This window comes from Sander vitreus, chromosome 4, assembly GCF_031162955.1.
Source record: "Sander vitreus isolate 19-12246 chromosome 4, sanVit1, whole genome shotgun sequence".
Taxonomy (NCBI): Eukaryota; Metazoa; Chordata; class Actinopteri; order Perciformes; family Percidae; genus Sander; species Sander vitreus.
The window spans coordinates 3,007,827-3,152,005 of record NC_135858.1 but is presented as its reverse complement, the minus strand read 5'-3'; the positions used below and the strand labels follow the sequence as shown (position 1 = coordinate 3,152,005).

At 40.8% G+C, this 144,179-nt stretch overlaps 1 protein-coding gene across 2 annotated transcripts; it reads left to right on the top strand.

Moving 5' to 3' along the window:
* Positions 1-61,228: 61,228 nt before the first annotated feature.
* On the top strand, positions 61,229-130,962 carry chl1b (cell adhesion molecule L1-like b). 2 transcript variants are annotated; one of them, XM_078247716.1, is made up of 26 exons: positions 61,229-61,403; positions 96,545-96,738; positions 99,984-100,092; positions 100,823-101,013; positions 101,651-101,773; positions 103,288-103,458; positions 103,700-103,726; positions 103,879-103,990; positions 104,137-104,318; positions 105,775-105,906; positions 107,286-107,426; positions 108,351-108,462; positions 108,765-108,931; positions 109,012-109,177; positions 109,289-109,413; positions 109,772-109,873; positions 110,190-110,387; positions 110,607-110,677; positions 111,464-111,686; positions 112,863-112,978; positions 113,873-114,077; positions 114,210-114,332; positions 118,660-118,839; positions 125,227-125,358; positions 126,319-126,391; positions 128,714-130,962. In XM_078247716.1, the coding sequence occupies exons 2-26, from the start codon at positions 96,639-96,641 to the stop codon at positions 128,916-128,918; spliced, it is 3,486 nt and encodes a 1,161-aa protein (XP_078103842.1). In that variant the 5' UTR covers positions 61,229-61,403; positions 96,545-96,638; the 3' UTR covers positions 128,919-130,962. The 2 variants fall into 2 exon arrangements, with proteins under 2 accessions (XP_078103842.1, XP_078103843.1); XM_078247717.1 differs by lacking the exon at positions 61,229-61,403 and adding an exon at positions 87,656-87,780.
* Positions 130,963-144,179: the final 13,217 nt, after the last annotated feature.

Sequence of the window (144,179 nt, the reverse complement as noted above, 5' to 3'; positions counted from 1 at the left end):
TTAGGTTTATTGCAGTTTGAGTATAGTTTTATTGGCTGCCACATTTTACAGAGCAGCCCTTGTTCAACATTCCTATAGCTGGAGTTAATATTAGTGCATAGAAATTTCAAACTCTCCCTTTATAAAAGATAAGTTGGATCACACTGGCCGGTGGCCAGGAATGTTAACTGCAGTCACTTCCCTCCGGAGCTAATATATAAGCACTCTAAACTCCTATCTGTCACCACTTTCCATTTTAAAACGCTTTAAATAAATGGTGCAGTGGCACCAACTACTTCCAGAAAACATATTGCTTCCATGAGTTATACATTACAAATCTAAGATCTTAACATTTTTCTTTGTAATTATTGCCAATGCAGTTGTTGAAAAATGAAAGGTTTCTCCTCCCAACAAATGTCTAATGCCCAGTGGGAAAGCTATTTTATAATCTTAATTTTGCATTTTTAAAGGAGTTTGCACACTGTGCAACAAATACCAACAAACTCCAACATTCTAAAGTTGGCAGCTGTTGGCAATTGTCAATTGGTAGTCTTTAGAATGTTCATAAAACCAACTGCCAGTCCACACTGCCCAGACAGTAACAGACAAGACTGACTTTTGTCACCTAGTCCTACCTTTTCTTATTTGAGTTTTGGTTTAATATAACATGGATGAAGTGGAGACCTTGTTGAATGTGGCCAAAGTAGTTATGGTCTACCTGGCCTGTAAAGCTGCTAGCCGTGTACAGGAGAGACGGCAATCAAGACGAGCTAGGAGGAGACTGTGATGTAAATCTTGGATATTGCGACATGGAAAACAGGATGTCTATCCTAACTTGTGTCAAGAACTTCGCTCAGAAGATATTCCAGCTTTTGTGAATTTTGCCCGTTTTGCTCTCAAGCTTTTGAAGAATTACTCACTATGGTTACTCCACTAATTGCCAGAAAAAACACCCATTTTAGAGACAGCATTTCGAGCTGTTAGAATGCTGTCGTTTGTTGGAAATTGGGCTACATTGGTCCGACTTTCTACAACTCCACCAGACCAGACTGGACATGTCAAACTCTAACAACTCCATCCAACAAACGCCAACAAACACAGACGACTGGCCCACACTGACCCAACTGTTGGCGTTTGTTGTAGCAGTGTGCAAGCTCCTTAAGTCTCAGGATTGAGACAGTATATGACAACCAGTGCTACTGCCTAGAGCAAGCTGAGACACAGGGTTATAAACACATCATAGTGTCTTAGATTTATCCTTGCAATACAAGAACATTTACTGACATGTCTGGTGAGACGAGAGTACAGGTGTATTGAGTTGTACATCCTGTTTTCTGAGAACTTTTGGCATTTCCCTGCAAAGAACTGTATTTCTGCATTGGCCACCAGCAAAACCCTTCGCACCTTGTCCAAAGACTCAAACTCCATCCTATCTAAAATATGTCAACATGCGAGCAGAGCACCATTAGTCCAAAAGAGAGGAGGTGGATAAAACTTATCACCTATGCACCATTAACCTTTAATGAACTGGTGCTACATTTTCAAGACAAAGCTGTTCTGAAACTCCCCTTCCCAGGAGGTCAATTTCCTCTCACTAGGCTGTACTTGTCAATAAGAATTTTGTCTGGCGCTGCATCAGTAATAAAATGAAACTGCTGCTTTTGGATATGTAAAGAAAATCTACCTGAGATTACACTATTTTTTGGTGTTTGGTGTTTTAAGCCCCCAATGTTGTCTTCCAGGCAGTGCTTTCTGGACGGCACTAGGATTAGGCAATGGTTAGGGTTAAGTTTAGGGTTAGGTGCCTTGAAGTCGACGGTCGCAGCTCTGCCTTGAAGTCGATGTTGGGGGCTTAAACACCATCGAGCCTATTTGTTATTCATAGCTATTCATAACCATGCATTATATTCTCAGAAAAGGGAAGCCAATATAAGCCTCAGAGGATCATACAGTGATTTACGGTGTGCTCCGTGCTGGGCCGCGCTCATCAATAGAGGCAAAATGTCATGTTGGAATAACTGTTGTTGATGTTGATGAGGTATTATTTTGCACATAAAACACCCCCACATGCTGACTATTTCAATGCTAATTATGTTTTGGCTCATTTTTGATGTCTCTGTCGCAGTGGGTCGGCTCCACTCATGGTGCCATTGTTAAAGCAGAACCTGAGCCCTTTCTATCCAGCTGGTCTCCACACAGCACGCGCTGACCCATAGCATACTTCAGGTTTACCCCAGGAACGGTGAAAAGCTGTATTCATGCTTGTTGTGCTTTGAAGGTAACTTCAAGACCTGACATTAATGTGCATATGCTTGAAAACTAAATAACATATCTTCCACAGTAGAAAGGATGTGATCTGAACATGCTGTGATTAAAATGTCCCTGCTGCTTTGGGACATTTAATATCTTTTAAAGCATTAAACGTGATACCTGGCTGTGTCATTAGCGAGGAGGTAGCACACTGACATCTTGCCCTTAGAAATTAGCAGCAAGCTGGGGAGAACCAAGTCAGCATGCACAAACCGTATTTACCTAAAGTAGCTACGCGAGTACTTTCGATAGAAAAAACCCGACCCGAATGAGTGCAGGTAACACGGAGAAGCTGCAGCTACGTACTACAAGCATCCCCTGAGTTAAAACGGCAGTGGTCGGGGCAAGTTTTAGAGTGCCTTTGTGCCTCTTAACAGACACGAAATGCAATTAATATGTCTGTGCCACATGAACAGGGCCCTTACGTGTCAACAAGATACGTTTTCAACTCAGACATTGTTTGAATTCACCTACCCTGGTCCCTGTCTCGATCCTGCCGGTAGGTAGCTTGCCCTGCTAGCTGATAGCCGTTAGCCGCTAGCTGCCGTCAGGTGAGTGTATTCACACAGGCTTCTGTGATAATCATCCCAATAACAATCCACGGAGCGGCGGTGGTGTGGCTATGTCCTCCAGAGGACAGGTCATGTCACGTCTTGTAGTGTATTCCCCCCTAACATAAACAGTAGTGTGGTAGTAGCTGTTAGCTGCTAGCTGCCGTCCGGTGAGTGTATTCAGCCAGGCTTTTGTGACCATCATAGTGGTGTGGCTATGTCCTCCAGTTACTGAAGGCTAGCTTTAGCTTGCGCTTGGAGCAGCAAGTTCATCTGCCTGCCACTCACCGGACGGCAGCTAGCAGCTAACGGCTAACGGCTATCTGGCTGTACACACTCACCAATTTTTACGTTAATCTTGATCGCTATAGCTACGCGAGTACTTTCGATAGAAAAAACCCCGACCCGAATCAGTGCAGGTAACACGGAGAAGCTGCAGCTACGTACTTAACCGAACCCTGAAGTGTTTCGTCAGTCCGGTTAGCTTGGGGTGGTGTTAAAGCTCATTCAAACTTTTGTGCAGACCAAACAAACAAACTCTGGTCCACTTGGGAATGAGGTCTTGTGGCAGGTTAGCTCAGTTGGTATAGCGGGCGCACATATGCAGAGGTTTTATTCCTCGATGCAGAATGTCCAGGGTTCGAATCTGACCTGTGACGGTTTTCTTGCATGTCTTTCCCCCTCTCTCTCACCCCTTTCATATCTCAGCTTTCCTATCAAATAACAGCAGAAATGCCCCAAAAAAAACAAGGTCTTGATTTTGCTTCCAAGTGAACTACATTTTGGTTTACTGCAGTCCGAACCAAATATAGGAAGTGAACCAAAACAGTGCAGTTAGGGACCGTTCGTTATTTACTTAAGGGGCCACCAGAGGAGTTTTGGGACCTTCAGGCTAAAAAGACTTGACCCTCCCCTCGCCAGTAATAATTTTTCCATGACCCTCCAAAATGATTTGAAAAACATTGTTGTGGAAACACAATAAGCATGGAAACTAAATGCACACTTCCTGGATTACTGCATTACTTCCAAATACTAAGTTACTCCTCTAGTAAACTAGTATTCACATGAAATAAAACAATAAAACATTGAGACCATTCAGCAAAGGACACTGGGAAATAACAAATTCAACACTGGTTGCTATGGACTCATCACTAGGCTTCCTCAGTCATTGTATATTTTAGCACATAGGTAAAGCTGCCAAAACTGAACATTATATTCTGGATTATAGTCTGGATTGACGACTGGATTTACCGGAAAATTGCGGGCGAGGTTTGTAGGTTTCAGGAAACATCAAGAAGCTTTGAGCTAGCAAGCTATTCACTGAAAATGTCTTGGTTTGGTTCTTTCAGGAAATAATGTAAAGATCTACAAAGAATATGTTTACAGCACTTACTCTCTAACTGGGATGTTTTGGGACCGTTTGGCGGGGAATTTGCTATTAACAAAATACACACTGCGATACACTGATAAAAGCAAATTACGTTAAACCTTGTATCCAGCTAATTTAAATATCTTACATTACTGTATTCTGTGAACCGTTAACTTCATTTAATATATTATGTGGCGTTTTTTATTTCGCGGGGTGCAAATGTTCCACCAAAACAAGTTCCTTCCCGAGACCAATTTGCAGATACACCGTCGCTGCCTCCGGAGCTTAGCGCCGCCCAAGACAATTGTGATTGGTTTAAAGAAATGCGAACAACCCAACGCATTTTTTTCTCCTATCCAGAAGTGTATATGTGGAGGGGCCAGACCTTACTCTGCAGCGCTGTGAAGTAAGATCTGGCAAGCGAGACTACCCTCTCTTTCACTCACTGTCCTGTCAGCTGCTCATATTGTTTGCCCTTCTTCTAAAATATTACAAACACTAAAGCAAAACCAAAAAACCCAAGACGTTATAAATTTGGTGTTGCTGCATTATTTTCACTCACTATTCTGTCCAATAGACCGGCAACTGTTCCGACCTTGTGACATCTGTTTACAATGTTTCAGTAAGGAACACTCTCGTCATAGATTTATCCATTCATTGCAACAAATGGAAATGAAGTTATGCTTGGCGCTGATGGCTCCGCTCTTGATAATGCTCCCTGGACCAGCCAAGCAGCATGCTGAGCTGAAACAGGGAGCGCTCTGCAGAATCCCCTCCCCCCCCGCCGGGTATAAAAGAGTGAGCCAAAAGAAAGACATTGAAAACCATTTCAAACTTTGAGTCATGTTAGGACTCTGATCTAGGAAGGTGGAGGCTGGGGTGGTGGAGGTAAAGCGAGTTGGAGGGAGGAGGGAGTTGTGTTTAAAAGGACCGACTTGATGTGAGAATGGCTGTGATTGGTGTGTGTCTGATAGGAATGATAATTCAATCATCGGGCGTATCGTCCTGCATGAGCTAACGCTGAGCTTAATTTGGTGCGCTTGACAAAGGGCAGTTATGAATGCTAAACGAACCAAATGAAAAATGCAACAATGTTGCAACTTCACCACCCAATAACACAAACTCTACCGACCTATAGGTGTGAAAGCACCCTACGACACAAAAACCACTTCACGTGTTGATCTTCTCATAAGCTCTCAGCCATTCCCGTTTGTTTTCTACCTATCACATTGCGCACGCATCTCACCGATGGCGACGCTTGGAAACAATTGTCTGTTTTGGAATATTACAAAAATAGTCGTATGTACATAAAAGTTAGGGATGCTACCCTTTTTTTTTTTTTTACTGAAGTACATTTATAAAGAAAGCCACAACTGATTTCTTTTTTTTTACCATCTAGTATCAATTAGATAAAATGTATGATGGTGTTGTATCCAATCAGTTCTGACAATCAGAAATTACAAAAATGTAAACAACAATGTGATAATGTAGATGTATTTTGCTGTTGGGAAGCCATTTGTTTCCATATATAACTGTGTGTAGTGGCATACTGCAGCATTAGGTCAGACACAGTGTTTTTTTTGTCTCAGTAGCCACAGCGCACTGGTTGCTGAGGCTGATTCCAGTCTCTGTGAATGAGTAGATAGGGAGGTGAGTCTCATATCTCCATCCTGACAGGCTCAACACACCCCCACCTCCCGGGACTTCACACCAATCATCCCTGATAGTACACGACTCGCTTCTCCCCTCACGCACTCAGACACACGCACACACACACACACACACACATACACAAACACACACACTCAAACACACACTACCACGAGACCCGGCACTCGCCTTTTTATTTAAATTTGATAAATATTTAATTTGTGAACGTGTTGTGAAAGATCACATGAGCACACACAAAGGACCATCAGCTGAATATGCAACACTGATAAATATTTCAGTACTCCATTTCCCCAACCCCCAGTTGACTCACCAGGAACCTGGAGCTGATCCTGGCAAGAATTAAACATGTTTTCCTTGCAATATTTATTCTTTAAAAGTAGCCAGTACTTTGTTGATTCGCTGGTTCCAAGAGGTTACGGTAACTGGGCTTGATACGGTGTCCATTTGAAGATGCTCACTTACTCTAACTTCCCAGCTCTCTCATATAGGTTAGTAGCTCACGACTAATAACACCAGTAATCCCTCCCACTAACTAATAATATCCCCTCACTGCCTTTCGGCACCTATAAATAGTATCACACACACTGTAAACTGTACCTCTCTCTCTCTTTCTCACTCACATACAACACCTACTGTACATCACGCTAGCACTGCTCCCTGGAATAACTCTAATTTATGTTTCCTAAGAGCGATGTAAAAGTCTAAGGTTACTTTTATAACAATCTTGAGCCTCTAATGCAAATTCCAAAGGCTCTATTTGTTTAATGTTACCGTTTTACATTTATTTCTCCACAGGGAAGGTAATGAAACAAACTTAGACCTTGTAAACAACATAAACCATTATTTCACCTCTCCATCTCAAGTTACATTTCATTTTTAGAGACCAGAAAAAAAGCAGTAAATAAAAAAAACACCAGTAAAACATTTTCAAGGGCAATCCTCACCAACAGCACCACCCTACACTTATCAGATTTAAATAAAAAATAAATAAAAAAGGGCAGCAGTATTAATTTTGGTGTGTTGAAAAGTCCCATACCAGCCTGGTGTGGTGCTCTTCCTTGTATGAGAGAAATTCATCAATAAAGCAATTGTTTAAGCTCCCAGTAGGTTCCAGCACGGGCTGTAAAATTTATGAGCAGCAGTACAAACAGACAGTGGATGGATCGAAAAGGGTCCCGGAGGCGGCCGGAAGACAGTCCTTAGCCATAACAACACAATCAATCACATCCAGCGCACGTCAAATCCAACCTCAGGCTCCCCAGCAGTGCATTCAAAACATATTCCCATGTTCGCATGATTGCAGCTCTGTCATCATGTGTGGGAGCCCCTGGTTTTATTATATGTGTGAGGGTAAAAACAGCCCTGCATTCCTTTTATATGCTAATATATTGGAGTTATTCGAGAACCAGCTGTTATATAATTAGATTTTGTGTGACAGCCAGTCAATGCTGTGTGTTTTACATTTTCTATTTATTTGAATGTTCAATAAAGTTTTTTGTTTGTTTTTTTCATTTAATATGAACTATACAAGGTGTGGTGTGTCATCATCAACTTATCTCAGTCCCTGAAACATGGATTCAAACCTTGACTATTTTTCTATAACATTAAGATGAATAATCAAAGTTCAGCTTTGGAGGGGAAAAAAAGGCATCCAAACCGGTAGTTTTGGATGCAAGTATATTTTTTATTTTATTTTTTATAATAATTGCTTGAATCTCTCAGCAGTAATCTATATTACGTCACCTGCATGTATGTGTGCCTCAAAATGTGTCCTTATGCACAACCATAGACTGTAAAAAGTGCAAAACAAATAAGGAGAGGGCACTATCATCACAGCATTACTCTAGTCTCAGTTGTAGGCAAAATCTCTACAGGTACTGTACTTTAACGAGAGTTGTTAAAAAAGGTAATCAATGTGGTTCTCTTGTGAGTTTTAATGTCCAATGATGGTCTACATTTTCAATTCATGGATTGTGAAGGTTTTGGAACACAAAATGTAATACTTGTTGAACATTTTGGCATTTTATGTTATTTTAAATACTACCATATCGTATCTGCCACAATACAAAATATATCACTATTAGCTTCAGCTTTTAAAGGCACATTCATATACTGTAAGTAACTCCTTAATATATTTGCTACTCACCCCAAGAGAATCTCATAATGCAGCAATAACCTCTGACTGTATTCAAAAAAGTCTCAAACTGTATTTAATGTCCCCTTGTGTCCACAACCCCTCAGTGCACTTGGGGAACTTTTGGAGTCTCACTGTTCACAGTATTCATGCTTGGAGAGACACATGGAGGGCAGATTTGCCTCTGGCATGCTCACAGCATCAGCCAAGAATCTGCTCATTACTCTTCCCATACAACAAGTAGTGTGGCCCGGATTAGATTGGCAGGCCTGGACAACAATCTTAACTCACAGAGCCAGGGCCAGATAGCCTTCTGATCTATGCGCATGAATTTACAGTGAAAGCCGAAAGAGAGAGAAAACAGGCTCTGCAATTTCAAATGGATGGCAGGAAAATAAGCATTGGGTAGCACACACTGGTGTACTGCATCTGCTGCAGAGCTGTCCTCCTTTTCACAGCAAAAGTGAGGAGATGGAGGGAAGAGACACTAGAAAGAATAGAATGATACATCTACTGTATAAGCACTTGAAGATTAGTAACAGCAAAATTAGATTTGTCTGTGCGGACAGCATCATGAGCGTAACTGAAAGCGTTAATTTGAAAGAGAGACATTTGAGTTAGTAACAAGAATTATTAGGCAACGTTTGTAATAATCAAGAAGTGAGCTGGTGCTCATCTGAATCCTCTAAACGCAAATTCAAACTGAGAGCACAGCATCAGTGGCGTTTTTTTCTACCACCAAATGGAGACAAAGAACAGTATTTGGTGCCTATTATCTTAAAAATCTAAATGCGTTAACACTAAATGACTAAAATTACATTCAACTTGTTGGAAAATGATCTAGTTTTTCAGTCATAATAGCGGAGTAATTGTAAGACTCAAGTTAACAGCTAACTATATAGCACAGTAGCCACGTGTTATCTTCTATTGGGATTTTAGTTTTTCTGAACTAGATGTAGGGTTTCTGTTCCATTTTTATGAATAATTCTAACAGAGAACATCATTAGAACCATAATAAAAAAAACATTTATGAATGAGGCTCATTGTCACTTCTGTGCTGAATGCTATCCTCAGAAATAGGGGATGGTAAGGGGGTCAGTCGGATCAAAAGAATTTGTCTGAACTTTACCCACAATAATTGAAATTGGAGGCTAAGCGATAAGGCATATAGGCATAAAATATGTAAATCACATGTTGTCCTAAATAGTCATATGGTTACAGAAGAGCCATATATTCATACGCTGACTTTTTTCTTATGCTGACTTTTATTTAACTTTAACTTATCCCATCTCTGTATGACCAAAGCGAGAGCTGTGTCCGGGTTCTCGGCAGTAAGTCTGACTCGTTTCAGGTGAGGTTTGGCTTCCGCCATGCCTGCGCTTTGTCACCAATCCTGTTTGTGATATGCATGGACAGGATATCGAAGCGTAGTCAGGGTGGGGAGGGGTTGCAGTTTGGTGGGCTGGGAATCTCATCGCTGCTTTTTGCAGATGATGTGGTCCTGATGGCATCATCGGCCTGTGACCTTCAGCACTCACTGGATCGGTTCGCAGCTGAGTGTGAAGCGGCTGAGATGAGGATCAGCACCTCTAAATCTGAGGCCATGGTTCTCAGAAGCAATCCGATGGAGTGCCTACTCCAGGTAGGGAATGAGTCCTTACCCAAAGTGAAGGAGTTCAAGTACCTTGGGGTCTTTCCTCAGGAGGGTGGCTGGTGTCTCTCTTAGAGATCGGGTGAGAAGCTCAGTCATCTGTGAAGAACTCGGAGTAGAGCCGCTGCTCCTTTGCGTCAAAAGAAGCCAGTTGAGGTGGTTTGGGCATCTGGTAAGGATGCCCCCTGGGCGCCTCACTAGGGAGGTGTTCCAGGCACGTCCAGCTGGGAGGAGGCCTCGGGGAAGACCCAGGACTAGGTGGAGGGATTATATCTCTAACCTGGCCTGGGAACGCCTCGGGATCCCCCAGTCGGAGCTGGTTAATGTGGCTCGGGAAAGGGAAGTTTGGGGTCCCTTGCTGGAGCTGCTCCCCCGCGACCCGACCCCGGATAAATGGCCGAAGAAGGATGGATGGATGGATGGACTTTAACTTAAAATTAAAAATCTCAAAGATCTCCATTTCGGAGCTTGCTGGTCAGAAACAGTTGGCAAGCGACTTGCAATCTCAATTGCTCAGGAGCCAAAACAGCTGGAGAAAGTAGAAGGAGCAGACTCCTGAATGCAGCCCGTGCATGTTTGAGATTGCACGCTCAAATCAAATTCCGCTCTGACGAAACCGTCCCTGTGTACTCTCAAAGACTTGCACTTGCAGGCTGAGTAGAGTAGTAGTAGCTCAGAATTTGTTTTGTTCTCTCTCAAATCTTTTGCCCTCAATATACTTCCATATTATTCATGTCTCTTTTTGAAAGATTAGCGTGGTACGATTCCTCTGCATCTTTCATAATGCACACAAATCTTCAGATATTAATGTTATTATCAGGCACAGCCCATGCAATATACATACTCCAGACCTGACAATTCCTAAAATAAGAAACACCTGTGAAACTTTTTCCTGGGGTCAAATATCTTTCACTGACATTGTGCATGATGCCCACTTGCATTGCTGTTATCAAGGAAGATTTGTTTTAGCATTTGAATATGTCTAAATAGGCATATTTGACTAAAAAAGCCTGTCTGGAATGATTCACAAGCATCACACAAAACTCATTTATGCAGTGGGATTTTTGAAATATCACACCCACACGAAACTGCAAATAAACATTACTGAGCCTCCACACATCTGATTAAACGTGGGTATCTCACAATGCAGTGTGGTGTGGTCTTATGTTTCTGTGATATAAATCACAGGTGGCTACGGTGCTGTTGCCATTTACAAGTGATACAACTCATAGCCCACTCAAAGTGGTAAAGTATGTAAGTTTGTGCATTAAGCAACAGGTCATGGAAACACTAGAATTTCTTACTGAATTGATACATTTTACATTGAAGTTATGCTGTGAAAATGTAATATATGAGTTCATATGTTTCAGACAAAAAAAGCAGGTGGAATGAGGAATGCACTAAAAACAATAACTACACAAATTCCAGCCTTTCAGGACATCGAGTCCACAGTTTTCCTAACAGGAAAATTAATGCTGCGAGCTTTGGTGCCTGGGTGCATTTTGTGCAGGCGAAAGACACAGCAAAACAGAACTTTTACTGCAGCAACTGTAACTTGGTCATGTGCAACACTCAGGAAACTCCCTCTGTCTCGTGTATCTCTCTCTCAGTCAGTCTCTGTTTCCACTGCAGTAAAACACTGTAATTGTGGTGTGGAGTTTTGTCTGGCAGTGTGAAATGTGACTGACCTGAGGTCTGTACTACGAATCAAGATCAACATGCCCTGGATTTATTTCAGTTACCCGGCTTCACCTAACCTTACAACCGTGGTCCCTCATAAGCTGTGTCACGACGGTGGTTAACAACTAGTTCAATCAACCCAGGGTTTCCCAATCCAGCGACACGCACCTTCACATAAAAGAGGCGGTGTTTGCACAGTATGACCAATCGCAAACATCTACCAGAGCCGCATATTTTGCATAAGAAGAGCTAACTATAATTCTACATAAATATGAAGAACACAGACACGGTTTTACAGGCAAAATGCAGAAAGGTATGCTAGCAAAAAAAGCCGACGCTGTTATGCGTAAATCACAATGCTTATCAATATCACTTCCCCATCAGTCAGGCACAAGATCTGACCATAATTACACATTTGCTTTCCGTAAACTGTTGTTGCTTTAGCCTACTATATTATCAGTTGCAACCCTGGCAGTGGTAAACGATCGTGAGAGAAAATAAAAAGTATAAAAACATAATTCAAACCGATGTGTGGCATAGGCAAAACACAGCTCAAGAAGCCAACAAATACCCTATACGTAATTCCCGCCGCTAAAAATATATATCTTTCATAGGCATACCCATCAGGGAATGTTAAAGGAGAATTCCGGCCAATTTTTACGTTAATCTTGATCTCTATAGCTACGCGAGTACTTTCGATAGAAAAAACCCCGACCCGAATCAGTGCAGGTAACACGGAGAAGCTGCTGCTACATACTACAAGCGTCCCCTGAGTTAAAACGGCAGTGGTCGGGGCAAGTTTTAGAGTGCCTTTGTGCCTCTTAACAGACACAAAATGCAATTAATACGTCTGTGCCACATGAATAGTGCCCTTACGTGTCAACAAGATACGTTTTCAACTCAGGCATTGTTTAAATTCACCTACCCTGGTCCCTGTCTCGAGCCTGCCGGTAGCTAGCTTGCCCTGCTAGCTGATAGCCGTTAGCCGCTAGCTGCAGTCAGGTGAGTGTATTCAGACAGGCTTCTGTGATAATCATCCCAATAACAATCCACGGAGCGGCGGTGGTGTGGCTATGTCCTCCAGAGGACAGGTCATGTCACGTCTTGTAGTGTATTCCCCCCTAAAATAAACAGTAGTGCGGTAGTAGCCGTTAGCTGCTAGCTGCCGTCCGGTGAGTGTATTCAGCCAGGCTTTTGTGATAATCATCCCAATAATAATCCATGGAGGGGCGGTGGTGTGGCTATGTCCTCCAGTTTCTGAAGGCTAGCTTTAGCTTGCGCTTGGAGCAGCAAGTTCATCTGCCTGCCACTCACCGTACGGCAGCTAGCAGCTAACGGCTAACGGCTAACGGCTATCTGGCTGTACCAGAACCGTCCGAGCAAAAGAGGTAGTCTCAGTCTGGATCAAACTGAACAATGGTCCGGTTTGTTTATAGTATGAAAGCATTTTGGATGGTTTCGGACCAAATACAGGAAGCTCTGGGAGGCTAGCATCGTGTTACAGATGACCGGGGAAGCTCCTTTAAGGAAGAGCTCAGTGCTTAGTGGGCACATGAGAAAATGTGTGACGGTGAATGTGCTCAGAGCAGACAACTGTCGGCTGTCAGAGCTGAGAATACATCAGCAGTTTACTTGTTAAGTGGTAGCAAACGTACATTGTAGGTTTCCATTTGTCTCTGAATAAATGCTCCAGAAAGAAAGTTCCTGTGTCTTGCTTCTCAACATTGCCCTCTTAATTTGCAGTGCGTTGGGCCCTCAGGGCCACCGTACAATAACGGTCCAACAGAAAATTCTGGATAATAAGGAAATGTTTTTACTTAACATACCTGGCAAGTCGCAAAATGTTGATACCGAACGTATCTGTAAATTGCTTACTGTTTTTCAATTGCAGTACAAAATCTGCTAGCAAGGAATACAAAATGATCAAACATGTTAATAGTAATGTTGCACTTGCAGGATTTGGTTAAGGTTACTGGTTTTGGTACAGCGACACAATGTGTTTCCTTCATTAACAACTAAACTAAATCATGATCTTGCCCAGACCTTAAGACAAGTTTTATTTTTCTGCCTAAACCTAATGGCACACAGGATGCAGGCTGCAAACCACAGACTCTGGTGTCAAAGGGCAAACTTTACAATACTAGGGGCTTTCTGACCGAAGGGATTTTTGCAGTTCTTAGAACTAAATGTTCCTAGAACACGTTTTTCGTCGTGTTCCGACAGGAAAAATTTGGGGATTTTTAAGTTCCTCTGGTAGCGTACTTTTTTAGCTCCTACTCCAGAGCAGGGTCTTTTCCCTTTTCCCTTTTCCTAAGTGTACTTAATTGGTCAAACTTATAAGTCACGCCCACTGCCAACTCGGAAACTTGCAGACAGAGCAACAACAGGACATTTTTAACAATTTTCACCATCTTATTCATCATTAAATTCACTTCTGACAACGTTTTAGGCGAGAAATTAACTGTTTAGATTTCGAATATAGGCAGTCTTGCGAAAATTGATGCCGAATTGACAATTTGCTTCCAAGTTTTCGGAGTTGAGAAGCTCAATGAAGTGAGGCGACAGCCAGCAAGCGCCTGCCCCGGCCTCTAGCTCGTCGCTCGGCCAATCTTGCTCAGACACCTCGCTGTAAGCTGGAGGTCTCTCAGACCGCTCTCGTAAATAAGAGGCTTTTATGTCGCCGTTGACGGTTCGTAAATATCACAACACATGTCCATCATAAGATTAACGGGAACCTATGGTTAACTGTCTTTTTGGAGTTAAACTCCACAAGCGTGTCCTGCGGCTCGCCGGCCGTCACACACACACACACACACACAGTCACACACACACACACACACACACACACACACGTCCACAGCGCAGCAGGCAGAGCCCCGTCTGTGTTGAGCAAAACATTACGTGAATTACTACGAGAATGGACGTGCATTTAATATAGGAAAAGTATTAGCATCATTGTTGTTGTTGTTGTTTGTGGCGCTAAGGTCTAGTGACGATGCTATAAAGACCGTTGCCGTGCTTGCGTCACTCCCTTACCCCTCCTACCAGTCCCTATGGCCACTTGGCCAGTGGGAATGCAAACGGAAAAAAAAAGATTTTGGGGGAGAGTAGTTCTTAGAACTGCTTAGAAGTGTACTTTTCCTCTAAAAAGTACAAGTACTATCCGGTCGGAAAGCACCTACTGTCAGCACTATGTATTATATATAGCTAACACTGGTCCCAAACAGGCACTTATTCAACTCTCCACTGTCTCTCCCCATTCTTGCTGTTCCTGGTTCTTTCGATGCCTAGAAGCCTTCAAATTAAAAGACAGTGGTCCACCATATGAATATGTATTTTAACCTCATCAGTGTCAAACTAGCATTAGTTTTTTCCTTTTGAGGTAGACAAATTACATATAGTAGTTATGTTACTTGATGATTTTTTGGAAGCCATTTTATCTCCTATCTTTTGTCAAACTCATTAGCATTCTTTCGAGTTTGCTCATGTGCAGAGCACCTGTCTGGTAACCTTGCAGGCAAGGGGCCCAAGACTTCCAGGCTGGAAACGGGACTCATCTAAACAATGGTTCTTTTCTTACTTGACTGACGCCTTGGAGACAAGCACACAGCGCTGCACGTCTCATTATTGCTATTTGACAAACACCTGCAGGCGGTGGCCTTGGCTGATATCTACAGAAAGCAGTGGCTTAGAAATCCATCGGCTACAGTTTGATATGAAGGATGTATTTTGTCTTCAGCAGAGAAATCTAAAAAAGAAACTAAATAATAAGCATTACAATCTTCAAGATGGACACAAATTAAAAAAAAGTACTCTGTTGCATTAAGAAGACAATGGACATGTATCTTTGTAAATTCCAATGAAACAGAATAGTGATTTGAAAAGAAGTGCTCCAAAGCAATTTGAATGGCAATGGTGTTTACATTTTACCGCTAACACTTCTCACCATTTTAAATATATTTGTTCTGCAAGTAGTCAGCAAAGTTTCCTCTTTAAAATGTAATTTTAAATAAGAAAAAAAAAAAAAGCAATCTGCGGGAAAGCTTTGTGTCCCTCTGTTTTTAAAAGCATTAAGGGCTGCAACCAAAAGCTCTTGTGAACAACTGCCTATGGGGAATAACTACACTTTAAACAGAAAGCTGCCAGTATTTTTACTCGGTTTATGAACAGCCTTTTCACCATACAATAACATGATTTACACCTGAATGCAAACTCTCACTGTTACTTTTTCTCCAATGTCACACAATAGAGCCATTCAGAGAGTACTAAACAGAATGTATTGGAGTGGCTGTTTCTTAGAGAAGAAAACAAATGCTTCATACATTTCTATCAATTCTTTACTCTGAGTAATGATTAAGCTGAAATAAATGAGAGGTGGGAATTGGAGCTCTCTATTGCAATTAGTCATTTCAATTCTAAATATAATACTTTAGTTATAGTCCTTAGTTGAAATGCCTTGGCTTTTGATTTCATAGTGTCACAGTCTCTAAAAGTTAATCTAAAAGTTCTTCTCTTCTCTCTTCTTTAATCTCCTGCTTTCTCTTTCTTTCTTTCCTTTCCCAGATTTTCATGAATTAAAGTAACACATAACCCATGGCAGGTAATGTAGTAATGATGAATGCCAGGGGGAGTCTTAGTGTAGGACTGCAATTGAGCATGTTGCAAAAACAGGATTTCAAATAGTAGAACAACTGATGTTTGGGTGAAAAAGAAAAAAATTGGCTTTTCATCCATTCCAAGCTATAGCAACAACAAAAGCTGACAGACACAGTTCCTTCCTTCCACGGAAACATCAGGATCAAAGGAAAGTGCAGCCTTTGGAAAAACGCATCTTGTCTTTATGAAAGTTCACTATGAATTAAGTATCTGTGGTTCCAAACTTAACCTAAGCAACTCTGAAAAGTGTTCCTTCTCAGTAAAAAGCTCACAATGAGACCCCTCTCTCTTGCTATTGTAGCGCCATCAGAGCAGCTCTGGGGATTACATGGTTTTGCAGTCTCAAATGGTTGCTCTGAGAAACAATTATCTGATTGCAATTTGAGGCTAAAGGATAAAAGTGTGTTCAATCTCCACAGAGGCCTGTTGTAAAGCAATGGAGCCAATTTCCTGCCGCAAACGCAATGCAAAATGCAAACCAGTCATATTGTTGCAGAATATAACTGATAAACACTGTGAGAATGAACATTAATTTGTCATAAACAGCTAATGGCTACTGGATGCTGGCATCTAAAAATACTTTTTCTGAACTGACATCAATACAAAAAGGCTCAGAATTTTGTCTCAAAGTGCACAGCCAACAATGTTTCCTCTACGAGAAGAGAAAGTATTTTCACCTCTTAATGTTTGTATTTTTTGTGACTTTGAAATTATGCCATTAAAGGACACACAAGTGATACTAAAATGAAGATTAGATGCTAAATTCTATTGTATAAGGAACTCATGGTTCCACTAAGAGTCCTCCTGAATGGATGGCTAAGAATGTCCCCTTGAAAAGCTATTCACAAAGCTGCTGAGAACAACTTTTAGTAAGGAACAAAGAGAACTCCTAAGCTAAGGAGTTCTAAGCTACGGATGGATGGGTGTTTGGCTAGCTAGAAAGAATAAGAATAAAAAATAAGAATCAAAGTATTTTAGATATTCTATAAATTCAGTACATGAAGGAAAGTAAAATATTGCCTGGTTTAGTAGATTGTATCTGGCATCAATCATATCAGCATGTGATATTCTTTCCAAAACATATCATCAGACTTTGATGTGATAAGTCTACATATTGCACTGGTGCTACTGGATAATCCTGTTGCACTCAATGAGCTCTCAAACTAATTGGGATCTGAAGAGAGCATTCTTGGTTTGATGAATAAGTCTGACAGAGATCTGAGATCATCAGCGCTGCAAATTGTATTTTTCTGTTGTCTAAGTAGAACAGAGTTGTGTTAATAGATTGGCTTGATATGTTGGGAGTCGACTGAATCTTTTTTAAAAGGCATTGCAAACATCAGCATACGTGATTGTGAGTGGAGTCCCTCAGGGCGTTTCCACACCTATAGTTAGTTTGCTCTGGTTCTAATCAGTTCATGAGTTTGAAACTAGGGCAAACGCTCCAGGGGTCAAGTCACCCGAACTGAACAAGGCTGGTGTAGGAACGCCCTCAAACGTAAGTGCTTCGGTAACACTTTACTTGAAGGTATCTACATAAGCGTGACATGACACTGTCATGAACACATGACACTGTCATGACACGGTCATGACACATGTACCCTAACCCTAACACTAACTTGTCATGACCGAAAAAAACCGAATGACACTTACTAAAAGAAGCGTTATGTCATAAACGTTTATGACTTGATTATAATGTTTATGACACGTTTATGACAGTGTCATGTCACTCTTATGTAGATACCTTCAAGTAAAGTGTAACCAGAGCTTCGTTTAAAGCTAAAGTGCTTTGTGGCTTAGGAGTCCTAAAGTTAGGACTGATAATTATTTTTTAGCAGTTTCTCTAAACTCGCCAAAACATTTGTAAGATCTTTTACGTGGCTCTGGAGGAGCTTTGGAGGAGCTTTTTAAAGCCTGAGAAAATAAACCTCAGGGACCATGGTATCCTGGTATCCTGGTATCCTGGTATCCTGGCTTCGGCTTGGAGACTACAAATTTTGAAGAAAAAAAATGACCTGTGGTACAAACTGGGGGTGTGGAGATTTAAAGATGTTGGCATTTACAGGGGCGGTTTAATACATGACAGTATTGGGATGCATTATGGGAAATGTAGTCCAGCTGTTTTGGAGCTTGACCGATGAAAGGGACTAAAAGCAACAACACCTCAACCTCTTTTGCATTGATTTAAACAAAAAAAAAAAATGAACATCTCCCAAAGCCAAACTTCAGACAATTTGGGTTATTTCATGTGAGAAATGTTCTGAATTTGTGTATTGTGCTGTTATAACTGGTTTGAGGTGGGCGGGACTCAGTTGGCAAAAGTGAATTTTCCTGCACCAATCAGGATTTATCAATATTTTAATACAAATCTGATGACAGTTTGTCAATCAAACCTGAACAAAACACACCCACACAGCCACGAGGGAGCAGTTTACTGAGTTGTTTTTTTTGTTTGTTTTTTTAAATCAAAACAAATAATACCTAGGATGTTTTCTTTTCCAAACTTTAACGGATTTTTGTTTATTTATTCATGAATATTTAATGTTATAGAGAAATACGAAAGTTTTGAAAGCAAGGTTTCAGGGGCTTTAAGGTTTGAACAGTGGTGTATTTGAAGGTTTCTCTGTCTAAACTGACAGGTCCATGGGATAGCAATTTCACCTGTGGTAGTTGCACTTGCTCCCTGCCACAGCTTTGTATTTTTTGGTTGCAACAACTGACAAGATAGCAGAAAGTTTGAATGCAACTCCAGACTTCCAAAAGTCCCCACTGCCTTGGGCCCCTTAATGCTTGCATGGTATAGTGGGTTCAACATAAACATTTTCAGTATGTTACAGTGCGGTAAAAATGCATCTAATAAATCTGTTATCAGAAACATATTTGGACTCTCATTATAAACAAGACATGTATCAGCTCTGGTTGACGATGGATGTGCTTTTATTTTGTTTGTTTTTTCCTTTAAATGTGTTTTTGTAGGTTGCTGTATTATAATGTAATACATGCTCAATGTTTTGCTTGCAAATGTGGCTACAGATTCTGTCTGTCCAAAAAAACAGATAAAGTCTCACTCATAATGGTAAGACATGCCAGGTCATAAGATTGTCAAATCACTCTCAAGTCTCAAGGTAGTGTAATGCTGACCTCAGCGACTAGCAAGACATATGCAAAAAAAAAAAAACACAAATAAATAGCAAACGTACATAGCTTGCAGCAAATGCTAACATCTAGCACAAGGGGCAGTGCAGGGATTATGTGTGTAACTCATTTTGGAGCCATTAATTGTTTTGGTTATAAACAACTGATTACTATAAAATCAATTGCAACAGTCCAGGGCCTCCAAAAGTGTATGGCTTGAGAAAAAGAAGTTTGATACCCGGCACGAGAGAGTACAAATAGCAATTACCAGACTCACTGATTTGTGACAGACTTTAACAAGATTTAGGGTAAAAAAAGCCAGATGCAGCACTATTGTGATTTTCGAGTCTTTGCAGAGGCCAAACAACAATAAAAAGACAGACAGCTTCACCTGTCAATACACAGTTAAAGTTATAAAAATAAAAAAAAGGAATTTTGCATAATACTAAATTAACTTCTTTATTTTTCCCTGCTGCTGTCAGTCTAAGTCATGTTGATATGAGGAAGAAACCAAACACTATTACCTTGTCCTATAATTAATTAATGACTATCCTGTAATTAATTAACATCTAAATTTAATTTCCATTGGACCCCTCTCCTATTTTATAGTCACATTAATCATGGCAGTCAGCGTACCAATCACTCTCCTGGCAGTGTTAATTGTTGAACAGTAATGAAGCTTCAGTGGTCTTATGAGAATAGCAGTGAGTTGTGATTGATTAACAGTTAAAGGATCATTGATTTACCGGTCTCTGGGTGCTGAATAAGCACCGTCGACTCTGTCAGATGGCACCAGGATGTCCCGGGTCCAACACTGATCCCCTCAGCACAGAGGTACTGTCTTCTTGACCTTAGACTCCTTCTAAAAGTTAGAGTGGGATTTGTTAGACGCATATTACTGACCATGATGTCTTCTCTCAATAAATCCAGTGGCTGTTTTCGCATAAATAACAGCCTGATTGTTCACTTTACATTGGGGTTCATGCTGATAAATCTCTATTTTCTTGTATGGCGTTAAAGTTCTCAAAACCTGTATAAAAATAAGAAGAAAATATGTAAAGAGAAGTAAGAAAAAAAAGTGTTAAGCACAGTTGATTGCTCACATTTACAATAAAGAGGTCAAAGCTTGCTTAATAAATCAGAGAGTCAACACAGATCAACCTTATCGCTAGACAGAACATTTATACTGAAACGATTGAAAATATAGATTTTCTTCAATAACATGATTTTAATGTCCAATGCCTACATTTAAAAATTGTTTCTGTAACATCTGTGCATTACGTCTACAGGATGGTTAACACTGATATAAAAGAAAAAAGTATATGAACAATGGATTGATGACTACATGTATGTGAAAGGGGTCCTCCGCAGTGATAAACCCACATATAACTATCACCTGACGCTGCGGTTCCCCTCAGCATTTCAGCATCTTCTAATTGATTGTTTTTGGTTATGGCCTGTTACTTCAATGTTGCGCTTCACTCTCACCAGTGTCATTTCCAGCCAGTAAAAATTCAATGTACCTGCTCAGCACCAAACAGCAGACAAAGTCAGCGACTAGCTGGTGAAGACAGTGGAGCGTTTAGCAGCTAAAAAGCCAAGTATTTTCCTCAAAGGTTGGTGGAACGCAAACCAGAGCTTAAAGGAGAGTGAATGGTGGATTTACAGTCATCACGTAAAAAGAAACATAACCCCAAATAATTGCTAATGTTGCTTCATTACTCCTTTTTGTGTAAATTTGCTATATCAAATTAAAAGGTGACAAACTCGGTTACAGTATGGTTAAGATAAGGCAATTAAAATAATTAAGTGACGACGGTTTGAGAAGATTGGGTAATGGAAGAAATCAATAGGACATGATCTTACTTTACACTCACTGCAAAATGGACACACTACTTCCAATTGGCATTGGTTGGCATGGAGGAAGGTGGCGGAGTCGGAGCTGGCGTCAGACTTACACGGTTTGTTGGGCTCTGTGCTGAATGTGCTTTCTCCACTTGTCAACGCGTTGAAGGTGTTTGAGAGTACCAACGTGCCGCCACAACCAAATGGCTCCAAAAGAAACTTATTGTTTAATGTCAGAAAACGAGATTGTCTCCCATAGAGCTCAGTCAACAAGAAACTGTATGCTCACCTGCCACTTCTACCCTTGTGCGTTCTGCCGGTTACGCACACTCTGATCACCTGCTCAGACAACACAGCCACGGCAAGAAACATGCAGTCGCTCTTTCCAGCTAACTGCAGCCTTCACAAGTTTGGCTTCGGATACCATGCCATATTCTCCAGCACACAACTCGGAATTGGATTTTAATTTTAATGTAGCCATGTTTCACGTTAGTTTTTTTATGACTGTTTAAAAGCCCTTCTAGGGACGGGCATAGGTAATTAGCAAGAGCTATAAATGATGTGATGCTGTGCATTGGACATTTGTTGCACAAATGTGTATGTATTAGCATCTGCCCCTATTAAAATAAACATGAAAAATGTAAAAAAATAATAATAATAATTGTAATAATAATAATAATGTAAAAAACTGTTTGTATATCATGTCCTATGGAATCGTCAAATATTCCTCTGTAGACTGAGCTACAGAAATTCCTAAAAGAGCAATAAATTGTGATAAAGGAAACTAATCTAATAATGCTATTGATAGTAATCAGCTTTTTTGACTTGAGAAAAAGGCATTTAAGGCTTGTTTGCAGTGCCACAGTGTAGAGCCTCCATCATTGAGCAAATGTTCATCATTGAGGATGTTTGATTGAGATTTTGAAATTCCATTGGGAGGAAAAAATTGATCTGAAGCAGGAAGTGCAATTTTAAAACCAGAAGTCTCAGCACCTGACAAAGTAATCATTTAGTCACTGGGATTGATTAGCAGTCCTGCAGAGTCAACTTTAAAACTAATACTGCGTATCCTGGTCAGTTTGTGCAGTGGAGCAGCAGAAACGTAATTGTTTTAAATGAAAGCTTTGACGGTCACCTCCAACATGAGTTTATTCAATTTTGGAGCATTAATAGGGCACCAAAACAGCTGCTTTTTGGGAGGATGCTGTGTTGTGACCTACTGTATTTCATGGCACTACATCTTCAGAATTATGGTAAGTAGGCCACAGTGTGTGAGGAAAGATAGTCACACACTACCAGCGTTTCGACAAGACAGTCTTCTTCAGGGTGGCCACAGTGTGCCAAGACATGGATGAAGAAAAGCTAATTAACAAAATCATAAAATGTCCAGAGGTACCAGACTGTTACCTCCCAGCATAAAGGGCCTGGGCTCAACTCCCAGCCCAGTGGCCCTTTCTGTGTGTGTTACTTAAGTTTCCTTTGGATTCTCGGGATTTTTCCCAGGGCATGCTGGGAGAGACTCCAACCTCATATAACCCTGAAGAGGAATATGAAAATGGCTTGTAATAGCTGTCTGCATTTTACTGCTTATTGGTGCTATTCATAGTGAACAGCAAGTCTAACATACAGTACAGTGCTCCACTAGCTTGTCTCTAAAGTTGAATCGACTTGCTGAAGAGGCTATTGACAATACAATATGATACAGTAACACAACTCGTCACTCGTGTCATACACGCCAATAACTGCATCTGATGCATTTGTATAAGTGGTCACATGAACTTACATTTCAAAATTTTGAATACATATTTGGGCATGATTCTGCAAGGCAAAGTCTGTTTTAGAGTTCTACGGAAATGTGTTTGCAAGTTTGTGTTTGTTGACTTTAAGTCTTATGGGTAACCATTTATCTGACATAGAAGAAGCCCTCTTATATTCAGCCCTATGGCATACTGTCAGGTGAACACACCACAGTATCCATCAATATCATATTTCATTTTGAGACACAAAGCATTTTGTTGTACACTGCCATGCATTGCTTCTGTGGAGCCCTCTGTATAATACATCAACCTTCCCTGGCAGCAGAAACCGAGAGCAAAACCAACAAAATAAATACTTTACCTGTTATGTGACAGTATGCAATGAATCACGTTCTCCTATGTGCCCAAAGGATAAGAAGTCAGCAGAGAATTATTAGAGTGGCCACAAGGTGGGGGAAGTGGGAGGTGCCTACTGCTGGGTAATGATATTTCTCATCTGGCATTTCAGCCAGTGGTCACATTAGCTTGGGCATTAGCCAAATCTCCAAGCACAACAACTTGGGCTTGCCTGGAACAGTAACCTCTCTGCGTGTGCAAACCTAATTGATGAAGATGATAGACTTTTCTCACAGCAGACAATTGCTCAGTTCCATCAAGTGTCCCAGGAATCCATAGTGAGCCAGCATATGCGACACCAAGACCTGGAATTGACCATTTGGTAAGCCCCGCCAGTCTTAGATACTGTTGCTAGGCCTGTCAAGCTTCTTGTTCTCCCACAGCACATAATATGCAGTTTAGAATGCTAACTGGGAGCAGATCTACCACGTGAAATTATTTGTAATTTTTAAACCAATTAGTCCTTAGTGTCAACAGAGTCAGAAAAAAGCAGGCTTCTCATTGCTAGCTGGCAACTGTCAAATTTCCCGTCTGAAATTTCAGCGGTTGCAAGCTAAATTGTATTAGTATTTAAGGAATAATGTAAGATCAGACTGTTGTTACATTTTAACGTAACCTTAATTGGCTGCTTAGCTTACTTAGTTTGTAGCACTTTTAACATTACAAGCCAGAAAGCTTTCAGGATAAAGACTAAATTAAGCAATGTGTTTGGCACACATAACGCTATCTTGAATAACACATTTGGCTGCCGCAGTTGCTAGAGGGTAGAGTTCCCCCATTGTAAGAGCAGGATAGAGATGCTAATGTTACCCTACACCCAGATAGCATTGAGAACAGTGGGACAATACTACACAGTTAGTTAACAACATGCTCCTTGGCTTTAGAAGTAACACTTGTCTACTACTTCTACTAGGTAGAAAGCTCATTAACCTAACATGCTAATTATTGCAGCTAACGGTAGAGCAGCCAGTGTAAATCATTCCTTTTTGTCTTGTATATTCATTTTTTGAAAGGCTAACAACAGTCACCACCATTGAAACTCTTTAAATACTGAGAATCACTCACTAAAGCCTGATGCACACTGCTTCATCATGCAGAGAAATGTAAAACTTGACAGACCTGCTGAGTTTATCAGAGGGTTAATTGACTCACCTAAACAGAGTGCAGCTGTTAATAATGTTATTAGTTCCACCTGTGGTTTTCCTGCCATGCAAAAATGTGCTGTCAAAAAAAAGTCTAAAAGTTGTTAGTGAATGACAAATTATCAAATATGCCTACTGCTAATTTAAACACCCTCATACCTAAACAACAGAATAGGTCAATTTCCAATGACTCCTAAAACAACGAGGGTGATATGGCCGCACGGTGGCATGTGACCGTAACACGTGACCACGGTGGCATTATTTATCAGATTACAGTTCTATTAAAGGTAACAGTCACTCTTTAAAACACATAGTTAACTTTGTGAAAAGGAACTAGTTAAGTAAAGACAACAAAAATACATAGTCAGGGTTTTCTGTATTTGGTTGGAATGTATGACTTTGCAGCATGTTTTTGTATTGGGTTGGGAATTCTATGTTTGCAGCACGCTCCATAATGCTGTACATGTGTTGTCGACTTTGTGAAAATGATAGTGTTATACATGTCTATATGCACTGACATGTCTTTTCTTTAGTTGCAGTGCAGTCACAATTTAAATCAAATGTTAAATAAAACATTTATCAAAATGAGCTTTTGATTTTGACTATCGACAGTGTTGGGGAGTAACGGAATGCATGTACCGGCGTTACGTATTCAGAATACAAATTATGAGAAACGGTATTCCATTACAGTTACAATTTAAATAGTTGGTACTTAGAATACATGACGATACTTCTCTGTTTCACGAGTTTATTCACTCTCTAAATAAATGAAGGCAACTCCATGCATTTCCTAGAAGCCCCAAAATGAAAACGAAAAAATGAGCTATTTGCGTGACCAGTCACAATGGAGTCGGAAGAGGAGCAGCAGGAGCTAGAGGTAGAGATGGAGCCAGAATCGGCACAACAGAGCCAGGGCAGGAATACGTTTCTATCTTGGAAATTCAAACAGCATTTCACATTAAAGAAAGAACAGGGAGAACGAAATATAACTGTGCAGTGCAACCACTGCTTGCCACCAACCAACCTCCTTTCAGCGTCCAAAGACTCCACCTCCAACCTGAAGAAGCATCTTAAAGTAAGTTTTTTTTTTTTAATTAGCCAGGGGTAGTTGTCTGCTGTAGTTTTACTGGTCACCTTGCTATTTTATAGTTGTATCAGGTAGCTACTTGCTTAGTTGACGTGCGACTTTACATTCTCCTACGTGCTGATTTACTAGCCCCAGAGCCGTTGAAAGACTGACTAACCCTGTTTGACGGCATGCTAGCTAACGTTAGCTAAACTTATCTTGTGGTAGCTTAGACTGCGGTTAGATTTTTGTAGTATGCAGTTCGGGACTACAAATACAAAACTCTATCTGCTTGTTCAGGTACTTGTTAGTAACGCTACTGTGGAAGCTTTTATATGTTTAAATGCTTCCACATGGTTTTAGATGCATGTATGCATGCTCCTGTTGTTATAGCATACTCATACCACTTGGCTAGTCATGTTCCTACACTTATAAAATGCAATTCAATGTGGAAGTAATCCAAGTATTCATAATATGTTACTCAGATTGAGTAATATAACGGAATACGTTACAAATTACATTTTTGGGCATGTATTCTGTTTTCTGTAACATATACGTTTGAAAGTATCCTTCCCAACACTGACTGATTGACTATCGCTATCAAAAGCAGGATCATCGTAATTCCCCCAGTATGTCTCTCTCTCCACCCCCGCCTACTTGTACACATCCAAAGAAAAAAAAAACAGACACGGTGTAGCTTACCAGATGGTAGAATGCAGCTAAAGACACAGGTTAATGTTAGCTCACCTGTAGCCTGCAGTTGCTCTTTTCCAGTCACTTCCGGAGTCAGAGATAATGGAGAAACAACAGAACTGGAAAATCCTCCTGCCTCCCTGAAGTCACCAGTGTGGCAACATGTGTGAGTTATGTAAACAAACAATGAAGGTAAGTAAGCTCTGACCATAGACTCATGACCACTCAGACTTCATGGTGCGTTTATGTGCGTCTGGTAAACGAATGGTGCTTTCAATTGCACTATATATATATATATATATATATATATAGTCTTTAATTGCAACATGACATGACTTCGCAAACATACACACCACTTTCCTAAAGCCAAGTGGCGTGTTATCTGTACGCATTTTGAGCTATCCGCGTGTATGTCTACGCCCTATTGACAATGAAGACATATGTCATGGAAGCTTGCTGTCGTGTGACAATTTGGGAGGTGTCTGAGCCCGCCCACCATTTTGGGATCCTACTCTATCGGTTGCCAGGGGAAACAGTGTAAGAGCGACACAGAGACGGAGCAGGAAAGACGGCTCGAGGAATTAGCACCACGGCGAACGGGTTGGGTTTAGGAAAACAATAACGAGGTTGGGTTTAGTAAAAGAAAAAAGCAAAGGTTGACTTTAGGAAACGTAACACGTAGGACACGATCCCCACTCTCCTGGGTGAAAGTCCTGTGTTTTACCCATCCCCCATCCTGGCCAGCCTCCCTATACGGATTTTAGCCCTTTCATACTATTATTCACACGCAATCGCAAGGTAATGTAAGTCAATGGAGGCCAAACGACGTTGATAAACACGCTAAAAAGTGAGTATGCGTCTTGATAACACACCAATAATGGCATACGAATTGGCGTGTCATACATACACCACATTTTCTCACACAAAAACTCAACAATCACACCTTCTCAAGTCTCACTTCTCAAACTTGTGAATTTGCACATTTTTCCACAAGCGCAGCAGTGAATGTGGGACAAAACATATTCACATCCAGATGCCCAGGTTCTTCGCTGCATATTCATATTCCATTGTGGTAGGGGTTGGTTTGTCACAAAAACACCTTTAATCATCAAGGGTTAGTATATATAAATAGTATCCTATTAAAATAGCAAATCAACAGTGTGTTAGTCCACCTTTCAATACTTCAAAATGTCCCAATGTCTGTGGTGCTCAATGGATATCATCTTTAGAAAAGGCTCAGTTCTGAACCAGCTGGGCACAGTAGTTTTTTTAGCAGAGTACATAGTGCATTTGTTGGGAACTATTTTCTGTTGTGGATGAATGCACATTTGATCTCCAGTGAGTATTTACAGCAGCAGCACAGGGTATGTGGGAACTGACTCAACATTCAGTGGCCTTGTTCATCGTGATGAAGGGACGTGCCACTCGGAATGTAATGCAAAGCTATACACTCTGTATTTGTATACTGTTTATGTAAAGAAATTTCAGAATTTAGGTTTAAGTCACAACTAGGCATGGCCTAGTAGGTATTTCCGGTGGTTTCAGCTGCCATTCTGACCCCTCCTATATATGTATGTTTTCAAAAAAATATACATAATCAAATAGTATATTGTGATTTGTATTTGAAACCCACTTTAAGAAAACAGATACTACCAGTCGCTTGACTTAGGTTATCTAACACAAAGAATGGAAACAGGTGGAAAGACTGGCTTTCTTCAAAGGTAAGACAATCTGCCTACAGCATCTCTAAAGTTCACTAATTTACACGTTATACCTTGTATTTAATATGTACAACAACCAAAGTGTGAACACGTGAAGTTGTTGTTTCACTAAGAGTTATGTGCCATTTCTTGGCCGGGAGCAGTAACTTCCTGCACCAAGTAACAGTCATGATCTATGCACACATGCTCACACAAAGGACCCACAATACCTGCAGTCTGTACTCACACCTACACCGACACTCACCCAGCCACCCACCAGATGCTTCAGTGGGAGAAAAAAATGCTTTGCAAGAACTTGGAGGTTTTTAAAGACATTTTCTTTCAGGTTCTCTTTCTTCTTCTCTTCAAGTTTTTTTTTTTTTTTTTCATTAAGACTTTAATTCTGCATTAGTGAATCCGTTGCGTTGTTTTTATTAACTGCTTAAGCGATGAAGACTTCACTTCCTTGGTTTTAAATAAATGTGAGATATCATACATTATGCAGAATTAACTGGATCTCTACAGCTGTTCGACATCACCCCCTGACACTGAGACAGCCACCTAATTAATATGAAATCTGCCTTCCATTATGAATGAGGGCCAGGTGTGCTTCATTAAATCTGGGCCCTCTATCGCCAAAACACACACACAGATACACAGCATGTCAGGTATGGTGTGAAGTGCGTGCTGCCCTTGACAAGCTGGTGAAAGGTACTGAGAGAGGACTCAGTGGAATTCATAACATCAGGGCTGTCACTGCACTCACTATTAAAATGTGAAGCGTAGGATTCATTTATGGACATTAATTATTGCTGTTCGCTAACTGCACACTTTAAGAGGCCAATTTGATCCTAAGGTGACCGTAGTGAGGTATTTGAGGAAACACTGTCAAATAAATCATGCTGTATCCACTGACAAGTTACACTAAAGTAATTACAGTGCATTAGATGCCAAGACAGTAAAAGGACTACCACGCTCACTGGCGTTATGTATCTGCAGTCCACTCCTGCGGCTTCATTTTTGTGGCATGTAAGTGTCTGTCACACGGAGTGCACCAGGACATATTGTGCATTGTTTGTCTTTCCATCTGGAAGAACAAGTTTTGATTTCACTGGTGGGACCTGCAGTGACAGAAGCTAGATGATTCGTGGATGATTCAAAGCCCAGCTGGTTGATTCCTGTAGATCTGAACTGTGGGAACGCGGCTCCAGCTCACATAGTCCTCCATCTGCTGTCCTGGAGGAACCACTTCAGAGAGCTGGCTGAGGCCCAGCGCCCTGCCCGACCTGTCCCTCCTGCCCCCGGGGCCTCATCTGAAGATGTCAGGCTGACCCCTCCGTGGCACGGCGCCAGCTGCACTGCTGGGATGGCAGCTGAAAATAGCCCACCAATTCATCAGGGTATCTTGCCAGCAGCGTTTGTGCTGCATAGGCACTTCTCTTAATTTTGGGATCTGTTTCAGAGTGACCCAGAGAGACCGCTGACAACTTCACTAATACCATTATTTGATGGCATAGCTGTAGACCTCCATTAGGACACTTAAAATCCCCCGCATCGGTAGATACTGGTGGTTTTAACTAATAGATATAGAACTATAGAGCCATTAGCATCCAAGGCCTGGGTGATGTGTGTCACCCGAATGGTCAAAACCAGGACCTTAGGAATGTGCGTCCAGAACCGAAACAGCCAGACTTTTCAGACATCTCAGTCTTTATTAGCTTGACCCCAGTCTGTGGGCTGCAGCTGTTGCTCCTCCTGCTCCACTTAGCCAGAGAGGCAGACTGCCAGGCCTCTACTGCATCATCAGGAACTCATCAGGAGTTTTCGGTACCCTGATTAAAGCCCTGCCCAGACTTCACATTCCCCTCACTTTCAGAGGGAAAGGTAATCAAGCCGCTCACATGGAAACTACCAGACAGAAAACACAGGAACTATCAAAGAAAAAACATCAGTTATAAAAAGCAGTGCTGTTTCCTGATGGTGCAGCTGACCATAACACAAACTGTAACTCATTATTACATCTCATTATGTTTTTATCTTTGTATCCTTGGTGGCTGTACTCAGAAACCTGTAACTATTAAGTACTTATACCTGCACAAAGGTATAAAAATCCTAATTTATTCCATGTTAGACCATTTTAAGACACAGTTCAAACACTGACACAATAAAAGTACCTAACTCATGCAGGGCCATATACAGTTTTTTACGATCGCTATGATAATTCTTTCAATACTTTTAACAACTTTCCTAAACTCTTAACGCACCAACACACCTACAACACACGATTGGCAAAACAGTTAATTTCATGCTCAAAATCACACATTGAAAACTAAACTCCAACACTAATTTTCAAAATACAATAATACACTAATACAATACACTATGTCTACCAAAACAATGCAAACATGTCTCAAAATCAAATAATTCTTCCAGAACACTACCACATGTTCTCTTCCAACAGGAACATTTAGTCAATCATAGAACAATGTCATAAAAAACACTAACATCACATGGAATTACAGAAACTGCATTATTTGATATGTGTCAGGTCTGCCCTTGTACAACAGACAATGGTATATTGTATTGATCATAGATTGTGTTTTGCACTGCAGTTTCTCTTGAAGCCTCTCTACATTTTAGTTTTGTTGTGTTTTTTTTAAGATTATTTTTTGGGCTTTTCCGCCTTTTTTTGACAGGACAGCTAGTTGAGAAAGGGGAGAGAGAGAGAGAGGGGGGAAGACATGCAGGAGATAGTCACAGTATATGTGCGCCTGCTCTACCCACTGACCCAACCCGGCCACCATTTTGTTTCTTTTGCTGCAGAGATTCAATACATAAAATGAATGACCCATCTCAGAGTAGCTTCATAGAATGTACAGTTTATGAAAAAAGGAGACAGAGACAGAATTGTCCTGGTACTCCTCTTCCTCTCCCTCGTGAAGGCATTTTTTTTTTATTTTCTGTGTTCATCTACAGTATATTGTTTAAATAAGTCCTCTTTTACTGTACTACCATATGGTCATGCGATTGAAAGAACCTCAACACCTGAGTGTGTTTCCTAGAAGGGAATCAGCTGTGATTGATCTATTTGCATAACTTCAATCAGCTGTTTCTGTATAAAATCCAGGGGATATATTTGTGTTTCAATTTACAATATGAGCAGCTGTTCACTTTGACTTTAGCCTATACGTTAGTTTTAGAACATGATGTTATCTGTTCTGACATACAGTGTAAAAGCATTTGCAAATTGGTCAGTAAAAATCCATTGTTTTGGTCTTGATGGAGCTTGTGTGTAAAAGAAGTTCAAGCATTTTAACATGCATTAAAAGCACTGTAAGTCTGTACATGATCTGTATACATTGTCTGATTCCAGACCATTTTTTAAGATGGGAAGTATGCTGTTAGGCCCCCCTCTGCCAATGAGCGGACAGGTTCCTGCCCCAACAGTTCTTTCATCTTGATGAGCTGTCTGAAACATCAGCCATCCTACTGAGGTAACCTGCGTCTAGGAAGAAGACAAAGGAAAAGGAGATATAGAACAGCTCTTATAGAACAGCGTTTCTTGCTGTTTTCCGAGATTAGTGTTATGTCCTCATGTTGAACACTTAAAAGCCACAGCCCCTCTCAATGTTTTACTACAGCCACAGCAGATGATACAGAGAAATGTCCCCAACATCACTGAAAAGATTGCCTTGTCCTTATTGCATTTACTGTACTTTCACATGAAAGAAAATGAGCTTTATTGTCATAATTTTGAAATGGTTTCTTGAATTAGATACGAAGAAGACTGAAGCACTGATTGAGACCAAAGGTCCCTCGTTTATTCTTACTTTAAGATAAACATGTGAGTGTGAAGAGATTGCATTAGATTAATCATTTATGACAAATATCCAAAGTTTCTGGCTTCACTGGCTCCCTTCTTTGCATACAAATAATGACATTTTAATACCAAGTAGTTGTTAAATCTTTCTTTCAAAGATGTAGTTATTGTCTGTGTTTTATATTTTCAAAACAAAGTTATTGCATCTTGGTACATGGTTGAACCAGGATGGAGCTATACGCTAGAGGCTCCTTGCGAACACAACTGCAACTCCAGCCTGGTGCGTCTGTTTGAAAAGTACACCACATATGTCTGAAGAGAATGTATCAGATCTAGAGCTAGGGCACAAACGCCTTACTTAAAGTGCTCATATTATGCTCATTTTCCAACACGTTCTCACACTCATCTCGTAAAATAAGGACGCTTGGTCAGGTGCCTTTGTCGTTCTTATTGACGCTATAAGTCTCCTTTAGCGCTATAAGTAAACACGCTTGGTCGGGACTATTGGCGGCTCTTTTGACACAGTTATGTTAAGGAAAAGGTCGTGGGTGGGCTTACGGTTCCGTGACACGCGGGAAGAACGGGACGGTTGGGTTTAGGAAAGGGTCGTGGGTGGCCGTACGGTTCTGTGACACGCGGGAGGAAAGAAAAAGCGACTATAGCAAGCGTGACAAGCAGGACGTGAACCCTGCTTTCCTAGGTGAAAGTCCTGTGTTTGACCCATCCACCCCCCCAACCAATCTCCTCATGCAGAAATTCGCCCTTACATTATACCCGCTAAATCCTATCTAACTGCTGCTCTCCCCGGTGTGTTACACAAACACGCTGAAAGATGCCTTTTTTTTTCAGACGCTGACAGCCACTGTCCAAACGTCCTTATTTTACAAGTTCGGAATGAGAACGGGTTGCATTTTCAGGTTCATAATTGTATTTAGAGGTTGTACCAGAATAGGTTTATGTGGTTTAATTTCCAGAAAACACCATATTTTTGTTGTACTGCACATTGCTGCAGCTCCTCTTTTCACCCTGTGTGTTGAGCTCTCTGTTTTAGCTACAGAGTGAGACATCTCACTTCTGTACCGTCTTTGTTGGGAGTCGCACATGTGCAGTAGCTAGGTAAGCACTGCTAGCTAGTCAGTTGCAGAGCATGAGGGCGTGCCATGCTAGCAGCTAGGCGAGCATTATAACGTGTGTTACAAAGTGACCACGTTTGTCTCTGAAGTAAAGGCTGGACTACAATAGAGCTGTTTGGAGCAGTTTGTGAACAGTGTTTTCTGTTGGAGATGGTAAGTCCCTTTGGGGTGGACTTTTTCACTTTTTAAACCTATTACGTGCACAAAAAAGATATATAACACAAGAAAGGAAAGGGAAAAAGCCAAAAAGCATAATTATGAGCACTTTAAGCTGGCACTGAGTGCGTTAATGATGCATGGATTGTGTAAACTGGCCTACAGTTATCGTATTTGAGCAGATTTTTAAGCAATTGGACAGATTTTCAGCACTGAAAGGCGGGATTTTGCTAATCCCTGATGACCTGATAAAGGTCGGACAGACCTGAATAGTTGTAATCAAATAAATATTTCAGAAGTAAATCAGACAGTGTACAAGAGTTCTTCTCATCGTTTTCAAGATTTTTCTTCCGGTGCAGAGGGTTTTTTTTTAAAGCAAAAAACAAACATTTAAACTACATCTATTGTAAGTCATTTGTTGTTGTTCAGGTAACAAAGTGGATCAATAATGGAAGAGTATTATTATACTGTTTTGGTACTGGCAGACAAAGAAAAAAATGATCAAATAAAAGAAACTTGGAAAGCAGCAACAGAAAAACAATAACGGGAAAGTTTGAAAGCTATAACAAACGTTGAAGTTGAAGAAAGGAGTTGGAAGTGATTTAGAAGTAGTCAGCCCAGTCTCTGCGGTACATATTCATGCATTTCTGAAGGATACAATGTACAGTATGTAATGCCAATAATCAGTGCTAAGGAAGCAATGTGCCATTTATGTAGCATGGTGAAAATGAAGGATGTGGATGATCACCCAAATGCAAAAGTAACAACATTTTTAAATAGTATGTGGGTGACAGGTGTAATTTCCAACCCTGGATATAAAAATCTCTACGGCCGAAATTATTTATAATAATTTATTTAAATGTATTACATCAAGCACAACACACCTTGTGTTGAAACAGGTCAATGCATTTGCATGGATCCTTTGTTTCCCAACCCAATCAGTGGCAAATAAAGCATCCACACAATAACACAGACCAAAGCGTTGAATGGTCGTCCACCAGATGGTCAGGTGTGTAGATGATACATTCCAGGCGGCGGCAGAAAGGTCACCTAGCCTTTATTAAGATGTCATCTAGACTTTATCAGGATGGAGAGCGCTAAAGGCAGGCACACTGAAAAGATTGAGTTGGATGGTGGAAGGGGCCATCAGTAGGCCAGCTGGGTGAAAAATTGCACAATGGACGCGTCCTGTGAAACGGATGGTGATGATCATGGCTGCAGAAAGGACACCTTCCATTAGGTGTTTGTAATAAAAAATGATACCATAATGATGTGATAATGAAAGCTTGATTATATCCACTATTTAATACAAAAGACCTGCGGACTTACTGAACAATTGCATCAGATGTGAAGTTGCTCTGCTGAAAAGAATAACAGCTGTTATTACTCTCTGTAAACCTAAGATAGTTCAAAAAGAAACAGGTGCCAGGTAATTTGTCATCTGTTACATGAAGCCAAGACAAAAAAAAAGGAGATAGAGAGAACAGTCTGCTCTAAAACTCCAAAACCAAAAAACATGTGTTCCATCTGAAATGTACACGCTTCAATACCTTAAGTCTCCATGAAAGCTGAATTATACTGTAGAGCTGAATGAATTCAAATCAGAGCACAGCTTCAAGCCTATCGCTTGGCTATGGCTTCCTTGTTAGCGAGGAATGACTCAATCCCTTGAGGTGACCACAAATCTGCCTAAAATGACACACTGTAATGAAAAGTTAGAAACCAAGCATACACAGAATTTGCCTTTTTTTTTTATTAACTTGGGGTGTTGTTGTTCACGTGGGTAGTTTAAGGAAGGATAAAGCACAGCGATCACACTCCATTTTAATCCTTGACTAATTCAGCCCTATTTATTGTATAATTTACATGAAATACTCAAGTGATTACTCGAAATCATGAACTAAAAGGTGAGCAGCTGTGGCTGCTCCAGTGCTAGAACAGTGAGGATGCATGATAGATAAATACCGTTTGTTGTAACTTTTACTAGATTACAGTTACCCATTAGAGCCTGTTAACCCTCATAAACCACATTTGTCTGCAAATGCAAAATTGCTACATTTTATGAATGCCATTTAGTGATGGTGTGTACGCTGTGCATTGTGCAAACTATAAATGGAAATACTGTATGAGGTAGTATTTAAGCTCAGTTAGGGAAGCACTCAGCCTCCGTGAGGTTTGTGTTCAGCTCTTAAAGAGATGCGATCTGACCTTTTGGCTCAGGATTGATCTGCGGTAAAAGGATTTTTATAGTGATCTCAAATTTGACTGAGTCAGGCCTCGGAACAGTCTGTATCATATTTTCAAATGACATTGCTGTACTTCTCCACGTTAATACATATTCCGTTGCCGTTTTATTTAATTATTTCAACGACGTATTGACTGGCTGATATTTAAAGCTTGTGAGTGGCTTGGCACATACCATGAAGGGACTCAATCACAGAATTCAGAGGGATATCAGGTTTGTCTTCAATCATTTTCCATCTCCATGCACCAATAATGTCGTCAATCTGTCTGTCTCAAGATGACCCACTTGTCTTCGTGTTCATTTGATGCTCAGGTCACAAGAGATGGAGTTAAATTTGAATGGCCAATCCCTTAAATGTATTATTTTTTTGCAACCTATAAACTTAGATCAAATATTCCTGTTATAATATAAATCCAGAAATACTATGTACCACCTTGGTATGCATGTGGAATGCTTCTTTGTATTACACTCAAGCAGATCTTGGGAGTACTTTATAACCATGCCAGGGGAATCTAGCGCTACAATAAATCAAATGTGTTGGCCAGTAATTATTGCCTCTGCTTTCTCTCAGGGATAGAGGGATTTAACTCGTGAGCTTCCTCTCATCGGGCTTTAGAGTACCAACCCTTGTGTGTCTTGAAAGACAAGTGAGCAGAGAGCTGAATGTCAGTTTAATTGGCATGTTTGCGGCTCCCGTTGCACACTCCTCACCCGCTGCAAATTAGTTCCAGGGTGCAACTCAAGGACAAAGGGCTTGACGCATTGATACAGTATGTGCACACAACCATGATCAGTTGCTGTGTGATGTGAGAGACAACGGCTGTCTACAGATATTTCTAATGATCCTGAGGTGCATGTTTTTCTATTTCAATGTGGCCTCTGCTGTACAGTATGAGCACTTGTGTACATTATGGAGCTTCTTCTGGCCCCTGGATTAGTAATAATAGATAGTAATGATACTGTTTGCTTTTATAGTAAATCATGAGACCTAGGATAAGGGCATCAGGCTGATATTGCTCCAGAGCAACATCCCCAGGTCAGTGTAGCATGTGCAGTACAGTCTCATACCTCAGTCTCTTTGTTCACTGTAGTGCAGGGCGATGATGTAGGTGCACTTTCACACACCAGACTTTTGACAGCCATAGCTGGAAAACCTTGTTCAAACATCGAAGTGCAGCAACAAGTCTCCAGGAGCCTCCCATCTTTGTATATTCTCTTTGTGTTCCCTCGATTGGCGAAGCACAGTGAGGTGGAAGAGGCTGCAGGACAAGGAGAGACTTGAAACCAACACATTCGCTGGAAAACTCCTGTCCAACTGTGTTGCACTGAATCTGATATTAGCCATCAGAAGTGTCAGCACAGACAGACATACACCAACAGTCAAGTTGGACTTTCCACGTTCATTTTTTAGGTGATTCCAAATTCTCTTATCTGTGATTATGTGATCATCAGCTTCACAACATGTCCTTTCACTGTCACCATGAAGAGAATTGGAGTATTGTCCTTTTATTAAGCGCAGGATGGAATCTTATTACTCTATATGCATTGGAAGGTCCTTTACTGACTACACTCTGTAAAACCTGCTGCTTATTACTGGCCCCATATTAACCCCTCCCACGCAGTTTTATTATGTTGGAATACTACCTAAAACTAGATAGTAATAAAGCAGGACCTGTGTAGCTCTTATAATATACATATTAGTGGAGCATATTCTAAATGTTTATTATTAAACTAGAGCAAAGCAGGGGTGTGACATTTTGATATACCCATAATACACATCAGCAATCTAGCCTAGATGTAGCCTATACTAGTTTCCTCTACCATGAAAAACGTAGACTGTAACTTCCACTATAATGGATAATCCAATAAATTAAGTGTTTCACAGGTAGCTCACTGGCTGCCTTTGGAACTGTTGCATCATAGGGCCGTTTTGGCAATGGAACTAGCTACGAACACAAGATGTGACATAAAATAACTATATAGGTTGGTGGTGGCGTAGTGGATATGACACATGCCTTTGGTGTGGGAGACTGGGGTCCAATTCCTGTTGCGATACAACAACCAATGTGTCCCTGAGCAAGACACTTAACCTCTGTTGCTCCAGAGGTGTGTAACCTCTGACATATATATAGCAATTATAAGTCGCTTTGGATAAAAGCTTCAGCTAAATGACATGTAATGTCATATATACAATGTATGATCTATATAACAGTTGCCTATTTACACATCCTGTAGACACGGAGCAACATTCATTTGGCGTTGTGTTTCTGGCCTCCTGACAAATGTAAGTTTAATATTCACTCTGCTTTTTGCTCTCTTTTGGTCTTTAATGACTTGTGTGAAAAAATAACAAGCCCTTTAGCTGCTAAAGGCTCAACTATGTCCACTAGCTAGTGTACAGATTACCAGAGCTTTTTTCTCTGAAAAGAGGTTCCTGCTTCAAATGGAAACAAGGTTAATGGGCCGGAACTAAAACAACGAGATACAAAAGTCTCAAATACTCAGCAGAGCTGAAGGGGACTGCAAAGTTCTTTGTTGGCTTGTTACTAACAGTGACACCGTTCATATTTCAGTCATTTCATCCATTGTTCAAATAAAAAAGCTTATCATTATGGTTAATATTTGTTGTATTTTTGAATATTAAATACTTACTTGTTGATATTATGATACCAATACAAATGAATTGCTTTTATACACTTTTTCATCACTGGCATGATGCATGATGTAGAGAGCAGTATGCTGTAACTGCAACGCTGCCTCTGCATGTCGCCCTGCTCTGATAATTGCTCCTTGCATTGCAATCATTTTGGCCCAAGATTCCATCGGCGAGTGACACAGGTTGTTTTTCAAGCTGCTTCTTGGGACACAGCAGGGCTGTAAATAGTGTAATGTTTCTCTCTTCAGGGAGCGATGAAGCATTGTTGTATTCACTCTTGCAATCTGGAAGCATCACAACACTATTTTTCACTTGAAAAAAAAAAAGTTCACGCCTTGCTCTTTTCGTTTACAGTACGTTCATCCTGCAACAGGTTATTCTCTGGTGATGCGTCTTCTCTCAGGTGAAGCTCCATTAATTTGTTTTGCTGCAGTTAAACAGAGGATATGAGGTAGGCACGGCTGATTCCAACCCATTTATTTGAAGTCTGCGATAAACAAGTACCCAAGTGCTGCTTGTACCACCCCGTCTGCTCCTCTGGATATACCTCACTCCCATCGCAGCCGTTTAGGGAGGGTAAAAATGTTATTGCTCTGTCAGTTTCATCTCGCATTACCTGAGCTGCAGGATGTCCAGTATTGCAGAGTCTCAACCCAGTTCTGGGACACTGGAGTCAGGCCAGTGTTCTACAGTACAGCTGCTAACTTCTTCTTTGTTAAGACACAACACTGCATGAACACCAGCAGGATCTGCACTTGGCTAGAAGTTACTGTTACGTTACATACTGTAGACACATTTTGACATATATTAAATACAATTCTGCAACCCTTAGTAGTCTTGACAGGGAAATAGGAAAACAAAAATCCCCTGAGATGGACAAAATTGCTAACGTAGCTCCTTTGCAAAAGTAGTTCCAAGGAACATTTTAAAAACTAACATCAGAAATTTAAGACACCACTATATAGCAAGTTCTCAGTTGGCTTTGCTCCTGCCTGCAGGCTGTGGAGTATAATTAATGTCAAAACAGTGTAGTGGTATAAACAGATTTTGGCTCTGCTCTCGGCCTGACATGGTTACAACGCACCAGCAGGCTTCACAGCCCTTCCAGTGTTTCGGTGGAGACACATTCCGGCAGATTGTACTGCAACAAGCCGCCTCTGACTAGCCCTCTAATGAGGTTGGGGACTGTCAACAGCCTTCCCCGGTGCTTCTCCAGCCAGCCGGGGTGCTTGCTCCCTACCCACTGCCCTGCTCCCTCTGGGCCTGCCATACACTTTACACTGGCTGCACCGATTAATCAAATAAGGACTTCTGCTGCTCACTTTTGATTTTTTCTTTTTTTTTCAAAGACTGCAGCCCTTAAGAAGTGGTCTTGACAGTTGCAATACTTGGGAACTCTGCTGGCCTTGTTAGTAAGGCTAAAGTGGTGGTGAATGTGCTCCAATTCTTTAACTGAAACCGAGCAGCAGCAGTGTTTGTGCATGTGCAGATTATGTACACAACGCAACTGAGCTATCTTTTATTACAGTTCACATTATGCAGCCTCCTAGTTGCGTGTATGCTTAACACTCAGAGCCTGACTACTGTATGAGCTCTTTAAATAAATACTAATACATTTGTTTCAGGATGAAGACAGGGCCAAAGAGTTCTGACTGCATGCCAAATGTATGGATTTCAATTAAAAACATATCTTTTTTAATAAGTTCTGTTGAATGATCCTTTGAGACTAATAAAAAGGTTTCATTACTCACATTCCGTCCTTTCTTTGTAAGGATATCCACCATGTAAAAGCAAAATGTCTTGCGTCTCAGCCCTATAGTGAAGTATAAGGTTATGGCACAACAACTATTTTAGCTGCCAGTCACTACTGACTATACAACTCTCACATGGCCTAGGCGAACAGGCAAGCTAAGTCAATCTTATTAAGCCAGAATACAGTACATGACTAGTTTTCCGTTCACAATTATAAACTGATTTTCTGCAACTAGGATTCACCCCAGTTCATGAAAAGTTTTATATTTGTTTTTTGTTTTTTACACCTTGTGTCTTTCCAGGGAAGAGTCCACTGGGACCACAAGATAATATGTTTTATGTTTCCTGCTGCAGGAACAGTGGTGTATTTGTCATAAGCACCATCTAAAACTGCACCAACAGAGAATCCTAGGACAAAAACATCACCGTCCTGAAAATTGATCTCTAAGTGCAATGCAAAACACAGCAGAGTAACAGCAGCTCACTAAATTATAATGATACAAGATGTCAGATACATGGGGGTCATACAGTGGTCTCCTTTGACTTGCCTTTGAGTTTATATATTATACATAGCATACACACCAAGGCATTCACATATTACTTATTGGCCACATGTCAGTATGGAAGATTTAAAATGCCTAAATGAAAATTGGAAGAAACATATGGTAAAAGGATAATTATGTTGCATCTAGTTTTCAATAACGTAATAAATTGTTTTCCATTGTTGCATTAAATTCCATGTCACATTCAGTGTTGACAAGGAGAGAGCAGCATTGACTTGCTGATAGTTAATACAAGGCACTGTCATCAGTTTTCATGTAGTCTGACTCCCTGGATGTAGAATGTTGGGATAAACCCTGCCATTGGCCTATTGCCTATTTCAGCTGGCATTCTTCTCTCCTTACACTATCTCTGTTTTATGTTTTGCAAGTGCACTGTCACTGCATCTGGGGCTTAGCGCCGCCCAAGATGTTTGTGATTGGTTTAAAGAAATCCAAACAACCCAGGATGCTTTTTCCCCTATCCCAGAATGATAGCTTGTGCAGCCAGACCATCCAGTGCTGACACAGCACTGTGGAGATAAGTCTAGCAATATGAGACAAGTTTTCATCAGGTGCAAGGTAGCAGTTTTTTTTTCTTTGAGAGACACATTGTCTGTGACCTATCAAAAAATGAAAAGTAAGAAACTGTCCAATCACAGCTTGGTAGCGGAACCATGGGCGGAGCTTATCATCGCTGACGCCAGCTAATGGCAGGCATGACAGACAGCCTTTCACATTAAAACAGTTTATTCCGTCAATGGTTCAGCCCTCCAGCTGTGATATCCCTATGTCATTTCATTTGTTTTCTTTGTTTGATTTGTTTTTTTGGTCATTGTACATCTTACGTTGAGTATTTTCATTTTATGCTACATTTCAGAAGTACATGAGGTGAAACACTAGCGCTAGCTAGCTAACTTTTGTTGGCAAGGTGCTATTGAACAAGACATTTTTAGGCGACCAAAATTGTTATGGTTGTGTTTGTTTCTGTTTCCTGTTTTATTTTGGTAGTCTGGTTTTCGGTCTTGTCTTGTTTTACTTCCTGTCTTTTGGTTTTCCCGCCCTTGTAATTGTCTGATGTGTTTCACCTTTTTCCCAGCCCTTATGTCACCTGTTTCTTGTTACCTTGTTACCCTGTGTATTTAGCCTTTGTGTTCCCCTTGTCTTGTGTCAGATGATTGTATTGTTTTCTGTATGGTATTCTGTGTGAGGTTGTGTTAGTCTCCCCCTTGTCTTGGACTCTGGTTTTTGTATTCTTTGTCTTTTGGATTCCAGGACTTTTGCTTATATTTTTGCCCAGCTGTCTTCACTGCTTGGATTTTGGTTATTAAGGGACCGTTCGGTATTTATGGAATGGACCACCAGAGGAAAATAGGGGAGGGTCATGTCTTTTTATTCTTTGTTGAGGGAAGGGTCACCCAACATTTTTTTTATCTAGGAGGTGGGGTCACACAACTTTTGTATTCATGAAACGGCAAAATTTCTTGTTTGAAAAGTGGCTTGTTTGGTGCATATTTTTCCATGTAGCTCTTAGTCTTGGCCCCCGCTACCAGATGGGTCTGACCCATGAGCATGCTGGGGGGAAGAGGGAGCACTGCCCCCCTGGTGGCTGAAACAGGTAATTCCATTGTTTAAAAAATGAGTGGAATAATAATGTTTGGCATGACCAGACATTTTATAAATATTTTAAATAACACAAAACAACTAAATGGTGGTAGGTAATACATCTGATTTCATATACTGCTTTAGTAAAAAAAAATTACCTGGCTGACGATGGGAGCAGCAGGACTCAAAAAATGAAAATTACTGTTGCACTATGTCTGGACATCTTGCCGGGCCAACGTTGCCATAAAGGTTTCCTAAATTCCATGCATATAAATGTGATGTCAGCTTACTAATTGATTGCGGGTTTTGTGTAGAGTTGGACTTTTATACGTTTATTCCACTTTGTTTAAACGGCGAAGTGGAGAGGCCTCGTTCACCTGGTTGGAGCTGGCTGGTGAATGTTACGGCCTTGCTGGATACACCGTATCATTTACCTTTGTGGATCTACTGATCACTGTGAATTACCTTTTTCGTGTCATTGGATTACAGCAAAATACGGATGTTTTTTCTTAATTCGGATGACTTTTTATAAATAACGAACAGTCCCGAAACCTTTTGAACTCCACATTGCCTGATGTGTCTGCATTTGGGTCCGCCACATTCTCTGAAGTTCGTAAACAAAAATGTTCTAATCAAAAGTGAAAACAGACAGTGAGAGGGTCAAAGTGTAAGACGAAAAAACAGACAACACCCACAACAAGTTCACGTCTATTATAATGTATACACACTGCCATGGATAGGCATTGCTAAGCCTCTACCATATTTGACAGTTCGGTGTGAAGCCCCGCCCTTAAAGCGTCCACTTCTTTATCATCTATTTGTAAATAAATGGGACCATAATTTACTAAATAAACTTCATGCTGTACTGAAGAAGACTTTAAACTAGCGATTGAGTCCATGAACTAATTAGGAAAATGTTTACTGAGGTAATAAATCAAGTGAGAAGTAGGGTAATTTTTGATGATGATGAAGATGACTTCTTTTTGCAACTTGTGGAGTCACCCCGTGCAGGAAATGAAATAGAATGGAGGTTTAAGGCACTTTCGCATTGGCTTCACTTTTTTAGACCCGGGAGCTCAGTCCATTATTGTTTACAGTCTATGGTAAAACATCAGGGAATGGGTTAAAATGAGTCACGTAAAGCTACTTCAATAAGGACGTAACGTGACGTCATCGCGTCATCAACGAAGGTCCGTAAAACTCATTCATTCATTTCAAAAAGTGACTGCTCTAATGATCTTGCTCAGTCGTTTGCTCTCCACTACAGCCATGAGAAGTTTCCGCCTAACAACAAAAGTAGTTTGAGTTGTTATAAGCTGCATGCACAATCAACCTATATGGCCGTTTTCTGGGTGAGGACGGTCTGCCATTTCACATATTGGTTTAAATCAATTGAATAATTACACATAAACAAATAATTACATGCAAATAACTAAACTTGTATTAGTCGACCGCTACTGTCGGTTTGGTTAGAATGGATATTTATACAAAATACTAGCAAGATAAAGATAAAGCATTACTGCGTCAAAACGTCTCAAGCATGTAGTTGATGGGTCACAAACACAGTGTGAGAGTGAGGACAGCACTGTCGATCTGTACACCACTTTGGCAACACAGTCTCTAGGGATGATAGTTGGGGCCGGTGTGTTTCGTAATTGTTAATGAGGCACAACTACATACTGTATAGAGAAAAAGAGCAACGAATCAGCCAAAGCTGCTGAAAAAAGGCATGCATTCCAAACAATAGTTTATATACAGTCAGAATTGGCACATAACCTGTCAGGCTCTACCAAAATAAAGTGAAACCTCTGTGGTCATACATTTATGTTTTAACCGCTTATGTTATTAATTCATGATGGCCGTTAGCGCTGTAATTGTTATAGTTTGGTGGGGGTTTTTTTTGTAAGAAGCGCTGCCTGTGTCTTGGTTGATAACCTGCATGCTCCAGTCAGTGTCAGTAAAATTGGACAATATGTGCAGAGGCGTGAATTGTTTGGTCTCTACCCGCAAAGCGAGTTGAGGGGCTGGTGGCAGATGGTGTGGGGTGTGAGATTAGACTGGCATTGACACATGGCAGGAGGCTATGTTGGTGTGAAGTTGTAGTGGGTGAGAGTGGAGTTCAGAGATGTTCTCCATGGGAATTAGCACTAGCGTTGAGGAGGAGTAGATTTACGTGCGTGACTGCATCATGAGCTCAGCTTCAGACAGTGTTTCTCCAGCACCTTAGGGGAACAATGTTAAATGCAGCATTTTTTTTCTCTTTTAAAAGAAGAGAAAACAGTCAGCACAGAGAAACTGTATGCTTGTTATGCTCCATTACTCCCTCTGGACTGAACTGTATGCCAGAGGTTTATATATAACAGGATGAATTACTAAGTAATCACTGACCAGCCCTACTTTGCATACGGCTGCGCTAGGAAAAACAGACTTCTTTATGTTATTGCTACCATAAAGCAGGATGATACTGCTGCTGGAGTTCATTAATAGCAAACACTGCCCATAACTCTTTAAGAAGTATGATGCGTTTTATTCATACAGGAGCACATTGCAACAACTATATTTTTACTGGGGCAATTAAGGACGAGATCCTTGCTCAAGGGCATGAATAGGAGTGGCTCTTTGGATTCATATCCCTGGTGTTAAATCACTTGGCTATTGACTCTGTGTAATACCTCCTGCTGACACAGTAGAAAAAGGGACTTTAATTATATATTCAAGAGAAAATGGTGGGGGGGAAATAATAGGATACCCCAGTGGCAAGGAAAGCTCAAAGTCAGGAGGTGCTTTAAAAGAATAATGAATTAAAAAACATCACCTTTTTTGATGGTGAGAGTACCCTCTAACACTGGCAGGTGTTAATAAATGATGATGCTTGATCATTTTCAGGCATGTCACCAGATTGACACCCGTGTGATAAAATTTAGTGAGATGAACTATAACATGTCAACACTGTGAGTGCATATGACATTAAATCCTATGGGTTTTGAGGGGTCTGGATTTGCAAGTGGACTGGTTTCAACTGAGCAGGAACAAATACAGCCAGAGGAGGGCGACTGAGACAACAAAAATGCAAGGAAAAATAGGTTTCGGTTTAGAATTGTAATTCGTGATTTAACCAACAGAGGGAAGCAGAGCACAACTTTTACCAGCAGGCTTATGTTTGAAAGAAGGACCTGCATTTTGAATCCTGTGAGTCACTGCCCACTGAGAAGATATCTGAGGTCATCTTTTCTCAACAAATCACCTTTTAAATTCACATTATCTTCCAAGGATTCAGATGATGTTTGACAAAGTAGACTGCTAAACATGAATCCCTAAGCACATCACTGATCTTGCCAGTTGCCACTGATGCAAGGTCACACTGTGACACAAATTGTTAGCACAGTGCAAATATAAATCTACTTATCAAAGCTTTCTACTTGTTAGAGCAGCCAATCAGCTATTCAACACAACACGGCACATGTCAAAGTCAAAAAGCACCAAAAAGATTCAACAAGAGAAAGGAAAAGTATTTTCATGAGCTCAGGAAAACAGCCCTGTTTTCAGCTTTGTGATAGCTCTGTGTGATTTTAAATAGTTTATTTAGCTTAAGAAGTAGGAGAACGGTCTCAACACATACTGCAAATGAACAGGTTTTCACTGGACAGGAGGTGTTTGAAAAATTGTAATCGGTAAAGTAACTAAATCTGTCAGACAAATGTAGTGGAGTGAAAAATGTAACATTTGCCCCTGAGATGTAGTGGAATAGAAGTATAAAGTTGCATGAAATGGAAGGCTCAAACACAAGTACCTCAAATTTGTACTTAAGTACAGTACTTAAGTAAATGTACTTAGTTACATTCCACCACTGCAGACTGAATGATCAGGCAGCATGTACACATGCTGAAAATCTAAATCGTACTTTCGACAGATGGAAACATGTAGGTTACCTAAACCCATTAGTAAATTAAATAAACATGGTCCAAATTAATAATTTAAAATTAACACGCTTTTATTTGAAAAATACTCCAACGAGGCATTGCAATAGAAGTGTTTTAACTGCTAAGTTTTCTAATAAATATTCATTATGTGTACTGAACTGGGAAATATGTAGACACAAACACGTTTTGGGGGGAGGTGGTGGTATTCTATACGTAGAAGGGGGGAACAGGGTGTTGTGGAGGGGGGACTTCATCAGATCTTCATCTGAACACAAAGAGGCGAGACAGAAACTCAATTACTGGGAAATGAAAGTCTCCTGTCTATGACAGTGACAGTGTGGTGGTGGTGGTGGGGGGCTACGTCTCAGAGATGATACCATCAAAGTCCTCCTTTATTTTGCTTGAAGAGGAAGAGATGTCGCATCCCCTGTGCCGCCCGAGGGCATGCTGATGTCATCTGCCTGTCAGACACAATGACGGGAAGCCTCGCTGCTGCCGGGAGTCACACGTAAATGAATGAATGAATGGACTGGTGGATTCATCAGGTCCTACAATGAAACTGGTCAAGGCAGTGATAATGGACAGAGAGTGCATTAGCATATTCCCGCATACTTGTGACCTGATATGTGCTATGATATATCCTGTGCGGATGATAAGCTCTGCACCCCCTTCGGTGAATCCATATTGTGGGTGTGTAGTGTGAGATGCTGTTTGGAATTCACATTGCAATATCAGAAGCTGCTCCGTGGTGCATCTGGGAGTTGGTTTGGTGGTGCTGCTCCCTGCTCGTGCTCCACCCTTGATCCTCAGAGACACAATAGAGCTGCAAGACAGGAAAGCAAGCAACTTCTTCGAAGTGTTTTTGGAGGCTCATGCAAATCATGGCAGGCTAATTGTGTGTGTGTGTGTGTGTGTGTGTGTGTGTGTGTGTGTGTGTGTGTGTGTGTGTGTGTGTCTGTTGAGGACTTTGTTGCAGAGACAGATTTATCAGCGGGGCCTTTGTGACCGTCCCCAGCCTCCAGCACCTTTGGCTCGAGCACAGGGAGGGGAGACAAACATGTGGTCTATCCAGATTATACCTCATTTGAGATCTACAATAGCTACATTAGAGCATTTCTTGGAGCCCTGACTCGTTAACTATCACACTGGTGACAGGTCACAGATGCACGAATTGTTAACTGACCGCTGCTCGTTGAAGCAAACCGCAGGATAAGACATCCATGAATGCTTATAAGAGTAATTCTGCCTGATAAAAATAAATCCCGAACTTAACCACTCGTCGCTGCCAGATGACATTTAATGAGATGCAGCCAGATTGCTAATTGACTTCCTGAATTCCACGTAGCCTATATCTCCATGGCAACCAAACCAGCCTTCTCTTTTCATACACACAGGACAAGGAGAAAGTTGTTTTTTTAAGCCTCCATTCACTCTGTTCTCATTTCTTCTCTGAATAATACATTGATGATAACATTTCAACTCTGTACTCATTCCAAATTATTAACTGCTAATGTTATTAGATGAATAATGAGGTTTAATCAATGCAACACATGATTACACAGATTCTATCTTTTAGGAGCATGAGGATTAATGACTCAGATGTACAAGGCAGGATTGTGAGAGAAAGAGACTGTGAGGTAAGACCATTAAAAGAGAGATTGCAGGGGAGGCTGAGAGAGGAGGAGCAGGTTTTTTCTCGGAGCGTCTGGCCCCCCGCTGACACCAACATGGCCCTCTCTGTTCTCTGTCAAAGTGACATCAACCAGTCCTGAATCACTGTTGCCGGCCTCCTGACGGCGCCTCTGTGAATCCCTCTCCCTCACTGACACACTGACCCCCCCCATAGATCAGATCATTGGTCTACATCAGACGGGTAACAAGATCCAGGATGTGTCGTTCTGCTCGGGCGACACAGGAAACAGGCTTCGTAGAAACATGCTGTAAATTGCACAAGAACACGCTGCCGACGTTAGTTCCTCTAAACAAACTCTTGATTTGTTTTTGGGTTGCCACACTTGACTTCTTCTGCTCATGTTTACATCATAAACTTGTATTTTAAATATACATATTATATTTAATGCAGTCTTTCCACCCTGGTGCCATGATCACATGTAGGGTCAAACGATATAAGCAGCTGGGTTTGTAGGTTTTAAAGACTCATACAATTATTTTTTTATTTTTTATTTAGTGGTGTACTTCAACAATTTAATATTGCACTTCTATATAGTTGGAGGACAAGCTACAAACTAAAATAAGAATGATCCGAATTGAAGCATGAAAGGCAAGGCAAGGCAGCTTTATTTGTATAGCACATTACAGCAACAGGGCAATTCAAAGTGCTTTACATGAAAACAGATTTAAAAATTAAAAACATGAAAGGTCAAGATATCCTGACGTTTAGTTCCTGGTATGAGTCAACCTCAAAATTGTTGGATCCTACATTTCCCATACAGCAACTTGATAGCATTTTATTAGACATCCATGTTTTTTTTCAAACCCAGCCTCCAGTTTGTAACACAGGCTTTCTGTCAGACTTTACAAAACTGTAAAGAAGAAGATTTAGCGGTGTGATCTGTTGAACTGTAGGTTATTTCACTAATGCCATGTCTTCTCCAAATGTTAGCTAACGTTACCAGTTCTTAAAGCAACACTATGTAACTTCTCCCACTTTGGTCCCCCTACAGGTTGTCTCATTGGAACTACAGCTCGCGCGGCTGTAGTTCCAATGAGACAACCTGTAGGGGGACCGAAGAGGGAAAAGTTACATAGTGTTGCTTTAAAAGATAAAAAAGAAAAAGGACTAAATGTCTCCTGAAAAAGAAACAAGAAGTATCACCAAAACAGCTTTGACAAATATATAAAAAGGTAAGCTAACGTTAACGTAAATTTATCAAGGGCTCTGTATGTGGACGTACTGTTAACGTTACTTTTAGTTGACTATCTTTCGTGTTTATATGCTAACGATAGCATTGAGTAGTAGTAGTAAATGTAGGTTGTCAGTTATCTTACATACTGTTCCCCTGCATGCTGGCTGGAGGTACATTACGGTATTATATTTAGCTGTTAGCTGGTTGTTACTAGCTAACGCCAGAGGGTGCACTGTATTTCAGTGACTACTGGTAAACAGAACACTATTGTGATAATGTTAACTGTTCGAAGACAGAAAAATGCTCAACAAAAAAATAGATAGAATTTCACTGATGGAATAAATCAATCTTAAATTCAGATGACAGCGCTTTAACTGCCAGGGTTTTGGTAATTTTGGGACCTAAAAACAAAAGACGAAGAAATACTTATTGCTTAAATTATTTTTTTTCAGCTACTGGCTAAAAATGTCACTTGTCACATTTAATGATGTCATGACAACACAGTGATCATAATGTCATGCAATTTGCAATATCTTATGCAAATGTCGTCACCCACCATACAGACAGCTCTTTGCGATTACAGATTGTTTTCATTATTTTAGCAGATAATAAGAGAGTGTGAATTTTCTCCCTGATTAATGCTCCAGATATCAAAGGAAAAGTGTGAAGACACTGAAGCTAATGTGAGGGATTATTTCTATTGATTTCTATTGTTTCTTTTTAATTAGCCCCAGGGCTTAAGTCTTGATTAGATGGGGTTTATGGATCTAAAGTTATTGATTTGTTAGTAGACTCCTTTACAGCCGCTTTTCTGGTTATTACCTATTCCCCCTGCTCCCCTGTGGGCAGCGTTTGCCCCTCTTCTAAACACATAGTCGCCCCCTCGGATGGCTCCCGAAGACATTTAATTGAAACAGACAAAATAACACCCCTGTTATCCCGTGGGCCCATTTCTATTACCTTCTTATGCACCTCCCGTGAGAGCAGTGTGCAGCCGCAAACCAAGTGTAACACTGGTGCATGATTCACACCTTTAAAGCTCATCTCAGAATGCTCATATAGCCGCAGGGCCGGTCAGAGCAGAAGACATGTTTTCCTATTGTAATACAGCTGCTGTATGACAGCTCCCTTATCAGACACCTGATTATGTTGTTTATCCTTTAGCATCCATTCACACAATAATGAATTAATATACAAACATTGTTGTGTGTACATTTGAGCTCCCGCTTGTGTTCCCGGAGATCTGATATGACCATCTCTGTCGACCTATCTGCCCGAGTACAAGCGGAAAGGCAATTATTTGCATGATCACACAGTTATTGTGTTGCATCCAACCGCCGACAAATTTAATTATCTAATGGTAAATTCTTTCACAAGAGAAGCGCACCAACTTGGGCCCATCTTTTCTTGCCATAGTGCTTCATTTCACCGCCCAGCACGGTCATTTGCATTTTTAAGTCTTGTGTATGAAGAGAAGCTGCTCCACATGTTAAATTCAGGCTGGAAACTCAGCTCTTAGCTTGGTGGTTAAAATGTTCTTAAAGTGCTCATATTATGCTTTTTGGCTTTTCCCCTTTCCTTTATTGTGTTTTATATCTTTAAACACTGTTCCCAAACTGCTCCAAACAGCTCTATTGTAGTCCAGCCTTTACTTCCGTGACGAACGTGCGTCACTTTGTAACAATTGTAATAATGCTCGCCTAGCTGCTAGCATGGCACGCCCTCATACTCTGCTTCTGACTGGCTAGTAGTCCTTACCTAGGTACTGTGCATGTGCAACTCCCAACAAAGATGTTACAGAAGTGAGATGTCTCACTCTGTAGCTAAAACGGAGAGCTCAACACACAGGGTGAAAAGAGGAGCTGCAGCAATGTGCAGTACAACAAAAATATGATGTTTTTTGAAAATGAAACTATGCAAACCTATTCTGATATAACCTCTAAATACAATTATGTACCTGAAAATAAGCATAATATGAGCACTTTAATATGTCCTGCACAGTTGTGAAGTGCACAGCTTCACCTGTGCTGATTTGCCTCTGATTTTCAACAATGAAGGATAATAAATATTATAATAGATTTGGAGTATGGATCCTGCACTACAGTCGAATCAATTGGTTTCGTCTCAGTGGTCACAAAACACTAAGCGGCAACAGACAGCCAAGCTCTTGCATGTTTGTAGAAATCATACATGCTCACATTTAATGATAACACTTCATCTTTATCAAGTGGAACTGCAGTTATATTACTGTAGGTAGAGAGGGAAAGCTTATTCCCCATTTCCTCCTTTGTTAAATGATTGACGGCCGTTTGGCACCAGTCTCCCATCTCAACTCAAATTTCATAGCTGCGATATTTGGATTGCTATGGTAACAGCTTTCATACTGTGAGCCCAGACACCGCGGTATCTCCCAGCCTTTATTGGGTGAGAGGATGCTCCTTGTTGCTCTCATAAAGAGTAAATGATTCCATGAAGGCATATGATGAAGCTCTTTGAGCAGAGCAATGCGTTGTCTCTGGGGGGAGCGCCTACGCACAGAGCAATCTGCCACAGGAAAACGCCCTCTCCCAACCTGCTGCTGATATTAATTACGAATCGAAAGCTACGCCTGTGCCTCCAGCGCTTCCTGTGTGATGCTGGGAGACGCTACGAGGCTGGCTCGGCAAGAACCACGGGGAAGCTACAGATGTTGCTCACACATTCTTACATAGTAGAAAGCAGGAGAGGCTCTGGCTTTATTCTGATCTCTTTGCTGAAGGTGGATTGGTAAGAGCCGAGCCACTCAAAGTCTGAATAGAAAGCCTACATGCAATAAATCACAGCTGCCCTCGATGATCATGCAGCATGTGCTCAGCCAAAGATTTGTCTGCTTCGACTCCCATGATGTATTCCTGCAATATAGCTTACAGCATATTGTAAATAAAAAATGGTACTCAGAACCTTTATTGGTTGTACGAGTGCTTCCTGTAGGAGGATCTTTATGTGTGCAATAGCACTATTTCATTCAACAGTCTAATGCCTACAAGGTTAAAAAATGATTCATTAATAAATTATATTTGCAAGAGCATTATGCCAAACCGAAGCTATCTGTATTCTGAGACATCTGCTATGCAGGGACTCAGTGGTATTATTGGATTTTAGGGTTCAGTGTCTCCTTATTACCACGATAATGTTTGGGACTATAAAACAGCATTTAAATAGAGTTCACCAATTGGGAAATACACTTATGCACTTTTTTTCTTAGAGTAAGATTAGAGGTCTAGTAGACTATCGTGTCTGTGCATAAGCAATAGAGCTGTAGCAAGGACGTATTTAGCCTAGCTTAGCATAAAGACTGATAGCTTGGGCTGTGTATTGGCAAGAATCTAGCGATACGATACGTATCACGATACATGGGTCACGATTCATTATATTGCAACATATTTTGATACTGTGCGTAAGGCGATATATTGGGATTTTTTTGAAAGTATAATTTTAGAAAAACATTTATAAACAGACATGATGTGCATAAAAGTCAAAGAAGTTTACTTTAGGTAAACAATTCAGTACACAGAAAATCAAACCGCCAGTTTGGGATTGTGGTTCACAGTTTCTTTTATATGCTAAAGTAGACCAAAGTTCAGCCATTCATTTCTTTTTTTCTTACACCTCTACTGATAGCAGGAAAAAACTGCTAGCTACCCAAAGTTAAAAATGTTTTGCCTACAAACACCTCTAAAGATGACTTATTAACAGGGCGCATCTTGTTTGTTTAATCCCTACACAAAAAGGACAAAAGAAACAACAATTTGCAGTCTTAGGTTGAGTTAAGTTCTGAAGCTATTTCTTGACAAACAATCAGTTTATCAATCAGCCCAGTGCTACTGTACACTCTCTCTGGCTACACCTGCACACTCGCTGTGACGGCAGAAGGGTTTAGGAAGCTCCGCAAAATCACTTCTCATAGCTGTTGCTGCTAAGAATTAGTTTTAGCATTTAACTCCCCTTTAAAACACAAGCTGACATTATAAAACAAACAGGATACAATATGTGAATTAGGCAGCTTTAGCACTTTAGAGGACATGCACAATACCATGACATTAAAACTGAAGCATCTAAATGGAATTCAGCCATCATTCATTTGATTACTTACACCACATCACAGTGGCTTAGTGGTTAGCACTGCTGCCTCACAGGAAGCAGGTCCCCGGTCTGGGCAGAGTCCAATCCCTGGTCCGGGCAGGGCCTTTCTGTGTGGAGTTTGCATGTTCTCCCCGTGTCTGGTGGGTTTCCTCCGGGTGCTACAGTTTCCTCCTAACATAAAGACATGCATTCTAGGTACATGTAACTAGGACTACAGTTGAAAATACACTGACTTATTTACAGAAATGTTGATTAATGTGCATTGTCCAAATAAATAAAGAAATCTTAAATGTGTGCTTTTCCTACTCTGACATGTTAAAATGACTTTAATGGTGTTAAGAATACTGCACGTCATGACGGGTTTTGCTTCTCAAATTAAAATAATTAAAATTAAAGCTGCTCTAATCGATGACTTCAAAAGAGCCTGTGTGGCCTGTATTACATATATTACAAATAATAATAATGAAGCCACCAACTGTGCTACAAGAGGCTGGGGGAGGAGCAGCTGAGCGAGATAGTGATTCACATCAGTAGACCACCACAGATGCAAAAGATTTAATAACCTTCCTGCCATTGGGATGAAAAACACATGTTAACTGTTTGTTTGTGTAAGTGTGAAATGACACTGCAAATGCAGTTTAACTTTTTGGATTATCACCATCTTATTCTTGTTAAGTTAATAACAGCATCACTGATAAAAGCATATAAACAAAATGTTCCAAATGGGAATAAATGTTCATGTAAAATCCTTTTGAAATGGCCTTTGAATTCCGCTTTAGATAAATAAAACACTGTGCAGCATTGTTATAGGCTTTTGGCAACACAATCCATCTTAATTTCTGGTGAAAGCCTATGGGCTGACTGGTATAGAGCGGCGAACAGCACACAGCCTGCATATTTACTTCCAGCTCATTTATTCTCATTATGCAGCCCTGCAGACCTCAATGAGGGGATTTCTGCCCCACAGGGATATTCCATGATACAGACGAAGTGAGAAGGAGAGAGATGGGGGGAACACATCAGGAAAAACAAGACGGAAGCTGGGCGATGGGGGGTGCATTCATTCATGCTCTGCCCATGAACTTTGACATCTTTGACAACGTAGGGACTGTTTTCAGAGCCTACGTTGACGGCACCAGCTCATTCTTTGCCCCTCGCTCAGTCTCCATTGGAAGTTTCACATTTTGCTGTCAAGTAATGAGGCCCTGCCCTGTCTAGCTGGAGGTGCCATGATTTCATATCTTGTTTTTTTTTCCCCCTCCAGTAATTATGGTTTATTTGGCCAACAACATGTCACCTGGGAAATAATGAAGTCTGAACATTTTTTCTGAGGGAAGGAGAATATCGGAGCGAAAAATCTGTATTACAGGTTATTTTAGAACAAGGGTTACAAAAGTGTGGGTTATCATAAGGTTCATAGGTTGCTGAAAAATAGGCAGTATTTAATTAAATTAGTTGAATTATTTTTCTTCAACAACATTGGAATTTGCTCACTAAACCAAAGTTTGTTTTGATGTGGTTTACAAATACAGCACCTGGAAACTTGGTTTAAAATCTTTAAAGAAGCCTTTATTTAATTGAAAACAGCAATAAAGAGAAGTCATTACAGAATGTATGTACATATATTCTATTAATTGAATGGCTACTGCTGAAAATTCACTCAACCGGTTTGATTTTATTAATATCTTAAATATTACAACATTAGCGTTGTAACCTTCTTGAGGTTTATTTATTTCGAGGTAAACTCTCAAACACATCCACGTCCTCAATCAAGATTGTGTAGGTGTGGTTTGATTAGATTTGATTGACATGGGCCAGACCACTTGAGTAAACTAACAACTGTCATCAGATTCTCATTTCAAACAGCTAAATCCAAATTGATGCAACGAAGTATGTGAAGTATATCACCTTTTTCCTCCTTGGTATCTCAGCTGGTTGAGCGTGCGCCCCATATACTAAGCCTCAGTCTTTACCGCAGTGGCTCGGGTTCGAGTTCAACCTGTGGCACTTTTCTGCATGTTGTCCCCCCTCTGTCTTCCTCTGTCTTCCCCCTTTCCTGTATTCAGCTATCCTATCAAATAAAGCCAAAACAGGCCAAATAATTATAGAAATCTCTCATGTAAAACCAATAATAACTAAGATAAGATAGGATGAGCCTTTATTGTCTCCTATAGGTGAAATTCATCTTGGGCGTTCGAGAGAAACAAAATGGCGACACATCGCGCATAAACACACAATAAACATACAGTTAACCTACATGGAAACATAATCATACATTATCTCATCTAATGCGTCAATGAACATCTAATAAACCTCACACCATACCCCCCCTAACAGAAGAGAACCCACAACACATCCTCCCCCTCGTATTGCACTTAAATTTGATAATGATTGTACATTTCCCGTTAATTCATGCTGGGGTCAATAACTTCTAATACCACATCACATATAACATAGCATATATATATATATATATATATTGCAGTTTGGCCTGTACCTTCTGCCCGAAGGCATCAGCTCATACTCATTATACAGGACGTTGGTGATTTTGAGACCCTGTTTCCTCACCGCCTCCTCCAAGAGCTCCTGAAGAGGAGTTGGTGGCATTTGGCCAATTATTTTTCCAGCCCTTTTTATCAAGTTTTGGAGCTGTGGTTTTACTTTAATGGACAGGTTACCTACGAACCAAGCCATAATGCAATAACAAACAATAGATTCAATGGCTGCCTTGTAAAACAGTAGCATGATATCTTTGTCCACTCCATGAACTCTAAGTCATCTAAAAAAATATAGACGCTGACTTATCTTTGAGCAAACATACTCCACTTGATGGGACCACTGAAGCTGATAGTCTAATTGTATGGCTAAATACTTATATGTTGTTACCTGCTCAACAAGTACACCTTCAATTTGGAGTGTGCATTGATCTCCTATAGACCTGGGGTCAAAAATCATTAACTAAATTGCGTGTTTATGTTTGACCCTATTATAAACACCCCAAAATGGGTTTTAACAGCCTTTAAAAATTGTGTAGGATAGCACCATCTGTAAAATAGGAACATAGTGAATCAACTTATTTTCACCTCTTAACCTGGGCCTCTGCAGGGTCAGCTGAGAACTTGGCCTTAAACTACTGTATCACATTTACCACTTATAGATGAGGCAGTTCCTGCTGAAAAAGAGGAAGCAGATGTTCCCACAAATCTAATTTGATTTGATAAGAGCACTCACTGTAACACGGGGCACCTCAGAAAGATATCTTGTTACATTTATTGCCAAGTCAAACCATTGTGTAATCCATTCAATGTGATTATGATACCCTAAATCAGGTTATTTGAAGTCAAGTCAATCTGTTCATTTCCCTTCTTTGTGTGTGTGTGTGAGGTCTGTGTCTTCCCTCTGTGGTGCCAGTTGGATGAAGATGAATCCACTGTGGACTGAACAGGAAGACAACCTGGCTCAGAACTCTGTATTCTGTGATTTAGTTACCTTTAGCCCTGTTCTGGCCTATCCCTGTTCAGGTACCCTCTATATTTGAACCAGTTAGCCATGGGAGAGTCCCTGTTGCTCTTGTTTTGGCAAGGAAACATATTTTTACCTAACTCCAAACTTTTTAAAATGTTGATGCGTGGAGTCACGTTGTAGAGGACACTGCTGTCATTTAAAACAGCATTTAGAGTATGCTTTTATCCTGGGAAATATAACTCACCGAAAACATAATCGAACAGTTAACAGTTGTTAGAGAGGACACTGGGAGGGACTCATCAACCTCAGTGTTTCTAAAATCCAGGCTACGGCCCTACGTGGATTATAACAAAACAGTAGTACAGCAAAACAGTAGTGTACTAAAATTAGACAGGTGTCCACACTGAAACTCATCACAGACCGCAGCCCAAGTGACAGCGGTCTCCTGCCACTGACTCAGTCATTGATATGAGTGGACGAGATGGATGTGAGCAGAGAGGTATAGAAGCTAGGCATTATATCTATAGACAAGATGCGTTGTGTACAACAATAAAAAAAAAAAAAGTCATTACATAAAATTGTTTAATTTTTTTACCCTAAATCCAGTCACTGGACAACGCAGTTATAAACTAATTAACTAAGAGATATACATTTTAAATGACCCACTGAGTCCGATATGACAGGAAGTAAGCCTCTGAGCATGATCGGCGATGGTGAGAGGCCCTTCCCACATCGTTGTTTTCAGTTTGGAAATCCCCTTCATTGTTGTCTGTGGGTCTGAGGTTATTAGATAAATTGATTTCTATCTGACCTTTACAGCCCCCGCCTCTGATGCAAAGAGTTCTTAATGATCTGGTGCTGTCAGAGGTGCTGAAATCACACATCCGTACAGAGACTATAAGTCTACAACACACGGGTCGGCATTATGATGAAAGGCGTGAACAGTGTTACAGCAGCTCAACACAACAATGTGAACACCTGTTAATGTAATGCAATCCATACAACAGCGATGCAGGGAATATGTTTGTCAAGCTTGACATTTTGAATTTTGCAGAGACCTCAAAGTGATGTTGATTAAATCTTTCAGTCATTTTTGAAGCTGTTATCGTTAGTACTACGATAATGGATCTACTTTACATTGTAAGATGTTTCTATTGTTCATAGATTTGAACATGTTCATGGCATGTTTTCATAATGACATCTATTTAAACATCAACATAACCGTTATTAAAAGTATTCCTTCTCCCTCATTGAAAGATTCAAAATCTACGAATCGTGCAAAGTCTTTATTTTAAAAGTTGAACTACTGGACACAAGATAACTCCTTCCTACTTCAGTGACGAGTCCATTCTCAGTGTAAAAGGCTACTAAGCAGCTACCAGTGGCCAGAACACATTGAACGGGGCTGCATTCAGTTTTCACACTTTAAACCAGAGATCTTCAACAGGGGGTCCGGGGCCTCTAGGGGGTCCTTAGGGCGTTTTCACACCTGTAGTTCGTTTGCTTTGGTCCGAATCAGTTGGTGAGTTTGTAAACTTGGAGCGATTTGCCTTCGGTTCGGTTTGGTTTGGTTTGGTTTCACACCTGGAAAAATCCAAACGTACCAATTTCATTAAAATGATCAGACATTGTTTCACGAGAGACGTTACTACGTATGCTCTGGTCAGCGAGACTTCGCTCTGCTCTGCTCTTAGCAGCAGCTGGTTTGACCACGGAAATGCGATTGACGGACGCCGAGCTTGACCGCAGTCTATTTCTGTGAGAGAAACACTGCAAGCTGCTACAGTTTGCTGCTCTGCTGCATCGCAGATTGCTAAAAACACCTGACTACAGGAAGACATTAGCTGAGACTGACGGAGTATGTATAGTTGGTTTAATCTAAGTTTGAGTGAAAGCGTACCAAGACCACCTCTTCAAGCAGGTCTCGGTACGCTTGTTTGGTCCGCTTTTGGTGCGCACCCGAGTGCGAATGCCGCGTTCTCACCTGCCCTGATGAACCGCACCAGCGGGACAAACGAACTCTAGTGCGATTCCACCGAACTAAACGAGGCAGGTGTGAAAACGCCCTTAGAGTTGCTGCAGGGGGGCCACCAACTTTTTGTCAAGTTTTTAAGTTTTTTTTAAAATGAATATTAATCTAACATATTATTCGCAAATATAAATCAGCCTTTGTGTGAAGAAAATTATGATGAGAGGCTTACTGGCTGAAGTTAATCCTAAAAATTCAAATGTATTTTTTTTTACATTAAAAATGTAATTGCCACCCACATGTAATTGTAGGCCCAGTTTAATATGCAACTTTTATACTAAATTTTATACAATATATGTAGTAGGGTGTTCCTGCTCTGTTGGGTCCTTGGCCTAAAAAACATTGAAGACCCCTGCTTTAAACATTATTGGAAATGTTTGTAAAAATGCCAATATCACTATATGCAGGGTGCAATTTGCCGGGGGATTGGATGCATGGGTTTTCCGCCTTTCTGCTCTCTGCCTCTGCTGAATTATTTTTATCCCGGGTGGGGACAAAATGTATCAAAATAATGAATGCTACTTCACCAATTGACCATATATTATATACCTAAAATAGAAGTATTTTAAACAAAGTAAAACGCTGTACTGTGAACAGTCTATAGTGCGATAGTTGGTAGATGTGTTAAGCCGCCAATAGGTGACTGCGAGCCGGCTACAGGCACCACCAAATGACCGTCCTTTCAGGGGCCATGGTTGTGGAGTTCAGGTGAGGAAAAGTGAGCTCCATGCGGCAACGACATCTAAACGAAATCTAGACGCACCCTAGCGGCAGCAAATGTAATTTACAGCCAGGGTCAGTCTAGCAACTCTCCGTTAGAGCTTAGATCGGGAAAAAAAATCAAGCCCGACCCTACCCGAGCCCGTGTACGCTGTGTCCGAGCCCGGCCCGGCCCGACACATTAACTGTAATTATGAGCCCGAGCCTGATTTAAACCCGACAATGAACTACAGAAATCTGTTTAGAATTATCTTAATGAATACTGGTAATGCAACAATGACAAAGCATGTGAACTGCGCTGTTTGTTTATTCAGAATGGATCGCAAATGGATCTGAATGAAGAAACATAAAAAAGAAAACTCGACCCTATAAGCTCCCTCAGCCGAATAGTGTGGGTAACAGATCAAGGCAGCAACATAATCAAAGCCGTGGAACCATACAGGAGACTTTCTTGTCTCGATCACCTAATTGGCCAACAACAGTGCTGTAGAGGGGGGGAGACACGATGTAGCATAGTTTACCTCACAAGTCAGAGCAGGACATGCACCCAGAGCTATGATAGAAGCTGGAGAGGCATAGCTTGCTCCTCACCGAATCGGGTCCGGTTCGGGCTCGAGCTCGGGCAGAGAATCTAAACCCTACTCTCCGCTGGCTTGCGAGCTGGAAAAAACAAATTCTGGTCAGGCCAATCACATGTATACATGTGTATAGAGTCGGTGGGCGGGCTTAACATAAGGACGGCAGAGTTGCAACCTGAAAACAAAGAAGATGGCTGCTGCTGCTGGCGAACAGCGGTTTTTCGAATCGGCTTTAGCCACGACTCTGGAAGACTTGGAGTTAAGCACTGAAGTCATTCTTAAAGCGTAACTCTCGCCAAAATGCAACCTAGGGTCTTTTTATGAATGTATCCGAGTCAAACTTTCGTTTAAAAACATATTTAGGACGGAAGCGCCACTTTTAAGATTTACCGTATTCTTGTTTTTCAGTCAAATGGCCTTTTGAATGGGAGTGCTAGGGGCACTTTTATGCTAGCCTCAAAATACAGTAGCTATTTTTAAAACACTAAGAAGGCTCGACACAACATGAAACTTTGCTTGAAGTATCACCAGGGGCTCTACACATGAACGAAAGCATTGACAACATTGTTTATGTACACAGAGTTTACTAAAAAGAAAGGTTCTGAACAACTCACCGTAGCTCTTGTTGTTTCCGGCCGCTACCACCTCGGCAGTCAAAACGAGTCGATATCAAAACAAGTAGCCACAGATTTAGTATATCCCTTGGTCACCGGTGTAGTTCATGTGTAGAGCCCCTGGTAATACTTCGAGCAAAGTTTCATGTTGTGTCGAGCCTTCGTAGTGATTTTGAGGCTAGCATAAAAGTGCCCCTAGCACTCCCATTCAAAAGGCCATTTGAACGAAAAAAACAAAATACGGTACATCTTATAAGTGGCGCTTCCATCCTAAATATGCTTTTAAAACGAAAGTTTGACTCGGGTACATTCACAAAAAGACCCTAGGTTGCATTTTGGCGAGATTTACGCTTAAGATGTGTTCGGAGTTTTGTCGACCGGATACGGCAAAAGTTGAATCTATCAACTAGCGTTGCTCTGGTTGGCTATGAGTGCAGAGGGAATTTGAAAGACAACCGTTTATCCCGCCCCTCGGATTGAGCCCTGCCAATGGTGAGTTCCCAGACCCAACATCTGGATGTGGGTCTGGCTTATCAGGCTAGCAACGACAGTTAAGTTTAGGAAAAATATCGAGGCAAGGATTAGCAAGGAACTGAACTCCGCTCCCCGGCTTGAAAGCACTACGTTTTATGTTGACACCACGTTGTGCTATTACACTTTGAGATTATTTTCCATTGAATTGGATTTAATTCTTGCATGTTTTGTTTTGTTGTGCATGATAAAAAAAAAAACCTTATGAGACAGGATAGCGCTTTGGTCGACTTTTACTGATAAAATACATACATTTTAATAAAATCAAAATAGGCTATTAAATATAATTAATTGAAATCCAAAATGTAACTTAAACCAAAACTAATAAATAAATAACTATATGCCTACTCCAAAAAATATTACACAATATTAGGTGCTACACAATGGAAGGTAATCATCACATCAGCAAGTAGCATATCTCAAGTTCACTACTGAGAATAGCTAAAAAAACTTGTAGGCCTACATCACGCCAATAATCTACTATTTCGTCTCATCCACATTTGAGCAGTACTCCCCTGTCCTCCGCCTCCTCCCACTAAAACCTGCTCATTCTGAAGCTTGGGAATAATGTCACTGTTTAGGGGGCAGGGGAGAGCTTTAACCCGGTCACAACGTGGGGAAGTTGCTCACGGTTTTTCTGCGTTGCCATGGGGTTTTGTAAAACCTATTGACTGCGATAGGGTCCCTTCTTTTCTTTGAGTCTGTCTTTGTGGAGGAGGAGGAAAAAACCGCTATTACTTTTTCTTACAGAGGCGGGGGGACTGATAGTAGCATCCAAGGGAGGAGGGAGGTGCTCCGGTACAGACCAACTGCGAGGCAAAGCGGCGTTACGTTAACAGTTAAACCTCCCTCTCTTCCAGCGGTGGAGAAAATTCAACTTTCTGAACGGCTGCCACGACATGAGTTGCACCCGAAGGTGAGTTTTCATTTATATATATTTATATAGAGTTTCTGTTTTCATGTCGCCTGAGAAAAAAAAGAGAGAGTATATTTTTCACATTTTCTCCCTGTTAGTTGTGGCACTTGTTACAAATTTGAGCTGGCTTTGAACACGGAGCTCTCACTTATACTATGATTTGAGAAGGCACCTGTACGGACATATTGTTAGGCTACTCATGGCAGGTGGTTGAAAAATGAGATGAAAAGAGGGAATTTACGTAAAGGTAAGTGTAAGTCACGACTGCTGTTATAAATAGGCTATCTTCAGTTTTTCATGAGTGGAATAATAACTACGTAGACTTAGCTACAGTTTAGTCATAACCAGTGATGTGGGAGATGAACCTAGCTTAACCAGGTCTAAACACACTTTGCAGAGGCAGAATTCTCCCACTTTTTCACAGAAAATTCTTCAGCTTTCGGACCATTTTAAATTAATTAAACTAGGCTACTTGATGCAAGGGTAGGCTGCTAGAGTTGATAAGTATGAATTAATGTCACTCTGAGAAGATAGTTAATTTTTTTTCCTTATTTATATGACTGCCTGTGATGTCTGATAATAATCACTGACTGGAGATCACACTCTGTCATCCGTATTTTACCACTACACTGCCCATTTCCTAGGGATGATCTCAGCCTGCTTATCACTGGCTCGCATACTAAATACTGAACCGCAGAACTGAATCATACCTTGTCATCTAATGTGGTGAATAGCATTATCCATTCTCCATTGGCAATAAATACATAGCCTACATTTCATCTTGCATGTGATGTGAGAGGCACAGGGATAGTTCTGTTTGGTAGGAAAATGCACAAAAATACATTTGTGTAGAAGCCCTGCTTATGGTTGAACTACAGTAATAAATTGGACCCAGATTGTAATGTACAGTAGAGAAACTACATGCCATTTCAGCAGACACATTGTTTTGTGAATGCTGATTCAACAGCACAGTATTGTTATTCTTTTCTTTATTATTATTATTATTATTATTATTATATATTTTATACATTAGTGGTGTTATTCAACTTTTTAATGAAATTCATATTAATTAGAACCATTCATACTTTTCCAACTATTCTCACTACTTCACCTTCTTCTTACGGATTTAAGCTATTAATCCAGTTTAGCTTTAGCAATTTAGCTGTTCAGCATTTGCACGCATTTTCTGCAGGAAATGCATTTTCTAGTTGAATTGTCAAAAGCAAAGTGGTGTAGGTTATTTTGCTCGAGACAATAAGAAAGATTTTTTTTTTGACAAAGCACTAACATTGCTTTTTAGAGAAGAAAAAAAAAAAACAGTTGTTTTCACAAACTACATCCTCTTTCTTTAATCCCTAACACTGGAGGAAATTGTTCTTCATTACATGCATTTCTGTTGCACAAGTGGAAAGCATGCATCACAAGATTAGAATGAGTGATGAGGCGTCAATGAGTGCGATTAAAACCACATTATAGTGACATTTAAATCAGAAGATTGGTAATTGATAGGGATGTGGATGGAACAGTTGTGCATCAGGCTTGTGTGCGTGATGTGTTGCATTTAAAAACCAGTTATATATATCTCACATGGTTAACATAGTGATTCCCTCACTATGAATATTTACAAGGTATGCAAATATCTCACACAGTGTTTGGAAGTGCTGTAAATTCAAATGCTGGTTTCCTCAGTGTTGTTGTTTATTGTCTCGTTATAGATTATGCCTTTGAGGGAATCCCAGGAAACAGAGAAATGTTTTATAGTTTACCCATAATTTAATATTTGTATTTCTTTTGATGCTTTTCTTTTGTCGTTCACAACGCAATCATCTTGACCTATATTGTCTTCAAAAATGAAGATTGTGGTAAACACCCTCCCACTGTCACTCCTAATAGAACTAGAACTAGTAGTGCTGCTACTCCTAATAATGATCCAGCTGTTGCCTAATGCTAAACACAAAGACCTTCTGAAGGTCAGACTGCCATTAGCAAATGTAATCATCTCAAACTGCTCTTTAGGAAGAGGAGATTCTATTTGTGTTGTCCCCTATCCATCCCATCAGGCAATGTCATAGGTCTCCAGTATTCATAGCCAAAATTAGCTCAGATCAGGTAAGTTGGGTGAATTTTATTTCTAGGCCAAAGACGAGAGCCTCTAATGGCACTTGTCATCACACGTGGTCCCCAGCCTCTCTGTATTCAGGGCAGTGGTGCTTTGTGTCCAGAAGTAGGTCGAATGCTTCTCACCAAACAATTTGAGCGAGAGCCAGTAATTGGACAAGCAAAGTGTCGACCATCTCCCAGTTGGTCCATGTCAGCCAGCCCTCTCACCACTTAATATGCAGCTCTGACCTGACGCATTTCATGGACCTTTTTCATCCTTTTAATCATTTAGATTACAAAATGCAGGAAACAGAGCAGCCTTTGTAGCTGCAGATGAACTCAGTATTCACATATTAATGGCTGCCATTCTCCGTTACTAACACATATCAGCTCCTATGTTGAGAAACACAGAGTTACAGCAACTGTAACTTTTTAGTGAAGTCAATTTTATTCATGTAGCCCAATATCACAAATTTGCCTCAAGGGGCTTTACAAACTGAACGGCATATGACACCCTCTATCCTAAGACTTGATTCGGTTAAGGAAAAAGTTTCCCAAAAACCGAGAAAAATAGAGAGAAAAAATGGAAGAAATCTCCGGAAGAGCAACAGAGGAAGACAGACATGCGATAGATGTGCATAGAGAACAGACAAACATAGTGAAAGTACAATATGGACAATCAGGATGACGACATAGATAGATATATAGATATAGTTTGATATACATTATAGATACTGTAGATTGTACACATGTGAAGAATGTGGATCTGGAAGTATGTCGAGGAACATAGTTGTTGTCAAATAGACCTGAGACACATGATCTATTTTTCACCATGGAGTCCTGGAATCTCCTGGCAGAGAGAGAGAGATAGAGAGAGAGAGAGAGAGAGAGTGAGAGAGAGAGAGAGCGAGAGAGAGGGAGAGAGGGAGAAAGAGAGAGAGAGGGAGAGTTTATTCTGGTCGGCAGGATAAACATGGTAACAGGCCTGAAGTAATCAAAAAATAATCAGCTAACTGAAAGTTAATGCGAAAAGATGAGTTTTAAGTTTGGATTTAACTGTGTCAACGGAGTCAAATTGTCTGATGTCTTTTGGGAGAATGTTGGGAGGAAATGGCCCTGCAGTGTGCTGACTTCTTTTTAACTCTGGGGACAGACAGGAGCCATGTATTCTGAGAGCGGAGAGCACAGGATGGAATATAATGTTTAAGGTGATCAGACAGGTACGACAAAGTTTTCTACATCATCAAAAGCACCTTGAAGTCTGTTCTGACATGGATAGAGAGCCAATGCAGAGAAGCTGCAGCATTCTGGACTTAGTACTAGCACACATATTACAAACACCTGAGCTCACACCTTACTGTGTTGTGTTTATCTCCTGCAAAAGCATCACTTGTCTCGCATTGCCAGACCTTCCTCCACAGCACCGCGGAGGAGGGTCTGGCCAGTCCACACAGCATTCTGGGATTAGAGAGAACCATGCTCTGGTTTATTGGCATTTCTTTAAACCAATTACAATCACATGAAAATAGCCTCGGGAAGGAACTTGTTTTGGTGGAACGTGTACGTTGAAAAGTTGATTGATAAATAGTCTAGCTAGCTGTCTGGATTTACCCTGCAGTGATCTGAGGAGCAGTTAACCATAGTCCTCACCAATAGGACCGTAGTTTAAAATTCCAACACAATGAAAGCGTAAGGTAACGGGACTTCCGGACGGAAAGAAGACCATACTGCGACATTTTTGGCGGCGACAGAGCAATCACGGAAGTGGAAGGTCGTGGATATAGACTAAAACATCACAAAATGGCAATATGTTCAGAGGCAGGAAGTGCATTGAAGATGTGAAAGTTGTTTTATCTGTATAGGTGCGTGTTTGCCATGCGACAGTCACATATGCACTTACAGTATCTGTGCAGTCTCTTGTCTTGTGTACACGAGAGAGGTAGAGGTTGAGAGTAAAAAGGAGAAAGGGTGAGACACTGAGAGCCCTTTCTATGTGCCGGTGCTGTGTACACCTGGCCTTTAACAGTGCAGAGAGCGAAAGATGTATCAAGAGTCAGTGTGGCTGACGCTCCCAGCCTCATTGATACGTGGGGGCATTGTTGAGCAAGGAAAGACTGGAACATTTATTTTCTTATACCTTCTATCTGCAAATTTGTGCATTTAAACCACTCTAAAACGTTTGTCTGCGTCTTATCTGTGCACGGTCTGTAGTAGATGCATCTCTTATCGGCATAAGCAATGTCATTTTGGGCTCTAATTTTATCTGTCAGATGGAATCTGGAGTATCAGATGGCTTTTAGAGATTAGAAAAAGCAGTCTAACAACAGTGAACAGGAATGAAATGCTGTATTAGATGAATTGTCCATTTAACCTTCCTTGTTCTCACCCTACCTTGAAGGTCTTGCTGGTGGCAATGAAAGAACAATGTTTTTTTTTTAGGAAGAGTTCATCTTACAGCTGTGTGAACACTTATGCTGATAAAGTGTAAACCTAAACTGTAATAATTATAAACATTGCACTGATACAAGGCGGTGTTGATTAGATGTTAAAAAAGTGGCTGGCAGACGGGGCGAGAAGGTGTGGAGCCTAGCAAGTACCCAGGCCATAATTGAGGTTCAGCTCAGGCTCCAGCACTACACGCAATTACAGACTCATGCTCCCTGTGCTGCAGGCAGAGTTGAGAGTGCTGCAGCGCTGCTGTACCTGAGCCCTCCTCTTTCATGTTTGTCACCGTCCGATGACAGCCAGAAAGGCACATTCTAGCCAGTATGTTCTGAAAACGTGTTTGGTTACATGAAATATTCATTTCGTTGGCTGCTCTCTGGCAGTTTGCATATTTATTCACCAGATTTTTTTTTACGATACCTGTGACTGAGTTCAGAGGAGAGATAGAGGAGTGTTGGAAATGATTCCCTCCGTGCAGCCTCTGGTGGGGGATGGAGGAGGAGAGGAGTTGCAAAGATAAGAGGTGCTGATCATCAGAATCAAGGTTTATTTCTTATTTAACAGGCCACTGCATCATCAGGGCCACTGGGTGAACATGATCAATGGCTTCTCACGCTGCATAGACAATTAATCAGTAACATTTTTTTTTTTTTTTCTTCACGTCTTCCATAGTGCCTTGTGTGTTTACATGTCGTGCTTCGGTATTGTTATGTCCATGTGACAACATTTACACACATTCTCCACTTGTGTAATCATCCTTTCCTCCAGGCTGTTTGTGAATGTGTTTTCCGTTGGAATTTTTTTCATCCTATTGTATTCAGCGCAAAGACAGTGATATGTAATGCTGTTCTGCCTCCATATGGGTTTAATATTGTAATTTGTATGTTTAATTAATCAAATTAGATTATGCTCACATGCAAACCATAACCATCGAAGAGAACCAATAGTGTTTTTATGAGAAGAATTGTAACCCCACTGTGCATTGCTGTCAGCTTCAAACTCATTTTCCAATTGTATTGTTCCCATTCTTGCATGCCTGCTCAGATTTATAAAACTGCTGTTGAATCACAGGGTACATATCATCTAAATTCAATGTTTATGTTAATACCTTGGTGAAAAAGGGCAACGCAATCGTAAGATTCTCCAAGGAACAACAAACATGACATCTATGCCTCAAAGAGTCAGAAGTTATTGCCCTTAAGTCACTGTCGGGATACAGGGATGATTTCCATTTCAATTGCGGGCTCAATTTGGGATAACTCATGCATACAGAGGTAAGGTGAACAAAGAACGAAGGAATAAAAGTGACAAATGTAGAGAATGGAACAGAGGAGCGCGGTATCATTGGCTTTGTGTCCCATGAAGGGTATTGTGTATGGCTGCTTGGATAAGGTTGCAAGGGGACCCCTGGGACATGGAAGTGAAGGGCACCGAAGACGAAGGAGGACACATGTGACAGGCAGGGGACACAGAGGACGTACCGGGACAGAAAACACGCCTCATACTATGATGCCATGATGCTGGAACGTCCATCACGGTTTCCCACATCCCAAATTGCTTGTTTTGTCCGAATAGCAGTCCAAAACCTCATTCAGTTTACAATCTTATAAAACTTTGATTAAAATTGATTCTCAAAATTCTTGAATTGATTCATTTCCACGCAAGATATTTTGTTAATCCATAAAACACAATTTTCACACAGAACTATATGGAATTACATCTGTATATAGTCATGTACTGTCCCTTTTTAAAAATGGCCTTTCTTTGTTATGATGGTGCCACGGTCATGGAATCGCAATACTTTTAGGTTATTTTTCTTCTGTATGTATTTAAAAAAAATGGCTCTTTTGGTAAATAGAAAAAAGGACTCTGTAGGAAAACAAGCTACAGCTACGCTAGCTTTAAGCTAAACAATGACAATGCTAACAATTTTGTGTTTTGCGGGTATAATGTTTACCATGTTCAACACTAGCACCAACGAATGCCGTAAGTTATGCAGGTATCTGGTCATAAACCAAAGTATTGGACAAGTGCAACTGTTGACCCGATGGTGCCGTTATGAAAAGGAACCCCAAAAGTTAATACAATTCATCCTGAATGCCTGCACCAAATTTAAATTTTTTCGAGACATTTCACCACAAATAAGATTCTCATAGCGGTGCTAGAGAAAAAGTCAGGGGATCAGGAACGTCGGTAGGCGTTATCATCTGGGGACTATTAATGTTATTATTTACACCTGTGCTTCCCCTGTAAGCACAGGTGTAAAAGTCTCTGCTGTGAAAAAGATCAATTCCAGTCAGGCAGCTCATTCTGCTCTCTGTTTACTAAAACATTGTCATAGTACAAACTTTAGAAAATCACTGACAAGTATAGTTTCAAAATTTTACACAAAACCCTACATTCTGTTCTGCGTATTCAGAAAAAAATCACGTCAAACAATGTGATGTGGTACCGAACAAATGTGTACTCGATAATTTGTGTGAGATAATGTATCCCTTAAGTGCTGTAGCAGTCTGTCTGGAAGTAGGTGAGTAATATGCGTCAGTGTGACAGGGTCTGCAGTGAGGGCAGCAGTGCTCTATGTCCAGAGGCTCCCCCTGGGACCTCATTACACCGTGTTGGGCTCTGTTGGGTACTGTAAGTGGACCTATGGGAGCCCCAAGCCAGTGCATGTGTGTTGATTTGGTGTGAACATGCGAGCCTGGTTTCTGCTCTGCATAGTAAGAGGCTGTTTACTGGCCCAGTGAGGCCCGGAGTCAAGCACAGCACTATCCTCCAAATGGAAGATTAGAGAGCAGATCAAGCATGGTTAGAATCATGAAACTAAGAGGATGTGTTGCTTAGTGGTTAATTTGCTAAGTGGGCTAACACATGAGCAAGTATTATAATCCTTTTTAGTTTTCTGTTGCATTGATTCATTTCTACCAAATTGTCATTTAGGTCCGATCATAGCGAGAATATGCAGAGAACAAATGACCTTTTCATCCTAATGGGGTTACAAGATTTTATAGACCTTTATTCACAATATAAAACTTAAAAAGAGATAGCCTGGTCCTAAAGCCTTGTTATGTTATTGGCCATTAGGTACACCATTTTAGTATTTTGCTCCAAGGACATAGTAGCCCTTTTAATGTGTCTGTCTTTTATGTGGACTTAATTCATTTCATCATAACTAAAATATTCAGCAGTTTTTAATGTTGTGATAGTTTGTAAAAGTCTTTGCAGCCGTCCTTTAGGGTCTTTTTCAAAGAGCCAGAACTCAGCATGTCTATTTCTTAATGTACTCACCCCAAGATACAGCACATGTTGAGTGAAAGAATCTTGCCAAGCTGGTACGAATCCAAATTAATTCATCAGCTTGGGGGCGCTCCACTCTCCATTTTTATAAGTGTGACCCGCAGACCACCAGCTATGAACTACAGACCTTCTTGACCTCATTACTTTTACAGCTCCAGACCTTTTTGGTAAAACGGAGAATTCTTGCAGAGCACGTTTTTGTGGTCTCATATCAGATTGCAAACGATCTCACCTTGTGACATTTTCTGCGGTGTACAGTGTAGTTGTAATGAATATCGGGGGATGGGTTTTCCTGTGAAATGAGACCAGTTGCAGGGTTTTATTCTGGTTAAGTTAATTATTATTGTTGAGGCTTCAAGAAAAAAGCGATGGTGCTAAATTACTAAGCATTTTTGTCACAAACTGACTTACTTAAACACACAATGGCTGTGGTAGGGGTAAATACTATTTCATTGCAGGCTTTCCTTAAGACGATTACGAGAGTAAGGCTTATTCTAAGTGTAGTGCTCATTATGAAATGCCATCCGCTATAATTGGAATTATTTTCCTTTTACAAAATAGCTTGTAAACACTGTAACACGGCTTTGCACTCCTTTTTAGAGGCTAGTGTACAGTAGTACATAGATTACAATATGTATTTACTTTGTTAGCTTTTCTAAATATTGCATATTTGGCTTTGTTTGTTGTAGTATAGTAGATAATAGATTACAATAGTAAAATAGTTTCACTGTTAGACTGACCCAAAGTTCTTTCTACAAGTCTTTAAAGGTTCTTCTTGAAATAGCATCCCGTCCTTAGTCCTTTACAGAAATACTGCTGCAGGGTCTGCTGTGTAATTGTAAGAAAACATTTAGTTGTGTTGTACAAATTATGTGTTTCTCCAGAACAGAAAGACAAATACAGTCTGTCACAGAGGCAATGCATGATTAACAGCCAAATGCTAATTTACTATGCTGGAAAATTGCAGTTATGTTTGGGCAAAGAAACATATGTTTGTTTCAGATTAATCATGTAGATATTGAAAGGACTTTATAGATAACAAATAGTGCCCTGCAGCACAGTAATACGTTATTTTGGCTTGTATGTGTACGTTCATCAACGTAGAATCCTATTATCTAGGTTTGCAATTGCATTGTCTTACAACATTGTTTTAGGCAGGCTATGCACACTATTTTATGCTTAAAGAACAAATAGGAAGAGGACAGACTGATCCTGAGCAGAGAGAATAAAATGGCAAAACAGCAGATATCTGTAGACTATTTTAAGAATATGGATTAAATCTGGTTTGGGTTTACTACATGCTGCAGTAGTTCAGGCCCTGGTTCAGGTTAAAACAAAATCCACATTGGTCTAAGCCAAAAAATATAGCTCTATCCAAATCTTCTAAGTGTGTGTACAGTATGAACAAACCCCACACTATTTCAGTGTGAGAGCTTTGCCAATTTGAAATGGCTTAAAGCCTTGGAGCAATGGCTTTGAGAAACAAAAACAGATCAATAGAGTTGATCCTAGAGAAATCCTACTTTGATATCCTGAGTTTCAGCCTGGAAATGCTCCCATCAGTCTTCATGTGACAAGTAACACAGGCGTTTTTGTCTGGATGGATTCTCACTTCTCTGTGGCTTTCCGCTGACCCTTCCAGTTTCCTGTGGCGTGTCACAAGCTAGAGGCTGTGTGCCATCTTCCCGGTAGGGACGTCAGGGTGGTCCTCCGTTGTATGATTCAACTTCAGCACCGCAACTCCTTGAGATACGCTAGTTTCGGCAGCTTGTTGTCTTAAACATTGACATTTGCATTTAAATTGACTTCATGCCGCCGTGATTTATTTTCTTGAGAGAGTGACAGAGTTTTGTCTGTGGCTTTGCCTCTAATTCTCTCGCAACTGCCACAAGTGTGATAACAGAAGCAGAGTTATTATTCATTGAAATTGTAGTCTAACTTTGTTTCATAGTGTGCTCTAGTATAGCCACACACCAGCCACAGACCACTTGTGCCTCACAAAGGCTCTCAAAACTGCAGATTACATTTTTAGTCAGTCTTGCGTGATGGATTTTCTTATGAATTAATTGTAGTTAAGACAAAATATTTTGTCGCATAGGAGAGAAAATACAGAATGGTGTTACTATGAACATTTTACGCACATTTCTAGAACTAAAGGAAATACCCCAACAGTGTTGTTGCTAACAGTATGGGGCTCTTTTGACACTCTGTTGTAGATTGAATTGTAATGCAGACTGACATTCTCACACATTTTTATATGTAGTCCTTTGCTAAAATTGTTCTCAATATCCCCTGTAGCTCCAGTGGCACTAAAGGGGAATAAGACCTGTTTAGCGTATGTTTTCACTTGAAAAATATAGCTATTACTCAAACTCCCTTTCGAGTCATGTTGATGTCACTCCAGTGATTTATCCACCTTACAAAAATAGTCAAACAAGAGCCTGCCAGCTCTGCAGGGGTCATGATAATTTAGGGGGCTATGGTGCTCATGGGATGACAGTTTGACACAGGATGTTTGCAGGGATCACCTCAGAAAGCATATATAATTGACACCATTAGCCTTGAGGTCTGTCAGTATTCTGACAGCTGATGAATTCATGTGCGTCTTCCCTCCGCTACAGATAACAAATTCATACCTACTGTTTTTAAACCATTTTACACCTCAGTAATCCCTTTCTAACAACCACTCGCCCCAGCTGAGCCACAGTTTTCACCCTGTGTCATGGATTTGTGATTACCCTTTTCAGAGTGTGTAGTGGGCGAAGCACTGGCCAACATGCCCTCATGAAAGTCTGTCCACAAGTCTGATTCCCGCAGGGTGTGTATTCTTGTCTTCTTGTTGAACTGGTGCTGTATAGGCCCCTTGGCTCTACTGTGTCGTGTAACTCACCTGCTATTGAAACATTTAGATCATATCCCTGAGCACTGAGCAGTCCCTGGTTCCCCATTTGCAGCCAAACTAACGTAACAGATGGCTTCGCGTCTTCCTGGGGCTTAGTGGAGGAGGTGTGGAGAGTTTGAAGGTTAGTGGCAGGTCTTCTTCCGTTGTTCCGTGTCGAATGTCAGTACTAACACACAGGGGCCTGTTAATACTTGAGCCCCTCTTTTTCACTACCACCTGCAGTGTGATGGGATTTTAGCTGGGGTCGAAAGTGTGCCAGAAGCACTGCTATTAACCCTGCGCATTGTGCCTTTCTATGAAGGGCAGCCCTCTGGCAGACACTTCCTCTGTTCATAAAAGAACAGACTGCATTCCTTCCAGTGAGCATGGACATACTTTGCTGGCTCTCAAAGAACCTTCATGCACATTTTGCAACAGTGGACACTCTTTTCTTCCCAATTACACAACACTCATTTTTCAACCCTGTTTAGACCAAAGCTGCTCCTCTGTTTGGGTTGCTTTCAGCTATCTCAGTAACGAAGTAAACCAGATCCTTCCTTCCTATTCACTGCACGACCAGAGTGTAAAGAACTATTCAAATAGAGTAAAAGACAATGAGACTTCTCCAGTGTGTGTGGGAGTGTGTCTTAACTTCACAAAGAGAGACTGACGCTCAGTGTGTACGTTGACAAAGACATGTTAGCATCACAGTGAAGAGAGGAGTATTTTTTTACAGCAATCACAGCAGTGGTATTTTGACCTACTGCATTGGGGAGATGTAAAGTACTTCAGGGATGCTGTTTGCACTTTTTCTTTACACACTGTGTCAACTATAACAACAATTGAGAAAAATCTGTACTATTTAGACACCTCATTCACATTGATGTTGTCACTCAATTTTTATTTTTTTTATTTCACAGTTATTTCCTGCATGTCTTCCCCCCTCTCTCCCCTTTCTCACCTGTCCTGTCCATTAAAGGTGGAAAAAGCCCAAAATATAATCTTAAAAAAAACCCACTCCCAACTCGTCAAATACGGCAGCTATGGCCCTCAGCGTCTAATACTGACACACAACCCACCCTTTACTCCGGATTTCCACTGAATGCAGAACGTCTGCGGACCGGCTCCGCTGCGGAACAGCTGCGTGCTCCACCGTTCGTCAATACCAACTAGGTCCGGATTTGTTGACAGCTGTAGTCACGAGGGCCCGCTAGATCTCGCAAATTCACATAGAATAGAACCACAAAACCAACAACAGTTTGTTTCTATCCAGAGGAGTAGAGGGGAAACAACTCTGTGCTGTGTTTTCAAGGTGTAGTTCAGGGAAATATGTTTCTTTTGTTTCTGTGCTCGACTTCCTGTCCCGCACTATCTGCCGTGTGCTGAATTGCTGCGGAGCTCTCCGGCGTCCGGCAAAAATAGAAGCTCTGCGTATCTGCTCCGGAGGGCTGCGGACCGCTGGAGCTGGGACGCAGTCGGAACGCAGCCGTTCTGCAGTCAGTGGAAATACACACGTTGACTTTAATGGAAACCTAATGACTCCGCCGCCGTTCCGCAGACGTTCCGCAGACGTTCCGCATCCAGTGGAAATTGGGGGTTAGCGTTTGCTTAAGACACACCAGGCTTCGACTGCCGCGCTATGAGATTACGTAGTATAAAGAACGCCAAAGTCCGCTGGGATAAACAGCACCAAAGTTGGTGTATGGAGGAGGTCAGGGTGGAGGGATGGGTCAAACAGACTCCGGACTTTCACCCAGGAGACCACCGTTTGTATCCTGTGTGAAACAAGTCAACCTACTTATTTTACCTCAAACCACAATCTTTTCCTAAATCTAACCAAGCTGTTTTATTGCCTCGACTTAACCTTATCCTGCATGTTGCAGTTTACGCCAAGCTGTTTTAATGGTCATTGATACACATTGACACTGGCTGGTGTTAGAGCTGTAATCTAAATTCTCTTCATGGTTTTCTAACGCAGATGGTAGAACAGCTGTGACTTAAACAATTTGTAAGAAAAATATAAAATAATCTATTAGCTCTGGATCCTTCTACATCATTTTGTGACTGCATGCTTAGAGATGGGGAAAAAACACTGAACATATGGTGTGAGGGATGGCTATCCATCTACTGTATAGAGACTGTCTGCGAGGTGATTCATATTTTATAGCTGGAGGAGCATACTTTTGCTAGGAGTGTGTGTATTGCCAGTGGGGTCACGTCTGTCTGTCTCTTTTCTGTAAATTGTGAAATGGGGGCCAATACTGATGAAGCCAACCATAAGTAAAGCCCTAGGTGGGGGATTCCATTATAATGCTCAGCCTAAAAAGACCCCACACTGGCTCCAATAGGAACCAGAGGGGGATTTGTTTTGCTCAATACGTGGTAAAAAAATTGTATCAAAATGGTCCCTCCCCCTACACACACACACACACACACACACACACACACACACACACACACACACACACACACACACACACACACACACATACACACAGTGGCTGATTTATAAGTCTGCACATTTCCAGTTTCCTGCTGCTGTGTTATAAAGCACAAGGTGGGGCCATTAAACTGATGGCATAGCTTTTCTTCTCTGTCACTGTCAGTAAACAGTACCCAGTTAGAAGGCTGGGCTTGGCCACTGCACTCAGCTGCTTTGATTTTCTGAATACGTAGATGCTTTTTTCTTTGCACTGCTTCCATTTTTTAAACAAAGGATTTAAGTATCATGACATACAGTGTAAACCATAAACATGAAAGAGAGAGAGAGAGAGAGAGAGAGAGAGAGAGAGAGAGAGAGAGAGAGGGGGAAAAAACGGGTTTGATCAAAGCCGTATTTGCTTCAGTGCATCAAAAGGATATTGTTCTGAGTCATTTGGTTCCTGTCTTGACCCAGTAAATGCAGCAAGCCTACTATCTACAGAAAAGCACTTTGGAGAATCCTTCCCTGTCTGACCAGAGCCGGAGAGCTCTGGTGCCCAGAATGCAGAGCACAGCAAGTCCACAGCCATCATCATTAGAGCTATGCTGCTGTGGACACTAATGGCTGTCCCTGTTCTGCTGCCTCTGCACATTCAGAGGGCTCATCTGAGACTTCAGGGTGTGAACACGTGAATTAATTCAAGAGAGAGTGAATTCACAGTTCCTGTCCCTGCTTTAAAGCAGGGTGCAGGACGTAGAAACCTTTGTAGCAAATAACCACGAGTGCATTAGTGGTGACGTCCTCTTTCAACCACCCTCAAATCTGAAAGCAGGCTAATTGGGGAGTTTGTCCTCGTTTATCTTCATTTAAAGGCTGGAAAAGATGGCAATGTTTACTCGTTTCAATAATGAGAAGGGGGGAGCGGGGAGGAGAAACAAACAGTGGTGGCAGTGTTAAACTGGGGGATTGGGCTGTTAAAATGGATGTGCTATGGATGTGCTATTCCTGGACTCCTAATTGCTTTTTAAGATTTCAAATAGCCATATGAGCACCTTTTAAACATATAATATTCCAGCATCAAAAGGTTGGGTAGTAAATATATGCATGCATGTTTCATGAAGATTCATTGCCTCTATTTCTCAAGAAAGGGTTAAATGCAATATTTGAAAATCAATACAGGGTCATGACAAGGCACATTCATCAAGTGTGTTTATTTCTTCAGTCATGGTGAAAAGCTTTACATGGCCATTTTTTTTTCCAATTACATGCAAATGCGGACATAGTCTAACCCCCTTGCTGTTGTTTTTGTGGTGGCAGTATAGATTTTCAGCCATCCAAATGAACTCTTTACTGAAGAGCCTGCAGTCATTGTGCTTTGCCCTTTCCTGGTTTTAGGCACGATCATCCCATCCTTCAAATTTACACTTTAGAAATCAATAAGCTTTCACAGTAATTTAACTCTGTGTGCCCCTTGAGAGCTTTTGGTCAATTTACTGTACATCATAGGTACAATTAAATCAGTGTGGTTCCCTATTGTCCTTGCCACTAAACAGGCCGGTTAATGTGTGTAATGGCAGGAACTGTATGTTTTGTTATGGCCTCATATGTTTATTTTATTCAGTGTAAGCAACGTATAGGGCTAACCAAACAGGATGCACAAATGTAGTACTTGGCTTTCTTCTTAGTTTGGCTGGATTTATCAGGATTTCGCCCTGACATAGTGCATGATTTATATTTGACTTCTGAATCCAATGTGATACTGGCAAGTAGGGCGTCATTGATGACGATTACAATCAATACTCATATTGCAGGAGAGCAATCCCCCATATGGAGCAGAGGCTGGGATCCCCATTGCTGCTTTTTGGTTGGAGCATGACCAAAACTAGATAAAAACTGAATATAAAAAATATTCTAAGGACAATATATCGGCTTGTATTTCTTTAGATTTGATTATGAAAGAGTAGTGATGAAGAGCTGGGTATTTTACAGCTAAAGAATAAACAGATTCTTCATGTTCTCATCTGTAATATGCTGCTCTGCCAACTCATTTATTGTGATATCTTGTCAAGCCAATATCCGGCAATAATATCAGCCCGCTGCTTTATCTGGCTCTAAGTTTAGTTTCTAATCTTATTACCCTGATTCCTGACCAATAAGTGTAATCTCATTAGTATTATGGAAATACCATTTCCATAAGACTAATGAGATTACACTTATGGCAAAACCAAACACACATAACTGTGTATGCTGACAGAAGGCTACGATCACTTGTCCAAGGTAGTTTTATTGAAGTTTAATCTCGTTAAATGTCCTCTCACATGCTTTTCCTTTGATAGCGTTGCTTTTTACAAATGCAGCCTTAAAACGGTTGCCAAGATACAGATTAAATGTGTTTCTGGACATGCTTGGAATTGTTATAAGGGTATTGAAATAATGTAGAAGGTTGTTGTACAGGAACGTAGGTAGTTCCTCCTCTTAAATACACTTAAAAATTGTTCCTTAGCCACCTGCTATGAAGTGACCAGACTTTACTTTAAATATCAGTATTAAATGTGTTTATTGTAAAATAGAAAAATATCCCAACATCTATCCTAACCTACCAAAACATCTCGAAAACCAATTTGTGGGTTGGGCCTTGGGTTTACGATTGCTTGTTGGATATACTGTTTTTAGTTCACTTGCAATTTGAGCAATTCTTTTTTTCAATAACCTCATTCTGGATTAGCAGCTGAGTGCTCAGGCACTGCAGACAGTGACAGAGAATCAAAGCCCCGAATGTTGCTAACATGCACTGTACCAACCATTGTTCATCATTAGGCAGGACTGAGGAATATGCATTATGGATGATGTAGTCATTCTAAATGTAACACACAAACTGTTAAAGGCTTTGAGATGAAAGATAGGATGTCAGACAGTGAAGAGCCTGCCTCGGACTCACCAAAGATCCTGCTGCGGCCACAGCTTGAGATGGAATCAGAGATCAATCAAAGCCTTCGTTAATGGAGCCAACAACAGAGAGAAATTCTGCTTGGTCTATCACCAACTTCCTAAAAAGGAACAAGGTGGAATCCATCAAGCACTTTTGCCTTCATGCCATGTTACATCTATGGTATAGGTACGTGAAAAAAGACAGAGTGCCAATTGAAGTGTAAATCGTAACTATTTAGGGTCTGTTAAAGGCACGTGTTTCTTTTGGGTATGTGGTCGATTCTGTCCTCTGTCACAGCTAGAATAGGTCATAAATGAAGCACTGTCTGCTCCATATTGACTTGTTCTATTTGATCTAAACCCCCTTCAGTCACACAGCAACATTGCAGTGGGGCAAACAACATTTAACATGCAATATTGGTATCTGTATTCCATGTTTCAAACTTTGACAGGCACTGGTAGCAAAAGAACATCTTTGAAACGTTTCTTGAAACTCTGTAAAGATGTTTAAAACACAATAAAATGTTAAATATTTTTATTTATGTATGTCCAAATAATTATAAACGAATAAACTTAAAATGTTTCCTCAGAAACTCTACTGTCGAATGTTCTCCTCATGCTGTCCCAACTTCAAAACAGAGCAATTCCTAAACCTCCCTTTAATAGAGTCTTTCAGGGAGGCACAGGAAGAGGAACAAATGCCTCTATTCAGTAGCGTCCAAAATGCTAATGCCTTCGGCTCTTAACACGTTTATAAGGGTTCCCATGTCACGACATGGCATAGTCCGCCCTAATGGGGGCTGGGGGCTGCATGAAAAAGCCAGACACATAACAGAACAAGAGAAATATGACAACAAAACTTCTGGTTTCCCGGGGAACTGGGCAGTTGAAGCTCCAATTTTCCTTCTGGAAGTTGCACGCAAACATGTTATGTCACACATGACGCATTTGAGGTTTCTTTTCTTCACAAGGACTTTGGTCACTGAAATCTCAGTTTGGAGCCGAAAATGGACCCTGACATTAAAAATATCTGTAAAAGTTCCAGGCACTGTGTGGTTTTGTTTTTGTAACAGATCACGCATCAGTGTAGTCATAGACTTTGTGGACTTGTTAAAGGGAAAAGAAGTGACCGAAAGGTCCGGCGCTGTCATTGGAACTGTTGGCCATTCCAGTGGATAATATTGAATTCCAGTAAGCATGTGCTCCCATATGTAAGTGATTGCAACACAAGGTTCTTTTATTGGAGAAACTTTCTGCAAGCAAATAAATTAGGGGCAAGCAGGGTTTAGTGATTGCTTGGGAAAGTAATTATACCTTATCTGTATGGGTGCTGAAAGGCAGTCTGTAGAGCCAGGCTCCAGTCTCCAGGTCCCTTTTGGATTGATACTATGTCAACTGCTCAATTCTGGTCAACCTGTAAAACACAGTCAATGTTGTATTGACCAGTTTGAATAATTAGACAACAGATTACGTCAAACTTTTCTCTATACTCTTAATTCTATTTTCAATATGTCATTTCATGATCCAAAGCATACAGCTGTTTCAAACAGATAAAAGGTTGGATTGACGTACTGATTTGAAATTTGGGGGAAGAAAGCACTGGTATTGAATGAGTACTCAGTATCAGCAGATCATACCATGAGTTGAGGTATTGGAATTGGTATTGGAAGAGGAAAAGTTAGATCAATGGATCTCTATTTTTTTGTAGTTATTTATATTTCATACCCTTATTATTCAAAATGAATCCATGTCAGTCTTGTATAATGTCAGTTCTAAACTACTGTAAGCCAAAATTTTCCCACCATGTCTAAAGGCTTATGGTTCAAAGCAATCTTGTACAACAGTTTGGTCAAGTATTTAAGTATTCTGCCATGAACAAATGGACTGCTATTGTGCCATGTCAGCAATCACTTACTTACTGCTTAGTCAATGGTACATCCTTTTTGAAGACCCACCTTTGTTGTTATTGTTCCACAGTTTTTTCTTGTATAATAGTGAGTGTACACTGCATTTTCACCATGACATCATTGACATTGCTTTTAATCTGTTGATATGTGCGTCAAAAGACACAATTAGATTGAGGTTGCTAGCACTTCTGGTCACTTTTGTGTTGTGGATGTCTTTGGATGGCCTGTCGCGGGGCTCACAATGCATTGTGTTCAATCATCAGTTAACCTGATTATTCAGCTACCACATGGGGGGGGGGGGTCAGCTGTGTGCCCCGCTCACCATCGGTCAACCTGTTCCTGGGATGTGGTTCAAACCACAAAACCTATATTGCACCACTGTTTGAAGTAGCATTCATGATTACAATACACGTTTTCTTTTCCAAGGCTATAGATACAGATAGCATGCGGACACTAATGATTTCATCTCCATTTCCTTCCCTCACCCTGTCCTGTTGTAGGTTCGATTTTATGATTAAGCAAATTAGATTGTATCCCACTCAGTGCAGATGCTAGACCGCAGCTTAGAAGCTACAGTACTTGAACATAATTAGAACCTGAGGACGCTTGCCTCCTTTTGCTCAAACCACTTGATACCTCTTGAGACCTGAATTAACTCCCTCTTTGCTTTTTTGAAATGCAGAGCTTTTTACTGCTATTACCTCTCAACCTCCCACAGCTTAACCCTTTTTGCAGCATGCAACATTGGAAATTAAATGCATATTTTTGCTTGGCTTTACCAGGGCTCCGTAGCTTACATTTTTTTGTATGTTCTGAATTCTTAAAACGGGCTTCAACAAAATGAATGCTTGATAAATAGATACATGAGAACTACAGCCAAAGTTGCCACTTATGACACACAATTTGGACACAAATTGTACTGATTGGTCTACTGTTGACTCTGTTGGTGAGCTATGACACACAGCCTAGATATGTCTGGAAAAGCTGGTGTTGCTCATGAGATGCTCATGCTATTTTTTTTTATATTGAGGGAAAAACATTCTAAACGTTTCTAATCATATTTAGACATTGATCTGAGCTCTCGAATATTGAGCAATGATAGTTCATATTTTCCATCATTTTTTTATCTGTGTGTATTTGGAATATAAACATAGGCAGGTGGTTCTCCTCTATGTGACTTTCAGTGGAACAAACAGCAGACCTCCACCCACACACAGAAAACACAAAGCTATATTCTGTAGCTTTTGATGTTAGCCCCTTTCACTGAGTTTTTCTAATGCCCTATGTGTCCTTTCAAGTTGTGAAAAGATAACTTTCTGGGTGTGCCTCGTTTTTCAGTTTGAAGCAGGGATTTGTTTCATTTGTTCAAGCATCCTTTCAAGTGGCACTGTCTCTTCAAAACATTGAGCTCTTTAAGCTCTTGATATGGCGAGACACTCTGCATCTGTCATAATGGTTGGACTTTGGGTGGATTTTTCTGCATACATTGCTACATTGTCCTGTGGTTACATTTCCGGTTGTATGATTTGTTCCACATTGATATCACTGCACCTTACCACTGGTGCTCATAGCAAACAGGTAAGGTAATGGCGGAAACCAGACATTTTTCATTCAATATTACACACAACGAGAAACCTGTACCTGTTTTTTCCAAAGTCACTAGTCGCTGCTTTATGCTCATCCGTAGATGTCTCAGGTACTCAGTAATTTATTAAACTGTCCTTGTCATTGATGAGACACTGAATAATTTATAGGGATTTTACGTTTTATAAGCCACTACTACCCTGAGCCCCATGTTGCCCATGATGTGATTTTCCTGGAACATATGAAAGATACAAATAGAACTAGACTCTGATAAGCACAATCAAGTAAAGCCAGAAGGGATTGTATGGTAGTACAGTTCCTGGTGTACTTTATAGAATTGTGCCTGTGGGCTACTACACCTGACGTGGGCTAATTGGCTATCAAGAGAGGCTCTGAGAAAAATAGGACTACATGTTTCTCATCGTCAAAATGAAAGACAACTATGAAATGTGTGGTACTGTGTTGCATGGCAGGTTCTTCTAAATGGACATATTTTAAAGCAAATATTGGAGAATCAAGGATGTCCCGGTGTTACTAAGGCAAAGTAACATCCAGACAATATTGTAAGGCCACACACACTGAAGTAGACCTTCTTTTTATGTGCTCAGTGAATGGCCACGAGGATGAAAAGTTGTGCAGCCAGCCTATTGATGAGCATGTCTGTGTACACACACACACACCCACACACACACACACACACACACACACAGAGGAGGCCTCGCCCTCAAAACCCCCAACCCTCCACACACAAACACACACGCACGCACACACGCACATACACACCCACACACACACACACACACACACACACACACACACACACACACACACACACACACACACACACAGAGGAGGCCTCGCCCTCAAAACCCCCAACCCTCCACACACAAACACACACGCACGCACACACGCACATACACACCCACACAAACACACACGCACGCACACACACACATACACACACACACACACACACACACACACACACACACACACACACACACACACACACACACACACACACACTCTTTAATTCGTCTCAAATATATGTCTGCCTCCTCATCTCTTGCTGTGCGTCCATGTGAGACGGATCCCACCGACATTTTCCACTGCAGGATTAAGTGTGTAGCGCGACGGGCTGCTCTGCCTCACTGCACCTAAAGGGCTGACCCCAACTTGTGTGTGTGAAGAGGTGGCCAGCAGGACACTCCTTAAAAGGCAATAAGATCCTTACTGCTTATTATGAGTGGGCGTGCAACTAAATTATCTGACCTGCTTTTCCTTGTCATAGGACTATAGGCGGAAAAAAGCTTGTTTTCCGGAAATAATTAATCCTACTTGTTGGCATAATAATATTGAGGAGAACATGTTGCTAGTGCTTCGAGTGTTTCCTGATGAACCCTGACAGGTGGGCTGCTATTGATGGAGATCATCTTCTCATTTAGCTTCCTGCCTGCAGGACCGTTGAATTGTATTACACCTGAGCCACCCTTTATGAGAAGGGAATTTGATTTAGACTGGAGTGTGCATTTGTGCAAGCAGGTTTGTGCATGTGTGCGGGTATCTGTGTCTATGTTTGTGCACAAGGCTGTGTGTCCAGGCCAGGGTGTATCTCAAAGCAGAGCCAAGCCTGGTTACCATGCCTACACATCTTACTAACAGACAATGCATTTATCTTAATGAGTTCATTTTGAAGCTTATGTTTGCCTCTGTATTCTCTGTCAGCTGTGTACACACTCTAAAGAGCTATAGAGTAGAGGCCTTTTCCATTGCTAAAAGTCACTTGGGTGAAATAGCTTATTGATTCTTGGGGGAAACATGATTAAAGTTCTAACTGGACCCTTCATCTGAACCTGTCTACAGGAGAGAAGATTACAAAAAAGAAGCCAGTCTGCTTTTGTACAGCTTATGGTCTACTATTTTGTCTTTATTAATAGCTGCCTTCTGTTTTTATATTTTTTTATTATTATTATAGGTTGACAAATTTATGTTAACTTCCAGGTTTTAATAAAAGAAAAAAATGGGTCTACACATCTTTGTTTATATAAACTTGAAACTCTTAATAATGTTTATCAGTCTCGAAGATTAATATTTTTTTACTGCACTTATTACGACTTTTTGATCTTCAATTGTGTTGAATTATAAGATGCTTTCATATACATGAAAATGTTCTGCACATATCAATATTTCTAATTAAATCAAGAATATTTTCCATGTTGATTTGTGCAGCCTTGTAAGAGACAGAGAGTTTGCTTAATTTGAATTAGTTTGTAAAAGTCGTGTTTGCTTGCTAACTGTAGGTGACGTGCAGCCAGAGATGGAACAGACGTTGTTGTGCACATTGTGTTCAGTAGGTGTGCTAATCAGGAGGAGAGATCCCCTGATCACTGCCATGATCACTGAGCGCACCATCTGTGGTGCTCTGATGGCCGGCAGTGTGGCTGAGAGAGCTGGATAACAGTCTGGTACAGTCTCTCTGCTGTGCTCTCCCTGTCCTCACAGGGCTGCAGTCAGCTCTGCCTTCACGCTCTCCTATGAGTGTGCTGTTTTACTTGTCTTAAAAAAAAACCTGGATCCACTTAGCTCGCAGACACTTCTTAAGCTATACCACTATTACAATATTAAACATTTTGTAGATTTCAGATAAACCACATAATGTGTGCAGCCCCCCCATTGGTTTTTATTTATTTATTTTTTTAGATTTCTGTTGTTTGATCAGTCTCTCTGTAGTGTGCCTTCCTGAATAAATCAGCTGTCAATGTGGATCTGGAAATAATTGAGGAGACTGTTAAAGTGCCACGGATAATGGAGAATTGCACATACATGTGGGCAATTTCATTGCTGGAATTTAGTCTGTTTTCCATTTGCAGTCACAGGTCATAAACAGTCACATCACTGGCAGTAATGCACGGGCTCTTGCTGAGTTCAAATAGAGTTACAACTTGTTTGTTATGGAATTCCCAAACTGTGACCTCAAATACATGTATAAAGACGCTCATGTAGCATGCTGCAGTAAACGGCTCCACAAAGCATCGACCCAGGACAACTTTTCATCAATGCCTAAGTGATCAGTGTGAATATAGGGGCACCTGTTACCATGACAAGTTATAAAACCATACACAGAACATATTTTTCATATTGATTCAGCGCTCACAGAATAAAGCACATGGTATCAGCCAAAGACAGGTTGGCCTGCTCCTATCTGCGTGTGCCAGGTTAGAGGCTTATTGACCGTTTTTGACAGACTGAGTAACAGACGACTTTTTGGGGAAATGGGCCGTGTGCCCAAAGTTCAATTAAAAGCGTCACACTGTGTGTAGTAAGCATATTTGCCAAATGGTGGGAATAAGTGTAAATCAGTCTCCGTTCTACCTCAGCAATTTTGTTGTCTTTCAGGGATATTGGTGGCTCTATCTTAACTCTTTTTTTTTTCTTTTTTTTTTAAATCCCTTTTGATGCTTTAACATTTGTCTCCTGACGAGATTATTATTGTTTTTTTTTTTCATATTGATTATATTTTAAAAAGAATCAACTTTGGTATTAGTGTTCTCTACCGCTCTACAACATGCTTCTCCCTTACTGTTAGAAAGAAACTTACAATCTTATCTTACCAATTATGGACTATGCTGATGTATATCAGGTTGCACCCAGCACTAATCTGCTTCCTCTCAATGCTCTTTACAACAGAATCTGTAGATTTGTTCTTGGATGTCCTTTCACAACTCATCATTGTATTATGTATGAAAAACTTGCTCTACCATCGCCCTCAATAAGAAGACCTCAGCATTGGTTGCAGTTTATTTATAAATGCATACATTTCAATTACCCTAGTTATCTAAAACAGCTTATGGTACCCTTTTCCTCTACCTACTACTTGAGACACTCTACACAATTCTTGTTTTCTGTCCCTGCTGTGACTTTCGCTACAGCTAAGAAAGCCTTTAGGTTTAAAGCCCCCTCAATTCAATTCAATTGTATTTATAGTATCAAATCATAACAAGAGTTATCTCGAGACACTTTACAGAGAGAGTAGGTCTAGACCACACTCTCAGATTGGAATAATGAACCTGTAAACATTCGATCCAGTCTATCTCTCCACTCCTATAAAAATGCCCTGTTTTCCTATTACAGTACCAACTGTACCTGTCCATAATCCTCTGCAATACCACAATATCACCTCGTCTAATATGAATATCCAGTTTCATTCTTATTCTGCCTCAAACTTGATTATGTTTTTTTTTTTGTGTCTGTTTTCGTTTTGTTGTGTCTAATTATGATTGTACTGTTTAATTATGTATTATTATTATTAAGGACCCTCTCGAAAACTAGATGCTGCATCTCAATGGGTTACTCCTAATAAAGACATTTTCAACATTTTGAGGTATCACATACAACACATGAGGTTTTAGTAGGGTCATGTGTGGTGTAGCCACCTGCATTTTTCTTTCTCTGCTCTTACAGCAGGCAGCGGGGGAGCAACATGGCTTTAGTTTTGAATGGGCCTGGTGTTGTGTGTGTGCGCTTTCCTCTTTTTTGTCCTCTTCTTGCCCAAGAGGGGCAGCAGGTCAAGAGAGCATTATTTTAATTCCATTGGCGCATTACGACTGCAGACCTCCACCTTGTAGTGGTCAGATAACATGTAGTGATTGCTGCTTGAGGGAGATAAGAGTTGTGTCATAAATTAAAGATGTTGTAAATATTTTCAGAGGATTATCTCATTTTCAATTGAATTTCTGAATGAGTCGTGCCCAAGTGAAGTCAGAGTGTATGCTCAAAACCATATTAGACTGGCAAATGTGATCAATCACACATCAGGTGTAAGTGAAGCATGGTGACAGCAGAAAATAAGCCAGTTGAATATATGAGTTTATTGAGTTGCACAATCTGCTTACACTTTGTCCCTGACTTCCTTTATGGCATTTTAACAATTGGTTCAAAGTGTGAATAAATGTTTGCCTTCTTGCCTCTGTAAGTCATGTCCAAATCAGTGAATCAACTGGGCTGGAAATGTGAATGAGCCAGGGGAGCCGAGAGAAAGGGGAAGAGGCTTTCCCCGGGGCAGTGCCCAGGACAATGTCAGGTTTGTCTGGCCTGAGTGCATGAACACTAAGCTTTTCGGAACTGGCAGCCAGCCCCAGTACCTACCCATCTCCCCCGGCTTCCAGAGCTGTCCAGCCCCGGAGCACTAAGTATTTGTGCAAAGTTCATAAGGCTTCCCTCTGTTTGTGTGGCCATAATGGCAGCTCCATCCTGTTGTAGCTCAAAGAGTACTTATGGGCTGTAAGGGCCTTGCACTGGCGCTGCTGAGATGTGTGAGTGTTCTCAGTTACTGACTTTGGCTGACTGCTCTCATCATGAAAAGACCAGTGTCCCCCCACTCCCGACAGCTCCGAATCTCAGCCTCCAGTATCAGCATTTCCTCCATCATGTTCTCCGTTTGCCTTTTTAACCCGATTTGCTAAATGTAAACCTCAAGCTAGGTAGCTAGATCAGTCCATTCATTGACTTAAATAGCGAGCAAAGAAAGCAACATCTCTAAGTTAAATCAAGATGATTTATATTTCTATACAATATAACAGAAAAGGCAGGCAATGTACTTTAAATGTAATTAGTCCTAGTCGGTTGAAATACATTTACATTTAAAATTGAAATTGCAGATAACAAGCTGCTAAATGACTATATACATGTGTCAAGTCCTATCAAGGTACAAATTCTCACCTCCACCATTTCCCAACTGTCAGCATTTGTGAGGCCCGAGTGATAATAACCTTATTTGTGGCTGTTCCATGGAAGCAGCCATGCTTTTGGTTGGTTTTCTACTGCGGTTACGACCCACATCAGCATAATTCAAGCATGACCCTCCTCCCCTCTTTCATTTTCTGCCTTTCTCCCTGTTAAAACCCCACTTTCAGACTACGGTCCACACCATACATCATCCAGACTGGGGGTGCTTCCTCCCTTCCCCCTCATGTGTCGTGGGAGAGAGACTGCGGGTTTTTTTTTTTTGTTGGGCTGGTGGAAGGCTCTTATCGACAGTCTCAGCACTCTCTGTGCACTGAGCTTCCCCCTGTCACCCAGCCTCCTCAAGTCCATCTATATAGTCATGGAGTCGAGTCTCTGTTCACCAGCGTGGAACAATCAGATCCACTTGAATCCAGACGCATACTAAAAATCAAACACAGATTCATTGATTTTTCAATCCAATATCTGTTCAGTAGGAAGCGTTGAGTGTTCTTCAATGCTCTAACAATACCGGGCAAATGCTGAGGGACAATCTTCAGCAGTATTAGCAATTAAGGAGATTGTCACTGGCTGACAAAAGAAGATTGCAGCAGCAGCAAAATTTAACAGATTTTCACACAGCAGGTGATCTATTCTCCCACCTCGTGCTGTGTACTCTTCATATTTTTTTCTTCTGTTGATCAGTGCAAATAAACACTTTTCAGTGGGACTTCAGGTGCAGCAAACATCTTTCATGACACTGAAGGGGGGCAAGAGGGAACCTGCATTCCTCCACTCTCCTTTGTACACAGCCGGTGAATAGCCTTTAGATCGGGCTTTGTGGGAATGATTGTCAGTGGCTTAATGAGCGTCTTTGCCAAGCTAGAGGCTTTGGCAACATATGTGACTACAGTGCCTCTTTTCCTCGCAGTCTCCAGCTTGTATGACACAACACAGAACGGGCTCAGCACTCTCCAATTTTCAAATCTGGTTTTACCTAACCCACGGTTTTCCTTTTCTTGTGGATGTGATTACCTGGAAAGGAATAGTTGCTCCTCATGGGGACCAGAGCCGAGAATGAAGTAGACTCTTGTAAGTATGCCGTAGTATCTAGGGACGTCTGTAAAGCTGTTGCAGCAGATTGGGGTTTAGCGTGTTTTGGTCTTTCCATGTGCAGGAGACACTCCGGGAGAGACAGTCAGTAGATTTTCTTTCTACAAAAGCAAAGACAAAATCATTAGCTGATGATTCACATTGGGAGTGAGTTAAATTGCCATAGCTACATTAGGTTTTTATTCTTGCTTTTGTAAATATATTGTGTAAATATAATGGCTTCAAAGCATATAGTACAACAACTTGCCATTACAGTTTTTCTTATTATTAATAATCGTTTTTTTATAATAAGTGAAGATGTCAAAAATGTTCCCCTTGGTTCTGTCACATGACACCAACCAGTGTTACTTTTAGAGAGTTTTGAACAAGCCAGACCCAAAACAGCTCTATGACAACAAAGTAGTTTTCAACATTTTGCCACAATTCCACTCCAAGTAACTGTCACAGAAAAATCAACAGTTTAAATCAATGAACATGTTTACCGCATGAGACGTTCTTGTCTTATTTACTAAGACGTCTGACACACATCTGAGTAGAGGACTTGCATTGTGGAACATTCGTAAGTTCTTCATGGGAAATATGTGACGAATATGTGAAGTTAAAAAGTACCACATGTAGTATTTGCAGTCATCCATTTGGAATGTTGCTATTTTTTGTAAGCAGTATGCAAAACACGTTAAAACTAAATAAATACATAATTACACCAGTTCATTGATCTAGATTAAAGCTCATGTTTTTGTTTCACAGGATGAATCAAGGTTTAATCACATTCTAAAAGATTCTGAAGTCATATGTTCAGGCCTCATAGTCACAAATTCCAAGAAGCCTTAAACTTCACGGGGTTAAAACTGGGCTAGGTGAAACAAACAATATAGTACAGTATGTCAGGATAATGTCAAAATGAACAAGTACAGATCCACATTCACTTAAGTACATTCTGCCTCCTCCCTCTTGTTAAAAAAACCATCACATTCAAATTAAAGATGTTCATTCATTTTGATGTTTGAATAAGTTCATGATTGTGTTTCTAAACTACACCGCAAACTGCAGCCTCCAAAATGATCAGTTTGAACCAAACATGAACATTATAACCTTCATGAAGGTAGGATTTATAGCAGGACTGTTGGATTATAGTGCATTTGTTTTGGCTAGGTGTACCTAATAAACTGGAAACTGAGTGTATATGTTTCTCATCTGGTGGTATTTGATCCAACTTTGATAAAAAATGATTTTAAGTCATCGCAGACTGATCTCATGAAGTGGCGTATGTATGACACGCCAATTCGTATGCCATTATTGGCGTGTTATCAAGACGCATACTCGCTTTTTTAGCGTTTATCAACGCTGTTTTGGCCTCCATTGACTTACATTACCTTGCAATTGCGTGTGAATTTACACCGTAGCGAGTAGTATGAAAGGGCAAAATCCGCGTAGGGAGGATGGTTGGTTGGTTGGTTGGTGTGAAAACACAGGACTTTCACCCAGTAGACCGGGGATCGTGTCCAGTAGGTCACGTTTCCCAAACTCAACTGTTGCTTTCTCGCGATAACACGCCAAGTGATGTATACAGCCGATGTATACAGCGTAGACGTACACGTGGATAGCTCAAAATGTGTACAGATGGCCGGGTTAGCTCAGTTGGTAGAGCAGACGCACGTATATAGAGGTTTACTCCCCGATGCAGCGGCCGCTGGTTCGACTCTGAGTCGTGGCCCTTCGCTGCATGTCATTCCTCGTCTCTCTCTCTCTCCTTTCATGTCTTCATCTGTCCTGTGAAAATAAAGGCCCGAAATGCCCCAAAAATATGTACAGATAACACGCCACTTGGCTTAAGAAAGTGGCCGTGTATGTTTACGCAAAGTCATGATGTCATGTTGGTCATCGACACTTGACTCTAGAAATGACTAGGGCTGCAACTGATGATTTTCATTATCGATTATGTTAGTTGCTCTATACAATGGTGAAACATATTGATCAGTGTTTTCCAAAGCCCAATTTAATGTCCTCAAATGTCTTGTTTTGTCCTCAACTCAAAGATATTCGGTTAACTGTCATAGAGGTGTGAAGAAACTAGAAGATATTCTCATTTAAGAAGCTGAATTCAGAGGATCTTAACTTTCTTTCATAAAAAGTGACTGAAACCAATTATTAAAATAGTTGGCAAATGATTTAATAGTTAACAACTAATTGATTAAACAATTCATCTTTGCAGCTCTAGAAATGACTACATATTTATTAAACAGCCTTGAAATTGCTGCGACTAAAAGAAATATCACAATTTTAAGACTCAATAGTAGATTGAGTGATTCAGTTATTACGATGGGTTTATTGTTGCTGTGTCTGTGGACCATGAGCATCCAATATGAATTGTGAGATTCTGCCTTGTCATATTTTAAAGTCTTCAATCTTGAGTGTCTGGTCTTGGACTCATTCCATTGGCTTTGTCTCAACACAGCCTCAGCTCGACCTTACTAAGTGATGGAGAGGCACAGGAACTGGGCCACATATCCGACAGCTGTGTCAAACAGCTTACCCAGAGTAACACTGTCCAGATGCTCGGCACTAGCACGGAACAGGAACTTGTGCTGAATTACAGTCAGCAGAGATGTTCTCATTTCACAAGCTGAAATTATGATTTTGGCTGTATGTATATTAGAAACCTGAAGGCATTAAAAAATGGATGAAGCAGCAAATGCATTTCTGTAAAATTGTGATTTTGTGTTGTAAGGACATCAGAAATTTCTTGTTGGCAGAAATAAATGCCTTCAGGGTCTGATGGAGGTAAGGATTTAGGATATGAGAGCCATCGATCATGTCTTGCTGTGGCACAGTTTCGTCTGGGGAAATTGCCAGCATCAGTCAGACAAAGTGAATGAATGCGGAGTAGAGCATGCTGCGTTAGTTCACACAAAATCATATTCCAGTCCCTGCAGTCCAACTTGTGAATTCATCTCTCTGCCGGCTACTCAGCGAGGATCACACACTAATGTGATTATTGTCCTGGGCAAGGGGCACTCTGTGGGACTTCAAAGAGAGCAGATCAGAGGGAAAATGAGAAAAAAAACTGTAAGCCGTGACACACACAGGTGCAGTGCACGTTCTGAAACCTTTTATTTTGCATTAAACATATTAACAGGTTCAAAGTGAGGACTCTTACAGCAGCTGGTATGTAGTTTTAGCCCACAGTAGAACATACAAACACAATCTGTAAGATTTATTATCATGGCATGTGACGTGCTCTGGTGACCATTTAAAGTGTTTTCATTCAGCATATAAATTATGCAGCAGACTACAATTAAAAGTCATAAGCCATAGCAAAAATAATGGTTAGCTTTTATATGGAGATACTACTGTAGGTCATATTCAGTACAGTTTCCTATCTGTTTTGTACGGTGGCCGACAGGGGCAAACGCCCTGCAACTTAAGAAAACACATGCAAATAGACAAAACACGAGCAAATTAAGAAAACGTCTTCATTAATTTGACAACACGTGCGCAGCATTCAGCAAACGCGCTGCAAATACACACAACACAACCAAATACATAAACGCATGCAACTGCAGGTTAGACATGGTGTATCCCACTCCTCCCCTGGTGAGAAGGGGTTCATGTAGGGTTGTTCTTCATTAGTTCATATCGAACACAGGGGTCACAAACCCCACAGTTCATCACTGCAGCTGGTCTATATCTTTCTTCAACTGAGCCTCATTCCTCCACCATCAGCCTCCTCCCTATTCCTCCTGTCACCCCTCTGCCCAGCTCTCCAGCCCCCTCATTCCACTTAAGCTACAGACCCCTGAAATAATAATGGTGAGATAATTGAACTGCCATGCTTTCTGAAGTGCAGTAAAATCGAGCCAAATCTCAATTAGACAAAGATATTATCTAATATTGCTCCCACTTCTTAATCTCATTTAGGGTCTTGTTTCTGTTTTTTTTCTCCTGCTACTCATATTTTAATAATATATGAATTGCATGGCCAAGCCAGTAGAATACCGATTGTGCGAATCATTGCCAAAGGTTAGAGTACAATCTATTTCCAAATTCTGAAGAGCAAGTGGGGAAAACTACATCTCTGAACACAGATGAAAATTAGAAATAGACACGGTGTCAGATTTGTAAGCTAAATGAGCAATTGATTGGACAAAGCGAACAAAAGCATGGCCGAAACAACCGCGCTCATTACACACATCAGAAGTGAGTCAATTGGCGCTTAATGTTAATAAGCTCGGCCTTTGTTTTAATTGTTCTTGAACGATCAAATAGGAATCAGTGTGGCTCAGGACTGTGAGAGGGGAGTGTGGAGCTGCTGTCTTCCCGTCTCAGGTCTTTAACGAAGAGAATATTTTAATCCAGCCTGACAAGACGAGGATCTGCTTAATCCTATTACAGGCTCACACTTTAAACTACAGTAGGCCCACACTTCTCTGACTGTTTTCTTTGTGTGTGAAAGAAGCAGATGGTGCCAGCTCAAACGCCTACTGTAGTGAACTTTGAATGGTTGCACTTGTACCCCACCCCGTTACTAAACAACACATCCACAAGTGCGGAGAATGCTCCAGGAAACAACTTCTTGTTGTACTTTTTTCCTTGAAATCTTACTCATGTGATCCTTACAGTGTGTGTATGTGTGTGTGTGTGTGTGTGTGTGTGTGTGTGTGTGTGTAATCATTTATATATATTGTAATACATATTATATAATTTTTTTCAATGCGTTTATGGGTCAAAGTTAAGGTGTAATGCTACACCAGATGGCTAACCATGGGATTACAGAAACAGACAGAGCTTGCCAGTTGTACTGTAGAAGAGTGCCAAAGTGGAAGCTGCAATCAAAGAAGATTGAGGGAAGACAAAAGACTCTAACAAGAGAATTGAAGAAAAGTAGGGCTGGATGATATTAACAGTATAAATGCTGCTCGCCATTGGCATGGGCCGGCGGTTACTGGTTTCAAGGTATACCGCGGTTTGAAAAAGTCACGGTTTCAAAACCTGCGGCATGAGGTCCTTATGAGTCGTTTTGAGTTTAGAAATCCCTCTCCCTGCCAGTGTGCAGTGTGTTCAAAAATAAAACACATTGTGTTCAATGGGAAAAAAAAGTTGTTTTTTACCCAGACATTTCAAAAATAATACACTTTAAAGCTGTGCAATTCCCGCAATACTGTAAACCCGTGATATTTTTGCTGAAGGTTATCATACCATCAGAATCTCATTCCGGCCCATGCCTAGTCGCCATCAAACATTTTCTTAATAAGAAAAATGTTAAATATCACATTATTAACAACATAACGCTCATATCACTCAAGAGACAGAGCTACAAACTGTATTTCTAACCAACTGTATGGCATTTCTTTAGGAACTGAAAGCCCAGTTCCCCAAATAACTAGAGCGTTGTTGGTTTAGTCCGCTAAACGCACAACATGCGGTTGTTTTGGTATCAAAAGTTGGATATGAGAGAAATGAACGCTTCCTCTGAGGAATCTCCTTCTGTACTCCAATAGCTCTTAAATGGAAAGAACTGTTAAAAACAAAGCAAGAAGACATCAGTGGATTGGGGATTCTTTGACTACTTAAAGCCCAATTTACAAACTCAGTGGATGAGGCAGTTCCTAATGGGGCTCGGCAGCAAAGGTCCAACATGAAACAGAATCAAATAAACTGGAACATTACTATGTGCTTTCACTTCATTAACAGAATACATATCATACGTTTGATGGCATGTGCATACTTTTTTTTTTTTAAGATAATTTTTTGGGGCATTTTCGGCCTTTATTTGACAGGAGAGCTGAAGACATGAAAGGGGAGACGGGGGGGAATGACATGCAGCAAAGGGCCGCAGGTTTGAGTTGAACCCGGGCCCGCTGCGTAAAGGAGTGAACCTCTGTAAATGGGCGCTTGCTCTACCAACTGAGCTATCCGAGCGCCCATGGTTTACTATTTTAATGGCAAATGGCATGGTGCTGTCGAAAATGCTTTTAACTGCTACAAAACTGACCCATGATACACACTGGGATTAATGTGTTTAGACTGACAACATAGAGAGAAACTTAAGGATGAACATAAAATCATAATTTCATTTTTATCATGATGTATATCAATAATGATGCTACGAAAAAAATTATGAAGATACATTTTTGCATGTCCAGCATTAAAGGGGAATTTCAGTAATAGTGTTGTGAGAAAGTTGGAGAGAGAGTTTGTTGTGTTGGAGTACAGAAAGCGTAGAATTGCGCATTCTCGAATTGTGCCAACAAAATGTTGCTACACATCGCACAGCTTTCATAGACCTTAGGTAGATCATATACCTTTGGATACAGGCAGGTTAAAGTTGTGGCTATAGTGCTAAAGGTAGGCCTACTGGAGGTACATTGATGGTTCCTAATTGTGTCATCGGATTACATTGCAGTCTGTTTCGCAGCTGCCGGCTGCAGGGCTCTCGCTCAATACTAGACCACTTTCAAAAAATGTTTTTCCCATAAGTCGCTTAGACACAAAAAACATGGGAAAATAGGGTCCATGCTAAAAAAAATATATATATCAAAATTCCTCTGTAAAGTGAAGCTTTTATCTCATCATTTGCTCATGACAAGATTTGGGAAATTTGGATATTTGAAAACTGGCTGGGTAGCTCTTTACTGTGGCAAAGGCATTAATGATGATGGCAAAAATTAGGTTACAATGCCTTTGTACCACCCTGCTCTACATTCGAATGAGAGTTGGTGTTGTTGACAAGGGGAAAGTTTGTCAGAGAGTGCTCTACATCCGTCACTCAGAGAGAGCTTTAAAATACGAAGGCAGATTTTATTTGGCCCAAATGTCTTCGATTCCCTCTCCATGCCTCCTCCATCGCAGAGCTTCTGTCCCCTCTGAGCCTCGCCTAAGGAAGGTTAGGGTTCATAATAGCCTTCCCACAGTGAGCAGCTTTTAACCTCCTGCCAGCTTCATCAATCTCAGGCGGGTGTGATCGCTGCTGAAATAGGCGGGGATTACAGCCTGCCGTCTGTAAATCATGCAAGCTTGAGGGGGCCCTCTCGTGTGCATCATATAGGTCCAATAGTCCCCATACCCTATGAATGTAGACATCATGACCCGCAGCAGTTAAGCCCCAAAAGTGGAACTCCCTCAACCAGATGGCCGTGGTGGTTTTCAATAAATGTTTAACAAGGGGAGAACAAATTAAATCAGATAGCAAATGATCAAGCACAGTTTGAACAATGTAATCCATCTAAGGTGGTATTAGGTTGGGAAAGGATTTTTGCCAGCACAATAGGACAATGAGAAAACATTGTCTTGTGGGGATTGTAACCCCCCCCTCTTCTCTTAACCAGGCCGATCTTACCAACAAAACACAAGCCAATTAGCACAAAGCCCTTACCTTTTGATTTGAATCTGTGTTTAGCAACATAAATCACCATGTCTGGGAAAGACTGAAACAAAGGAAAGCCTAAGGCCTTTTTCTGCATGACTTATAAATCTGAGACACCAACCTATAGTTGGAAAAAAGTCAATAAGCCTGAATTGTGATTGAGTGGGGTGTGTGTATATAATGCATGGCACTCAGAGTCTCGGGCCTTGTTGGTGATGCTGTAGGTGGGTGGGGCAGGGGTCACAATGGTTCAGAAAGCCAGTATTGAGTCACAGACAAAGTTAATACCATTACCATGAGGCATGGTTGAAAAGTTCAGAGTGCACGTTCATTCGAATGAAATCGACTCAATTGTTCTAGTGTCATTGAGGTGCTCCTTGTATGTTAAACCAGTACTGTTTTACATGAATGCCAGCAAACCTGCCTGTAGAACGTCTTTATGATTTCACATTCATTATTATTTCTCTTTTTGTCATTATGGTGTTTGTTAGCTGTTCCGCTAATTACTCCAGCATACCCCACCGTGCTGGGTCCCAGCCAACACGAGGGAGACTAATGAACTGACACCCCAGAGGGTGTACAGAGCACTGCCACAATATAGGCAGTAAAATTCCCATACATCGCTCTTTTCCGTCCTCCTTCCTCTTCCAGTTCTGCACTCTGGACTGATCATGTACTCATTATGGTCCAGACTCTGGTCTGTTAGCTGGAAAATGATCCCCTCTGTACTCTGCAGCCTGTCAGTGTGTAAGTGCAGACAGTACTCTCTCTGACTGTTAACTATGTATGCTATTTATGCCTCACACACCCCTCGGGCAGCAATGTTTGCTGCAATAATAGATAAATGTGTAACTGCAATGTTAATCTCTTTGAGTCATTGTTATCAGAAACATGCAGGCAGAGATGAAAACAGCACCGTGATTAAATCGGCCAAATTAACTTTGATGGTAATGTTGATTTCAATCTTGACTTGGTTTTGGAATAAATGCCTTTTCTTCCAGTAATGCTGAACATCAGTCATGCATTTATAAATACACTGTCTCCTTCATTTGTTTATTTATTTCCATTGTAGCATTGAATATACTTTTTCTGCTACACACTTCCACAGACATCAAACTACAAAACAAGCTGAATCCCAGGGGAAAGGGGTGATAGGAGGCTTTAATGTGAATATTTCTTTGTCATAGCAAAATTTGAACTAGCGCAAAACAGTGTTCCTGTTGATGCAAATGAAAATGTGCGGTGTGCCTAGTTATGCCTGGCTGAGCAGAGAGCAGTCAGGCTGCCAGTCACGGGGGATTTGTTGTGTTTGGGGTTTGCTTTTCCGTCTGCCAGCGCGTGGGTGGATTCATGGGGCCTCCGTCTGTGCTACTCTCACAGGTACTGCATCTTCAGCGCGCCAGAGAAATGAACTAAGGACTGAGTAGGAGAGAGCACTCGTTTCTTGAGGACATACAAGATTCAAGGAGAAACCATGAGGATGCAGAGGAGCCCAGAATTGGCCGCCGTGCTGGGCTTGATCACCTATATTTGTGTCTTTCATACGACTACAGCCATTGACATCCCACTGGAAGGTGAGTGCTGACTTACTGACGTACTATGCAGGAGGTTACATGACTGCTATAGTTCTCAGAGAAAGATATCCCCAAATCTGGCTAAGTAAGTAAGTAAAACTAAAACTATCTGGATAGATGGAGAGATACGTTTCACATTTTTCGGTGAACTGACCCTTTAATATTGCTTGTACACTGTACAACAATGTTAACAGGTTCAACTTAAACATTCAAGTTCCCTTGCTGCCTTCAAAAAGTGAGTTCACTGAACTAAAGTGGAATAATTTGTTTACTCATTTGCATTCCTGCTTAATGGTTCTGCTAATATGATAATCACGTTTGATTAGAAACATACACTACTGGTCAAAGGTTTGGGGTCACTTAGAAATTTCCATTCCACTCCATTACAGACAGAATACCAGCTGTTCTGAGTGGGTGGATGATCTTTAATGCAATATCTACATTGCCCATTATCAGCAACCATTCATCCAATGTTCCAAAGGCACATTCTGTTTACTAATCTGATATAATTTTAGGCTAACTGAGAAAACATTGGAGAACCCTTTTGCAATTATGTAAGCACATAATGTAATCTGAAAACTGCTGCCCTGGTTAAAAAAAACAATGCTATTGATCTCAGTTGGTATTGTGTCTGTAATGGAGTGGAATGGAAATTTCTAATTGACCCCAAACTTTTGACCGGTAGTGTACTTTCAAGACTTCAGGGCAGATAGCCCATGTTATTAAAATGGCTCTAAAAAGTAGGGCTGTCAAAATAATGCGTTAAAAAAAATAACGCAGATTAATCCATTCCATATTGAACTTTGCCCCGGAGCCGTTCTAGCCACCATTCGACTGTAAAATGAAGGAGGGAGACGAGAATGTGCTGCCTGGATCATTGATCATTGAAATCTCTTCCTGAATAGGGTTGGGTACTGAAATCCGGTGCTAATACGGCACCGGTGCCTTAACAACCGGTATCTACTGGACCGAATAGCAACGCAGATTTCGACTCCTCATTTCGGTGCTACTGATATGTCTGCGTTTCTCTCGGATGCTCTGAAAACGGATGTTACGGGCAACAGAAACATTGCTGCCCGTGACGCTAGTTAACACTACACTCGACAGCAGCTAACGTTATCCTACCGCTAGCTAGTAGCTGGATTAAACACGGCTAAAATGCTGACAGCTAACGTTAAACGGTGTAAAGTGTGACTGTATTTCACTGTAGAGGATTCCACCGGGATGTAACAATCTGCAGCTGCGGTTGTGAGAAAAACACAGACGGTGCGTTAAATGAAACTAGTAACCTACAGCCTCGTGGTGCATTTAAAGTTATTGTTAAATGCCCTTTTCCCATCTGGTGGTTGTTTTTGTCATTCAACAGCAATTTACTAGTGACATAAGTTATTGTTATAGTTATTACATTATTATTAAATCATTTAATTTTGACCATATGGCCTAGCAATAAACAAGCCATTCTTTTAATGTCGCCAACTGTTATTTAGTACCCTTCGTTTCAGGCACCGTTAAGGCACCGGGCAAAAATGATGTATGCGATTAATTTAGATTAATTAATCAGAGAGTACATAATTCATTTGATTACATTTTTTAATCGATTGACAGCCCTACTAAACATGAAACACTTGTGCATTTATATTAAGTTAATGATAAAAGATTAGTTGTTTCCACTGAATTGCTGTTTGATGTTTTACTGAATTTGGACCTAACAGACACTTAAATGTTTTTATTAAACACACATTAAAGGCTACTTCAAGGAGTCATGTATGAAGCAGGAAGATGCAGCAGGCGGTATAAACAAGGAAAGGCTATGTACAAGGAATTTTGAAAGTGTTAATGCTCATCTACATAAAACTTGTCGTTGGTTTATCTTGAAGTGCTTTTATCAGAAAAAAAGTTGTCGAATGAAGGCAAGTAAATCACACTGTAGAGAACTGCTATCATCAAGCATTCTGTGAATGGAATATATTTACACCTATTATCTTCTTTGAATCAGGGTTTTTGTTTCACTTGTGTTGGATCTGCGTGTATCCCAGTTTCCTTGGAAACACATATCAAACCTCTTCCTCTAAATTATTCAGAAATATCTTTTAAGGGCTTGATTTAAAAAAAATCCAAAAAACTGTTCAAACAGGGTATTTTTGAAAAGGCAAATGTATTTTTCGGGCTCACTGATGTCAGAATATCTAATTCAGTCTTCTGTTTTTGCATTACTCATGTGTGTGTTTAAAAGGGTTTATCGAGAGAATGCTTGTAAAAAGATTATTCCCAAACTGCTGACTGTTTTTGTTTTGTTTGTGTTCCCCCTGCTGCCATGGATTTTGTAGTTTTAAGTCATATAAACAGTAAGTTCGCTCTTCCATCCCGTAGCTGGTATTAGTGACATCCTCGGCTCTCTTCTGTTAATCTCTTTGGCTCGCTGTTGAGCGCAGCAGCAGCTTTACTTACAGCCATATGTGTTGGATCTGAATCTCATGCGTCATGACTCCATAATGCTGGTATTTTAGCTTGTAGAAATCATAGCATGTCCTCATTTTCCCTTACATTTGGTCACACGGTACTATTCATTCTCATTGCGTTGTGTTTGTTCCTTGTTCATGTCACAACTCTGTCATCATGAGATCATATGAGAACAAATGAGAGTTTTATGTCAAAATGAAACCAATCTAACAAAAAGACTCATTCATTTATATGGCAAATCATCAACTCTATAGACAAAGTCATACACGTGTTACTTATTTTGAGTAAAGTTATTGTCAGTGTTTTATGACAAATAATGTTTTGGGATATAACTCTGCATGTAGAGACATACAATGATAAACATCATAGTACAGTGGTTCCAAACCTGCGGGTCAAGACCCCCCAAAGGGGCCCAAGATGTCTCTGATTGGTCACATGATGATTATCTAAAAATTATCTTTTTTTTCCCTCAAATCTTGGGTGTTTCAGATACTGGACATTTTTACTACTTCAAGCTTCTTAAAATACTTCAAATTAAACAATCTGAAAAGTAAAAGTTACTCTTTATTCAAACTGCTCACAACTATATATATATTCACGGAGGCGGTATAACCAGCAATGAGGGGTCGACATTAGACATTGCTTTGTTTTAAGGGGTCACAAGCCAAAAAGGTTGGGAACCACTGTCGCATTATCACATCGAATATGATCTATCTGAATAAAGATCTGTATTGAGGCCCGTGTTGTGTTTCTCACATTTCCATGCTTGTTTGTTTGTTGCCCAGTTGAGCAGCTGCCCACCATCACAGCTCAGTCGCCCAGCTCTCTCATCGCCTTCCCTTTTGATGAGAGCTTCCCCATGACGTGTGAAGCCAAAGGGAATCCCGAGCCAGAGTGAGTACAGAGCCTTGCATCACTTCAGATGGGAGGAAGAGAGGATGGAGAGCTTGTTAGCAGCCAGACACACACACCAATAACAAACAGAAAAAAAAGTTTGTTATCAACATGTTGTATTTGTGTGCTCTGGTTTGGAATTTTGTAAAATGAGCATGCCAGAGTCATATGCCTACCATACACTAGAAGACTCTGAACAGACTTTGAAAAGACTAAAGTCTGACACCATCTCACATCTAACGTTAAAGACAAAGTCATAATATGTAAAGACTGGGGATCTTGCGGGGTCAGACATTGTAAAAAATTGAACCGGAAGGGCTGAAAATCTGCAACTTTTCCTTTTTAGCGTTAAGCTTAGTATGGCGCCATAGGAGCCATAAACAACACTGGCTCTAGCCGTTTGCTGCTTCCTGTTTGGTGCTGGATGGAGCGCACCCATTGGTTGTTGACAATGTTCACGTGATTTAACTTCACTTAGACTTAAAACTTACGATAATATCAAACACATTTGACGTCAAGGCGGGAAAAAGTCTGGGACTGAGTTTTATGACCACCTTACAGCAGACGATTGAGACAACAGGAGCGCGCCCCAACTCTAGCAAGACTCTCATGATTTCATCCCGATATTGGAAATTTGTCTGCAACAGTGGAACCGCTTAAAAAGTTGTTTGGTGTAAGGTCAGCATTAGCTGAAGGAATTGACATTTCAGTACCGGCTTTTTGTATGTAGATTCAGATGGACGAAGAATGGCCAGGAATTTGACCCCTCTCTAGACCCCCGGCTGATGAAAGAGGAGAATTCTGGGACCTTTGTGATTCCCAATAATGGGAACCTTACAGAGTACCAGGGAACCTATCGCTGTTACGCCTCAAACAAACTGGGGACCGCCATATCGAAGGAGATTGAGTTCATTGTGCCCCGTGAGTAACACACATCTGTGTGTGTGTGTGTGTGTGTGTGTGTGTGTGTGTGTGTGTGTGTGTGTGTGTGTGGTGCTCTGTTACAGTGCTTTCAAAGTGATTCAGGGCCACCAGTCCTGTGTAATGACTGCACCTCTCCATTGTGAGCTTTTCATTGTATTGATTGTGGCAGAAAGTCATTGAAGCTCCAGAGCCCTCCACCCCTTGCAGCATCTCATCTATAGCACTGCATTGGAGGGGGAAAAAGGCATCGAGTGTGATCCAGCCTTTACATCATTTCCTTTGCTACATTTTTCATTTGGTTTCCAAACACAGTACTATACATTCTCAAAGAAAATCTACTCCAAGGGGGACTTTGACTAAATTTGGCTGGACTTCAACCGCTCAGCAGTGGTGACAAGCCACACACAATAGTGGTAGTGATATCTGTTTTGTTTCCACAGGCCAAGAACTGAAAGATCCCATAGAATTCAATCTACTGAAGGATACAGAGCCCAGAAAACACATGCTATGCCTCCCACTAAATCCAAGAATGATACTACTGCCATCTTCTGGAGTAGAAGAGAACTGCACCGTATATTGTATTCTTTCATGTCTTGCTTCATCTACTCACTGTAGGTTCCGTCTTTCTTTCTAGATGTTCCAAAGTTTCCTAAAGAGACACTTGATCCTGTTGTGGTGGAGGAAGGCCAACCTTTTACTTTAAAGTGTAATCCACCTAAAGGAATACCTCCCCTCCAGATCTACTGGATGACTATCAGTAAGTGATACCTCTAATTTATAATACATTTATAGTGGTGCGAGTTCAATTTAGTTAAAAACACAAAATCATTTAAACATAATGTAATGAGACACCTTTTATTCCAACACATGCCGTGCTGAATTTTGGTATATTTAGACAGCAAAATATGACTGATTAACCCCTTTAAAGGAGAATTCCAGTCAATTTCAACATGTAGCTCTGTTGCATGGAAATTTGGAGTGCTGGCAGTAGCAAAAAAAATGAAAACAATCGGTGCTGCCTACACCGTGTTATCCTCCTGCTAGCGTTAGCACCCTACAGGCTTAAACAGGGCACGTTTTAAACGTGTTTTAAGCCTCAAAACATGCTCGAAATGTCATTACAAGTGCCTACCCATGTGCAGTGATTCCTTCCGAGGGAACACAGCGAATCGGACTGCAGTAGATGTGACAGAAAGGCATAAAAGTTGTGTTAATCCAGCCAGTGCACATACCTCTGTTTATTTCCTGTTGTCCGGTCAAGTCCACACTAGTCAAACTCATACAATCCAATATTCCAGTCAAATTTGCTGTGTTCCCTCGGAAGGAATCACTGCACATGGGTAGGCACTTTAATGACATTTCGAGCATGTTTAGAAGCTAAAAACACGTTTAAAACTTGCCCTGTTTAAGCCTGTTGGCTGCTAACGCTAGCAGGAGGATACCACGATGTAGGCAGCACCGTTGTTTTCGTTTTTCTTGCTACTGCCAGCAATTTCCAAACAGAGCTACGTGTTGAAATCGACCGGAATTCTCCTTTAAAGCACAGTTGTACTTGAGGCATCCGAGTAATAGAAACCTTTCTGCAGAACAATGTTCCCTGATAAATTATAATATGTGACATTATTATATCTATACTGATGCCTCAATGCCTATCCAGCATTTCTCTGTTACAGCAGGTTGATATGGAGCTAGTTTTAACCACTTTATATGCACATAGGTAGTTAAATTCAGTTATTTCCAACCTTGAAACCCCTCCACATGGTCACAAGATAAATCTGAGGGGTTGTGAGATAATAAATGGAGTACAAAGGAAGAAAAAAACTAAATTCTGCTGCACAAATTTGTATATTTGCATGGACTTTTCTTTCTTTTCTTTTCTTTTTTTAGAAACTCCTGGTTTATTAAATAAAAAATGTATTGTATTTTATAAACTTAGCTATAAATATAACTATTTTGCATGTAACATCTTAATCTGACAAGCAATTAGTAACTATATTGTCAGATATTGGCGTAGTAGTACAATATGCCCCTATGAAATGTAGTGGAGTAAATGTATAAAGTTGCATTAAACAAAAATACTTGACTTGAGTAAATGTACTTAGTTACATTCTACCACTCCTTAACAGGGGAAAAAGCAGAGTTCCATTAAGTTAGACCATAGATATAACACATTGATTCATATCTGCGTCTGACTTTCTCATGTCTGATACACGCTCGGGGTGTAAGACAAATGACTAAAAACATATGAAATCCTTCTCTTTCTGTGCTCAGATCTTCAGCACATAGAACAGGATGAGAGGGTGTCTATGGGCTTGAACGGAGACCTTTACTTCTCTCACGCGGTGGAGAAGGACAGCAGGAGAGACTACTGCTGCTTTGCCGCCTTCCCAAGAATACGAACCATCGTTCAGAAGACGGCCATGTCTGTCATCGTCAAGACAAGTAGGTGTCACTTCAGCTTCTTTGTCTTCACTCGAGTGCGTTTTTTTCTTTCCAACATGTTCATTAATGTCTGTATCCACAGCTACACTTCAAAAGCCATCCAAGTGTCATGCTGTCTTGTTTTTGTGCATCTCCTTGGTTTTATGTTGTGGTTTTGATCTTGGTGATGTTTGTCATGATGTATCCACATCGTCCTCATGTTCCTTGTTTTTGTTTTTTTGTCTCATCACCTCCATTTCAGAAAAAAGTGACATGAGTCCTGAAAGTGGTAAGTTTTAAGTTATTAGAGTATAACACACTCTTGCTGTTTGTCATCTACAAACATGCAGATGGCAGGTGTGTGTATCTAAATGTATAAAGTATGAAACTGTAGACGTGTGATTTATATTATAATGTCTAATCTCTGCTATGCTTCCTTAGCTAACGCAATCCTTGAAAGAAAACCCTCTCTTCTGACGCCCTCTACTGCCAGATCAGAGACACAGCTGGTTAAAGGAGAGGACTTGAAATTGGAGTGTATTGCTGAAGGATTGTAAGTAACACAGCCTTTTTAATTTCTTAAGTTTCTTGCACATGTTAGTATTATTTGTCCAAGATGTTGGTCATTTTTGCTTTTTCCCCACATTTGTGTCATCTTCTGTCTTTTTTATACTCATACTTTGTCCCCTTTTCCATTAGTCCAACTCCACAGGTTGAGTGGGTGAAGATGGGTCATCAACTTCCCATTAAAGCAAAAGTGGAGAATCATGGGAAATTGTTGCTTGTGCCGAGAGTTGAACAGGAAGACAGTGGGAAGTACATGTGCAAGGCGAAGAACGGACTTGGAGAAGCTGTCCATTACTTCACCCTGAAAGTAGAAGGTAACTACAGCGTGCTGTAAAGTCACAGTGATGTATTTCATCATGATGTATTTGAGATAATTTGATAGTTGTCATTTGAATAACAGACTGATAAAATATTTTTTTAAAAGAAGCCTATAGAGCAGAATTAGTAGCTCTAATAAAACAGTATTCAACGATCCTTTTAAAAGGAGCAAGATTAAGTTCAGAAGTTCTCAGATTCTTAACGTACTGAAGTAAAAGTATGAATATGACAATGTAAAAATACTCCATTACAAAAATGAATAGTCCTACATTCAGAAATGTACTTAAGCTGATGATGCTTCTGTACTTTCACTTAACGGCTGTGGCTCAGGTGGTAGAGCGGTCGTCTACCAATTGGAAGGTTGGTGGTTTGATCCCTGGCCCTACAATCCCATGTCGCGGTGTTCTTGGGCAAGACACTGAAACCTGAATTGCTCCCAATGCTGTGTCATCGGTGTGTAAATGTGTGTGAATGCTTATCTGATGAGCAGGTGGTACCTTGGATGGCAGCCTCGGCCACAGTGTATGAATGTGTGTAAATAGTGAATGGTTCCTGTAAACTATAGTAAAAGTGCTTTTAGTACTCGTTAAGACTAGAAAAGAATAATATAAATGCAGCCCATTTACACTTTAACTCAAAGAAACAAAGCAAAAGTACTCATACAGAAAAATTTCCCCTGTGACTGATTTCATATTATATATGCATTCTCAGATTGTTAATACCGATGCATCAATGTTTTCAAGTACTGTTGGCTACTTTAGTCCAGTTGTTCCCAACTTCAGTATCGGGTGTGTGGATGTGGAACTACTAACAACTTCTAAACAACTGAAATCCAACTAGACTTACTTTACTACATTGCATATGTACTATAGTTGTTAAAGAGGATGTTCTGTAAATACAAAGGGAGCAATGTTCATAGGCACATCACTATGGATGCAAAGCTATTATAAATCATAATTTGATGAAAAATAGTGCCTAATACACTCCTACCTGATGATGCTGATGCAGCTAGAAGTGAATAATTGTCCCCTGAATAAACTTGGAGTCATTATGCGGTGTAACATTTTAATTGAATGTCCTGTAAATAACCACAATGTCCTCTGCTTTGATTTGTTTCTATGGCTTTCTGCTGTGCTGGGCATTGTGGCATCTGTCTACATGGAGGTTTAAGTGCAAATACATTACATTATAAAGAGAATAATTTCAATGATAGACACTTCTACATAATGCCAACAATGATTCTGGTGAGACAGTAGGCAGTTGAAGTGCCTCTTGTGCCTCAATGCCTCCATGTTATGGCCAGACCTGTAGGTGTATCATTTATTGCAGCAAACCTGATTAACATATATTGTACAACTGTTCCTGTGATTGTGTCCACGCTGTAAATGCTTAGTCTTTCTTTATAATGGCACTCATCGGGTTGATAATATGGTGCTGATTGTGTCTTCCCAGAGCCTCCAGAGTGGGTGATTGAGCCGGAGAGTCAGCTCAGTATGATCGGCTCAGACGTGCTCATCAAGTGCTCTGCCAGTGGGACTCCTCAGCCGACTATAACATGGAGGGTGAACGGTGAACTTCTGCAGGGTCAGTCCCATGACAGTCTCACTTTAGACTCACTTCACTATTTAAAACCTTTCTACTGAGCGCTAGTCCTGATGACTTGGTGATTTCAAATGAACAAAAAGGATACATGTTGATGTTCTGTTGCCCTGATTCCTTTTTAATACAACATATAGGGCTGTGTATCGTTCAAAAATATTCAATACCGGTACCGTCACCAATACCATGACTTTGATACCTAAACGATTTATTTTTCTATACCAATTTTATAAAACAAAAAGAAATTACACATTACGGCACTAATATTTTCTTTCTTTTTTAGCTCCTACTACATGAGACCTTTCTCTGTGCCTGATGTAGAGTTTTCCCTGCGTGTCTCTACGACGTGTAACGTTAGACAGCCAATCAGCAGCATTATTAGATCTTGGTAGAAGCATGCTGCGTGCTTATTGGCTCCCTGACGCTGATGAGATTTACTCCTCAGGTATTGAAATTGGGTATTGAATGACGAGGTATTTTTCGATACTTTAGAGGCAATTCGGTCGGCCCCTAATAAGTATTGAATTGGGTACCCAGCCCTAACAACATATTACATAACTTAAACTTGGGAGAGAGTGTTTAAAAATGGGCAGGAGAGATAGCTGTTAGGGCTGGGCAATATATCGATATTATATCAATATCGTGGTATGACACTAGATATCGTCTTAGATTTTCGATATCGTGTTGTCTTTTCCTGGTTTTGAAGGCCCTATTAAGTGAAATTATTTTCTGAACTAACCAGACTGTTCTAGCTGTTTCATTATTTGCCTTTACCCACTCAGTTACAATATCTACTGATTATTATTCATCAACAATCTCACTGTGTAAATATATTGTGAAAGCACCAATTGTCAACCCTACAATATCGCTGCAATATATATCGAGGTATTTGGTCAAAAACATTTCTGATATTTGATTTTATCCATATCGCACAGCTCTACTTGCTGTACTCAGGGGTAACATTCTGACTTCAACTGTGAGACTCTTTTGGAGGAATTAAAGCTGACATTTGGAGTGCAGTCTGCAGGGTCAGCCCCACGACAGTCTAACTTTAGACTCAATTCACTATTTAAAACCTTTCTACTGAGCGCTAGGCTTGAAGACTAAATGTTGAAGTTCTGTCGCTTTCATTTTGAATACAACATATTACATAGCGTGTAACATAGGAGAGAGTGGGCGGGAGAGATTGCCCTGGCTTGTTATACTCTGGGGGAAATTCTGACTTGAGAGCTGTGAGAGTTTGTTGGAGGAATTAAAGCTGACATTTTCTGTCCAGTCTTTAATGTACTTACAGTGTTACAGGATGGAATGGGGATGATCTAAAAACGCTTGTATTTCCTGAATGTGTCCTTGATTCATTACAGGGGCCCCTGCACCAAACAGGAAGGTGTTTGATGACACCATAGTTTTACATAACGCCAAAGCATCTGACAGTGCAGTCTATCAGTGTGAGGCCTCCAACAAACATGGAACCCTTCTGTCAAATGCAAACATCATGATCATGAGTAAGTACTGTATTCTGTGAGTCATCATCATTTCATTTTTCACCATCATGTTTTTATCAAGTACATAGAAACACGCTCCAAAGAATCTGTTCCAAAACAACATTTGTTTCACAGTGTTTGTGAGTAAGTGTCAGACTTTACAGTGAGTCATTGGGAGACTGCTGACTGATGTGTCAAGCTAGAGAGCAAGCAAGAGAGCTGGCGCTGATGTTGGCATATGCCCGTAAAGCAGTGTGGAGCCCAGGGAAAGAGGGCTGTCTACAAGCTGTACTCCTTCATTCAGGCTAGCGGTCCTCCCTGTGGAGCAACAAGCCCAGTTCCCTGCCATTTATATGCTAACAAGTTCCCTCTCAATTCCATACTGACTTCAGGGCCATAAGATAAACATGTGCTGCTTTACAAGTGCAGATAAAAAACTGAATGTTGCTTTCTGTTTCTCTCCACAAACGCGGGGAGTTTGTTCTCGGTGACACAGGAGTTAATAAAACTGGACAGTCGCTGAATGCTAAGTCCCGGCGGCTGCCTTTGTAAACAATTAGAAGAGACAGACCATTTTAATGGGAGGCTTTGGCTACAACTGATAAGGTGCACATGCTCGGCTCACTCATTATTCTATTGTTTTCTTCTTAGATTTCATTTTCACATTCACGCATTTCTGACAGCTGAGTCATATTTTGACACTAAGGAGCGTACAATTAAGGCACAGGGAAAGCAACTGTCTTAACCCACGATTATCTGCCTCAATCCTTCCTGTTTTGTCTAGTTTTAAGACTGCTAAATTGCAAACTTGATCTCTTTTAGTGTTGTTTTTCTTTGCTTATAAGTCCTGAAAAGTACAGTAGTTAAGGGCCACACCTAGGTTCCTCCATGGCTTTTCTAACAGCGTTAGATTGCTGATTAGATTCTGCTGCATGGTCTTTACAGATCTGTCCCCCATGATTTTGACCAAGGAGGGGGACGATTACTCTGCTGTGGAGGGGAATGGAGTGATGATGCACTGCAACGTCTTCAGCTCTCCTCCTTCTACTATCACTTGGTAAGTGTGCCATTCTTTTCCTGTCTCCCACACACCAGCAGAGTGCAGTAGGTCTCAACTGTTCGAAGCATACAGTCCCTCTGAAACCAGCGTGTTTCTTTATTGTTGACCTGCTGTTTCTTTGAAATGCACCGAAATAACCATGTCACTCAACAGTAATGTTGTATTTAGCAACTTTTATTTCTTCTTTTGCTGCCACAGTGTAGGGGGTATCCAGTGAGACTGCTGCTGTGTTCATATTTAATTTGGTCTGAGAGTACTTTGAGACTTTAATGGGTGTTTTTTTTACAAATGTTTTCCAGGAGCAAAGACGACTCCTCTGAATCCGTGGAGGGACCGAGGCTTACCATTCACGACAATGGGTCGCTGGAGATCTACAGCGTGGAGAAAGACGACATGGGACAGTACACATGTTTAGCTAAAAACACGGAGGGATCGTCTGCCATCGACGCCATGCTCTATGTGAAAGGTAAACAGTTTTACCTGTAAAAGTGCTTGCAGTGGCTCACAGTCCTTGAAATGTAACTAATACTGTTGTGCCTCTGGAAGATCCCACTAGAATAGTCGTGGCCCAGGAGGACCTGCAGATCCTAATAGGTACCACGGCCCAGCTCTCATGCCTCGCAGAGTACGACAAGTCCTTTAGCAATGACTTTGAGCTCCTGTGGGAAAAAGATGACATGGAGATAGCCCTCAACAACACTGAGAATTCAAGGTAGGATACAGAATACTTTTTTACAGTGTTGCAGACTTACTCCCAGCTGGAAAGCCATTTTACCTTTCAGTTCTGTCAATCAATACTTTGTCTCCATATTTCTGTCGGCAGATACTTTGTGGAGGATGGTATTCTTCAGATTATCAATGTAAGCCACAGGGACCAGGGTGTGTACACATGTGTGGCAAGAACTCCAGTGGACCGAGACACAGCCTCAGCACTGCTCATGGTGTTAGGTGAGCTAACATACGAACAGTATGACTGCTCCGGGCCAAAGGATCAGAGACCCGTGGACCTGCATATATGTATGACACATAAAGAGATCAATATGTCAGGAAGCCAAAGCAGAGCATGAACATGCAGACCATGGCTTTGTTAGTGCAGTGCTGTGTCTGACAATCACCCTTTCGAGATACATTTGACATCTTAAAGTCTAAAAGATACAATGGCAGCCCTATGCAGCGATGCGGCTCGTTCCACATCCTCTGGCTCTCGAGGCGATTTGATTGAACATTTGTTCCCATGGCCTTTTTTTACTGCAGAGATTGATGTGTCTGTGATTTTCCAAAGCCATGTTGTTGTGATGGTTTTCAGACGTCCCTGATGCACCCGAGTACTTGGTACTGTCTGAACACAAGAGCAAAAGTGTGAAACTGAAATGGATCCCTGGGGACGATCACAACAGCTCCACCACAGGTAAAAGGAGCATCTGTGTGTGCAGGTGTCAGTACATACCAAATCAGTGCTTCTAGCCGTGAATGCTATTAATCTGACATACATATTTTTGGGCATCATTCTGCATGTAAATATATTTGTTTGATACCATCTTGTACAACATGAGTCTATTATTGATTCATCCAAGCATGAATTATGATTAGTTTCCCTTTGGGATATACAAGCCCAGAGCAGGGTTTGGGGAGTTTTCTGCACAGCTGGTGGTTAGATAAGCCATCCTTTGGCAAGAACTATAGCAGTGAGGGACCGCTCTGATTGTCTTTCTGCCTGTCAACAGAGTTTATTATCGAGTATGAGGAAAGCCAGTGGGAGCCGGGAAACTGGAAGGAGCTGCTCCGAGTACCTGGGAACCACAACTCGGCAGTGCTCAAACTTCACGGCCATGTCGACTATCGCTTCCGCGTGTCTGGTTTAAACGCTGTAGGGAGGGGTCTTCCCAGCGAGCCCACAGAAAGATACAAAACCCCCCCGGCAGGTCTGAGGCTTTCTCCTTTCATTGTTTGTCGTAGTTTTTGATAAGGTCCTTCAGGCCACTTGAGCAGCCAGCGCTGCCACTCTGTGAACTTTTAAACACTCCCCTGCTACATAATTGATTCCACTCTTGTTGAAAATCTGTTCTCTTGTGTGCCTATTTTACCGGAGATTTCATCCACTAACAATAGCGACAAAATCTATATTCCTTCTTTTTCTCCAGCTCCTGACAAGAACCCTGAAAATATCAAAATCGAAGGTCATTTGCCACATGAAATGGATATCAACTGGGAGGTAAGACATAGAGTTTGGTCTTTTATTATCCTCTTACTGCAAATTCTGTAATGTCAGCTCCATTTAGATAGTGAATTATTCACATCTGCTACAGTTTTTGGAAGTCAAAGAACAGAGATGAAGTTTTATCAATGTTTCATAGGCAATTACCAATAGTAATTTAATTTAATAGAAATGGCCCACTTTTGATATTTCATTCTGTGGTTCAGATCTTTAGAAAAGCCATTTTCTGGGATCACTCTGAATGCCTTTCCTTTGAAAGCTGCTCCTTTTGTTTGATAAGAAAGAGAAAGGAGCTATAAAAATGATTTTTTTTCTTCTTCTTTTAACTCAGTACCGTACAGTAATGTATGCAGCTTTATTGTAAAAAGATAAATCTCTCCTTCACTTATTATCTGGTTGCCCTGTCATGGTAACATAGTCCCTGAATCCTGGATTCATGAGCTCTCCCACTGTTAATGATTTGCTTTTGCAGATAATGATGTCTCATTCTATTTCTCACAGTCTGACTTCTGTGAGGAGATACATGTTTTCATCTATGATGTCTTAGCAAGCTCTATTTTAAAGCTAGCCCAGGTCAGTTGTTCCATTGTTTCTTTAGATGGCGGGATAAAACACTGCCAGTGTTCCAAGCGGAGTTCACTGGGCTAGCTTGTCATTTTAATCCCACAGAGGCAGTGACATTGAGCGGTGAAATACAACTGCAACTGTGAAAGTGCCTATGAAACCATTCACACCATTGTTCCTCCTTTTTTATTTTGGTCTTATTTTCCATCCATTATTCAGCCCTTGTTACCCATTGAGCACAATGGTCCCGGTTTGGAGTATAAGGTGAGTTACAGGAGACAGGACGTGGAGGAGGACTGGAAGGAACACGTGGTGAAGAGACACTCGTTTGTGGTGAAGAACACTCCCACCTTTGTGCCCTATGAGATCAAGATCCAAGCCAGGAACCATCAGGGCTGGGGCCCCGAGCCCAAGATAGTGACCGGCTACTCAGGAGAGGACTGTGAGTTGTAAACTTTATTGACCTCATGTGATGTTATCTAAAGCTATGACTATGAGTAATGTGACAGTGGTCGTTCTGGTGTAGTGACGAACCCGCAAAACAGGGATAGACGCTAATATTTTAGGCACTGGCCCCTTGGGCCACCAAGCCCCTAAATCTGGTGGCCAAAGTACATTTTTGGTGGCCCAGATGTGAACTTATAAAATATGCAACTTAACACAGCCTTCCTTAACTGTGACAACAGAATTAATATATTAAATTATTTATTTAAATCGAAAATCCATGTTCTGTGTACACATATATATTCTCTCACAGTCTCTAAGTTCACAGTCTTTTCAGCTTTCAATTATCCAGCTTGTTGTCGCGTTCCTCAACCCCCAAACAACTATAATATAAGTTAACGCTGCTTTGAGAAATGTAACATTGTAAACGTGAGAAATGTTGTTGTTTTTTTTGTTTTGTTTTTTTGTTTCTGGGTATTGAAGTTCAAACCTTCTACGCACCCCTTGCTGCCATTTGGATCTACCAAAGATCAAAGTAGCCAGTGTAGCTTTAGGATATATATGATCTTATGGAGAAAGATGTGGCGTAATTGAAATCCCTGTCTGCTTAATTTGGGTGAACTGTGGAAAATGATTTGTTTTCAAGTTTTAAAATTCCGTTGAAAAGTTTTAGGAGTAAAAGTTTTAGACTTGGGAGTTTGACTTGGACTTTGAGTTTCACAGTTGTGTACTGTAGGCTGTTTTTCTCTTGAGAAAAACAGCCTGTGCAGATGTTTACTGTATTTCCTGTGTTTAGCTTTCTTCTGGACTTGCCCGCAGGAAGTATCCTCAGGTCATTACTCTCCTCCTTGTTGTGTCCTCACTCAAATGTGGTGTTATTAAGTGCAGTAGTTACACCCTGTAGCTCAATAGTTTTTACCATTTACATTAGCTTGTGTGAGTGTAGGTTTTGAAGAATCCATTGATTTTAATCCCTAATATTGTAGGCGCTTCTGTAAATAGGTGACCAGTAAGTGTAGCTAGTTGTATAGTAATAGTAATGGAATCATTTGAGTTGTTTTCAGCATAACTCAAACTAGTTTATCATTGTTGTATGACTTTCCTCACGGCTCTGTTTTTCCTGGACTAACTTTCAGCTTTACTGCAGATTGTAACGTGTGTTTGCCTTCCGCAGTTCCCTCTGCTGCACCTGAGGATGTAGCTGTGGAGGGGCTGAACAGCTCAGTGGTCAAGGTCAGCTGGACGCGTGTACACAAGGACAAGTTACATGGACATCTGGGAGGCTACAGGGTAATACCTCAAAAACAGACCTTTTGCTTTTAGACACAGCTTAAAAGGAAAGACCCTGACCTTGATCCAAACGTTTGCTTCTCTCACCCCACTCTGTCTCCTTTACTTAGCCAGCTCACTGTTTTTTCTGTACAGACCACCAGAAAAATAACAACAAACAGAATAACTAAAGCCCTATTTGCACAGGACTAATATTACCTGTGGACTTCTAGTAATTAGTAACATTCGCGGAGGTCGTCTGTGATCTTAATCCCTTGTGAATCTGCCATGTCTGTTATTTGTCATGTAAAAATTCCATCACAAATTACCGACCTTATTTCGCCAGACACAGAGGTTGTGTGATCATTTTAGTCCCGTGCCAATCGGAGTCTCTGTGATTTGCAGTCGCATTGGCTGCCTTGGCAGTTATAAAGGAAGGTTTAGACAGAGCCTTGACATCATATGTGGGGGTAGTCAGTAAATTTGAGTAAAATATAGACCTCGCTTAACCCGTGTGTATAAGCCACCCCAATAACAGATGCGGGTGGGAGGGGGGTCATTTCTAAATCACATGAATTTCCTCTGCAATACTAGTCCCGTGCGAATAGGGCTTAATTCAGTATTCTCTCACACATATACATGTTTGATGTACAGTTTGATGCCTTGCTGCCGCTGCTGAGAATATAATATAATAATACGTTTATTTGATATAGCACCTTTTACAGACAAAGTCGCAAAGTGCTTCACATGATAAAATACAGTAAGACCCAAACTGTAAATGAGCAAGCAAAAAAGAAATAAAATACCAATGGAAATAAAAGATTAAAACACTTAAAAACCCAAAGTTATAAACATGAGACAAAAGCGAGTTTAAACAAGTGATGAATGGCTTTGTGCGTCTCTTTCCCAATGCAGATAAACTGGTGGCGTCTGCGCAGTCTGGTGGCCTCAAAAAAAAGCCACGGAGACAAACATACGCTAACATTCCCCGGGGACCAGAGCCACGCCACGATACCGGGACTAACGCCCTTCTCTGAGTACAGCCTCATCGTCATGACCTTCAACGGGCGGGGCAACGGCCCCGGCAGCCGTCCCCTCAACTTCAAAACCCCGGAGGGAGGTAGGATTGTGGAAAAACAGCATGGAGCGTATTGATTCACAACTACTGAAGGGAAAATCTAATAATAACCAAGGAAACTGGGTTGCAGAAGTTGACTGCTTTCTGTGTGTATTACCTTTTTTCCCCCCACAGTCCCTGAGAAAAATCCTGTTTTCAGGGTCACAGATGTACAGAAGCACACTGTCTCTCTGGTCTGGGCCCCGCCATTGGAGCCTAATGGGATTCTCACCGGGTACCTCCTCGAGTATCAGCTCAGTACGTATTCCTACGCCTCCTGCTTAACTAACTCAGATATATTGGTGATGCCCCTGTGTTTCCACTAGGATGTATTGCTTTTTCACTTTTTACAACTTGTTTATTTACCAGTTGTACAATCATGAAATACATTCTACTATGATATTATTGTAGCTGAACTTTGTAGCTGTATTGGGGAAAAAAGTCATGGTAATTTGAAAATACAGCCTAGATTTGTTCACATTGACAACAATATCAGAGCATGCCAAACCCATCTTTGTGATCTGTTTCTTGTCAGCTTGTACCCTCTTAAAAAAAGAAAGTGATTATATACAAAAACACACAGGCCATATGTTTCAATTTGAAAACAGTATATCAGAGACCTTAACAGCCTCACTCTTTTTAAACGCACAGCCTCTACCTCTATATTGTATTGATACAGACAAGTATTTACAGTCCAGGAGTATGTTCTTGGTGATTGTCTAACCCGTGATCCTCAGCCAGGGAAGGAAAATCATTGTGCTGCTCTAACAGGGCTCGGGGTCACAGGGAGATCAGAGTGTCTGTATAGGAGACATGTCAGGGTGATGTCTGCTGGCCTGCGTGTCACCATCATGGATCAGCTAGTGCTGACCAAGGCCACTGTGTCACAGTCTGTTAAGGTCTAGCTTTACTGACCCCATCCTGTCCTCAGGGGACATCTTCACCATAGCTCACAGTCCCAGGGGATACCGTCACTGAACGCATCCCATGTGTGCACACACTTTTGCTGTCCTTAAACAAAAGTCAAACACAGCCAATGACTAACTTCCAACAACGTCTTCGTGCCGCATTTCCCCGCTAATTGAGTTTGATTTGGCGGCTGCACAAGCGGGCCAAGTGTCATACAGTATTTCAGGAGAGGACGTTTTCATTGTACCACAGCAATAAAGCTGATAGGCTCTTTGAAGTGTGACTTTTTTTTTAAGTCCCCTTGAGGGAAGTCATGTGCGAAATGTTGAGGATAATGTGGCCAGCTGTCAGTGTATCATCAGCGACACAAAGGGAATCTCAAGCTGCAGCGCAGCTGTTTTAGGGCTACGCCCCATCTTCACCATAGCCTGTAATAGCTTCACGTCTCACAGGTTTCACAGGAAGGCCTGTTTGAATGTCGTTTAACACGCTGAGCATTCAGGAATACCAGGGCGTTTAAACCGTTAAACTAACCTGCTTTGAAGTGGCACATTTTCTGTGTGAAACCTTTTGATCATTGTATCAAGTTGTCACCAAAGATGATCAGTGAGTGTATCCGTACACTGGCCTGCTAATAAATATGGAGGAATACATCCAGGAGATGGGGATATGATACAGGTTTTTTTTGTTTTTTTCTCTAACAATACCAGTCGGGGTCATGGTGGCTCCATGGTTACACAGCAAGTTTCTGTGTGGAGTTTACATTTCTCTCTTGTGTTCACATGGGTTTTCTCCAAGTGCTCCAGTTTCCTCCCACCACCCAAAACATATATGTTAGGTTAGTGCCCCATGAACAAAAGGCACTGGCAAAAAGACTGGAGTTGGTCCCCGGACGCCAACAGCTGCCCACTGCTCCTATGTGGGCCTGTAAGATGGGTTAAATGCAGATGATGAATTTAATTTCTCTGGGAATGACAATAGGGCACCTTAAACTTTGTAGTACACTTCCGGGATTGCTCCGTTGGCGCCGTATATCCTTCTTTTCGGCCGGATGTCCGTTACCTTCCGCTTTCTTTGTGTTGGAATTTTAAACTCCGGTGGATTTGTGAGGACTATGGTTAACTGCTCCTCAGATCTCTGCAGGGTAAATCCAGGCAGCTAGCTAGACTATCTGTCCAATCTGAGTTTTCTGTTGCACGACTAAACATACACATGTTCCACCAAAACAAGTTCCTTCCCGAGGCTATTTTGCAGAGGCACCAGAGCACCAGGGCTCCGCGCCGCCCATGAGCACCTTTGTCTTCCATCCAGGAATACTGTGTGGACCAGCCAGACCCTCTTCCGCAGCGCTGTGGAGGAAGGTCTGGCAATGCGAGACTAACTTTGTAATAATAGCTGTTCACTTAACTCATAGAGATTTTTTTTGTCAGTATTCTTTTCTAAATCGCTAAATAAATTCCTTAATTTAAAGGCTAAATGTATCCCCTCAGCATTGAGTGGGTGGCATGGTCACACTGCCTTAAAGAGCTCCGAAAGCACACTAAAGCCTTGGACAGAGCAGGCCAGTGCAGACTAAACAACTACTAGCCTGCCTCTCAGGAAGCTAGTCACACCACTTGACAAGGCTAAGATAAGTGTGTCACAAAGGTGAAGATGAGGGCTCACACTCGATCCATTCTGTCATTTCTTTTGTTCAGAGCAGTTGGCTGCATTACTTTTTTGCTGTGTGGCAGAGTAGCTACAGTTTACACTTACACTGCAAATGTAGTCTAAAAACACTGAGGAATTCATGTGACAACTCCTTCACTTTATTTGCAGTTGGATATTTGTGCAGATTGCACATTTTTGAACATTTTCTATATTAGAGGTATTGTAGAGCAACGTTATCAGGAATGGAGCGAGTGAAGTTTGCCCTCCACTGATCTACACGAGTGGGAGTAAAAATTACCTTGGCTTTAGTTCATTCTGTTTTTATTCCCATTTGAGCTCAGAACTAACTGTCAAGTCATTCTCAGATTTCAGTGTTAGTAAGTCTTAGTCTGTTTCACACTACACAAGGTCAACCATTTTTGGCCAAGTGGGGTTAAAGGATATTTGGAAATGTTGTCTGAAAGCAGTGGAGGAGCCAAAGTCCGCAGCCTTCAGCCAGTTCACTTTATAAGATCATGTGCACCAACCGTCAGGCCTGAGTGTGATAAGTGAGAAAGTATCCATCCATAGGGTAGAAATGTAATGTGTTTGGCCTCTTCTCGGTAACAGCCAGGATTGCATAATTTACCAAAAATCTACCATTTTTGTCCCTATGAAACAAAACAACAAAATAAAAAGCGTGATGTCTAATAACAGTGGGTGGTGACCAGGCAAAAAGAGAAGCAGACTAATACATTCTTGTCATTGTGTCTGTCTCCTCCTACCAGGGAGACATAGCATCTCTTTCACAGCAAAGATCACCTGAACGCCTGCTGTGTTTGGTTTTGCTACAAAGAACATAAATGCCACCTCCCTACCTACTGTGCTGCTTTACGTAGTGAAAAATGAGATCCAATCACAATTTAGAGGAAGACAACACTGATACATTGTAGTGAATGTGCAGGACACAATCTGTTTGTTAAACAGCAAAAAAACATTTTAAAGGGCTATTAAACCAAACAAGCATATGACAAGTTGTCACGTTGTGTCTAAAGCCACAAAAAGCAGATGCGCAAGCCAAAATGACAAGTGGCATTTCCTTTCTTTGTGATTCTCACTTGGAAGTCATTTGAAATGCCAGAGTTGTGTGTTTCAAAACAAAAAAACACTCAATGTGTGGCAACGTACAGGAATCACACAGTCACTATTGATATATATATATATATATATATATATATATATATATATATATATATATATATATGTTATTGTGGTTGGGTCACCAGTGGTTATTAGTAAATGGACTATAAAATGAAGCAGGCAATTGTTCACCCCATTTTTGTGTGAGAAAATCTCCTTATTACAATGCCAGTAGAGCGTGTAAAATCTTTACTCCTTTTTTTTTAATGTATTTACAAGCTAGTTACAGGCTATGGGCTAGGGTAAGAGCTAATATGTGCTCCTTTTTAGTGACAGTACAATACCATCAGGACAAATAATTGAAACTGAGCAAGAAGGCTTCCTTATTACAGTGGAAGAACGGGTTATACAGACTGTAAAACGTCCCTCCTTAATTAAGGAGTGACCTGGAACTTAGTTTGCAAACGAGCTAAGTAACGTTATAATCACTAACACAGCGGACTCATGGAAAAAATACATTAATTAACATAATTTTTGCGTCATCATTATTTATTAAGGACTCGGCATCATCCGTCTTAGAGAAAATGAATGTTGTTTAAAGTGAATAAGATAGTGTTCTCTCGTTCTCTTTAACCTGTCTTGTGTGTGTGTTTGTATGGTTTTACTACTTACACAATTATTTTAAGTATGCATCATTATGTTATTTACGATACACAGCATAGTTTTAATGATATGTTTGGGGGGGGATAACCCTCAGATGGGAAGATCCCCCCATGATTTGAATTTGTTACCCCTCTTACTCCCAGTTGCCAGTATGATACCCCTTATATAAGGAATATGTCCATTTATGCAAGCCTTAATCAAAAGCATTAACCCCTTTTTTTTCCGTTGCCATTTTTACATCTAGTCAACGACACAGAAGAATTGGGGCCACTGCAGACAGTAGACATCAGCAACCCCGACACCACCAAGTGGATCCTGCGCGACTTGGAGCCTGTGAGCAAATACAGATTTTACCTGCGCTCCTGCACCACGGTGGGCTGCGGGCCCGTTGTCAGCGAGGAGTGCACCACTACTCTAGAATCAAGTGAGTGATGGCGGTTCCAGAAAGCAATTGACTAGATGTTCTATGTGTGGATAATCTCATGGGTGTGGGTGAGACAATGAGAACACAGACGGGCTTTGAGGTGCAGAACTGGCTGGGCAGCATCCAGGCTAAGTGAAGTAGGTGACAAAGCCATTTCACTATTCCAAAAATGGCATTGAACTACCGGAATATGATCTATGCCTGGGCAGCCAAGCTTTTTATATCTCCATGTAAGTAATTTTTGTGGATAAACAGTTTCACATGGTTGTAGTGGAGGTATTCATTTGTCACTGTCATGAGAGAGCAAGTGCTTATTGATTGGACGGAGAGCACGAGCTATGAAACAATCAGCTAAGAAAGAAAATTGCTTTGAGCAGGAGGGAAACTGAAGGTTTTGATACTGAATTGTGTAATCATAAAAGAGTTGGTGGGTAAGTAATCATAATGAGACCGAAGGTAGGATGTAATCTATTCTTTTCAATTACATATCACTTGTTGAGGACTGCACGCCATAGCTCAGCTGGCTCAAACTGGAGTCCAGCTTTTGTGAGAGTGCAGGCGGTGGTATGAACGACTGGAAGGGAAATGAAACTGTACTTTCACCTGAGTTTCAGTTAACTCACCTGCAACAACAGATACTGTCAGCATAAATAATTTGGTGGGGCTTTAAATACAAATGCATGCCAAAGAAATTCAGTATTTCATTCAAGTTGTGTTATGCCAAAACACAATGTTGAAACGCACTGCAGGTGTTAAATATGTGCGTGATTAGCTGTGTGTGAGGATGTGTGTGAGAAACTCTTAAGATTGGATCATGAAAGGTGTTTGTGGCAGCTGTACATCACTATGTGTCTAAATGTCAGTAATGTTTCTGTTAATTGTCGTCTGCCTGCTTTCTCTCACACCATTAAAACATGCATTGCTTTGAGCATTCCCTCTGTGTGAATGTGTCATCTGTGAACGTCTGCTTAGCATTGCTTGTCCCTTTTTGTCTTTTTATTTTCTTTTCTTGTCTTTTTTTTTCTTTCGCAGCTTCCACTTTGACTTCCACCCTTGGCCTCAGTATGTAGATCTGCGTCCATGTATATACTGTGGCATGTCATACCTACACATACAATCTCAAACTGCTCTGAAACGCTGCTGTTACAGGAATACTTCATTTTGGAATGATATGTTTCTAAATTTGCTGTATGTTGATATGACATGTTTTACAGTCATGATTATTATTTTAGGTAGCGGCTGCATGCTTTAGATTTAGACATTTTAGAAAGATGTGAATGCTACAGGCCTGACTTAAATCATCAGGTGTTGAGTCTCAAAATGGTGGACACATTTTATTTTTTCTGCACAAAATTATAAAGCTCCCAACACGCGGCTCCTTTGCAGATAATTGACCTTGTCTGCTGTTAGCCCTTGCCATCAGCAGAGAGCACCGTGATGCCTCTTTTCATTAGAAAATTGTCAACTTCTTCTTAGATAAAGTTTGTGGCTTCCTCTCTAATAGCAATGGTAATGAGTAACCTAATTAGAAATTCATATTAATCTTGGCTCATTAGTGACTGTAAACGAATATTGACTTTTATCCTAGCAACAGCAGACAACATGTCTAACTCAAGCTGAGGAATTAAATGATGCTTTAAGAGCCAAACCCATGAAGAGCATCCGCCATCCAACCTTCTTCCTATTAATGATGTGCAAACAGAAAATGAATGTGAAATGTATTTTTTTTTCGACTCTAGATGTTTCACAGTAGACCTGACTAGTTACTAATTTAGCTGAAAATAGCATGCGTGCTAACAGTAAAATGTAGCGCCCCGAGCTCTATCCCAATTGATAACCACAAGGTCTGTCTTTCTTTTCAGGCAAGTCAGCTTCCCCCTCACCTCCAAGCACTCCAAAGTCCCCAGTGACCAAACCCACTCGTTCCACCATAGGTAGAGCTGCTGCACATTCTGACACAACAAGCATCAATCTGCAGAGAGAAACAGAAGGAGTGAAATAAATGGGGGGAAAAAAGGGAAACCAAATACAGTTTGTTTTTTGAAGATTTGAAGATTTTTTTAATATACTTTATTTTTATTATATAAGAACGTAGAACAAAAGAGGGATAGAACATGGCAATGAGTAGGTGCAAATATGAAAATAGGATGGGCGTGGGAGTACACAATGCATACAGGTACATCTCGACATACAGAAATAGAGTGGAGTAGAATTAATCATCTTTGTGTTTGTAGTAAGCCCATTTTTCCCAGTATTCCTCTCCTTTTCTCCTTTTGAAGACGCAGCATAAAATTCATTTTCTCCATGCTGCGGATAGAGTTTATGTTTATTAAGAGTCTCATAGTGGGAAGCCTGCATTTGGTAATAGCTTTATTTATTTATTTTTTATTATTATTTTTTGGGCTTTTCCACCTTTAATTGACAGGACAGCTAGGTGAGAAAGGGGAGAGAGAGAGGGGGTCGGACAGGTCGGACTCAAACCCTGGACCTCTGCGTCGAGGCATAACCCTCTCAGTATATGTGCGCTTGCTCTACCCACTGACCCAACCCGGCCACGGTAATAGCTTTTTTGCTTGCAATCATGAAAATCTTCAGGAGGTATGTGTCTCCTTTACTGACACATTCAGGAAGTTTTCCAAGATATAAAAAGGCAAAAGAGCAGTCAAATGTGATCCGATTCTTAATTTTTTTTAACAGTTGGTGTTGTTTCCAGTTAAAACAAGCATTAAGATGTAAAGTAACAGCTCCGTTTTATTGTTGGTTATAAAACAAGTGCATACTGATGAATAAGCTGTTTTTAATTTCTCTGCTGCACCATGGGGAAATCTAAGACACTAGATCTATATCCCGACCCGACAATGAAGCTGTAGAGTGCAGTCACTAGAAGGGGACAAATGTGTCTAATTGTCAGTGATTGATTTGTTGGGCCTCAGTTCCCCCTCTACACGTCAGTGTATTGACCCAACAGTCACCTGGCATTTCCATGTAATATTCAACTGGGTAAACAGCAACACCGCTTAGGGACGCAAAGTTGTCCGGGGCAGCATCTGAGCTGAGAGAAAAATAGTGAGGATGAATGTCCTCCCGGGCCATGCCGGAGAGGTGTGAGCTCATACTGGGAGGGTGATATTTACAGGACACTGAGATAAGTGGATAAGTGGAAGCTGTTAAAGACTCCTGTACTAGAATATTTTCTGGCCTCTCCTCGTACAAAAAGCCTCCAGACTTTGAAGAGGCATCTTCCGGGGCATCAGCTCCCTGCTGGGTGAGCAGCTGCTTTCTGCTGCATTCAATAACGAACTGAGAAGTCCGGTGACAAAACGCAGCAACCAGCCTTGGGATATTTTTAGTTTAGGGGCCTATGTCAGTCGAAGTCGTCGCTCCGTTCCAATGATTGGAATTACCATAGTTGCAGACTAATCCATCAACATTAGTCAGAGAGTGTCATTTGCAGTGGTCTGGACGGACAGCGCAGACGCAGGTGTTGTGTGCCGAATTATTACCTGAGCAAATAATGCACCTGAGCTGGAGACACAGCAGAAGATTTGCATGTTTGCCGTGGGGAAATGAAGTGGATTGCGCTTTGTTGACTGGCTTCGACAGCTGCTATCAAAGCATGCTTTTCCCATACTAATGACACACATCATTCACTACATTATTAGGCTGTTTGTCTTCCCAGTTGGGTATCAAAAGGCTACGTTACATGATATGTCTGAGGCGGAACCAGCTTAGAACAAATAGAATTTGCTCTTGCTTTCAGAACAATTGACATAAAATATAATTGTTTTTAGTAATTGTTTGTTGTTGTATTATATTGTCATTTATCATACATACAGTACATATCAATGTCAAAAGCTTCTTTGGTTCCAGCTTCTCAAATTTGAAGATGTATTGCTTTTGTTTAATTGATATCATTGTAAATGAAATTGATTTGGGTTTTGGGCTGAGTTGGACACAATGAGACATTTGTAGGCAAGACCTCAGCATGACCCCTGGCAACGGGTGCTCGGCATTTTTCACTATTTTCTGACATTTCAAAGACTAAATGATTAATCAATGAATAAAAAAATAATCAGGAGATTAGTAGATGATGAAAATAATTAGTGCTGTCAGTTAAAGGCGTTATTAACGGCGTCAATTTTTTTATCGCGAGATTAACGTTCTTTTTGGCCTAGCAAACTTTGTAGTTTTTTTCACATGCTGTTGCAACAACTAGTAACGTTAGAAAAACTACAACACCACACCGGATCTAGCTAGACCGAAAACAAAACAACAGACACACTTGTAGTACATACCTGCAAACTAGTCGCTTTTCAGTGAAAATCACCGTTTTGAATGGGAAAATGTCATCCACGTGAGTCGTGTAGAGTTTTTATTTGGGGGGGGGGTCCGAGACCAGGTGCTAATACGGCACTGGTGCCTTAACGACCGTTATCCACCGGACCGAATAGCAACACAGATTTCGGTGCCTTATTTAGGTGCCACTTAAATGCCTGTGCTTCTCTCTGATGCTTCGAAAACGGACGTTAGAGGGAACTGAACCATCACCGCACGAGACGCTAGTTAACACTACACTTAGCAGCAGGTAACGTTAGCCTATCGTTAGCTAGCAGCTGTAGTAAACATGGTTAAAATGCTGACAGCTAAACGGTGTAAAGTGTGACTGTATTTCACACCAGACTGTAGCTGCCGTTGTCTGAAAAACTGAGACTCAGCCTCGCCTCGCCAGCCTCGTGGTGCATTCAAAGTTGTTGTAAAATACCCTTTTCCCATCCAGTGGTTGTTTTCGCCATTTTGTGCTCCTTTTTTTTTTAAGATCAACTTTTTATTGTTATACAGACAAATACAATTGAACAAGGTGCTCGTTTTTAAATATTTAAATTGTTTGACAGCACTAAAAATAATCTTTAGCAGTAGCACGACTAAACATCCTTAAATTTGACTGCTTGTAGGCAAAATCTATTAAACCCGACGGAATATAATGAAGGTATTTGGTGTTATTCTGATCATCATGCAGGGAGATGAACCTTACAGGAAATATGAATGAACAGTAAATTGAATGGGGGAAAAGAATATCTAAGTGTTTACTTTTTCTGTCTAGTGAAAAAAATCCTAGCTATGGCCGAGTATAACCGACAATTTCTGAACTAGTGTGGACCAGTGTGGCTGTGTAAAATGTATTTCTGCGATATGAAATGGCATAAAATAAGAACAATATTGAACATTCAATATCATCACATAGTTTTGATGGCAAATCTCCTTTAAGATCTTTGTAGATCTCCATTTATCTTCATTTCCATATCCACATTATGCTTGTCATGTTTGTTGTTGAGGGAACCAATGTCCCCCTCTGTCAGACATAATTGATAGCTTGCTTCTTTAATAGAAGGTGAAGAGCAGCATCCTTCATCGCATAATGACACCACTCCTAACCCCTCCATGGCTTTGATCTGCTTTGTCCTTTACTAACCATTATTTTGCCATTTCTCTTCTTTCTCATCTTCTCTCACTTCTCCTTCAGTCCCGGCCCTGTTGAATTTTAGCTCAGCTGTTAGTGACAGCTTTGCAAATATCAGCTGGATATCTGGAGGGGAGCACACAGAGTTTTTTATTGCATATATGAATAACCGTAAGCTCATATTACTCTTTTTCTCTGTTAGTTTCTGGACGTTGTTAGAGTGATTTTTAGCAAAACAGCGAATAACTTTAGATGTGTTGTGTCTGAAGTGGTCCTTCGTGTCTTTTCATTCATATCTTCACTAGCTTCCATAGTTGTGTGTTTTACATAAGTACTAACCCATCCTGATCATTCATCCTCTGCACAGGTGAGGGTCTCTGGAAGATATCAGAGGCCTTAAACACCTCTAAGACTTTCCACATCATTGATGGGCTCGACCCCGGGACTGAGTACACTGTGCGCCTTATTCCTAACAGCTGGGTTGATAATTCTAGTATATTTGAAGATGTTATCACGACTGAGTTTACAGGTGAGGAGGGAAACCAAAATAACACCAAAAAAAAAAAGAAAAGGAAGAAAAAGCAGGCAAATCTAATTTGACCTCTTATTGAACAGAGTGCAGGCTCACCCAGCTCGTCCTTGAGCAGTGACTCAAGCTGCAGTGTGTGGTCCCTTCGCGGTGTCACTAGGATTTAATTTAGCCGCACGGACTCGCTGAGAAGAATTACATTTGTACAGCGTTCCTTACTTGATTAATTAGACAAGCGGGATTAGCTGTTTAATATTTATATTGGACCGTTTCCATCAGCTTTTCACCCTGCCACCTTCTGCCGTCGCATCAGATAGGCTTTGTCGATGTAAACATTCAATCAAGTGTCCTGATGAAAAGGCCAAGGCATGTCAAAGTCACACGGTATTGTTCTCCTCAGGTCTGGCCAGCATCCATGGAGGAATATCCACCCAGGGCTGGTTTATCGGCCTGATGTGTGCCATCGCTCTCCTCACACTCATTGTGTTGATCGCCTGCTTTGTCAACAGAAACAAAGGAGGGAAGTATTCCGGTAGGTGCTCACTTACAAGCACACACACATCACCTTGCTTGAATAGTAATTGCTGCTTGGAGCGTCATTATATTTCCATTTGGCGCTTTGTTGCTATGAAAGAAATTATCAATCACACTAGAAGCCATTACAGGAATATGTAAACTAATGGTTTTTTTTGTTTTTTTACTTGCAGCCACACAATTATTTCAATGCAAATTTATACATGAAATAGGCTTGTGTATTGATAGGAAAATGAGCATTTCTACTGCATGTCCAGCATTTGAATTTGACATTATTTAGACACACAGCTTTTTTTTTCCATCAACAATCTAAACAAAGTGCAGCCCACAGCGAGACAAAAATGCAAATGCTGCACATGGGGTGGCTGAGTGGGGAATGATGACATAAGCTCTGTGGTATCTCAATGTTATTCCTCCTATTGGGGACATGAGAGCTCTTATCGGCTTTATTATTCACAGCTAATGGCCATCAGGTTGTCGTCTGGGCAGCGATCGCTTCACCCGTCAGCAGAAAAAAGAGCGAGACGCAGCTCTGTCCTTTGTTTTCTCATTAAGTTCTCATTATCCCCCGGCCGTAGCTCCAACAGCCTTTTCTTTCATTTGCCCGAGCCGTGTCTTTTTTCTGTTACATCACATATAGAACCATACCTTTGAATGTGTACTATGTCATGAATAGACTAGATTTCTAGAAAAAAAATATTTATATAAATACTATACATATTTTATAGACAGAGACAGAGCTTGACGTTTATCTAAAATTAGATTTATATTTACAAAAATTGGGACTGATTGAAACTCAATACTTTCTAAAGCTTGCACTGGTCTTTGATTAAGTAAAGGGAGTCAGGGACCGAGACTTTTAACTTATTCAAACAACAGAACAGTCAGGGGACACAGGGATCTTCATTGGCAGTCGTCTCTTGAGGAAATCACTGAAATCTTTTCATTTTGTGAGCAGTAAAAGAAAAAGAGGACCTTCACCCAGACGTGGAGTCCCAGGGCATGAATGACGACACATTTTGTGAATACAGGTAAGCGTACCCGTCAGAGCACTATTTCACCACCTCACTGCATTTCACGTGCAACATTGTATGACATTCCCTTCTGCTGTCCTCTCCTCTCCGTAATTCTCTCTGCATTTCTCCTCTCGCTGAAAAGACAACCCAGCATGCACGAGGTTCACATGGAGCCTTACACTTCTTCTGTTCAAGACATTTGATGGCCAGAGTAACTGGGAAGTATGTGATAAACAGCAGTAGCATCCCTGAGCTGTTTACACATCAGTGTTGTCCGAGTGGTAGCATCCCTTTATAGTACATTGTGATCTTAGGTACGGTGTGTGTTGCTGTTTGTGATAGACATTGCATCGTAAAGGGAGCCGCCGCGCCGCTCAGATGTTGCCATTTTCTGTCCAGAAGGAGCTAAACGCAGGCTGCCCAGCACACAGCAAGACGCTAAAACCAATCAGTGTAATTGAAAGCAGCTCAACTCCAGGGCAGTAATATCTGGGCACGTTTCATTAATTCTTTAGCGATCCAGTTCATAACAGAATACAGTATGAGTCCCAGGCTAATTCTCCAATCAGTGGGATCTGCACAGCACAACATATGTTGATGTGATGAAGTCAAAAGAGCCTCAGTGTGACAGGATTTATACTTGACTCCAGGAGCTACTCATAAATCTATCGCTAAGTTTGTGTGTAAAGTCCCTCCTAAATTATTTTAACCACTGGCTAGTTTCAAAATTCACTTTTGTTGGGGTGACAAACCATATATTAAACTTCTTGAAGGAATAGTTCAACATTTTTGGAAAATACGCTCATTTGCTTTCTTGACGAGAGTTAGATGAGAAAATCCATATCCCTCTCATGTCTGTAAACATGAAGGAATCTCTAGCAGCCAGTTAGCTTAGCCTAGCACAAAGACTGGAAAAAGGCAGAAACTACTTCTTGGCTTGAGACACAAGACTACAGAAAGTTACTGCTCCCAGCTAAGAAATAACCCGGCACATAGTTATCGTTTTTACACTTGGGTTTTTGTATGGATTTAATAAAGCTAGATATAATTCAGAGGTGCTGGTAGGTGGACTTTGGTGGACTAGTTAACCGGCTGCTGATGGGAGCTTCATATTTACAGTACAGAAGTATCCATCTTCTAATCTAACTCTGAACTAGGAAACCAGTTCAAGTGTTTTCCTAAAAATGCCAAACTATTCTTTTAACTGACAATCATTTATATATAGATATAGTATATATATAAATAATATTATATATGTGTATGTGTGTGTGTGTGTATATATATATATATATATATATATATATATATATATATATATTAGTTGTATAGACATGGATATTCTGTTTGCTTTATGAATGTAGTAGACTTTGTTTTATTTATACACTGTATGCATACATAGAGCATGTGTTTGTGTCAGAATTAGTAGTATCGTAACATACCGATACTATTAATTCCGAAACAAACACATTGCGCTATGTAAAAACGTTTTATTTAATTGCATTTATTTTTATTAATTTTAAAGCTATAGTGCGTAGTTTCTGTCGCCTCCATGAGGAATTCTAAGTAATGACAACAAAACTGTCGGCGCGTCCACATGACACAAGCCTACCGTGACCGTGCACCGCGCCGACCGCGGGAAAGTGACCGGACGCCCCAATCGTCTGAACACAGCCATGCTGAGAAATCCAGAGAGAGTTGTGGAGCTGATAGTCTTAATTAGCTTTGTATCAACTCATTTGGCAAAGGCTTGAATGTAACAGACGTTCATTAATATCAAAAAGTTACGCACTAAAGCTTTAAGCTTAAAACAGCTTTGTTATGGCAAGTAAAGCATGATAAAGCTTGCGACCCTAAGCAAAGTAATCTTACTTCCACACTAAAACAGAAGTTAGATTACAAGATTACAAAATGACAGAATGCGGAAGTGCCCTAGTTCAGGCAAAGAATAAGGTCAATAGAAGCACACGTTTAGTGGTCCGGCAATTGAGATGCATTCCAGGACCAAATGTGCAGCTTCAATGATCAACACCAGTTTGGGGTTGCTCCCCCCCCCCCCCTCAATATCTCATTTATCTTCCAGTCATCAAATGCATTGATGCACGTACAGTGTAATGATTAATATTGTCTCAACATGTGCATCTGTGTGATTATTTCCCATTGGTCAACCGGATGTAAATGCTTATGTCAGTCACAGAGGCTCAACATAGAGGCAGTGATAGCTTGAGCCTGCACCCCAAACCCCCACCCCCCCCCCCCCCCCCGTCTTCTCCAATAAGCCATAGAGTGAAGCCATGGGTGAAATGAGGTGATTCTAAATCCGCCGCGCCTCTCTTGCAGTGACAACGACGAGAAGCCGCTGAAGGGCAGCCAACACTCGCTGAGCAGAGAGATCAAAGCCGGGGACAGTGGGGACAGCCTGGTGGACTACGGGGACGAGGACGTTCAGTTCAACGAGGACGGCTCCTTTATCGGCGAGTATGCGGGGCGAAAGGAGAAGAGGGTGTCCGCTGAGATCAAAGCCACTATTCAGACCCCGGCATGAGGAGCCGAAACAGCCATCCATCGTTGCCTAAACAACGTTTTCATTAAAACCTGCTGGGAGGAACAAATGAAGGAAGAAACAGACAGTATCCATACCGAGCACAAGTTTTGTGTCAAATGTAATGTGTCATTTCCAACTGCACACTGCCACCCTCATCTTATAAAGCTCTGTTTTGTCGGGTTGCAACAGAATGACCATTACTAAATACTGTGTATATAGAGTGTATATTGTATGTGCCGAGTGTCTTTTTTTTTAAAATAATTATTACACAAACAATTTAGAGGGCTTGAATTTTCTTTTTTTTATCTCCAGTACTTCAACTGCAGTACTGTTTGTACAAATGTCAGGAAAATGCCACTCTCCATTATACATCATTATATGCAGCTTTGCCTGTGATATCATCTTGTAGCAGACCACAGATAAGTGGGAAAATCAAGTTGATATTGTTTTTTTTTTAAATTGGAGCAAATATTACTGACCTGTTGTTATATTTGAAATTGATTCATTAAATATGAGTATAAAAAAGTATAAAGGTTGTTTATTAACTTGTTTTTTTTCCAGTGGTTTTATACCTGACAAAATAACAAGGAAATTGACATATCATAAGAAGTGATTGTTGAGTCGTGAATCTCCCTGTGATGTTAGAAGAAAATAAAATGTAGCTATTATGTCTTTTTTTAGCATTCAGATCCGTTGGACAGTTGAAGTTACAGACCTCGGTCTGTGCTGTTACAGGAATATATGGAAGCAGTCCCTAGGTCAAGCTCCAAAAGTGCAAACAAGTCCTCCAAACCAAACAACAATATAGGTTGTTTTTTTCTACCCTCTAATACGACCCACAGGAGCGTTTTAATAAACCTAGAGGTGGCAGGAAATACTTATCACGCTGATGTTTGTTTAAGTGTTCCTCTTTCTAATAAGTTTGGTCTTTAGTAGTTATTTGATGCTTTACAAACGGGGTGAAACGTCATGATTGTGATTTATTCGTGATTGGTCGTGTGGGTGTATGGGCAGGACTTAGGTACCGCGGCTCCACTGCCTGATCACTACTGCGCAGAGTCTGGCTCCACAATTACAAAATGGCAGCGTCCATATCCGGGGTATTTTGGCTTCACTTTTGTACAGTGGGAGGAAGTGGAGACGCGTCATCCATCTTTAATATACAGTCTAAGATCTAAACCAGAGAACGTTAACACCACACGCCATTAATGTTGTGAAACGGTCGCATTATGGTGAGGTTTACGCACAAAAACTGCTTAGTTATGTTTAGAAAAAGATAGTGGTTTGGGTTAAAATCATCATGTGACGCAGAACGGGACATAGTGGGTTTTTTGGAATTGTTTTTTTAAACACTCGCCATTGACTTTTTTTCAAACAGGACACAAACTCCGGTCTCCTGGGTGAAAGTCCTGTGTTTATATGAACCATCCACCACCCCAAGCTTCCTGTATGTGGAATTTGGCGCTCTTATACTTCATCACCTTACTTCCTGCTTTGCTCCTGTCATAATTACTACGGCCGCTTTATGGCACCTCCTCTATAAACGTAAATATGAGTCGTAATCGATAATTGGCAGTCTCAAAGTCCAAGATTAGATAACCCCATCATCAGTTCTTTTTTCTTCACAAAGCATCTCCAGAGCCACTGAACATTATACAACTGTATTTGTAGATAGCACTCGCAATAATCAATGAACCGATTTTCATGTATGAACTGGTGGATTGCCCCTTTAAAGAAGCAAGTGCACAGTACCTGTAATGGATTATAGACTTTGTTTGTAATCAGAATACTGTAATCTGGTTGCATGGTATTTCACATCTTCCTACCCTGATAAGATACAATAGACTCTAGTCACTGCTACATCAGTCTTAACAAGCCTTACTCTGTTACTTTCAATATACTGCCATTCAAAACACAATCATTATGTTGGTCAGAATTAACATTAGCACCAAGATCAGAAAAATGTTTTGTAAAAATTCTGCCATTGCATGTTAAGAATGTTAATTGGTGTTTTTTGATGTCATTAAATTGCTTTACTTTCTTACATCCTGGTAATGGTCTGACTGCCTGTTTGGTCACAGCCATCACTAATGAAAGATTATTAATGTTCTTGATAACTACACTACTGTTTATATGCCCCCCATACATGAATACATGATTGAATAAACCTCTGCCTTTACCTCCAGTCAACAGTAAAATATGACTTGAGTGAAGGCGGTACCTGGTGAAACATCCTCATTCCCTCTGAATAAAATAGAAGATGTTTGACAAATTGTTCCCATTTGTAGTATGACTTTAACAAATGCCGCGCCAGGGTCAAGTCTCTGTCTGAGTTGAGCCTCTTGTTTGATTACTTTGGCTGCAGGAGAGAGTCATGAGAAATCAAAGGAGTGGGCTCAGACAGGCACTGGATCATGGAGCGAGAGCTATAATCATGTCTGATGGTTGATAGTAGGGAGTGGAGAGTGTCACTGTGAGGGCTCTCAATGTGTGGGTCACATCTGCCTCAGGTACTCTGTCATCACTCAGCCAGGTTTGCCTTAGCTGCAGCAGTTAGAGGCTTCAGCTTTCACCCATACAACCTTCAGGTGTTGATAATGGACCCTCTGGTTGCCATTCGGAACGTCCTTGGCTCTTTGGCAACAATGCAGACAGTTGGGCGTGTCTACCCATGCCATCAGCTTTACGGGAAGCTATTTACAGAGCTTAATTCCGCAACAAACAATTACTGCTCTCTGGAGAGAAGCTGAATTACATCGCAGCTAGAGAAATACAGTTTGGACAAAGTCTGGCCGTGCTCACATGAGGCGGGGGGACAAATTCCAGTCCTGTGTAACATGTATTGTAAAGTTTAACTGAAACTGTAAGCTTCAACAGCTAGAGTTAGCTAAAGTAAGTTGCTACAGTATCTTCCATAATTACAGTCTTTGGAAAAGCAACCCAGAACGCTTGCAACATTACTGTATGCACACGTCACTACTGTTTTAAGATGAAAAAATCAACACCTGTTCTACTCTATTACTATTACTATTATTTCTATGTGCTCACTATTCAGTCCCTCCAGGATTTCGCGGCCTTTTTTTGAGATTGTTGCGGCCCAAATGATTTTGCGGGAGCTTTTGTGAAAATGTGGTATAATTCTTCTTAAAAATAAAAATGAAACTTATTTCGGGGAGAATTAAACTACTGTGGGCTGAGTTTTCTTACAAAAAAGGCTCAGGATGCTGCAAATGTTGGTATAATATGAAAATGGCTGGTGGATTTGAGACAAAAAATAATAAGTTATTGAATTAATCAAATGTGAACATATGTGTCAGTGGCTTGTATATTTTTACATTGTTAGTTAATTTCCTATCCTGGCCTGGGACACACATTCATACGGTTTGATAAAGTCATGTTACCTACTGAGCTTTAACTTATCATTGCACTTACAATAACGAGCGTAGCTGTCCTCAATTTAGGTCATCCTGTAGCCTACGTCTCATCTCCAGTATTTCCTGCATCCGCCGTGTGTGTTTGTGTGGTGTGTTGGCACGCGTCAGTCGCGGGGGGGAACTGAGCAGCAGCCCCGCCTGCTGCAGAGAGCCGTACATACATTGATGTTAAAATATATACAGGTTGGCAGGACGGTCTGAAGTGTTTTGCACGGTCTTTTGTCGTACACTTTGTCGGTAAATGTGAGATGTTCGAGTCACACGTCTCGTCTTCATATCAGAAACAAGGAAATGAATTTGGCGATGTACGTGTGTTACGTCAACCCGTTCTCACTCCCGCTTGGTCAGTGGCTCTCAGAGTCACATACTGACGCAAGTCTGGCACATGGGACTGCTGTGATTGGTTGAAGTCGCCAGAAATTCCAGTTATTGGTCAAATTTGCGATAATGTTGCAGTGATTGGTCAAAATTGCATTGTCATTGGTTGAATTTGCGTGAATTGTTACGATCGCGACATCGCAAACTCCTGGAGGGATTACAAAATACTATGTGTGTTCAGGCAGAATGCAAAGTAAATTTTCGAGGCAGTATGATTGCATAACATTTCCAAGTTTCCATTCAATTGTTAAGAGAATTTTAAGCGAATCTTTGAAAAGCGAATCTTCCCCCCTGCTCTTCTCCTGTACACACAGTCTACCAGGAGCTTCGAAGTTTGGGGACTGACACTCTCATCGGGACTCACTCTGATGGTGACGAGTCACTACAGGTGGGTACCACTGGCACCTGGTGCAAGCAAAACAATCTAGAGCTCAATGCTCTAAAGACAGTGGAGATGGTTGTGATTTCAGGACCAGCCCTATCTGCCCCCATCACCCTCTGTGGCTCACAATTGACACTGTCTTTCACTCCTGGGAACTATCACTCCAGGACTCAAGTGGGAGCTGAACATCAGCAACAAGGGCAGACTGCAGCGTGTCATTCGGTCAGCAGAGAAGGTGATTGGCTGCAATCTGCCGCCGCTCCAGGACCTATACGCCACCAGGATTAACTATTACTCTCTTATTTTTAATACATTCTGTGTGTGTGTATATATATATATATTTATACTTATATTGTTTGTTCTGTTTAACCTGCTTGTTTGTGTGACGTGCACCTACAACACCAAAACAAATTCCTTGTATGTGTAAAAAACGTACTTGGCAATAAAGCTTTTCTGATTCTGATTCTGATTCTGATTCTGAATGTCACAAAAAAGAAATGCGAATTAGGCGCGTTTCTATCAAATGGTTGGTAGCAATTTAGCTAGGCTGTGCAAGGCGTAGTTTCATCAGAAGTTGGAGCTTATGGCTACGCATGGCTATAATCTGTCAGTAAACAGAGTAGAAGAAGTAGAGGTTGCGAACTGGAAACAAAGCAAGTCTCCTTTACCATCTAACGCATCCATGAGAGAAAAATGGAGAGAGGTCTTCTGGAATTTGTTTCAATTGAATTGTCCTTTCATGTCAGCTAACTTTGCTCATGTTTCATGCTGTCTGTAGACAAAGACAAATGAATGCTGTAATGACGGGAAGATGCCGACACCGGAAACATTTGATTAATCATGTAAGTTAAATGTTTGCTACATCAGAACTTATTTGGCAAAGGCGTTTCCATATCCCATTAAGCAAATCAACTCTTTTTCGACAAAGGCAAAAACCACCTCAAGGGAGCGTAAAAATGCTTTTTTGCAATTGAAGAAATTGCGAAAATTCTGTCTGAACACACCTTGACAGTAACATACAGTGGGGCAAAAAAGTATTTAGTCAGCCACCAATTGTGCAAGTTCTCCCACTTAAAAAGATGAGCGAGGCCTGTAATTTTCATCATAGGTACACTTCAACTATGAGAGACAAAATGAGGAAAAAAAATCCAGAAAATCACATTGTTTTATTTATTGTCACATTTATTTGCAAATTATGGTGGAAAATAAGTATTTGGTCAATAACAAAAGTCCATCTCAATACTTTGTTATATACCCTTTGTTGGCAATGACAGAGGTCAAATGTTTTCTGTAAGTCTTCACAAGGTTTTCACACACTGTTGCTGGTATTTTGGCCCATTCCTCCATGCAGATCTCCTCTAGAGCAGTGATGTTTTGGGGCTGTCGCTGGGCAACATGGACTTTCACCTCTCTCCAATGATTTTCTATGGGGTTGAGATCTGGAGACTGGCTAGGCCACTCCAGGACCTTGAAATGCTTCTTACGAAGCCACTCCTTCATTGCCCGGGCGGTGTGTTTGGGATCATTGTCATGCTGAAAGACCCAGCCATGTTTCATCTTCAATGCCCTTGCTGATGGAAGGAGGTTTTCACTCAAAATCTCATGATATATGGCCCCATTCATTCTTTCCTTTACACAAATCTGTCGTCCTGGTCCCTTTGCAGAAAAACAGCCCCAAAGCATGATGTTTCCACCCCCATGCTTCACAGTAGGTATGGTGTTCTTTGGATGCAACTCAGCATTCTTTCCCCTCCAAACACGACGAGTTGAGTTTTTACCAAAAAGTTCTAATTTGGTTTCATCTGACCATATGACATTCTCCCAATCCTCTTCTGGATCATCCAAATGCTCTCTAGCAAACTCCAGACGGGCCTGGACATGTACTGGCTTAAGCAGGGGGACACGTCTGGCACTGAAGGATTTGAGTCCCTGGCGGCGTAGTGTGTTACTGATGGTAGCCTTTGTTACTTTGGTCCCAGCTCTCTGCAGGTCATTCACTAGGTCCCCCCGTGTGGTTCTGGGATTTTTGCTCACCGTTGTTGTGATCATTTTGACCCCACGGGGTGAGATCTTGCATGGAGCCCCAGATCGAGGGAGATTATTAGTGGTCTTGTATGTCTTCCATTTTCTTATAATTGCTCCCACAGTTGATTTCTTCACACCAAGCTGCGTACCTATTGCAGATTCAGTCTTCCCAGCCTGGTGCAGGTCTACAATTTTGTTTCTGGTGTCCTTTGACAGCTCTTTGGTCTTGGCCATAGTGGAGTTTGGAGTGTGACTGTGGTCGTGGACAGGTGTCTTTTATACTGATAACAAGTTCAAACAAGTGCCATTAATACAGGCAACGAGTGGAGGACAGAGGAGCCTCTTAAAGAAGAAGTTACAGGTCTGTGAGAGCCAGAAATCTTGCTTGTTTGTAGGTGACCAAATACTTATTTTCCAGAGGAATTTGCAAATAAATTCATTAAAAATCCTACAATGTGATTTTCTGGATTTTTTTTCCTCATTTTGTCTCTCATAGTTGAAGTGTACCTATGATGAAAATTACAGGCCTCTCTCATCTTATTAAGTGGGAGAACTTGCACAATTGGTGGCTGACTAAATACTTTTTTACCCCACTGTATGATGAATGAAGACATAACACTGAATTGAATTCATTACAATATATTAAAATTAAAACCTATTCCTCAAGCCACAAGCTAAGTTTTATGCTGTGGTATTCATTCAGACAGCTGCCTGCTGACTCTGAATTAAGCGTTGTGGCTGGTGGGGCGCTGCACGTGCGGCCTTTATTGACTGGCCAACACTGGACTACATCATGATGGAGCAGATTTGGGTTTCACAAGACAAGACAAGACAATGTCCTGTATGACATGTCCTCATAGCAGCAAGTTCAATTCAAAATCAATTAAAAAATAGATCATACTTAAGTCCAAATGTAATTCAGGTAGAGTGGGGGTTCTAAAATGGTATCTGCTGACTGTGTTTGTATTTACAAGTCTTGCAGCACTAGGTAACCCTTGGGTACAATGACTTATATGATTGACAGACACACACACATTCCCATTTTATTGCGTGCATTGGGGTCAAGGGGGTCACATGATTAATTTGAAAATCATGTATAGGTGAAGACCTATGTGATACCCCTGGCGCAGCACTTAAGATAGAAGTGAAAGGATTTGCCTATAATGTGAAAAGCCATAAAGTATAGTAACATATATTTAACCAGTCTTTTACGCACCAACCCCTACACATCATTCCATGACCCTAGTCCATTACAATGGCAATGTCAAAGGCTTAAAAAAATGCTCTATTGTGTGTCCGTACCTCTAATGGAATTCACAGCAGGTAATAGAAGCCGGCGTCTCTATGGACATCGCCATTTGTTGAGTGATGAATAGAGGAGAGGGAGGGTCAATGACGTAAAGCGCAAGGTAGACTTTTAAGAGCTCCAATGACAACGCTTCTTTTTTTTTTCAGGCAAAGTGCTCCAACAGCGTTTCATTGAAATCAGAGTTATAAATAATGCAAGACTCAAATGAATGTCAGAATTGCCTTTAAGGCCTTGCACTGGAAAAAATTGCTATATTAAGTTAAGACGAAAAATGGACTCCTTTCCGTGCCATATAAATTTCTTCCCATTTTGCCAAAAAATGCCGTAAGGCCGACATCATAGATCCAATTATCATTTCACAGTGTTGGAGTGATACAACGTCTGCATGCTGTTGCCTCATACCAGATGACTTCAAATTCCTTGATAAAGCAATACGTATTAGAATCTGTTTCTTCAATAGACAGACACGTAAAGCCACTTACTGGCCTATTGTAGTCTACAGCAGAAATTATAAGTGCAAATCAAACCAGTGGCTGTCTGATTCATACAGTCAAGAGTCAGGTAATGAGAAAGCCTGCGTTACAGTGGCAGTGAGGGCTCTGCGCTCCAAAGCACCGATTCATTTGGAGCGCTGCTGACTTTCCAGTGCCAGCACAGTCCTGTGACTCTTTCAAAGTGCTCAGGCGTCTAAGACATCTGAGGGACTGATCTCAACATATCGCACTCGCGCTGCAAATGAATTGGCCCCGCAGGTCTCCAGAGCTGTCAGCAACTCACTTTGTATGAGAGCTTCATTCATCAACACATTTTTTCCCTGTGAGCAGCAACTTTTGAAAAAAAAAATGTGGCAAAACTTTTTTTTTTTTTTTTTTTCTTTGCCGTGCTGAATATCCATTTGGCATTTTGGAACATTTATGGAACTAAATCATGAAATGGTGCCTGTCCGGTTGCTGTATTTTTCAATGTTCTCACCTCTAGAGACATGTATGATTTTTGCCAGTTCGATCATTTTAATTTAAACAGAGAGATGCATTAAATTTGGGCATTACACTGGGTAATGCTTTACTTTATGTCCTTGGTTTCCTGTAAAGACCTGTGTCATTCAGTAGTAATTATAAGGAACATTTGAATTTAAATCAATCAGGAAATCTTTATTGATTATTCATTTTATTGGAAACCTTATTCCAATTAAACCATATTCAGCTAAAATCATTTAATTGGAAGCTTACCTGTTACCTGATATAATAAATGTATACATAATAAACACTTCCAAATAAAACACATCCAACTGACAATTGAAAATAAGATTTAAAAAAATTTTTTTAAAACAACTTTTACTTGGAACTGGAATCACTTCTTTCTTTTTATTATTATTATTATTGGAAGTAGGCTACATTTTATAGTAAAAAATGACTAGATAGAACATATTAAGATGTTTGCACTGCAGGGTAAACATCTATGCATACACGAGGCATCATAGGTAGTTATTAAAATAGTCATTTCATTCTGTGGCACACAGCAGCCCACACACCATTTAAAGGTCAAATAACAAATCTTATCTCATTTTATGCTGTGTATTTTTTTAAGACATCACAAACCATAGAAATAAAACACAGATCACAGTTTCTCTAACTTTTCAGAGCTTAGCTAAACAGGCGCTTAAATATACACTTCTTCAGATGAGGAACAGTTTGAACATTCAAGCATTTTCATTGCTTTTAGTGTATGGTACTTGAGAACCAACTTCCTTGTGACCCTACTTGAGGAGCAGTTGTGAGGGTAATGATGATTACACAGCAATGTCAACTGTCTGGGCCCAGCACTTGATAATGTGTAATCCAAACTGTCACTTTCTTTCTGGGGAGGTGTTAATTTACTGTAGAGGTGTGGGAAGCCTGGAGTGCGAAAATATCCTTTCGGTTTTTGTGGAGGGACTGTGAGCGGGTAGGCACAGACTGACATATCTAGCACAGACAGATGCTGGATGTGGGCTCGGTTGCCACCGATTTGGGAATGTAGGCTACGGGGGAACACATGGTGGGGCAAAGGTAGCAGGGGACCCGGGGGAGGCAGGCAGATGGGCCTATATTAGACATCTCAGATAGCTCTGCTTCTCCCTGGACGTAGCCCAACACTGCCAGGTCAGACAGTGAACTTCAGATCCAGGTGGCTCCATGTTTGACCTCACTTCTCCATTCATCTGCAGCCACGTGTTCACGCCTCGTTCCACACTGCATTGACGAGCAAAAAGAAGAGACTGCTCGCCACCAGAGGATTTAGAATTGCTAAAAGAAGATAGAAGGCCCAGTAAAGTGGTGTAGAACTGCAGAGTTGGGTGATAATTCTCTGTGTATTACGAGCGACGCCTTTCACATTTCACTTAGTCATTCCATTGTTCATTGTTAATATAAAAATATTGAATAACAATGCAGTTTTAAAGTGATACTTTGTGACATTTTCATATAAATACATACCTGTTTTGCTATTCCCCATCTCTCATAGCCTGCTGTCCTCAAGACTTGGTCTCTAGTAGCTTTTCTCAATATGTGTTCTATCAAACAGGAAGTTTTAACATTTATTTAACATGTTAACAACATAACACATTAAAACATTTATTTATTCCCATTTAATAGTCAGGATACTTCCTGTTAGCAACAGTGGCAAATGTGTCAGAAAAGAAACTGTGTGCATATTACACTGGAGGGTTTGATTTAACGTCATTATTGGCACGACAGTGATGCGGCTAGGAACGAGGCGCTTGCGCCGAAGTTGGTAAACATCACTGTAGTGCCAATAATATGACGTTAAATCAAACCCTCCAGTGTAATGTTGCGATCATACAACAACGGTTACCAAAAAAATAAAAGTGATAATCAAACTGTATTCATATTGTGGGGCAATTTGCTCTCAACATAAAAAAAAAGCAACAGAGACGATTTCTAGTCCCTCCCTGTTTAGTCAGCCAGTCAACTTAAGCTAACGTCAGCTTTGTAGAGATTGTGGGATTTCCCAAAGGAAATAGTTACCGTGAATATAAACACCAGACTGTTTAGCTAGCTCTGTCCTGTTATAACTAAGATATTTGCTAAAAAATGTTTTTCCATGGATAGATTTAGAGACTAAACGACCGCGAACTTCAAACAACAGAGACGATTTCCTGTCCCTGTAAAATGTTAGTCAGCAGCTAACTTAAGATAACGTTAGCTTTGTAGAGATCGTGGGACTTCCCAAACTTAAAGGTGCTGTAGGTAGGATTGCGAAGATCCTCAAAAAATTTTTTAACATCAACAACTTCTCAGTCCCTCCCCCCTTTCTGCTAAAGTCCAAAATGGTCTCCTAAGCCCCTCCCCCCACAAGGGAGAATGAATAGACCTCAACAGTCCCGCCCACAGCCGACTCCAGAAGTAAAAATCCCATTGATTTTCTCCATAAGGATTTAGAATATCAGTCATAATGTCTCAACCATCTGCGGTAGACTGACCCTGAGCTACGTGGTCTAAACCATCCCATAAAGTCTAAATCATCCCATAATGTCTAAACCATCTGAGGTAGACTGACCCTGAGCTACATGGTTGTGGAACAATGGTTTCTGCTCCTGTAGAAGCTAGAAGTCCATATGAAATCAACCTTGTTTTAAGAAAAACATGTTTTAACCGCAATCTTATGGAGAAAAACTACACTACCCACAATCCTAAGCGTAACAGCAACATCTCTGATTGGTCCAACTCGCTGTTACCATAGAAACGTTTACCGTACCCGCAAAACTGCAAACGGCTAAAGCGAGCTTCAACCATTGAAGTCTATGATAGTTTCTGTACACGGTCTTGTACCTTTTGCCTTTTTTGCCATTTTCAAAATGTTTTTTTGCGCCGAATCAAATGTGTTATGCTCACCATTCATTTCGTAGCTGGTTGACTTGATTCCAGACTTAAAACTCTTTATATAAGCAATTTTTAAAACGTCAATGAAACAACTGAAATGGGAAAAACACTTCCAGAGTCAGAGCCGTAAAAAAGTGGGCGGTCACTGTTGAGCTCGATGCGTGTGCATGAGCAGTGATTAACACGCAGTTAGACACACCCCCTGGCCCTGATTGGTGCATCTGAACAAGGATACCGGCAGGGACCGGTAATAACACCAAAATAATATTATTAAAATAAAGAAATGAATACCATGGTAACATCTAAATAAATGTTGATATATGTAGCATTATAGTTTTTTTAAATATCAATAAACAATGAAGCAATCCAGCTTCCCTGGTAATAAGACCGAAATAATAACATTAAAAGAAATACATATAAACCATGATAAGATCTTGTGAATAAATGTTGATTAAAACAGCGGTTATAGGGCTAAAAATACCAATAATAGCAAAGCTGTATACAGCTTCTCTGCTGCAGACCGACTGGCAGAAAGAATCGTGCTGTGATCACGAAAGATGCTTCCCATTGAAAAACATGAGGAAAAAAGTTTTTTTAATTCAACTCGGTAATGTTGACAGAGAAATGGCAGCGTGATATTTTAAGTGATGCGCCAGGCGTCCTTATATGGCTCTGGGTGTGCTATCATGCTAATTTGAACACATTCTTAATGTCTAGTTGACCAATCAGATTGTCTGGACGGATCTACTTGTTGTATAATTTATAATAACCAAATCAAATGACATTGTGAAAATGTGAACAAGGTGATGAACCTATACAGGGAATTATCTGCAGCTCCTCTAAGCTTTACAAGGCTAGTGAGTTTAAACCTATAAAAGTCCACTATACACTACTTCCTCAGCATTAAACAGCAGACGGACACAGTCAGCGGCTAACTTGATGTGTCATCGTTTGGTTCCCAACTTGTTTCTGCTGCCCCCAAAGATCAGTAATTGCAGGTTTAATTATCTCTCGTTTGATCTCTACTTAAAAGAATAACACCCCCCAAATGTGGTAGATCCACATGAAATCATAAAAACACTGTCACAGCACTTAATACATGTAATAGCTACACTAGTGGATAATTAGAGAAAGTCAAAAGTTCAAATGATGATTAAATCCCATAAAGTTCCTTCACAGTAAACACTCCCCATCTCTGTGTGATGTGAACTGATACACGGAGAAAAAGGGTAATCCAGGAATTGCCCGCGGCTTGTATTCAATAACAATGCAATTTCAAAGCTGCTTGTATTATTTATTGAAGTGATGTTGAGGGCACTGAACAAATTCCCTTTAATGTCCAAATGGCTTCTTGCAAATCCCGGTTCACTGTATTTTGGTTTGACAATTATTACCCTGAATACAATGTCCTCCGCAAAGGACACATAGACTTTTCAATGTAAGTCAATGGCAATGTGTATGTTAATATATTTCATCTGTTGTCATAAGCTTTTTAGGGCATTAGCAGTTCAATTTACAGGCCATCTGGGGAAGTGTAATGCAGCTAGCCAGATTAGAATAAGTGGGGTTTTGATGCACACTTCAAATAAAGTTGTACTGCAGTGCAGAGAGGGATACTGGGAAAATGTATGGTTTAATAATATTTCACCTGGGCTAGACCTTCAAAGCTGCATGGCAAGAAGAGGAGGAAAAATCACTCGTTGCTAAAATTCAAAATGATGCATCAAATGTGCAGACATCAGCATGTTGTTCAAATATAAACCTAATTGTGCAAAACAGGCTTTGGCTTTTTGAACAAGAAATCAATCCAGCGTTTGTGGTCAGCTGCTGCAGTTTCCCTGTCAGCATACCTACATGTATTATGCAGCCAGATTTGTCTCAATCAGAGGAATATATAGGTTATAGAATGGTCATTTTAATTTCAGTAATGTATGTTATCCTGCAAAAACTGCTATAGTATAATCAATCAGACAAAGCCTCGTTCTGACACTGCTTGGTATGAGGCGAGCAGTTTCCCCTGAGCCCCGGTCTTAGCTCAGGCTAAGACTAATGACTCTCTGGCTTAAGTGGCCTGAGCCTTGCTGTGGCCCTTCCCTCTGGCTGCAGTGCTGACCAGAAGGCATCCTCCACTCTGATCCAATCAGGTGAGGACTTGTGTTATCTGCTGCAAATTTGCCTGAGCCACCAACCACCTGCATGGGCCGCCTCACTGGGGGCTGTGGCCTACAGAGGCATGAACAGGCCTTTTCAAAGATCTGGTCCACATTTTTCGCACCAGTTACTGCAGGATAAGCCCTGAGCTGTGGCGCCTAACAAATGCCCTCCTACTTTTAGAGGATCAGTCTGGATGCACCACAGTCATATCAATTTAGACTCTGTTGGTTCTGACCTTCAGGTGGAAAATAAGAGTGGATGAAATAGTAAGCAAAGAAATAATAAGCAAGCTTTTACCTTTGCTGACACGTACTGTCAAATGGCCGTAATACATCTGCAGAGAACAGAGGGAGGATTCAGCCTACAAATTCAATTCAGGGAGAGATTTTTTGGTTGTCAAAACTCACTTTCTGTTTCAGATAGAGTAAAGACAGTAAAATGTCCTCAGTGGCACCCTATCCACCTGACATTAACATGCTGCTCAGGCTTTATAGTTCATCTCTGGCATAGACATTAAAATCCAATTTCTCTCTCTCCCTCGCCAAACATTTGTCATGCACAGCATTTCATCCTCCAATATCTTCTTCCATTCTGCCAGAGCCGATGGCACGTCCATCATTACTAATGCACGTCGAGCTTGTAAGCATTGTTCAAACTCACATAACTTTATTTAAAATTGCAGACATGATGCCAAGGTTTTATACAGATATATGTCCTGTTGAACTGTGGGGGAATGTGCATAACATGTCCAAAGTGACATCTAGGACATTTTCATATTATAAAATAAGGTATCTTAGGTTTTTAATATCAAACGCAATCTCGGCATCGGACATTATCTTCACCTATGTGTGTAATTGCCATATTACACTTCCTGTTCCGCTCCTTTTGTGTGCAATTCTCATTCCCAAAACTGTTACAAAAAAGGAAACAGAAGAATTTTACACCTCAGCGAACAAAAACACAGCAGTGTTAATATAGTGTCTATATGTCCACGTCTAATATCAGAGGCGGTCATGTGACAGTAACGGAGATATGAGATGCTACCATAGCCTACAGAAGGTGATGTTACATTGGTGCAAGAGAGAATGGTAGTGGACAGAGACCTGCATAAATGTAAATTACATTTTTAATGAGGTGAGGGCCGCAAACAAACACCTACATGGAATTGATGTGGTATTTTGCTATTTAAATGGCCTACTGTTTATTTAATCAGCATACAGTATTACAGTGTTCCCTTTATGTGGCATGGAGATCAACTGCATTACTTCTTTTGTTCCGTATTGACCATGCATGCTTTGCAAATGGATTTGTAAGCATTTCTGTATCACCGACTACGACAATCAGATCACCCAGTATGCATGTGGGAGCTCATAGTGATACTGTGTTGTGTCCACAGTTAGTCTGACTTTGCACTGCAGCAGACAGCCAGCAATTCATAACATGAGCCACCATCAGTGTCATAGAAAAGATTATCTTCGGAAATTATGACCCTGTTGACATTGATCTTCTCTAGCTGAGAGGAGATGAAAAAAGCTAACAGGTGACGCTTAGCTGATGTTGGAGCAGATTATCTGATTTCATTGTCTAACTGACCGGAATCCTGCTGCTACTGTTTTGCTTCTACAGAGCTCACATATCTTAACTTGATCTTGGTCTATAAATCAATTTGAGGCTTTGTGTTTATTTTTGTGTCTTGAG

Bases quoted from the DNA above. Each gene is read 5' to 3' on its own strand.
- chl1b (XM_078247716.1), top strand. From the start codon at position 96,639: ATGAGGATGCAGAGGAGCCCAGAATTGGCCGCCGTGCTGGGCTTGATC. The intron at 100,093-100,822 runs GTGAGTACAGAG...TTTTGTATGTAG, and splicing joins AAAGGGAATCCCGAGCCAGA to ATTCAGATGGACGAAGAATG. The intron at 101,774-103,287 runs GTAAGTGATACC...TTCTGTGCTCAG, and splicing joins GATCTACTGGATGACTATCA to ATCTTCAGCACATAGAACAG.